Raw genomic sequence first — 144,179 nt, 5'->3', positions numbered from 1 at the left:
ATTGATTCTGTGCATTTTTTTTGCCGATACGCAGCAGCACCCCTGTGAATGGCATGAAATATGCAAATAAAGATCGGGACTTGATAACAGCAAATCTTCATTCATGCGATTATACAGTGCATACTGGTGAACGTATAAATGCATACGGTCGTGTGAAGGCTTAAAAAGGAAGATCCAAGCTCGGCCATGTTTTGCCAAAACGTTCATCATGTCTTGCAGATGTCCGTGGAGAACGGGACCTGACTGAGGAGGCTGAGTGGAAACTTGTTAGCCAGAATTCCAGAATGGATGTTTGGTGTAAAGCCAACACTGCCATCACCAGAAGACCACCAGACCCCAGTGGAGATTGTGGGTGGCAGCATTATATGGGGGGCTGTTCTGCTGTTGGAACTGAGTCTTTAGTCAAGGTGGAGGGAATTATGAACAGTCCCAAATATCAGTCCACGTTGACCCAAAACCTTCAGGCCCCGGATAAAGTGAGGAAGAGGAATTTTACCTTTCAGCACGACAATGACCCAAAGCAGACCGTCAAATCACAAAAAGAACACCAGAGGAAGATTACAGTTTTGGAATGACCCAGCCAGAGCCAGACCATTGAATACCTGTGGGTGACCTGAAGAAGGCACTACACATGCGATACACTTGCAATCTGACAGATTTGGGGCAGTTTTGCACAGACATTTTAATAGGAGTAATTTCATAATCTGGAGCAAATTCATGTTTTTTTGTGAAATGTACGAAACACTGGAAAATCCTGTGTAACGGGGGACTCTCTAGTGGTTCTGCTTTAAAAAAAAGAAGTTAATTTTTCCACATACTCTGGTACAGAAGGCTTGATGGTTGTACCACTCAAGTGAGGAACAAAATGACTACAGTTGGGACACGCTGGTACTGTTTCTCAGAGTATGTTTACACGTTACTGTTTTTGTCACAGATTTTTGTACAGATCTGTAGCAGTTGTTTACTCTTTCAATTTAAATTCAGTTGTTACAAAATCTGCAATATATCAGCAATGTGTAAACATACCCTTAAAGTCCCAGAACACAAACTGTGTTAGGGCAAAAACACACGGGCACATGCATTACTAAGCTTGCCTCTATGAAGCATATTAGCGCATGAACTGGGGTTTTAGGGTTTCTTTTTTGAGAATATTCAAACTCCAGGCTAATGCATGCGAGTTTGAATAAAAAGACGGGAAGATAGGTCCCGCCCTTTCTCGCACGTAGTATTAATCCAGATAGTGAGAACAAAACCATTGAAATAAATAGTTTTGTTTCGTCCTGTTATGCTGGCCGCATAACCGGACTAAACCACGGCCATCTGTTTAAGCCCTTAATGCAAGCATAGTGAAGTGTGAGGCCTCACAGGGTTTATAGTTATGTTGTAGTGTAATGTATCCATGCTGTACAGCATGATGTATATTATTTTGTGTGGCGCCCAGAGGTTGCTGAGGGGGTTCGGGTGATAACAATGGCAGCGGTGGTGGCTTGCTGCTCCCCGTGTTCCCAAACCGTGCCAGCAGGGAAAACGCACAGTGTGAATGGTGTTCTGTTTGGCCTTGGATGCTACTTGTGAAGTCGGGCAGGAAAATATGGTGGTTTGTCAAGTTCGTGAAGCCAGTCTGTATGTAGACCAAAACCTACTCTGGACAAAATAAAGGGTAACAATAAGAAAAGGGAAACACAAAATAAAAGGGAAATTTTCCTTTTCCCCCTTTAAGTGTAGTGCGGTACCTCAGTGCAGATGTTCAGTGGTAGGTAGGGACTCCAGTAGGCATGATTAATGGGGAAAACAATTGGACGTTTTATTGGCAGCAAGAGAAATCTTCACTGAGGGAGATTTACACAGCTTGTATACTTTTGCCTGAAATAGGTGATTACAATTTGAATAGATGAATTACTTTCCTTCCCATTTTCGAGTTATGGCTTGGACTACACTTTCATCCCTTCTGCTTTGCACTCCAGCTTTACTTCCTAGTGTCAGCTAGTAAGATTGCCTTTCCTCTTTCACTCTCTTCCTTTTACTGTCTTCCTGCCTGTGATTACTTCCTTCTAATTTCTGTCTTGCCCAAACTCTCCCTTTTGCTGACTTCCTGTCCATACACAAAGTGGATTGGGTACTCACACTTTCCCACTTCCCACTGCGCTGGCTTCTCCCTGATGTTATTTCTTTGCTTGTTACTTCTAGCTCTTAGACTCTTCTGGCCTGAACTCTCCTAGACTTCCCTAAGCTCCACTCACTCTCACCTTTTATCTCCATCCTCTCATCCACTCCGTGCGGAGGACTCATCTTCCTGTCACAGGCCCTCTTTCTTCCTGCTCCCTAACTAACCACTCCCCAAGGCTGTTGCTAGGTGACCTTAGACCCAATGGGGAAGGGGGAAACCTGTTAGTGAACAAGACGCAGTGGTGGATGAAAAAGCATGTTAAAAGCATATAACAACTTTTGACACACACAATAATAAATACATCTTAACCATGAAATAACCCCCACAGAAGTGCTGTAAGTGACCCAATCCATGACACTACATTTTGTAATGGTGCAGCAGGGCATCGAATGGGTAGCGCAGCACTGTACATTTAAGGTGGAATGTGATGCAGTAATTTGGCCTCTATTTCACGGGGATAGACCTCAGAAGAAGAAATGGCGTCTACAATATCATTTGTCCTGTGTGCTATGGATACAGCTCCTATGGAGTGTGAGAGGTTGGGATTGTGGATGAGGACGCCCCAATGTAATGATAGTGTCACATGCTTCATGAGAGACTCTTATGCTGGTGACGTTTATGGCATCTGGCGTTCTGTGAGGAAAGATCGCTTCTCCAAAGTGGAAGGGGTCAGTCTAAAAATGGCGTAACATTGTTGGGCATGATTGGTGAAGGCCACTGTGACAAGTATCCTGCCGCTGCCAAAGAGACGTGCAGGAGATGGTTATGTGCTGATGTGAGACTCCAGGTGATGTGTCAAGTGTGGTAATGTGACTTGGTGGTGATTGTTTAAGAAAAATATTCCACAGGGATGACAAGAGTATGGCAAGAGATTGACTGCAATGTTTACGGCATGTGGAAGATGTATGTCACTACATTACATAGTGGCATACAAAATAAGGCACTTTGTGATGGTGCAGCCATGACCCAAGTAAAAACGTTAGCTAGACGGGAGTATACATAAAAAGATAATTGTTGCAAATTGTTGCAAATATATTATCCTTATCTGTGAGGTTTGTGCTGTGCGATTTCAGCGAGAAGTAGTTGGCAGGGGTAGCTTGAGTAGGTGCGCCAACTCTAACCTGGTCACGGTGGTGGATACTCTGGCTAAAATGGTAGCTCGTGCATTGGTGGGTAGCAGGTGGATTGCAAAGTGATTCTTGGCAAAAGCAATTAGTTAGTAGTGTAAATTTTTCATGGCGTCAGTGCCTTAGAAAATATGCATTTTTGTGGTGAAATGAAGAGACATGTCCATAAATGTAACAGTAAAAATGAAGGCACACAGTTTACTTAGACTTGAGAACTGAGTACAATGTTTACACTTTGCTTATTGCAAACAGTAAAATCTCCAGCAATTTCTTGAACACATAAAATGACATACATTAGTTCCTTGGTTATGCGGGATTTCCTATTAAGAGGAACAGAAGCCGCTGTCTGCAGACCTGACAACTCACAAGAGGTGTGCTGTCTTCCAGGTGCACAAATCACACCACCCATTCCTACTAACACATGCAGGGACAAATGACACTGCAAAAAAGGACCTTGAAACTATTTGCAGAGACCTTGAAGACCTTTCAAAGAAGGTGAAGGAACTAGGAGCACAGGTGGTCTTCTCATCCATCCTCCCAGTAGATGGCCAGGGAATAAGAATATGGAACAGGATGCTACAGGTTAACAACTGGTTACGTTGATGGTGCCATCAGCAAGGATTTTGATTTCTAGACCATGGAGTGAATTACCTATATGATGGACTGCTTGCTAGAGACAGGTTGCACCTTACAAAACCAGGTAAGCATATATTTGGTGGGCGCCTTGCTTCACTCATTAGGAGAGCTTTAAACTAGAACCATATGGGAAGGGAAGTGAAAGGCAAGGTAAAAATATACAGCTAATTAATAAATTTGAGAACCTTGCTATTAGAAGTGGAAAGAAAGAACAGAGACAACAAATTCTGAAGGAAAGTAGAGGAGCAAGAGACACCAATCACAAACTAAAACATTTTTACACAAATGCAGAGAGCTTTGGAAACAAACAAGCAAAAAAGAGAAATACGATGTCATAGGCTTAATGCAAACTTGGTGAAATGATACACGATTGGAATACAAGGCTTGAAGGATACAACTTATTTATGAGAAACAGACTTTATGAAAACATTATTCTCCACAGACATTTAAGCTTCAGAGCACGGTAGATCTGTAGAAACAGTTTGGATAAGAATACAAGGAGAGAGCAACAGAAAGGAAACTATTGTAGGCATTTACTATAGGCCACCTGGACAAGCAGAAGATATTGATAAATTCTTTCTACATCAGATTATGGGAGATTTTTAACTATCCAGACATTTGTTGGGAATCTCTCAGGTAAAAGTAATGGATCCAACAAATTCTTATCTGCTCTTGCTGACAACTTTATCTTCCAAAAGGTAGAAGATAAAACAAGGGAATCTGCTATATTGGATCTAATTCTTACCAACAGGGAGGAAATAGTTGAGGAAGTAAGGGTGTCTGGGACCTTAGGAGGCAGTGATCATGCTATCCTTGAATTTTGGATAAAAAGGGGAGGAAGACCTTAGTAAACTCAGACCCCAAGGTTGGATTTTAGAAAGGCAGATTTTAATGAACTCAGAAAGAGGGTAGGAAGAATCCAATGGCTCAATGTTCTTAAGGACAGAAATGTCCATGAAGGTTGGGAAATATTGCAAAATAAGATTCTCAAAGCACAATCGTTAAGATTCCCTAAAAGAAGGATGAATGGGAAGCATTTAAATAGACCAGGATGGATGAACACAGAACTTGCACTCATGTTAAAAACTAAGAAAAATATGTTTATCAAATGGAAAGAGGGGGGGATATCTAAAGAAGAATATAATGGGGTCTACAGAAAATGTAGGGCAAGTGTCAAAAAAGCTAAAACTAATAATGAATTGATACTTGCAAAAGAGGCCAAAAGCAATAAAAAAGGATTTTGGGGTATGTCAAAAGCAAAAGAAAATTCAAAGATGCTATGGGATGCTTACAAGATAAAAATGGTGAATTGGCTAATAATGATGTTGAGAAGGCTGAACTTTTAAGTTCCTATTTTGTAACTTCTTTCTCTTAGAAAGTAGATGTAACATCAACTGATCTTCCCTGTGCTATTCGGGGAATAAAAGAATGCAAACTATCTATAAGCAGAGAGATGGTGAGAGAACACATAGGTAACTTAAATGAATTCAAGTTTCAAGGTCCAGATGAATCACATTCTAGGATACTAAAAGAAGCAGCGGAGGTAATTGCTGAACCACTCACCATAATCTTTGAAAATTCCTGGAGAACAGGAAAAATCCCAGAAGATTGGAAAAGGACAAATGCATTAGGTGCTCTCCCTAAGGAAAAAAGATAGCTTCCACCCCACCCCACCCCCATGTTACAGGCCTCTCACTAGCAAAGCCAGAATCCTGCTGCACATTGATTTAGGGCAAAAACCCTGAAACAGCTGTCTGTGTATAGAGTCTTTGCTTTCAATTCCAGGTCATTGTTACAAATCTAACTTTGACTTGAAGAAATGCTGCCTTCCAATAGATGACACTTATTTATTTTGAAGTATATTTATCAACATTGGTACAAAAAGGCAGTTTAAACCTGTAACTATCATTTTGCTATTTTAGAATATCTGAGCTCCATAATATAGTGACCCGGAGGGTCCGATAGGGAAGGCATAGGGTTAATAGGTCCTAGAGACCTCACTATGAGCCCCTAGGGGGACATAAGAGGCACCCTTCATGAGAAAAACACAGTTTTTTCCTGCATAATTGGTTAAAAGTAATTTACCTAGCAACAGTGCCCCTTGTGATTGGCTGCCTGCAGCTAATTTTCTGGTTGGTCTGCATCCAATCCAGGGAGAATGTATGTTACTGGAGGAAAACTGGCCATTTGACCCAGAAGAGGGAGAGTTTCTTTGATTGGGAGGAGTCAAGTGGAGCCAGGGAAAGTGAGCTTGCGGGGGAAGGGGAATGAGTCTGCAGAAAGAGAGATGGAAGAAGACAGAGAGGAGCAGAGATGTTAGGAAAGCAGCATGCCAGTGCTGGAGGAGTGCAGGAGTCAGGAGACTTGATCAGCCAGAGCCTGGAGTGGAAGAAAAGTCTTCTTCAACAATGCCATGAGGCACATGTGCCAAGGCAGATTCTCGTGTAAGCTGTAAGGAGACCAGACATTGACAATTGTGAGTTTAACTTGTCCCTGCACAGTCAGGAGTCACGGTGCCTGCCAGAGAGACTGCACTGTTCCCCTCATTCCTCCACAAATAACGTCATGGTGCAACAACCCCTTTACTCATTCAGGCAGCCTTAAGCCATTCTTCAGGAGAGGGTCAAGAATCATAGAATCGTAGAGTTGGAAGGGACCTCCAGGGTTATCGTGTCCAATCCACTGCTCAGTGCAGGATTCACTAAATCATCCTAGACAGATATTTCTCCAGCATTTGTTTGAACACTTCCATTGAAGGGGAACTCATCACCTCCCATCGTAACCTGTTCTACTTATTGATCACCCTCACCGACAGAAAGTTTTTTCTAATATCTAATCTGTGTCTCCTCCCTTTCAGTTTCATCCCATTGCTTCTAGTCTTTCCTTCTGCAAATGAGAATAGGGCTGATCCCTCTGCACTGTGACAGCCCTTTAAATATTTAAAGAAAGCTATTAAAGGGGTTGTCCCGCGCCGAAACGTTTTTGTTTTTTTTTTACCCCCCCCCCCCCCCCGTTTGGCGCGAGACAACCCCGATGCAGGGGTTAAAAAAACAAACAGCACAGCGCTTACCTGAATCCCGGCGGTCCGGCGTCTTCATACTCACCTGCTGAAGATGGCCGCCGGGGGTCTGCTCCCTCCGTGGACCGCAGCTCTTCTGTGCGGTCCATTGCCGATTCCAGCCTCCTGATTGGCTGGAATCGGCACGTGACAGGGCGGAGCTACACGGAGCCGGCATCCTGCACGAGCGATCCCATTCATAAAGAAGAAGACCCGGACTGCGCAAGCGCGGCTAATTTGGCCATCGGAGGCCGAAAATTAGTCGGCACCATGGAGACGAGGACGCCAGCAATGGAGCAGGTAAGTATAAAACTTTTGATAACTTCTGTATGGCTCATAATTAATGCACAATGTACATTACAAAGTGCATTAATATGGCCATAAAGAAGTGTATAGACCCACTTGCTGCCGCGGGACAACCCCTTTAAGTCTCCTCTCAGCCTTCTTTTTTGCAAGCTAAACATTCCCAGATTCTTTAACCGTTCTTCATAGGACATGATTTGCAGACCGCTCACGATCTTGGTAACTCTTCTCTGAACTTTTTCCAGTTTGTCTTTGTCTTTTTTAAAGTGGGGTGCCCAGAACTGGACAAAGTATTTCAGATGAGGTCTGACTAAGCAAGAGTAGAGGGGAATAATTACCTCATGTGACCTAGACTCTATGCGTCTCTTAATACATCCCAGAATTGTGTTTTTATTTTTGGCTGCTGCATCACATTGTTGACTCATGTTCAGTCTATGATCTATTAGTATACCCAAATCTTTTTCACATGTGCTGCTTAGCCCAATTCCTGCCATCCTGTATGTGCTTTTTTTCATTTTTCTTGCCCAGATGTAAGACTTTACCTTTCTCCTTGTTTAATACCATTCTGTTAGTCGCCACCCACTGTTCAAGCTTTTCTAGATCTTTTTGAATACTCTCCTTCTCACCCTATTGTTAGCTATCCCTCCTAGCTTAGTGTCGTCGGCAAATTTGATTAGTTTCCCATCAATTCTCTCCTCCAGATCATTTATAAAAATGTTGAACAACACGGGGCTTAGGACAGAGCCTAGTGGTACCCCACTTGATACATTCTTCCACTTGGATATGCAGCCATTTACTCTTTGAGTACGATCACAATGCCAGTTTTGAATCCACCTAACAGTTGCCTAGTCAATCCCATATTTGGTCATTTTTTTCAATAAGTATAGTATGAGATACTTTGTCAAATGCCTTACTAAAGTCACCTTTGAAAAGAGATTAAAAATATGACTCCTAAGAATCAAAGAGGAACTTTGAATATGTCTCATAGAGAAATGATTGCCCTCACAAGATTGGAGTGTGATGATAATATAGTGGTAAAACCCTCCGATAAAGGGGTAATGTGGTAATCATTAACCATGATCACTACATCAAGGTCTGCATGACACTTTTGAGAGATAGAGACACATATATACCAAATTAACATCGGATCCAACACTGGTCTTTATGAAAGAAATATCCGTGACTGTCAATAAGGCCTTTGCATTAAAACTGATTGGACCTGCTGAATTGGAATTCTTGGTCCCCAAACATCCAAAGATTGCAACTTTTTATACACTTCCAAAAATCCACAAAGGCCTGAATCCGATACGTGGGTGCCAATCGTATCTGGAATTGAAAACCTCAGCCAGAACGCTAGTATCTATATAGACCAGGTCCTGAGACCTTTTGTCTCAGCCCTCCCATCTCATGTTGTAGACACCTTAGACATGTTGCAACAGATTGAGAGTATTCATGTAGATTCTGACATATTATTGGTCACTATGGATGTCTAAACATTGTACAACTCTATACCCCATGATCGAGGATTGGAGGCTGTAGATCACTCCCTCAGACAAAGAGGGTCCCATTTTAATGATCATAATGACTTTGTTAAGGAATTGTTAATGTTTGTGCTGACCCACAACCTATTTTATGTATCATGGCCAGTACATCTACCAGCTCAGGGGCACGGTGATGGGGACTCCATGTGTCCTATTGTATGCTAATTTGTTTCTGGACTGGTGGGAGGAACGCCATGTGATTACAGAAGAAAACTTGACTTGCACAAAAAATATTCTTCTTTGGGCTTGTTTCATTGATGAACTTTTTATTTTATGGCCAGGGAACCAGGAATCATTCAGTTTTTTTGTGAATAGACTTAAAGGGGTTGTCTCACGAAAGCAAGTGGGGTTAAGCACTTCTGTATGGCCATATTAATGCACTTTGTAATATACATCGTGCATTAAATATGAGCCATACAGAAGTTATTCACTTACCTTCCCTGCGCTGGCGTCCCCGTCTCCATGGCTCCGTCTAACTTCAGTGTCTAATCGCCCGATTAGACGCGCTTGCGCAGAAGGGTCTTCTGCCTTCGGCTCGGCAGCAGCGGCGTTCTGGCTCCGCCCCCTTCTACGCGTCATCACATAGCTCCGCCCCATGACGTGTGCCGATTCCAGCCTCCTGATTGTGTGCCGTGTGCCTCTTCTCTCCTAAGCTGAGTAGTTTCAGCACAGCCTGTTGTCGCTTGCCCATCGCTGTGCTGCCGCGCCACTACACCGACTGCTGGCGACGTGCTGCTGCTGACACGTCTTGATTGCGAGGTAGAGGTTGCGCTGGAGGAGGAGGAAGGTTTAGTGGAGGTGGCATAAACCCCCTCTGCAGATACCAGCACCGAGCTGGGGCCCGCAATTCTGGGGGTGGGTAGGACATGAGCGGTCCCAGGCTCTGACTCGGTCCCAGCCTCCACTAAATTCACCCAATGTGCCATCAGGGAGATATAGTAGCCCTGCCCGCCTGTGCTTGTCCACGTGTCCGTTGTTAAGTGGACCTTGCCAGTAACCGAGATGGTGAGGGCGCGTACAATGTTGCGTGAGACGTGGTCGTGCAGTGCTGAGACGGCACACCGTGAAATATAGTGGCGAGTGGGACAGAGTAGCGCAGGGCTGCCGCAGCCATCATGTTTTTGAAAGCCTCAGTTTCCACAAGCCTATACGGCAGCATCTCCAGGCTGATCAATTTGGCTATGTGGACATTTAAAGCTTGAGCATGCGGGTGCGTGGCGGCGTATTTGCGCTTTCGCTCCAACGATTCTCTTAGTGACAGCTGGACGCTGCGCTGAGAGACTTTGCTGGATGGGGCTGAGGACAGCGGAGGTGAGGGTGTGAGTCTAGGCCAGGAGACGCTCGTACCTGTGTCGTGAGAGGGGGGTTGGATCTCAGTGGCAGCTTGGGGCCCAGGGGGAGAGGCAGTGGTGCAAGCCGGAGGCAGTGAACGGCCTTCGTCCCACCTTGTGGGGTGCTTGGCAATCATATGCCTGCGCATGCTGGTGGTGGTGAGGCTGGTGGTGATGGCTCCCCGGCTGATCTTGGTGCGACAAAAGTTGCACACCACAGTTCGCCAGTTGTCCACGGTCTCAGTGAAAAACTGCCACACCATAGAGCACCTTGGCCTTGGCTTTGGGAAACAGCTGGTGGATTATTTGCTCTGGCCCTGCCTCTACCCCTGGCCACCCCACTGCCTCTTCCAACCTGTCCTTCGGCTGCAATTGCCTCCCCCCCTGAAGACCTGTCCTCAGTTGGCTTATCACACCAGGTGGGGTCAGTCACCTCATCGTCCAGCGGCTCTTCCTGCGAATCCTCTGTGCGCTCCTCCCTCGGACTTACTGCCCTTACTACTACCTCACTGATAGACAACTGTGTCTCATCGTCATCGTCCTCCTCACCCACTGAAAGCTCCTGAGACAGTTGCCGGAAGTCCCCAGCCTCATCCCCCGGACCCCGGGAACTTTCCAAAGTTTGGGAATCGGTCACGACCAACTCCTCCGGTGGGAGAGGAACCATTGTTGCCCAATCTGGGCAGGGGCCCGAGAACAGTTCCTGGGAGTCTGCCTGCTCCTCAGAATGTGTCATTTTCATGGAGTGAGGAGCCTGGGAGGAAGGAGGAGCAGCAGCCAGAAGATTCAGAGTTGCAGCAGTGAACGGCGTAGAAGACTGGGTGGTCGATAGATTGCTGGATGCACTTTCTGCCATCCATGACAGGACCTGCTCACACTGCTCGTTTTTTAATAAAGGTCTACCGCGTGGACCCAAAAATTGTGATATGAAGCTGGGGACCCCAGAAACTGTCCTCTCTCCTACTCCCGCAGCAGCCGGCTGTGATTCGCCTGGACCAAGAACTCGGCCTATACCCACACCCTCACTTAGAACTCCGCGTCCTCGCCCGCGTCCACGTCCTCTACCCCTACCCCTACCCTTCAGCATGGTGGATTAAGAATCGAGCAGACACTGAGCGGTGTATAATGTTTTTGAATTATTGCTGCGCAGTTGGTGCCTGCCAACGGTTATACAACGCAAAAAGAAGTCTGAGCTAAATTATAAGGAAGGATACAAGCAGGACTAGCTGTGCACTATGCAGTTGAGATTCACCTCAAGTCCCACATGCCACGCAGTAATGTGCACTGGGTTACAAGCAGACGTAAAAAAGGAGTCCTTTTTTAAAATTAGTTTTTTTCCAATGCAATGCAGGCAATGGAGCGTGTATTGGACTCTCCCTCTATGGCTGTCTGGCACCGTACACTATGCCGGCAGCTGTGTAGTAACACAGAGCGGAGAAAAATATAAGTGCTTTTTAAACTTGCGCTTGGAGGCAGAGAGCGCTTACGTTACACTAACTGCCCCCAGCAAAAAATGACACTGAAGCCTGAACAGAGGCCTTGCAGTGCAATGCTGAGGTACTACAACTCCCAGCAACCACGGAGTTAAATGCACAGGTAGACAGGATTCCACACTACCACTGTCCCTGCCTCACCAATGCTTCCCCTAAACTACTTAGTACAGACTGCAGCCTGAGAACGCTATAGCTGTAATGGGGCTGCACGCCCGGTATACCAAAAAAAAAAAGGCAAACTGCTCCCAGCACCCACAACAGTAGTGCACTAGGTGAGCTGTGGCCCTAAGAAGGACTGTTGGGGTTCTTGTAGACGCTAACACTCTCCCTAAACCAGCAACAGCAGCACTCTCCCTAATCTCTGCCAGCGTCTGTCTGAGGCGAGCCGCGGGCGCGACTGATTTAAATACTCGGGGGTCACTTGATCTCGCCAGCCACTCACTGCAGGGGGGTGGGATAGGGCTGGAACGTCACAGGAGGAAGTTGTAATGCCTTCCCTGCGTTTCTATTGGCCAGAAAATGGCGCAAATTTTTCAGGGAAGGAAATGGAATTGACTCGAACACCTCGTGGTGCTCGTCTCGAGTAACGAGCATCTCGAACACCCTAATACTCGAACGAGCATCAAGCTCGGACGAGTATGCTCGCTCATCTCTAATTCTAAGGGCTCATGTCCACGGGGAAAATAGGATTTAGGATCCGCAGCGGATTTCCTGCATGCGGATCCGCACCCCATAGGGATGCATTGACCACCCGCGGGTACATAAATACCCGCGGATCGTCAATAAAAGTGATTTTTAAAAAAATGGAGCATGAAAAAATCTGGACCATGCTCCATTTTCATGCGGGGCTCCCGCGGGGACGGCTCCCGCGGGCTTCTATTGAAGCCTATGGAAGCCGTCCGGATCCGCGGGAGACCTAAAATAGGAATTTAAAGCATTTACTCACCCGCAGCGGACCGCAAAGCTCTTCTCTTCCTCACGGCCACATCTCCCTTGCTTCGGCTCGGCGGATGTGCCCGGCGCATGCGCGCGGCACGTCGACGACGTGCCGGCGACGTGCCGCCGGCGTCAGGAATTCATCCGCCGGCCGAAAATGAAGATCCGGCCGTGAGGAAGAGCAGAGCTTCGTCGCCCGCGCCGGATAGGTAAATTCTTTTAAATTGCTATTTTCGGCGCTCATGTCCGCGGGGCAGGAGGGACCCGCTGCAGATTCTCCATGGAGAATCTGCAGCGGATCTGATTTTCCCCGTGGACATGAGGCCTAACAGTTTCTACAGAACTACCATTCTCTGAATCTTGATTCTCTGTGGCGATCAATGCTGTCCTAACATACAATGAAATACATCCTTCCCTTTTTTTAGGTCTGGTTCTTTAAGCTTGTGATTGGTTCAGCAGTCATACACTCAATGAGTGACCACTCACGAGCTTCTTCAGGGTCACAGTGAAGGGCACTAGGATCTATCGCTGGACGGGGAGCCACTGGTGCAGGTGAGTATACATTTTTTATATACTTTATACATTTCTGAGCTACAGAAATGTTTTATTGTCCTGGAAAGCTCTTTTAATTTATGTGCTGTAGGAGAGAACACAAACTTCACCCTCCTTACACCTATGTCAGTAAATATATAAATACAAACTGAATAGTATGCTGCCTTGTCATGATCGTATATACTTACTTTCAACTAAGCGTGGCAAATAAAACTTTTTTATATGCAATGTCCACATCTTATCCATTAAGTTTAACCATTATCCAGTGATTGGCTGTAGCATGCTAATGAAATCAGTTTGCATTCTAAGTTGCTTTGGCAATATATTTTATAAATGACTTTCCAACATCTCAGTGGCATGGATCATTAATAAGATATGTTTACTTTCTAATAATTTATAATCTAATGCACATCAAATGTGGAATCTGACAATTAGGTAATTTGTTTAACAACATTAAAAACTAGAGATGAGCGAGAGTACTCGTCCGAGCTTGATACTCGTTCGAGTATTAGGGAACCATGCGATGTTCGAGTCACTTTCATTTTCTTCCCTGAGAAATGTGCGCGCTTTTCTGGCCAATAGAAAGACAGGGAAGGCATTAAAACTTCCTCTTGTGACGTTCCAGCCCTATACCACCCCCCTGCAGTGAGTGGCTGGGGAGATCAGATGACACCCGAGTATTAAAATTTGCCCCGCCCGTGGCTCGCCACAGATGCATGCTGACAGAGATCAGGGAAAGTGCTGTCTTGCTGTAGCTGCTATAGGGAGAGTGTTAGGCTGTTATATTCGTCTTCAAGAACCCCAACGGTCCTTCTTAGGGCCACATCTGACCGTGTGCACTACTGTTGAGGCTGCTTTTAGCAGTGTTGCACAACTTTTATTTTTTTTGTATATCGGGCATGCAGACCATAGCGTCCTCAGTCTGCAGTCATTGTACAGAGTATAGGGGCAGTACTGGTGAGGCAGGGACAGTGGTATACTGGCTATATAGGCAGTGGGCTTTTTCAAAAAAATTGGGGAAAAATACTATATTTGGGCTGCCTGTGACCGTCTTCAGTTTCCTGCGTGTCTGCTAGGGGTAGTAGTCGCTAATTAATACCCAGCTAAGCGTTACAGCAGGCTTGCGCATGATTGTTTCCTGGCTCTGCTGTGTCCATTACATGATCGCCGTCATCCCGTCCAGAGGGAAACAGTATACATATATACGCTGCATACGGTGTCTGTCTGCTTTTTCACCTCACCATTTTAAAAAATTGAAGCAAAATACTTAAGGCCTACCACTGGCCTTTGGCCACTTGAGTGGTTCTGCGCTGTTAATTCCAGTAGCTCAGTCATACGCACCTACGTCTCACGACAGGCTTGCGCATAATTGTTTCCTGGCTCTGCTGTGTCCGTTACATGATCGCCGTCATCCCGCCACAGGAAAACAGTATACATATATATGCTGCCTACGGTGTCTGTCTGCTTTTTCACCTCACCATTTTAAAAAATTGAAGCAAAATACTTAAGGCCTACCACTGCCCTTTGGCCACTTGACTGGTTCTGCGCTGTTAATTCCAGTAGCTCAGTCATACGCACCTAGGTCTCACGACAGGCTTGCGCATAATTGTTTCCTGGCTCTGCTGTGCGCTCCGTAAGCGAAGTCAGCCTCCAACCACAGGCCAATAAGCGGCACATTTAATTACAGCGTTCTGTTTCTGCATTACTGGTAATACAGCATGCTGAGGGGTAGGGGTAGGCCTAGAGAACGTTGACGCGGGCGAGGACGCGGAGGCCCAAGTTAGGATGTGGGCACAGGCCGAGCTCCTGATCCAGGTGTATCGCAGCCGACTGCTGCGGGATTAGGAGAGAGGCACATTTCTGGCATCCCCACATTCATCTGACAATTAATGGGTCCACGCGGTAGACCTTTATTAGAAAATGAGCAGTGTGAGCAGGTCCTGTCGTGGATGGCAGAAAATGCATCCAGCAATCTATCGTCCACCCAGAGTTCTGCGCCGTCCACTGCTGCAACTCTGAATCCTCTGGCTGCTGCTCCTCCTTCCTCCCAGCCTCCTCACTCCATTACAATGACACATTTTGAGGAGCGGGCAGACTCCCAGGAACTGTTCTCGGGCCCCTGCTCAGATTGGGCAGCAATGGTTCCTCTCCCACCAGAGGAGTTTATCATGACTGATGTCCAACCTTTGGAAAGTTCCCGGGGTCCGGGGGATGAGGCTGGGGACTTCCGGCAACTGTCTCAAGACCTTTCAGTGGGTGAGGAGGACGATGACGATGAGACACAGTTGTCTATCAGTGAGGTAGTAGTAAGGGCAGTAAGTCCGAAGGAGGAGCGCACAGAGGATTCGGAGGAAGAGCAGCAGGACGATGAGGTGACTGACCCCACCTGGTTTGCTACGCCTACTGAGGACAGGTCTTCAGAGGGGGAGGCAAGGGCAGCAGCAGGGCAGGTTGCAAGAGGCAGTGCAGTGTCCCGGGGTAGAGGCAGGGCCAGACCGAATAATCCACCAACTGCTTCCCAAAGCGCCCCCTCGCGCCATGCCACCGTGCAGAGGCCGAGGTGCTCAAAGGTCTGGCAGTTTTTCACTGAGAGTGCAGACGACCGACGAACAGTGGTGTGCAAACTTTGTCGCGCCAAGATCAGCCGGGGAGCCACCACCACCAGCCTCACCACCACCAGCATGCGCAGACATATGATGGCCAAGCACTCCACAAGGTGGGACGAAGGCCGTTCACCGCCTCCGGTTTGCACCGCTGCCTCTCCTCTTGTGCCCCAACCTGCCACTGAGATCCAACCCCCCTCTCAGCACACAGGCACTACCGTCTCCTTGCCTGCACCCACACCCTCACCTCCGCTGTCCTCGGCCACATCCACCAATGTCTGTCAGCGCACCGTCCGGCCTTCGCTAGCGCAAGTGTTGGAGCGGAAGCGCAAGTACGCCGCCACGCACCCGCACGCTCAAGCGTTAAACGTGCACATAGCCAAATTTATCAGCCTGGAGATGCTGCCGTATAGGGTTGTGGAAACGGAGTCTTTCAAAAGTATGATGGCGGCGGCGGCCCCGCGCTGCTCAGTTCCCAGTCGCCACTACTTTTCCCGATGTGCTGTCCCAGCCTTGCACGACCACGTCTCCCGCAACATTGTACGCGCCCTCACCAACGCGGTTGCTGCCAAGGTCCACTTAACAACGGACACGTGGACAAGCACAGGCGGGCAGGGCCACTATATCTCCCTGACGGCACATTGGGTGAATTTAGTGGAGGCTGGGACAGAGTCAGAGCCTGGGACCGCTCTAGTCCTACCCACCCCCAGAATTGCGGGCCCCAGCTCGGTGGTGGTATCTGCGGCGGTGTATGCTTCCTCCACTAAACCACCCTCCTCCTCCTACGCAATCTCTGTCTCGCAATCAAGATGTGTCAGCAGCAGCAGCACGTCGCCAGCAGTCGGTGTCGCGCGGCATGGCAGCACAGCGGTGGGCAAGCGTCAGCAGGCCGTGCTGAAATCACTCAGCTTAAGAGATAAGAGGCACATGGCCCACAAACTGCTGCAGGGTGTGACAGAGCAGACCGACCGCTGGCTTGCGCCGCTGAGCCTCCAACCGGGCATGGTTGTGTGTGACAACGGCCGTAACCTGGTGGCGGCTCTGCAGCTCGGCAGCCTCACGCACGTGCCATGCCTGGCCCACGACTTTAATTTGGTGGTTCAGCGCTTTCTGAAAAGCTACCCACGCTTGTCAGACCTGCTCGGAAAGGTGCGCCGGCTCTGCGCACATTTCCGCAAGTCCCACACGGACGCTGCCACCCTGCGCACCCTGCAACATCGGTTTAATCTGCCAGTGCACCGACTGCTGTGCGACATGCGCACACGGTGGAACTCTACGCTCCACATGTTGGCCAGGCTCTATGAACAGCGTAGAGCTATAGTGGAATACCAACTCCAACATGGGCGGCGCAGTGGGAGTCAGCCTCCTCAATTCTTTACAGAAGAGTGGGCCTGGTTGTCAGACATCTGCCAGGTCCTTGGAAACTTTGAGGAGTCTACCCACATGGTGAGCGGCGATGCTGCAATCAATTCCTCTGCTATGCCTCTTGAGAAGTTCCCTGCAAAGCATAAAGGCAGACGCTTTGCGCTCGGAAACAGAGCCGGGGGAAGACAGTATGTCGCTGGATAGTCAGAGCACCCTCCTGTCTATATCTCAGCGCATTGAGTAGGAGGAGCATAAGAAGGATGAGGGAGAGGGGGAAGAGACAGCTTGGCCCACTGCTGAGGGTACACATGCTGCTTGCCTGTCATCCTTTCAGCGTGTATGGCCAAAGGAGGAGGAGGATCCTGAAAGTGATCTTCCTAGTGAGGACAGCCATGTGTTGCATACAGGTACCCTGGCACACATGGCTGACTTCATGTTAGGATGCCTTTCTCGTGACCCTCGCGTTACACGCATTCTGGCCACTACGGATTACTGGGTGTACACACTGCTCGACCCACGGTATAAGGAGAACCTTTCCACTCTCATACCCGAAGAGGAAAGGGGTTCGAGAGTGATGCTATACCACAGGACCCTGGCGGACAAACTGATGGTAAAATTCCCATCCGACAGCGCTAGTGGCCGAAGGCGCAGTTCCGAGGGCCAGGTAGCAGGGAAGGCGCAGAGATCAGGCAGCATGTACAGCACAGGCAGGGGAACACTCTCTAAGGCCCTTGACAGCTTTATGGCTCCCCAGACTGTGACTGTGTCACCGCTCCCCAGTCAAGGCTGAGTCGGCGGGAGCACTGTAAAAGGATGGTGAGGGAGTACGTAGCCGATTGCACAACCGTCCTCCGTGACGCCTCTGCCCTCTACAACTACTGGGTGTCGAAGCTGGACACGTGGCTTGAACTCACGCTGTATGCCCTGGAGGTGCTTGCTTGTCCTGCGGCTAGCGTCTTGTCAGAGAGGGTGTTTAGTGCGGCTGGGGGAATCATCACAGATAAGCGTACCCGCCTGTCAACCGACAGTGCCGACAGGCTTACACTCATCAAGATGAACAAAGCCTGGATTTCCCCAGACTTCTCTTCTCCACCAGTGGACAGCAGCGATACCTAAACAATACGTACGCTGCACCCGCGGATGGAAGCATTGTTCTCTATCACCATCAAAAACGTGGACCTTTTAGCTTCATCAATCTGTGTATAATATTTATCCTCCTCCTCCTGTTCCTCCTCCTGAAACCTCACGTAATCACGCCGAACGGGCAATTTTTCTTAGGCCCACAAGGCTCAGTCATATAATTTTTGTAAACAATTTTTATATGTTTCAATGCTCATTAAAGCGTTGAAACTTTCACCTCAACAAATTTTTATTTTAACTGGGCCGCCTCCAGGCCTAGTTACCAATTAAGCCACATTAACCAAAGCGATTAATGGATTTCACCTGCCCTCTTGGTTGGGCATGGGCAATTTTTCTCAGGTACTTTAGTACTGTTGGTACACCAATTTTTGGGGGCCCTCGCCTACAGTGTAATCAAATTAATTTTTTGCCCACCTGCATTACAGCTGACGTTACATCAGCTGTGTTGGGCACTGCAATGGGATATATTTATGTACCGCCGGTGGGTTCCAGGGAGCCACCCATGCTGTGGGTGCACACGGAATTCCCATTGCGGAGTTGTACCTGCCTGTGACTATTTATAAAAAACCGCGGTCTGACTGGGGCATGCAAACACCTTGAGAGAATGAATAGTGTGTGGCACATAGGTTCCCCATTGCTATGCCCACGTGTGCAGCTCCAGATGGAGGTGGCACAGGATTGGATTTCTCATTGCTTCTGTACAACATTGTGGACTATCGCCCCGCCCCTTTTAAAGAGGGTCGCTGCCTAGCCGTGCCAACCCTCTGCAGTGTGTGCCTGCGGTTCCTCTGGCAGACGCACTTATAAATAGACATGAGGGTGGCGTGGCATGAGGGCAGCTGAAGGCTGGGCAGGGACAGTTTGGTGTGCGCTGTGGACACTGGGTCGTGCGGGGGGGTTGGGCAGCATGTAACCCAGGAGAAGGGGCAGCGGAGTGTCATGCAGGCAGTGATTGTGCTTTGTTGGAGGTAGTGTGGTGCTTAGCTAAGGTATGCATTGCTAATGAGGGCTTTTCAGAAGTAAAAATTGTTGGGAGGGGGGGCCCACTCTTGCCGCTATTGTGGCTTAATAGTGGGACCTGGGAACTTGAGATGCAGCCCAACATGTAGCCCCTCGCCTGCCCTATCCGTTGCTGTGTCGTTCCCATCACTTTCTTGAATTGCCCCGATTTTCACAAATGAAAACCTTAGCGAGCATTGGCGATATACAAAAATGTTCGGGTCGCCCATTGACTTCAATGGGGTTCATTACTCGAAACGAACCCTCGAGCATCGCGATAATTTCGTCCCGAGTAACGAGCACCCGAGCATTTTGGTGCTCGCTCATCTCTATTAGTAACATTGCATTTTTTATTATATGTTTTTTTTTTTTTTTTAAATCAGAGTTTTATTAGAGTTTTTTATACATTACCATACATATAACATGTAGCTTCAATCTCAATGGATGTAGACCCGGATAAGGCTAAAGTTGTCGAAACATCCTTAATGATAGCTTTACATATAACAAACTACTTTATACTATGAACTCTGCACACAGGATAGTAGTCGCATTCTCATGTATCCTAGAGCAATTCAGTTTAGGTGCAGAAACTAATAAAAACTTATAAAACATTTTGGGGAAGCGGGGAAGAAGTGGAAGGTGGGGGGGTGGACAGAAGGGGGGAAGGAAAGGAAGGTTGTGGTGGGGTGGGGAGGGACATAGTGGATTGAGAGCGGTATGTTCTCCTTTAATAACCACACTGCGTTTCTTATCCCTTTCTCTGATTCACTGCCCGGGGTCTCACCACAATGATACTTGCACGATGATACACTGGTACTGACTCCCTTCCTCCTCAAGTGACTCAAGCCAAGGCTTTTCAGGGAGTCCACATTTCCACAAATCCATCATGTCTGTTACTGGCCCAGCTCGCCAGTTCCTCCAGATTGCAAATTAGGTCTACTTTTTCTTTCCACTGATTTAATGTGGGGGGAATTTTCTGGAGCCAGAGAAGGGGGATCAACACTTTTGCTGCGTCTATCAAAAGTGCTGTTCATTTATTTTTTAATGGGTGGAAATTAGCTGATGGTCTCCAAAGAAAGATGATGTCAGCTGTTAGTACTAGGTTAGGGGAGATACTTTGTAGGGCTCTCTCTACTTCTTTCCAGAAGGGGGTGATGACTGGGCATTCCCACCAAATGTGTAAATAGGAACCTATATCAGCGTCGCATCTCCAGCATTTATTGTGGGATGCCAATTTATATGCATGCAACCATTGTGGGGTTCTGTACCATCTTACTAACAGCTTATAATGGCTTTCCTGAATTAACACACAGGGGGAGAGGCCGAAGGCCGTTTTCATAATAACCCTTGTTTCTTCTGAAGTGAGAAAAATATTCAGTTCCCTTTCCCATGATAGGAGGAAGGCTGTTTTTGTGGGAGTGACGGGGGCAATGAAAGGTTTCTTTACCCTAGCTAGTTTCCTCTGGCCCAGTGTTTTCTCCTCTAAGACCCCTTCAAAAGTTGTCCTGGGTCTAGTTGATTTGAATGTTGTCTGGAACTTCTCTATAGTTTTCGTAACATGAGCTTTTTGCAGAATAGAGAGGGAATGCTGGGGGAGGAGAATCTTCAGTATCTCAGTAGATTTTTTATGAGCCTGGGCTTGCAGATCTCCCACTGAGATCCCCTTAAATTTTTTCCATATATTGGTTGTCATCGGATCTGAGGGAATATCTATTGACTTACATAGTGCGCATTAGGGCATTACTGGAGATGGATTTGGCACCAGAGAGTTCCTAAGTCCCTCCCAGGTATCATAGGGCCCCCGAATAAGAAGCTCACGGCTACGCCCCCTGGACTTAGGCCTGGGGGGGGGGGGGGACCAGAGATCCTCCACCAAAGAGTCCCCGTACACTCCCTCCGCTAGTAAAGATAAGATCGGGTCCCTTATAGGTTGGCTGAGTTCCATCCAGTAGCTTATTTGTGCTTTGTAGAAATCTTCCACACAAGGTAGGTCCATTCCGCCTTCGTAACACCTTTTTATCATAAAGCTATGCGCTAGCCGTGGCCTCCTATGTCTCCAGACATAGTCTGAGAAGGCTTTCTTAATGGCTTTAAAGAAGGATTTTAGAAGGAAAATTGGGAGCATACGTATTTTGTAAAGGATTGCTGGAAGAACATAGGATTTGAGGATGTTCTTTCTGCCAAACCAAGAGATGAAGGGCAAATCATATGAGTGGAGCATGTCGCTAATTTTAGATATTAGGGGATAGAAGTTGTGCGTGTATAGATCTTCAGCCTTCTTAGTAAACTTAATGCCCAGATAGTCAATGTAGGAATTAGACCATTTGAAGGGTGAGCTGGACTGTAAAGTGCCGCATTGGGATTCTGGGATAGAGATGTTCAGGATTGTGGATTTAGAATAATTCACTTATAAATTTGATAGGGCACCAAATTCCTCCAAGAGTGAGACTAGTCCGGGGATCCCCTTTTCTGGTTCCGTGACGATGAACATAATGTCGTCAGCGAACGCTGCAGTGGATATAGAGTGGGGGCCTATTTCGAGGCCTCTAATGTCCGGATCCTGTCTCACTCTCTGAAGCAGAGGCTCCAATGCGAGGATAAAAAGGGATGGGGAAAGTGGACAACCCTGGCGGGTTCCGTTGCGTATATCAAATGGGGAAGACAAAGTTTCGTTAATTTTCAGTCTTGCGTACGGTTTGGAATACAATGAGAAGATTGAGGCGATGAAGGGGGTGGGTAGATTAAATTGTCTGAGGGCTACTTCCAGATACGTCCAGCTCAACCTATCAAACGCCTTTTTGGCGAAAGGGATGTTTCGGGATTAGGTGTATCTAGCTGTGTGTAGCAATCGGAGGCAGTTGTCCCTTCCCTCTCTTCCCTTAACAAATCCTGCTTGTTCCCTATCAACTAGTGTGGGGATAAGGTCTTCTAGTCGTTTGGCCAGCAACTTAGCCCAGATCTTCACATCTACATTTATGAGCGATAATGGTCTGTAGCTGCCGCATAATTCAGGGTTTTTTCCTTCCTTATGCAGCAGAGTAACGTGTGCTTCTAGAGATTGTTTGGGTAAAGATTTTCCTTGTAGTAGTTCATTACAGAGATCCCTAAGTCGGGGGACTAACATCTCTTTGAAAGATTTATAATAGTCTATGGATAGGCCATCAGGGCCGGGGCTTTTCCCCGCTGGAGAGGATTCAAGAACACACTATTTCAGCACTGGTGACCAGGGTCATTAAGCTGTTAGCTTCTGTATCATCTAGCTTGGGTAAATTAAGAGTGTTTAAGTAGTTATCTATCTCGACTTTTGTTTTTTGCAGAGTAGGGTTTTCCCCTCGACCACATAGATCATACAGTTCAGAATAATATTTCTGAAATTTGTTAGCTATTTCCGAGGCAGAGGAGGCCACCCCACCCGTTTGTGTCCTTATAGCTGAAATATGGTTTCTCGTTCCTGCTTTTTTGATTAGGGCTGTCGTAAACCTGCTGCCTTTGTTGCCGTGAGCATATACTGTGTGTTTAAAGTATAAGCGTCTTTTATTGAATCTAGATTCTAAGCAACTTTTTAATTCCCGTCCCAGTGAAGTTAATTCCTCTAAAATGTTTTTAGATTGGGAAACTTTTGCTTTTTGTTCCAATTTCACAATTATGTTAAGCTTGTTGTCAATTTCCTTTTGCTGTTGTTTTTCACTTTCGTCCCTAATGCTATTAGGAGACCTCTTATGAAGACCTTATGGGTTTCCCAAATAATTGGCATTTCTATGTCATCTTTGGAATTTAATTGAAAAAATTCTTCTATCAGTTCAGACAGTCGAGTCTTTTCTTCAACTGCATCTAAGAGTGACTCATTGAGTCGCCACCTCCATTCTCTTGGTTCTATCCTACAAGGGTTGATGTCGATGTGAAGAGGCGCGTGATCTGAGATGGTCAGAGCATCTATATGTGCTTTTCCCACCCACTGAAGGAGAGTATCTGAAAAGAGGAATGGACAGAGGAGAAGTACGTGAAGTCCTTAGTGGATGGATGTAGGCATCTCCATGCGTCCGCGACCTTCAGACTCTGGAGGGATCAGAGCAAGGCTCTGAGTTTCCTCTGCGAGACCTGGGAGCGACCCGTCGACGTGTCTAACAGTGGATTCAAGGCTAAATTCCAATCTCCGCTCACAAAAATCTGTCCCACCGTGAATTGTTTTAGGAGGTCTAATTGTTTCACTAGCCACGAGACCTGGTTGGAATTAGGGGCATATAAGTTTGCAAAGGTTAGTTTCATGTTATTAATCGTGCCTTTTACGAAGAGGAGCCTCCCCTCTCCGTCAGCATATTGGGCTTTGCATTTAAAAAGGATGGATCCGTGGAAAAGGATGGAGACCCCCTTCGAGGCTGATGTAGGGTGTGCACTGTGAAACTCCTGTGAGAAAAACCTCCTAGGGAGTGTCATATGTTTGTTTCCCTTAAAGTGAGTCTCCTGGAGGAAAAAGGATTTTAGTACCATACCTTTTTAGTAGATGCGATAGGTTGTGCCTCTTGAGAGGTGAGTTCAGACCCCGGGCGTTGAACGTGGTGATGCGGGTGGCTTCCATTTCAATTCCTGTGGATCTAATGTAGAGAGGGTCTCAGACCCTTGCCTGGGACGTTGAAAGCAGAGGTTAGAATAAGATTTTGTTATATTCAGGATACACACTCAGTATTCCTAGTGAGTTCTTTCTGAGGTGGTGGATAGGGAGCAGAGGGGGGACGGGTTAGGGAAACACAAATAGGAAAATAAACTAGAGGTGAAGATAGGAAGGGGGGGGGGGTAACCGTTAAATAAACAGTACAATATAAGACAGTGCTCTCCCCTAGTCTCCTTTATGGAGGAGGAGTGTGGAGCCGTTTTCTCTCGACTCCTTTAGAGGCCCGAAGGAGCATGTATATGTACGGGAATGGGGGGGGGGGGGGAGTGAGAGAGACACAGTACTATGAACTGTGTATATACTCTTACAAGAACTTTATCCTGATCGGTACAGGCACTGTAGGGGCCCAGTTTAACTAATCTTACTCAGAAAGAGTAGGTCAACTATGATCAAGTAGATGATAAACATGGTAAATGTGTGGTCATACCATGCTTTCAACATGGGAAACGAAATACTTAGTATGACCATCTGACATCTGTCTTAAGCAACTAGTTACTACCTCAGTATGCAACTGGGTAAGGTATTTAGTTGGTCAAGTTTGGTTAAGAAGGGAAATCAGCATCCAGAGTTTCAGGTGTCACTCATCATGGCCTCCTCTCTGCTCTTTTTCTTTTTGTTTTTCAGAGATTTCTGATTTCTGACCAGCTGCCATGACTCCGACATGGGGAGTTGTGTGAAGTTTGGTAAATCCGGCAGAGGCAGCCAGCATGGTAAGTCTATTGGTTCGATTCCCAGATGTTGCCAGCAGTTCGGCAAGTCTTCTGACGAGCGGATATTGAAACGTCTGCCTTTATAGCTGAAGCCTAGGCCACAGGGAAATAACCACGCATATTTTATATTTTTCAGCTTTAGCGCATCTAGCAAGGGGCGTAGTGCCCTTCTTTTCATCAGTGTAGATGGAGCCAGGTCTTGGTATATTTGAATGGGGACTTGTCCGTATTGTATGTCTTGGTTGCTTCTCACAGCTTTAAAGGGGTTGTCCCGCGCCGAAACGGTTTTTTTTTTTTCAACCCCCCCCCCCCCCGTTCGTCGCGAGACAACCCCGATGCAGGGGTTAAAAAAGAACACCGCACAGCGCTTACCTGAATCCCCGCGCTCCGGTGACTTCTTACTTACCGGTTGAAGATGGCCGCCGGGATCTTCTACCTCCGTGGACCGCAGCTCTTCTGTGCGGTCCATTGCCGATTCCAGCCTCCTGATTGGCTGGAATCGGCACGTGACGGGGCGGAGCTACACGGAGCTACACGGAGCCCCATTGAGAAGAGAAGAAGACCCGGACTGCGCAGGCGCGTCTAATTTGGCCATTAGACGGCGAAAATTAGACGGCAACCATGGAGACGAGGACGCCAGCAACGGAACAGGTAAGTGAATAACTTTTGATAACTTCTGTATGGCTCATAATTAATGCACAATGTACATTACAAAGTGCATTAATATGGCCATACAGAAGTGTATAGACCCACTTGCTTTCGCGGGACAACCCCTTTAAGGACTGCCAGCGTGTCTGGAAAGGACAATATTTTACAAATTACGTATCTGGGAGGTTCTGTATTAGTAGGGGTCGGTCTTAATGCTCTGTGGATACGTTCAATTATAATAGAGGATGCTCTGTCCGGACCGAGGAGTAAAGCAAAGATTTCTGATGCGATTTTGTCCAGAGCTTCTGTGGACCATGATTCGGGAGTCCTTTTATGCGCATATGTTGCGTCTATTACGATTCTCTAAGTCCTCTTGTAAAATAAGGATTTTATTCAGATGATTGTGTTGTTCTTTTAATGCTTGAGACAGTTCAAGTGAATGAGTTGTAATAGAGGATGTGGAAGTTTCCAGATCATCTAACCTCCTCCCCATACTCTTGACTTCCTCTTTTATTTCGTTAAGATCTGCCATTACGGGGCGAAGGGCTGATGACAATAACTCTTTCATAAAGCCCCTTGAGAGTCTCTCACCATCCTGTCCAAATTGTTTAGATTCAGAACTTAATCGGCAAGTTCCATAAAAATTAATGCAGTGCTTTTACATACGCCTTTAAGTAGATTGAAAGTTTGTGCTGTGTAAACTTGGAAGTTAATAAACTCCTCTTAGGTGCTTTCTTCTCTATCAGCTCTCTGAGTGGACAAAATGGTGGTAGAGCCCCGGCTGGGGAAACAGCCATTGAGAAAAAAAAAATTGTTAAGCAATAGAACTGAGTGTATCAGTTCAGGAAAAATTAGAGCTATGCTCTTTCAAAGCTTCCAGCCTTTTAGCGGTTCTGGCCAAATAAGATATTCTTGTATGCAGGCCCCTTTATATTGACCCCTCTTCCTCCGTTCACATACAGTTGAAGAGCCAGCAGGAGGTGGGGGGGAAAGATGGCGGTGAGCCTGGGCGGGAAAAGAGAAGGCCCAGAGGGAGAGCAGCACCAGCGAGGGTGGCGGAGGCTGTCATGGAGGCCTCAGAGACCCTGCTTGGTCTTTTATGTGGCAGGGCTCTGTGTGGTCTCCGGTACTCACTGACTGACGGCGTTCCAGCTTTACTTCTCCTCTGTGCTGAGTGCTGCTGCTCGTGCTCGCGGCTCCATCCAGGTCTGGTCATAGCTCCGCTGCCGGCTGTCCACAGGACCTTCGCCCACCGATCTCTGCTACTGCCGCTGGTCAGGTGTGCTCTGGGGGTAGGTCCGCTGTCTTTCTTGTTGTTAATGGCACGTTTGGTGTTCCTCCGAGCGCCGCTTCGCAGTCCCGCCCGAAAATTTAGGCCGCGGCTTTGGGCAAGCAGCTAGGCCCCAAACCTCGACCTTAGCTGATTTTGCAGAGGAGCCCCTCAAAATGTTCGTCACACCTCGGGGATGCTGTTGGCGATGGTATGGTAGATGTCAGTTGGCTTAAAGATGTGGCAAATCCTCTAATGCTCAGGAGCTCAGGAGCAGTGCGTCCTCACCCTCTGCAAGCTTGGCCACACCCCCTTTTATTACATGTTTTATAACATTTAGTTCTTGATACTCAATTTGCATTGATCAAGGGCACTCTATAATTACTCATTGTAATCAAGTAATCAATGCAACAATCTATACATAGCTGTGCATTCAGCCTGTTAGCGGTATCCTCTGTAAAGAACTACCTTGTGGTTGATAGTATAATGTTTTACAATACTTGGCAGTAAGACAGTCAACTCAATTGCACATAAGCATTTAAACAAATAAGAAAAGATATGTAGTGACAATAATAGCACTTAAAGGGGTTGTCCGAGCTAAGGGATGATATCAAATAACAAATCAGCAGTTACCTTTACTTGCTCCCCATTTGTCTTCTGTTGCTGGCTCTGTTCTCCCTTGGACGTCACATTTCATGCTTAGCCCATCTACAAACAAGCTACAGCAGTTAATGACAGCACTCAGCAATAATGGCTGAGCCCTGTCATTGGCTTCTACAGCAGGTTTACAGGACATCACAACTGCCTGTAAAAAGACAGTGGAGACCAGAGACGGTGGCAGAGGATAAATTGGTGAGCGGGGAGAAGTGAGTGTCTGCTGATTTGTTATTGTATACCATAGAGCAGTGTTCCCCAACTCCAGTCCTCAGGGACCGCCAACAGATCATGTTTTCAGGATTTCCTGTGTTGCACAGGTGATGTAATTATTGTCAGTGCCTCAGACATTGCCACAGGTGTTCTTACCATAGGATATCCTGAAAACATGACCTGTTGGTGGTCCCTGAGGACTGAAGTTGGGGACCCCTGCCTTATAGGACCTGGTGACAGGGGGTTCCCTTAACTCAGCAACCTCTTTAAACATAAATTTTCTAAAAGTACTATTGTATAAAAGTCATATCCTATTCCAGAATATTTAATCATTTGTATATATTACAATATATGTAAGCAACGTATATGCTGAAGAAAACAATCTATTTGAAATGATCTGACAATAATCAATGTATTTGTAGGGGTTTCAAATTATAAACTGAGTTACTAAAAAGCTGCCTGGATAACCAGGAGCTGAGCTGGATGCACCAATGTACAAAAAAAGAAAAATCGTACCCGTGCTCTATGTCATGGCGTAGGAAAAAGACTTAGTGATCTGGTGGAGACCTTAAGTCCAAGTAAAAAAATTTTATTAGCTACGCGTTTCGGCAAAATAATATGCCTTTCACAAGCTTGAGAAAGGCATATTATTTTGCCGAAACGCATAGCTAATAAAGAGTTTTTACTTGGAGTTGAGGTCTCCACCAGATCACTAAGTCTTTTTCCTGCACTATGACAGAGCGTGGGCACGATTTTTCTTTTTTTGTACATTGGTGCATTTCTTTTCAACAATGGTATTCCAGGAACAGCATAACATGTTAAATCTAATGTACTTCATCACAATAAGTCATTTTATAAGACCTCCACTGTACCCGGTCCAGCTACTTTCTTAATTTTCAATCTGTCACGTCACCCTCAGCCTACAAAATATCTCGGCTTCCTTTGACATCTTGTCGCATGTGTTACTTCCTCCCCTGTCCATAGTCTCCAACATGCTGTGAGCAATACATGATGGGCGGAAGCACTGTGCTGTATGGCTCATGTGCAGTTCACAGTGCGGGAAGGTCCGATCTTCCTATTCATCAGACTTTCTCTGGCACTCTAAGTGAGAGGGAGGTTGGTGCAAGTAGGTTGCGGGACTTGTGAGCTGTGGGCGGACCTACAAGCCTGCCATTAAACAAGATCTATGCATGCTGGAAGATGTAGGGAACAGTCTGTCATTGTGCTTACTGCAGAAGCGATGCATGTAAAAACAGCAGTATAAAAAGGTGGCTGCATAGGACAAATATGAGGGTCCATGTCTGACAGTGACTCTTAAATGCTCCGAATGATTGTTCCGGGGTTCCTGTATGGCCCCCCACGATGAGATTGCATGTTGCCATGCAGGAGTCATGGCAACCAGGGGCCTTCTGAAAGGCTCTAGGGCTGTTATGGCAGAATGCCTATCAAGCCGTACCTATGGCATGGCTTGATAGAATGTCTGTCAAATCGTGCTATAATGTAATGCTATGACTAGAGATGAGCGAACGTACTCGTCCGAGCTTGATACTCGTTCGAGTATTAGCGTGTTCGAGATGCTCGTTACTAGAGGCGAGCACCACGTGATGTTCGAGTTACTTTCACTTTCATCTCTGAGACGTTAGCGCGCTTTTCTGGCCAATAGAAAGACAGGGAAGGCATTACAACTTCCCCCTGCGACGTTCAAGCCCTATACCACCCCCCTGCAGTGAGTGGCTGGCGAGATCAGGTGTCACCCGAGTATATAAATCGGGCCCCTCCCGCGGCTCGCCACAGATGCATTCTGACAGAGATCAGGGAAAGTGCTGCTGATGCCGGAGCTGCTATAGGGAGAGCGTTAGGAGTGATTTTAGGCTTCAAGAACCCCAACGGTCCTTCTTAGGGCCACATCTGACCGTGTGCAGTACTGTTGAGGCTGCTTTTTGCAGTGTTGCACCTTTTTTTTTTTTTTGTATATCTGCCGTGCAGAGCATTGCGTCCACAGTCTACAGTCATTGTACAGAGTATAGGGCCAGTACTGGTGAGGCAGAGAAAGAGATATTCAGGCTATATAGGCATTGGGTTTTTTCCCAAAAATTGGGGAAAAATACTATATTTGGGCTGCCTGTGACCGTCTTCAGTTTACTGCGTGTCTGCTGGGGGTAGTAGTCCTAATTAATACGCAGCTAAGCATTACAGCAGGCTTGCGCAAAATTGTTTCCTGGGTCTGCGGTCTCTGTTACATCACCGCCGTCATCCCGCCAGAGGGAAACAGTATACATAATATTATACGCTGCCTACAGTATCTATCTGCTGGGGGTAGTAGTCCTAATTAATACGCAGCTAAGCGTTACAGCAGGCTGGTGCAAAATTGTTTCCTGGATCTGCTGTCTCTGTTACATCAGCGCCGTCATCCCGCCAGAGGGAAACAGTATACATAATATTATATGCTGCCTACAGTATATATCTGCTGGGGGTAGTTGTCCTAATTAATACGCAGCTAAGCGTTACAGAAGGCTTGCGCAAAATTGTTTCCTGGATCTGCTGTGCGTTCCGTAAGGGAAGTCAGCTTCCAACCACAGGCCAATAAGCGGCACATTTAATTACAGCGTTCTGTTTCTGCACTACTGGTAATACAGCATGCTGAGGGGGTAGAGGTAGGCCTAGAGGACGTGGACGCGGGCGAGGACGCGGAGGCCCAAGTCAGGGTGTGGGCACAGGCCGAGCTCCTGATCCAGGTGTATCGCAGCCGACTGCTGCGGGATTAGGAGAGAGGCACGTTTCTGGCGTCCCCACATTTATCTCACAATTAATGGGTCCACGCGGTAGACCTTTATTAGAAAATGAGCAGTGTGAGCAGGTCCTGTCGTGGATGGCAGAAAGTGCATCCAGCAATCTATCGACCACCCAGAATTCTGCGCCGTCCACTGCTGCAACTCTGAATCCTCTGGCTGCTGCTCCTCCTTCCTCCCAGCCTCCTCACTCCATTACAATGACACATTCTGAGGAGCAGGCAGACTCCCAGGAACTGTTCTCGGGCCCCTGCCCAGAATGGGCAGCAATGGTTCCGAATCCTCTCCCACTGGAGGAGTTTGTCGTGACCGATGCCCAACCTTTGGAAAGTTCCCGGGGTCCGGGGGATGAGGCTGGGGACTTCCGGTAACTGTCTCAAGAGCTTTCAGTGGGTGAGGAGGACGATGACAATGAGACACAGTTGTCTATCACTCAGGTAGTAGTAATTGGAGTAAGTCCGAGGGAGGAGCGCACAGAGGATTCGGAAGAAGAGCAGCAGGACGATGAGGTGACTGACCCCACCTGGTTTGCTACGCCTACTGAGGACAGGTCTTCAGAGGGGGAGGCAAGTGCAGCAGCAGGGCAGGTTGGAAGAGGCAGTGCGGTGGCCAGGGGTAGAGGCAGGGCCAGACCGAATAATCCACCAACTGTTTCCCAAAGCGCCCCCTCGCGCCATGCCACCCTGCAGAGGCCGAGGTGCTCAAAGGTCTGGCAGTTTTTCACTGAGAGTGCAGACGACCGACGAACAGTGGTGTGCAACCTTTGTCGCGCCAAGATCAGCCGGGGAGCCACCACCACCAGCCTCAGCCCAACATCGGTTTCATCTGCCAGTGCACCGACTGCTGTGCGATGTGCCCACACGGTGGAACTCTATGCTCCACATGTTGGCCAGGCTCTATGAGCAGCGTAGAGCTATAGTGGAATACCAACTCCAACATGGGCGGCGCAGTGGGAGTCAGCCTCCTCAATTCTTTACAGAAGAGTGGGCCTGGTTGGCAGACATCTGCCAGGTCCTTGGAAACTTTGAGGAGTCTACCCAGATGGTGAGCGACGATGCTGCAATCATTAGCATCACCATTCCTCTGCTATGCCTCTTGAGAAGTTCCCTGCAAAGCATAAAGGCAAACGCTTTGCGCTCGGAAACAGAGGCGGGGGAAGACAGTATGTCACTGGATTGTCAGAGCACCCTCCTGTCTATATCTCAGCGCATTGAGGAAGCGGAGGAGGAGCATGAGGAGGATGAGGAGGAGGGGGAAGAGACAGCTTGGCCCACTGCTGAGGGTACCCATGCTGCTTGCCTGTCATCCTTTCAGCGTGTATGGCCTGAGGAGGAGGAGGCGGATCCTGAAAGTGATCTTCCTAGTGAGGACAGCCATGTGTTGCGTACAGGTACCCTGGCACACATGGCTGACTTCATGTTAGGATGCCTTTCTTGTGACCCTCGCGTTACACGCATTCTGGCCACTACGGATTACTGGGTGTACACACTGCTCGACCCACGGTATAAGGAGAACCTTTCCACTCTCATACCCGAAGAGGAAAGGGGTTCGAGAGTGTTGCTATACCACAGGACCCTGGCGGACAAACTGATGGTAAAATTCCCATACGACAGCGCTAGTGGCCGAAGGCGCAGTTCCGAGGGCCAGGTAGCAGGGGAGGCGCAGAGATCAGGCAGCATGTACAGCACAGGCAGGGGAACGCTCTCTAAGGCCTTTGACAGCTTTCTGGCTCCCCAGCAAGACTGTGTCACCGCTCCCCAGTCAAGGCTGAGTCGGCGGGAGCACTGTAAAAGGATGGTGAGGGAGTACGTAGCCGATCGCACGACCGTCCTCCGTGACGCCTCTGCCCCCTACAACTACTGGGTGTCGAAGCTGGACACGTGGCCTGAACTCGCGCTGTATGCCCTGGAGGTGCTTGCTTGTCCTGCGGCTAGAGAGGGTGTTTAGTGCGGCTGAGGGAATCATCACAGATAAGCGTACCCGCCTGTCAACCGACAGTGCCGACAGGCTTACACTCATGAAGATGAACAAAGCCTGGATTTCCCCAGACTTGTCTTCTCGGCCAGCGGACAGCAGCGATACCTAAACAATACGTAGGCTGCACCCGCGGATGGAAGCATTGTTCTCTATCACCATCAAAAACGTGGACCTTTTAGCTTCATCAATCTGTGTATAATATTCATCCTCCTGCTCCTCCTCCTGAAACCTGACGTAATCACGCCGAACGGGCAATTTTTCTTAGGCCCACAAGGCTCAGTCATATAATTTTTGTAAACAATTTTTATACGTTTCAATGCTCATTAAAGGGTTGAAACTTGCACCTAAACCAATTTTTATTTTAACTGGGCTGCCTCCAGGCCTAGTTACAAATTAAGCCACATTAACTAAAGCGATTAATGGGTTTCACCTGCCCTCTTGGTTGGGCATGGGCAATTTTTCTGACGTACATTAGTACTGTTGGTACACCAATTTTTTGGGGCCCTCGCCTACAGTGTAATCCAATAAATTTTTTGCCCACCTGCATTAAAGCTGACGTTACAGCAGCTGTGATGCGCACTGCAATGGGATACATTTATGTACAGCCGGTGGGTTCCAGGGAGCCACCCATGCCGTGGGTCCACACGGAGTTGTAACTGCATGTGTCCACTTCTAAAGAACCCCAGTCTGACTGGGGCATGCAGTGTGGGCCGAAGCCCACCTGCATTAAACATGGTATTACCTCAGCTGTGATGGGCAATGCAATGGGATATATTTATGTACCGCCGGTGGCTTCCTGGCACCCACCCATGCTGTCGGTCCACACGGAGTTGTAACTGCATGTGTCCACTTCTAAAGAACCCCAGTCTGACTGGGGCATGCTGTGTGGGCCGAAGCCCACCTGCATTTAATCGGACGTTACCTCAGCTGTGATGGGCACTGCAATGGGATACATTTATGTAAAGCTGGTGGGTTCCAGGGAGCCACCCATGCTGTGGGTGCACACGGAATTCCCATTGCGGAGTTGTACCTGCCTGTGACTATTTATAAAAAACCGCGGTCTGACTGGGGCATGCAGACACCTTGACAGAATGAATAGTGTGTGGCACATAGATTCCCCATTGCTATGCCCACGTGTGCAGCTCCTGATGGCGGTGGCACAGGATTATATTTCTCATTGCTTCTGTACAGCATTGTGGGCTATCGCCCCGCCCCTTTTAAAGAGGGTCGCTGCCTAGCCGTGCCAACCCTCTGCAGTGTGTGCCTGCGGTTCCTCCTCATGGCAGATGCACTTATAAATAGACATGAGGGTGGTGTGGCTATGAGGCCAGCGTGTGGCATGAGTGCAGCTGAAGGCTGCGTAGGGACACTTTGGTGTGCGCTGTGGACACTGGGTCGTGCGGGGGGGGGGGGGGGGGAGGGGTTGGGCAGCATGTAACCCAGGAGAAGTGGCAGTGATTGTGCTTTGTTGGAGGTAGTGTGGTGCTTAGCTAAGGTATGCATTGCTAATGAGGGCTTTTCAGAAGTAAAAGTTGTTGGGAGGGGGCCCACTCTTGCCGCTATTGTGGCTTAACAGTGGGCCTGGGAACTTGAGATGCAGCCCAACATGTAGCCCCTTGCCTGCCCTATCCGTTGCTGTGTCGTTCCCATCACTTGCTTGAATTACCCAGATTTTCACAAATGGAAACCTTAGCGAGCATTGGTGATATACAAAAATGCTCGGGTCGCCCATTGACTTCAATGGGGTTCGTAAGTCGAAACGAACCCTCGAGCATCGCGAAAATTTCGTCCCGAGTAACGAGCACCCGAGCATTTTGGTGCTCGCTCATCTCTAGCTATGACATTAAATCATACTGCAGGAGCAATCAAAGCATTGCATGTTCTTGTCTTCTCTAGGGACGAAAATAAAAAGTAAACATAAGTTTTAAAAAGTTTTACTAATTGTTAAAAAAATTCAAAAGTATTAAAAGTAAAATAAAAACTTTTGCCATAATTATTTATAATAAAATAATCTAAATAATAAAACAAAAATACATATTTGGTATCACTCTGTGTGTAAAAGTCTGATCTATCAAAGGAATGCATTATTTACCCCGCACGATGAACGTAATCAGAAAAAAAAAAAAAGAAGCATGCCACAATTGTGCTTTTTCGGTCACCCCGTTTAAAAAAAAAACAAAAAAAAAAACTGTAATAAAAAGTGATCAAAAAGTCATAACGGAAACTGCAGGACGTCCCACATAAAATGAGCCCTTGCAGTCAGAAAAATTAAAAAAGACAAAAAATAATTTATACTGACCAGTAGAATAAAGCTATTGGGTCATTTTTATTGCAGTGTGTATGCAATAAAACTATGACGCATTCAAGAATGGCGGAATTTCATTTTTTTTTTTTGCATTTCTCTCCACTTAGAAATTTTTTAAAGTTTTGCAGTACATTATATGGCACAATAAATATTACCATTAAAAAATACAACTTGTCCCACAAAAAAAAAGCTCTCAGACAGTGACAGCGATGGATAAATAAAAGAGTTATGATTATTTAAAAGGGGGGTCTAAAAAACGAAAATGGAAAAAAAAGGGACCGTGTCCTTAAGGGGTTAAAGTTGTGGTCTGATTAGGTGTACCCCCATCCTTATGTCCTATTAGCGTATATCAACAACATAGGGCAGTTCCATGTTTAACCCCATAATGCCACAGGACATAGGTTTATGTTCTGAAGGGTGGTAGTTAATGCAATAGGACGTAAACTTACATCCTGTGGATGGCATGGACTCGGAAGTCAGCATGCACCATCCTGCAGCAGAAGTTGGGTGATACTGTCAGCTAGCCTCCAACTGCAGCAGCAGTGATTGATGAGAACAGCAAGTCCTTACATGTTGCGATCAATGTAGATTTCAGCATGTAAAGGGTTTTGTCTTCATCGTCCCTCTGCTATGTAATCATACTAAGAAAAACTACAGTTTGCCAAACAAAAAACAAGCCCTCATATGGCCATGTTGAAATATGGAAAAATAAAATAGTTATGGCTTTTGAAAATCCCACAAAAATCATTGCCAAAATCAGCTAAGTTACTAAGGGGTTAAAGAAGTAATCTAACACTTATTGACAGTGATGTCGCTCTTTCGGTTATAGATTGCATAAATAAGTTTATTTCTTTCAGCATTTTACATGGTTCTCTTCTGGGCGGGAAAGCTGATTTTCTAGATTTGATGTTGTTGGTAATTTCTGCTGTGAGAGAATGATACAGAGGGAGTAAAGATGAGCTGAGCGCACCTTGAGATATCTCCATGGAAACAGTATGATCCAGAGGGAGGGAAGATGTGCTGAATGCGTCTTGAGGTGTTTAAAAAGTAGCATCAGTAATGAAGGAGGGGATACAGAGGAGCGATGCAGGAACACTGTGAATAGAGGTTTGCTCTGTGACACGAGACCATGAGGTCCCTGAAATAACAGAACCCGACTTCACTATTCCCAAGGTGAATGCTTCCTGCCTACCGGAGGAAGAGCCAAGATAGTGGTATGATCTGTCTGTGAAGATGTTTGTGGATGAATGAAGCTGTGAGTCCTTCAGGACACTGTCCGTTGCCATACTTCAGTCTGAGCTCCAACTGGTTTGCTCAGGTTGTGGTCAAAAGAATCATCTGATATAAGTACTGTCCAATGTCTTCACACATCTCTTATCCTTCTTCCCTGTGGTCCTGTTTATTTCAGGTAATATTCAGTGCGTCTTCACTTAATTTAACTGGACGGTGGTATTGGAGCTCCGGGGTCTCACCTCCTTATGCCCCTACAATATGTATCTTTTCCCAAGGCTATAATCTCCCATAGAAACTCATGAGAGGTAAGTGTACACAGCCATCTGAATTCAATGAATGGCTGAGCACTGTGACCAATCAGAGGCAGTACTCAGCTGTCATTCAATAAATGGCTGAGCGCTGCCTCTGATTGGTCACAGTGCTCAGCCAATGAGAGGCAGCGCTTCCAGGAGGTGGGGATTTTTAAATCCCTGGTAGAGATGAGCGAACGTACTTGTCCGAGCTTGATACTCGTTCGAGTATTAGCGTGTTCGAGATGCTCGTTATTCGAGACGAGTACCACGCGATGTTCGAGTTACTTTCACTTTCATCTCTGAGACGTTAGCGTGCTTTTCTGGCCAATAGAAAGACAGGGAAGGCATTACAACTTACCCCTGCGACATTCAAGCCCTATACCACCCCCCTGCAGTGAGTGGCTGGCGAGATCAGGTGTCACCCGAGTATATAAATCGGCCCCTCCAGCGGCTCGCCACAGATGCATTCTGACAGAGATCAGGGAAAGTGCTGCTGGTGCCGGAGCTGCTATAGGGAGAGCGTTAGGAGTTATTTTAGGCTTCAAGAACCCCAACGGTCCTTCTTAGGGCCACATCTAACCGTGTGCAGTAGTGTGGAGGCTGCTTTTTGCAGTGTTGCACTTTTTTTTTTTTTTGTATATCGGCCGTGCAGAGCATTGCGTCCTGCAGTAATTTTACATTGTCCAGGGCCAGTAGTGCTGAGGCAGGGACAGAAGACATATTTAGTGTATATGGGCAGTGGGCCTTTCCAAAAACATTTGGAAAAAAAATCTATTTGGGCTGCCTGTGATCGTCCTCAGTGTACTGGGTCTCTGCTGGGGGTAGTTGTTCTAATTCATACGCAGCCAGCTAAGTGTTACAGCAGGCTTGCGCAAAATTCTTTCCTGCCTCTGTGTTGCCTCTTACATCACCGCTGTATTCCTGTCCACAAGTGTACTGGGTTTCTGCTGGGGGTAGTTGTCCTAATTCATACGCAGCCAGCTAAGTGTTACAGCAGGCTTGCGCAAAATTCTTTCCTGCCTCTGTGTTGCCTCTTACATCACCGCTGTATTCCTGTCCACAAGTGTACTGGGTCTCTGCTGGGGGTAGTTGTCCTAATTCATACGCAGCCAGCTAAGTGCTACAGCAGGCTTGCGCAAAATTCTTTCCTGCATCTGTGTTGCCTCTTACATCACCGCTGTATTCCTGTCCACAAGTGTACTGGGTCTCTGCTGGGGGTAGTTGTCCTAATTCATACGCAGCCAGCTAAGTGTTACAGCAGGCTTGCGCATAAATTCTTTCCTGCCTCTGCTGTGCGTTCCGTAAGCGAAGTCAGCCTCCAACCACAGGCCAATAAGCGGCACATTTAATTACAGCGTTCTGTTTCTGCACTACTGGTAATACACCATGCTGAGGGGTAGGGGTAGGCCTAGAGGACGTGGACGCGGCCGAGGACGCGGAGGCCCAAGTCAGGGTGTGGGCACAGGCCGAACTCCTGATCCAGGTGTATCGCAGCCGACTGCTGCGGGATTAGGAGAGAGGCACGTTTCTGGCGTCCCCACATTCATCTCACAATTAATGGGTCCACGCGGTAGACCTTTGTTAGAAAATGAGCAGTGTGAGCAGGTCCTGTCGTGGATGGCAGAAAGTGCATCCAGCAATCTATCGACCACCCAGAGTTCTGCGCCGTCCACTGCTGCAACTCTGAATCCTCTGGTTGCTGCTTCTCCTTCCTCCCAGCCTCCTCACTCCATTACAATGACACATTCTGAGGAGCAGGCAGACTCCCAGGAACTGTTCCCTGGCCCCTGCCCAGAATGGCCAGCAATGGTTCCTCTCCCACCGGAGGAGTTTGTCGTGACCGATGCCCAACCTTTGGAAAGCTCCCGGGGTCCGGGGGATGAGGCTGGGGACTTCCGGCAACTGTCTCAAGAGCTTTCAGTGGGTGAGGAGGACGATGACGATGAGACACAGTTGTCTATCACTCAGGTAGTAGTAATTGGAGTAAGTCCGAGGGAGGAGCGCACAGAGGATTCGGAGGAAGAGCAGCAGGACGATGAGGTGACTGACCCCACCTGGTTTGCTACGCCTACTGAGGACAAGTCTTTAGAGGGGGAGGCAAAGTCAGCAGTAGGGCAGGTTGGAAGAGGCAGTGCGGTGGCCAGGGGTAGAGGCAGGGCCAGACCGAATAATCCACCAACTGTTTCCCAAAGCACCCCCTCGCGCCATGCCACCCTGCAGAGGCCGAGGTGCTCAAAGGTCTGGCAGTTTTTCACTGAGAGTGCAGACGACCGACGAACAGTGGTGTGCAACCTGTGTCGCGCCAAGATCAGCCGGGGAGCCACCACGACCAGCCTCACCACCACCAGCATGCGCAGACATATGATGGCCAAGCACCCCACAAGGTGGGACGAAGGCCGTTTGCACCGCTGCCTCTCCCCCTGTGCCCCAACCTGCCACTGAGATCCAACCCCCCTCTCAGGACACAGGCACTACCGTCTCCTGGCCTGCACCCACACCCTCACCTCCGCTGTCCTCGGCCCCATCCACCAATGTCTGTCAGCACACCGTCCAGCCGTCGCTAGCGCAAGTGTTGGAGCGCAAGCGCAAGTACGCCGCCACGCACCCGCACGCTCAGGCGTTAAACGTTCACATAGCCAAATTGATCAGCCTGGAGATGCTGCCGTATAGGGTTGTGGAAACGGAGGCTTTTAAAGGTATGATGGCGGCGGCGGCCCCGCGCTGCCCAGTTCCCAGTCGCCACTACTTTTCCCGATGTGCCGTCCCAGCCCTGCACGACCATGTCTCCCGCAACATTGTACGCGCCCTCACCAACGCGGTTACTGCCAAGGTCCACTTAACAACGGACACGTGGACAAGCACAGGCGGGCAGGGCCACTATATCTCCCTGACGGCACATTGGGTGAATTTATTGGAGGCTGGGACAGAGTCAGAGCCTGGGACCGCTCACGTCCTACCCACCCCCAGAATTGCGGGCCCCAGCTCGGTGGTGGTATCTGCGGCGGTGTATGCTTCCTCCACTCAACCACCCTCCTCCTCCTACGCAACCTCTGTCTTGCAATCAAGATGTGTCAGCAGCAGCATGTCACCAGCAGTCGGTGTCGCGCGGGGTGGCAGCACAGCGGTGGGCAAGCGCCAGCAGGCCGTGCTGAAACTACTCAGCTTAGGAGAGAAGAGGCACACGGCCCACGAACTGCTGCAGGGTGTGACAGAGCAGACCAACCGCTAGCTTGCGCCGCTGATCCTCCAACCGGGCATGGTCGTGTGTGACAACGGCCATAACCTGGTGGCGGCTCTGCAGCTCGGCAGCCTCACGCACGTGCCATGCCTGGCCCACGTCTTTAATTTGGTGGTTCAGCGCTTTCTGAAAAGCTACCCACGCTTGTCAGAGCTGCTCGGAAAGGTGCGCCGCCTCTGCGCACATTTCCGCAAGACCCACACGGACGCTGCCACCCTGCACACCCTGCAACATTGGTTTTATCTGCCAGTGCAACGACTGCTGTGCGACGTGCCCACACGGTGGAACTCTACACTCCACATGTTGGCCAGGCTCTATGAGCAGCGTAGAGCTATAGTGGAATACCAACTCCAACATGGGCGGCGCAGTGGGAGTCAGCCTCCTCAATTCTTTACAGAAGAGTGGGCCTGGTTGGCAGACATCTGCCAGGTCCTTGGAAACTTTGAGGAGTCTACCCAGATGGTGAGCGGGGATGCTGCAATCATTAGCATCACCATTCCTCTGCTATGCCTCTTGAGAAGTTCCCTGCAAAGCATAAAGGCAGACACTTTGCGCTCGGAAACAGAGGCGGGGGAAGACAGTATGTCGCTGGATAGTCAGAGCACCCTCCTGTCTATATCTCAGCGCGTTGAGGAGGAGGAGCATAAGGAGGATAAGGAGGAGGGGGGACAGACAGCTTGGCCCACTGCTGAGGGTACCCATGCTGCTTGTCTGTCATCCTTTCAGCGTGTATGGCCTGAGGAGGAGGAGGAGGATCCTGAAAGTGATCTTCCTAGTGAGGACAGCCATGTGTTGCGTACAGGTACCCTGGCACACATGGCTGACTTCATGTTAGAAGGCCTTTCTCGTGATCCTCGCGTTAAACGCATTCTGGCCACTACGGATTACTGGGTGTACACACTGCTCGACCCACGGTATAAGGAGAACCTTTCCACTCTCATACCCGAAGAGGAAAGGGGTTCGAGAGTGATGCTATACCACAGGACCCTGGCAGACAAACTGATGGTAAAATTCCCATCCGACAGCGCTAGTGGCCGAAGGCGAAGTTCCGAGGGCCAGGTAGCAGGGGAGGCGCAGAGATCAGGCAGCATGTACAGCACAGGCAGGGGAACACTCTCTAAGGCCTTTGACAGCTTTCTGGCTCCCCAGCAAGACTGTGTTACCGCTCCCCAGTCAAGGCTGAGTCGGCGGGAGCACTGTAAAAGGATGGTGAGGGAGTACGTAGCCGATCGCACGACTGTCCTCCGTGACGCCTCTGCCACCTACAACTACTGGGTGTCGAAGCTGGACACGTGGCCTGAACTCGCGCTGTATGCCCTGGAGGTGCTTGCTTGTCCAGCAGCTAGCCTCTTGTCAGAGAGGGTGTTTAGTGCGGCTGGGTGAATCATCACAGATAAGCGTACCCGCCTGTCAACTGACAGTGCCGACAGGCTTACACTCATGAAGATGAACAAAGCCTGGATTTCCCCAGACTTCTCTTCTCCACCAGCGGACAGCAGCAATACCTAAACAATACGTAGGCTGCACCCGCGGATGGAAGCATTGTTCTCTATCACCATCAAAAACATGGACCTTTTAGCTTCATCAATCTGTGTATAATATTCATCCTCCTCCTCCTGAAACCTGACGTAATCACACCGAACGGGCAATTTTTCTTAGGCCCACAAGGCTCAGTCATATAATTTTTGTAAACAATATTTATACGTTTCAATGCTCATTAAAGCGTTGAAACTTGCACCTGAACCAATTTTTATTTTAACTGGGCTGCCTCCAGGCCTAGTTACAAATTAAGCCACATTAACCAAATCGATTAATGGGTTTCACCTGCCCTCTTGGTTGGGCATGGGCAATTTTCTTGACGTACATTAGTACTGTTGGTACACCAATTTTTTGGGGCCTTCGTCTACAGTGTAATCCAATTAATTTTTTGCCCACCTGCATTAAAGCTGACGTTACATCAGCTGTGTTGGGTACTGCAATGGGATATATTTATGTACCGCCGGTGGGTTCCAGGGAGCCACCCATGCTGTGGGTCCACAGAGAGTTGTAACTGCATGTGTCCACTTCTAAAGAACCCCAGTCAGACTGGGGCATGCAGTGTGGGCCGAAGCCCACCTGCATTAAACATGACATTACCTCAGCTGTGATGGGCAATGCAATGGGATATATTTATGTACCGCCGGTGGCTTCCTGGCACCCACCCATGCTGTCGGTCCACACGGAGTTGTAACTGCATGTGTCTACTTATAAAGAACCCCAGTCTGACTGGGGCATGCAGTGTGGGCCGAAGCCCACCTGCATTTAATCGGACATTACCTCAGCTGTGATGGGCACTGCAATGGGATACATTTATGTACAGCCGGTGGGTTCCAGGGAGCCACCCATGCTGTGGGTGCACACGGAATTCCCATTGCGGAGTTGTACCTGCCTGTGACTATTTATAAAAAACCGCGGTCTGACTGGGGCATGCAGACACCTTGACAGAATGAATAGTGTGTGGCACATAGGTTCCACATTGCTATGCCCACGTGTGCAGCTCCTGATGGCGGTGGCACAGGATTATATTTCTCATTGCTTCTGTACAGCATTGTGGGCTATCGCCCCGCCCCTTTTAAAGAGGGTCGCTGCCTAGCCGTGCCAACGCTCTGCAGTGTGTGCCTGCGGTTCCTCCTCATGGCAGACGCACTTATAAATAGACATGAGGGTGGTGTGGCATAAGTGCAGCTAAAGGCTGCGCAGGGACACTTTGGTGTGCGCTGTGGACACTGCGTCGTGCGGGGGGGGGGGGGGGGTTGGGCAGCATGTAACCCAGGAGAAGTGGTAGCGGAGTGTCATGCAGGCAGTGATTGTGCTTTGTTGGAGGTAGTGTGGTGCTTAGCTAAGGTATGCATTGCTAATGAGGGCTTTTCAGAAGTAAAAGTTGTTGGGGGTGGGGCCACTCTTGCCGCTATTGTGACTTAATAGTGGGACCTGGGAACTTGAGATGCAGCCCAACATGTAGCCCCTCGACTGCCCTATCCGTTGCTTTGTCGTTCCCATCACTTTCTTGAATTGCCCAGATTTTCACAAATGAAAACCTTAGCGAGCATCGGCGATATACAAAAATGTTCGGGTCGCCCATTGACTTCAATGGGGTTCGTTACTCCAAACGAACCCTCGAGCACCGCGATAATTTCGTCCCGAGTAACGAGCACCCGAGCATTTTGGTGCTCGCTCATCTCTAATCCCTGGCCAAAAGAAATTGCTTCAGAACAGTGCAAAGGAATCGGGAAGAAGAAGCGCTGGAGGTGGACTGTGCTGGAGAGGTGGTCATAGAATCATAGAATGGTAGAGTTGGAAGTAACTTCAGGATCATCTGGTCCAACCCCCTCCTCAGTGCAGGATTCACTAAATTATCCCAGACAGATATTTGTCCAGTGTTTGTTTGATCACTTCCATTGAAGGAGAACTCACCACCTCCCATGGTAACCTGTTCCACTCATTGATCACCCTCATTCTCAGAAAGTTTTTTCTAATATCTAATTTGTATCTCCTCCCTTTCAGTTTCATCCCATTGCTTCTAGTATTTCCTTGCACAGTTAAGATTAGGGCTGGTCACTTGGATGTACAGCCATTTATGACCATTCTTTGAGTACGATCACTCCGCTAGTTTTGAATCCACCTAACAGTTGCCTTGCCAATCCCATATTTCATCATTTTTTCAATAAGTATAGTATGAGATACTTTGTCAAATGAATATCCTCACTAAAGGCAAGATATACTTTATCCACCACATTTCTCTGATCATCACAGTCAGTGATTCTGTTATAGAAGGAAATTAGATTCATCTAGCATTGCTTGCTCTGGTTAATTACAAAGGCATGCTGGCTCTATTTTTATCCAAGTACTTGCATACATGCTGTTTAATAATTTGTTTAAAGATCTTTCCCGGTATAGAAGACAGGCTCACAGGCCTGTAGTTTCCTGGATCCACCTTCTTCCCTTTTTTGAAGATAGGGACTTCTCTTGTTCTCCAGGAATTTTTGAAGATTATTGTGAGTGGTTCAGCAATTACCTCTGCTGCTGCCTTTGGTGTCCTAGGATGTAATTCATATGGACCTTGAGACTTGAATTCATTTAACCCTTTCCAATCCACTGTCTGACGTCTAAAGACATTCTGATTGATGACTGTACAGCTCCGATGTCGGAAGACGTCCGGCAGGGTTTTCTTAATGTATATTACTGGCCGCTCTGTTGTCGGGGGCCTCTCCAGCATGTCACTTACTGCATTACTGGCTCTAGCCAGCAGATGGCGCCATTGTATAATGGCAGAAAAAGAAAGCCCCCTAAGAAACCCAGGATTACAAAATTGGATTGCAAAAGGTTAAGTTAGCTAAGTGTCCCCTCGCCATCTCTCTGCTTATAGATAGTCTGCATTCCTTTATTTACCAAATAGCCCAGGGAAGATCTGTTGATGTTACCTCTACTTTCTGAGAGAAAACAGATGCAAAACAGAGTGGGAGCTCTAACAGCATTTAAACTTGTCTCTGTGTGCTGTTCCTTGCCAGTGTTAGTTTAGACTTCCAGCTGCACCCACATTTTCTTGCTTGACTCCTGTTTGACTCTTGATTTTGACTCTCTGCTTTCTTGACCCGACTATGCCTACAGCCTGTCCCTTTTATACCGCGTACCCTCCTGTTGCTGACCCGGACCGTCTGACTTGCCTTAGTGTTGGTTTGTCCCTGTGTTTGTTGTTGTCTGTCCCTGTGTCCCACTTCCCTAGCTAGTGCAGGGACCGTCGCCCAGTTGTTGCCCTGGTAGTTAGCTCAGGGGGACAAGTAGGTAGGGACAGGGGTTGGGGGCAGTTTTAGGAACTTCCATTATCCTGGACCCCAGTATTGACACTGCCTTTCTGAAATCTTGAGGGCTGAGTTTTCTCAGGTCTTCCTCCTCTTTTTATCCAAAATTCAAGGATAGCATGATCACTGCCTCCTAAGGTCTCAGCCACTCTTACTTCCTCGACCTTTTCCTCCTTGTTAGTAAGCTTTAGGTCCAAGATAGCGTATCCACTTGTTTTCTCTTCGACTTTCTGGAAGATAAAGTTATAAGGAAGTGCCGATAAAAATGTGTTGGATCCATTACTTTCACCTGAGAGAGATTCCCAACAAATGTCCGGATAGTTAAAATCTCCCATGATCACTATGCTTTTTTTAGAGCTTGGCCATCTGATGTAGAAAGAATTCATCAATATCTACTGCTTGTCCAGGCAGCCTATAGTAAATGCCTATAATGATGTCCTTTCTTTTGTTCTCTCCTTGTATTCTTAGTAGAGATGAGCGAGCGTACTTGCTAAGGCAAACTACTCGAGCGAGTAGTGCCTTATGTGAGTACCTGCCCGCTCGTCTCTAAAGATTCGGGTGCTGGCGGGGGGCGGGGAGGAATGGGGGGGGGGGAGGGGGAGATCTCTCTCTCACTCTCTCCCCCCTGCTCACTCCCGCAACTCACCGCTCTCCCCCACCGGCACCCGAATCTTTAGAGACGAGCGGACAGGCACTCGCATAAGGCACTAATCGCTCAAGTAGTTTGCCTTAGCGAGTACGCTCGCTCATCTCTAATTCTTACCCAAACAGTTTCTGCAGAATTACCATGCTCTGAAGCTGGAGTCCCTGTGGAGATGAATGTTTTCCTAACATACAGCGCAATACCTCCTCTGCTTTTTTTAGGTCTATTTCTTATAAATAAGTTGTATCCTTCAAGCCTTGTATTCCAATCATACATACATGGTAACATAGTAACATAGTATGTAAGGCTGAATGAAGACAATGTCCATCTAGTCCAGCCTGTCTATCCTCCTGTGTTGATCCAGAGGAAAGCAAAAAACCCCAAGGCCAGAAGCCAATTAGCCCTTTTGGGGAAAAAATTCCTTCCCGACTCCCTAATGGCGATCAGACTGTTCCCTGGATCAACCCCTAATAGTTCCTACCTTCCTATATACCCGGATTGACAATTAACCTAAGATTTATATCCTGTAATGTCCTTCTTCTCCAGAAAGACATCAAGTCCCCTTTTAAACTCCTCTATGGATTTTGCCATCACCACTTCCTCAGGCAGAGAGTTCCACAGTCTAACTGCTCTTACAGTAAAGAATCCCCTTCTATGTTGGTGATGAAACTTACTTTCCTCTAATCATAGCGGATGTCCTCTTGTTACCGTCGTGGTCCTGGGTGTAAACAGATCACGGGAGAGATCCTTGTATTGTTCCCTCATATACTTATACATGGTTATTTGATCGCCTCTTAACCTTCTTTTTTCTAGAGTAAATAGTCCCAATTTGGATAGCCTCTCTGGGTATTCCAATCCCGTCATTCCATGTATTAGTTTAGTTGCCCTTCTTTGAATCCCCTCAAGCACTGTGACATCTTTCCTGAGCACTGGTGACCAGAATTGTACGCAGTATTCCATGTGAGGCCTGACAAGTGCCTTATATAATGGAAGGATAATGTTCTCGTCCTTCGCCCCTATACCTCTTTTAATGCACCCCAAGACTTTATTTGCCTTTGCAGCAGCTGACTGGCATTGGTTACTCCAGTTTAGTCTATTATCCACTAATACCCCCAGATCCTTTTCCATATCACTTTTCCCTAGTGGTACCCCATTAAGTGAATATTGGTGACATCCGTTTCTCCTGCCCATGTGCATAGTCTTACATTTTTCAACATTGAACTTCATTTGCTATTTTCCTGCCCAAGCCCCCAGCTTATCCAGGTCCATTTGTAGCCGCACATTGTCCTCCGTTGCATTAATTATATTGCATAATTTTGTGTCATCTGCAAATATTGATATTTTGCTGTGCAGCCCCTCTATCAGGTCATTGATAAATATGTTGAACAGAGTGGGGCCTAATACTGAACTCTGTGGCACCCCGCTAGCGACTGTGGTCCAATCAGAGTACGGACCATTTATTACCACCCTCTGCTTTCTATCATTGAGCCAATTTTTTACCCACTTACACACGTTTTCGCCCAGTCCGAGCTGCCTCATTTTGTATATTAGCCTATTATGTGGCACGGTGTCAAAGGCTTTAGAGAAGTCCAGATATACGAGATCAATAGATTCTCCCTGGTCCAGCTTAGAGCTTACTTCATCGTAGAAACTGATGAGATTTGTCTGACATGAGCGACCCTTCATGAATCCATGCTGGTGAGGAGTTATTCCCTTATTCTCCTTGAGGTACTCATCGATGGTGTCTCTCAGAATCCCCTAGAAAATTTTTCCCGTTACTGAAGTGAGACTTACTGGCCTGTAGTTACCAGGCTCACTTTTGCTCCCTTTTTTGTAAATTGGAACCACGTTGGCAAAGCGCCAATCCAATGGTACTACACCGGTCTTGATAGTGTCTAGAAATATTAGGTATAGCGGCCTAGCTATCTCGTCACTTAGTTCCCTTAGTATCCTTGGGTGTAATCCATCTGGGCCCGGCGATTTATCAATTTTAGTCTTCTTTAGTCGCTTCCGCACCTCCTCCTGCGTTATGTATGAGATATTTTGTGAGGGGTTCATTTTATTCCCCTGCATCTCGTATGGCATTTCCTTCGTCATCATCAATGATTTCTCCTGCATTGTTTTTTAAAGGGCCAGCGCTCTCCCTGCAAATCCTTTTGCTGTTAATATAGTTGAAAAATAGCTTCGGGTTGTTTTTGCTCTCTTTGGCGATCCGTCTTTCTGCTTCCTCCCTGCCATTTTTGATCTTATCTTTGCATATTTTGTTTTTTTTCCTGTATGATTTTAGCGCTTCTTCGCTGCCTTCTTGCTTTAGTAGTTTGAACGCTTTCTTTTTTTCGTTTATTGCCCCTCTTACCGTCTTGTCGAGCCACATTGGTTTCCTTTTAGTTGAGTTTCTTTTATTTTTAAAGGGAATGAACTGCTCACATGAGGTGATTAGGATCCTTTTGAACATTTCCCATTTGTCCTCTGTACCGTTATTTTTGAGGATGTTGTCCCAATTAATGTTACCGATAGTAGTTCTAAGCTCATCAAATTTTGCTTTACTAAAGCTTAGTTTCTTTGTCGCTCCTTGATAAGGCTTCCTATTGATTGACAGCTGGAAGTTGATTATATTGTGGTCACTGTTCCCCAAGTGCCCCTCAACCTGCACCCCCTTTATACGTTCTGGTTTGTTGGTTAGTACTAGGTCCAGAGTGGCCCTCCCTCTTGTTGGTTCCTGCACAAGTTGGTTCAGGTAATTGTCTTTAATTACTCTCAAGAACTTATCACCCCTGTGAGATTTGCAGGTTTCCTTCTCCCATGTTATATCTGGATAATTAAAGTCCCCCAAGATAATTACTTCGTTGCGCTTTGACACCTCTTCTATCTGCCTTAGGGCGCCCACCCACTGGCGTTTGCGATTTTCGTGCGTAAAAAACGCGGCGTTTTCGCGGCTTTTCCATTAATTTCCATTGACTTTCATGGGTGCATTAGGAGAAAAATAAGGACACATATGCAACTGACAGTTCCTATGTTAAAAAACGCAACGCAACGCAAAACGCCAGTGGACAGGAGTACATTCAATTCTAATTGCTCTGCAGAAAAAACGCAAAACGCAAAGAAAAAAAAATCGCCAGTGGGTGGGCGCCCTTAGTAGTAAGGTTTCAGTTTCTTCTGTTGCTTTTGGTGGTCTATAGAAGACCCCTATCAGGATTTTGTTATTTTTTCCTTCCTGTATTTCTACCCACAGAGATTCCACCTGTTCGTCTCCTACCCCTCTATCCTCCCGTAGCCTCAGCTTCAAGTTCGATTTGACGTACAGACATACCCCTCCCCCTTTCTGGTTCCTTCGGTCCCTTCTGAAGAGATTGTACCCCTGCAAATTCACCGCCCAATCGCACTTATCATCAAGACATGTTTCCGTAATTCCGACTATATCATAATTTTCATCAGTCATTCTCGCTTCAAGCTCACCCTCTTTGCCAATCAGACTTCTTGCATTCGTGGTCATACAATTTATATCATTTTTTTTTGTTTTTTAAATTTGTTTTGTTGCTATTCATACTTATGGCTGATCTATCAGTTCTAACTGTACTAACCCCACCCCATGCTCGACCCCCATTCCCTTTGCTTGGACCCGGATCGCTAGTTACACTGGCTACCCCACTATTTCTCATTTTACCCTCCCCCCAGTCCCTAGTTTAAACACTCCTCCAGCCTTCTAGCCATCTTAGCCCCCAGCACAGCTGCACCCTCCCCATTAAGATGCAGCCCGTCCCTACGGTAGAGCCTGTAGCCGACAGCAAAGTCAGCCCAGTTCTCCAGGAACCCAAATCCCTCCTTCTTACACCAACTCCGGAGCCACTTGTTTACCTCCCTAAGATCCTGCTGCCTTTCTAGTGTGGCCTTAGGTGCAGGTAGTATTTCCGAGAAAACTACCCTGGAGGTCCTCGCCCCGAGCTTGGACCCTAAGTCCCTGAAATCATTTTTGAAGGCCCTCCAATGACCTCTAACTCATTCATTGGTGCCAACGTGCACCATGACCGCTGGATCCTCACCAGCCCCTCCCAGTAATCTGTCAATCCGATCCGCGATGTGTCGAACTCGAGCGCCAGGAAGACAACACACCGTTCGACGATCCTGGTCTTTATGGCAGATTGCCCTCTCTGTCCCCCTAATAATTGAGTCCCCCACCACTAGAACCTGTCTAGCCTGCCCTGCACTCCCCGTCCCCGTCTCACCGATGCAGTCATCCCCCTGGCGCTCAGAGGCCATGTCGTGCTGCAGCGGTGCTGGCTCTGTAATGGCATCGCCCTCATCTGCCAACGTTGCAGACATGTTGGGTTGTGCCAGTTCAGGACCAGCCTCCCTGGATCTATTCCCTCTACGCCTCCTTCTATCTGACACCCAGCTAACTGCCTGCTCCCCCTGCACTTCTCTACTACCATCCGCCCCTGCCTCTACCCCAGCGAATGCCTGCTCAGTGAGCAAACTCCTTTCCATGTTGTCAATGGCTCTCAGTGTTGCCAGTTGCTCATTTAGATCCAGAGTTTGGGCTTTTAAATGTGCGACGTGCTTGCATCTTGCGCAACAGTATGCACCCTCGATCGGCTGATCAAGGACCGCATAGATTGTACACTGGATGACATTACCAGGCATGGAGCTCATCCTAATGGGGATATACAATTTACTTGTGGAAGTAGTGAAGATAGACTTGTTCACACTCCGCTCATATGCTGCTGCAACCGCTCACACACTGCTGCAACCGCTCAACCGCTGACCCGCTGCTGCAACCGCTGACCCGCTGCTGCAACCGCTGACCCACTGCTGCAACCGCTCACCCGCTGCTGCCACCGCTCACCCGCTGCTGCAACCACTTACCCGCTGCTGCAACCACTCACCCGCTGCTGCAACCGCTCAACCGCTGACCCGCTGCTGCAACCGCTGACCCGCTGCTTCAACCGCTCACCCGCTGCTGCAACCGCTCAACCGCTCACCCGCTGCTGTAACCGCTCAACCGCTCACCCGCTGCTGCAACCGCTCACCCGCTGCTGCAACCGCTCACACGCTGCTGCAACTGCTGAACCGCTCACACGCTGCTGCCTCCGCTCACACGCTGCTGCAACCACTTACACGCTGCTGCAACCGCTCAACTGCTCACACGATGCTGCAACCGCTCACACGCTGCTGCCTCTGTGCAACCACTCACACGCTGCCTCTCTCGCGCAACCGCTTACCCGCTGACACTTATGCGCAACCGGTCACAAAATTTTATTTTATTTTTTTCCCCCTCACAAACACTTAGAAGACACACATACAAAAGAAACACTTACAAGACACAAATACACAGAAGACACACTTAGCTCACAAACACACACAGAAGATACTTATCAGCTCCTCCACTCCTCCTGGTGACGTCTCCCGCTGTCCCGGTGGCCGCTCACTCTGCCCTCCTGTCTCAGCTGCTCTGCTGCTCCGTTCTGGTCCCCTCTGCTGCTGCTGGCGCTGGACTCCTGGTGGCCTCTTGGCGCCGGCTACTGCGCTCCGGTCTCTCCTTACTGCCCCCGCACCTGCTTTGGCGCCAGTATCGGCTGCTGAGCTGCTCCGCTGTCCCCTTCAGCCCCCCGCTCGTGCCTCTGTCTCGGCGCGCTCCATCATGTTTCCGTGATGCCTATGAAATCTTCTGTCTCTTCCTGTGTTGGCAGCTCCCTTTCTCCTTGTTTGTTTCCCATGCTCTGTGAATTTGTATCGAAACATTTTAGTTTGTGATCGTGTCTCTTGCTCCTCTACTTTCCTTCTGAATTTGTTGTCTTTGTTCTTTCTTTCCACTTCTAACAGCAAGTTCTCAAATTTATTGATTAGCTGTATATTTTTACTTGGCCTTTCACTTCCCTTCCCATATTGTTCTAGTTTAAAGCTCTCCTAATGAGTGAAGCAAGGCGCCCACCAAATATATGCTTACCTGTTTTTGTAAAGTGCAACCAATCTCTAGCAAGCAGTCCATCGTATAGGTAATTCACACCATGATCTAGAAATCCAAATCTTTGCTGGCAGCACCATTGACATAGCCAGTTGTTCACCTCTAGAATCCTGTTCCATCTTCTTATTCCATGGCCACCCACTATTCCATGGCCATCCACTGGGAGGATGGATGAAAAGATCACCTGTGCTCCTAGTTCCTTCACCTCCTTTGCAAGGTCTTCAAAGTTTCTGCAGATAGTTGCAAGGTCCTTTTTTGCAGTTTCATTTGTCCCTACATGTGTTACTAGGAATGGGTGGTGTTCTGTAGGACTAAAGAGTTTTGACAGCCTATCAGGCACATCTTTGATTTGTGCACCTGGAAGACAGCACACCTCTCATGTGGTGTCAGGTCTGCAGACAGCAGCCTGTGTTCCTCTCAATAGAGAATCCCCCACAACCACCAATCTTCTTTTCTTCCCAACACTTCTTTTTCTCCATTCAAGAGGACTCTGTGTGCTTGCTACATAGTTTTTTTGTGAGTAGAATCATTTCTTGCTGTACCTCTTTCTTCCCTGCTCTGTTCTTTCTGGGTAGAGTCATTTCTTGCTGTACCTCTTTATCCTCTGCTCTGTTCTTTGTAGGTAGAGACATTTCTTGCTGTACCTCTTTATCCTCTGCTCTGCTCTTTGTAGGTAGAGACATTTCTTGCTGTACCTCTTTTTCCTTCTACTCAGGAACCAGTACCAGCACCCCCTGGTTCCCAAGCAGTATGGGTGCTGGCTGACTCCTGATCCTCCTGCTTCTTTGGGTCACATGCTTCCATTCATCTGCTTCTGCAGGTACACTGGACATTTTTTCCTTCAACATTTTGAAGACTTTCTTCTACTCGGTCAAGGAAATCTTTAATTTCCTTAATGAGCTTCAATATAGCTATTCTCTCCTGAAGACTTTGCACCTTTTCCTCCAGTAGAGACTGTATAATGTTTAAATGTTTTTTTTTCAGCAGCTAGGGCTTATTTTCATGGAAGAGTTTATATTTCAAGCCCTTCCCCGAAAATCAGTGTGTGGGTTGCCTTCATCCTTTTGCTTTTAATGGGGTGACAGCAGCTTCAGCCTCATTGAAAGCAATGGGATAGCATCGTGGTCCTCTACCACAGCTGTGACAGGGGATTCTTTCGTCCCCGCAGGGAGTCCCATCATCACTGAACACTGTGACAGTGCTGTCACAGTGTTCAGTGATGGGGGGACCTTTGTGGAGCAGCTGCTCCAGTAAACAAGCAAAGTTTTTTTTTTTTAAACTCGTTTTATTGAACAGTATGCTTTACATACAATAAATGTTAAAATAACTTTGCATACATCAGGTAGCTCTTTAGTACAGATATATTCGGTACACAAATACGTTAAATTTTCCTCTGTGTTTACCAAGCATATGTTAATACGTGCATTCATGGTATTGATGACATTGTTACTTATTTTACATGCCAGGCCTGGGTGTGGTTCTTCTTAATAAATTTTGAAACATTTCTTGTGTGAGGTTTGTATTTGTTGACCCGCACCAAATCCCCCAAACCTTATCAAATTTTTGGGGTGTTTTCTATTTTTATAGACTATTTTTTCGTATGGTAAGAGAGAATTAATGATATTCGGCCATTTTGTGATTGTCGGGGGGTGCCTATCCATCCATCGTAGAGCTATAACTTTACGGGCATAGAATAATACTTTGGTAAGAAATATTTTATCATGGTATTGCCATTGTTCTTCATCTATGATACCTAGCAGACACATCGCTGGGTCTGGTGGTATTGGTATTCCCATTAGTTGGGTTAGAAACTCTGTGACCTCTTCCCAGTACGTGTATACCATCAGGCAACCCCAAATCAGATGATTAAAATTTGCATTAGGTGCACGGCAGCGCTGACATTGACTAGTAGTTGATCTATTCATTTTATGGAGTCTAGTCGGTGACAAATAGCACTGGTGCAGAATATATAATTGGGTAAGTTCTAGGTACCTGATATAAATGTTGTGGTTGCTCAAAGGAGGCTAGTATTCCATCAATATATAGATGTCCTAGCGTGGTGATTCCCAAGTTTGACCAAAACTGTCTGTCTAGGAGGTTCAATAGGTGTGGCAATGCTCTGTTATCCCATAAGGGGCTTTCCAAGGGGGTATCTTCCTGTTTACATGCCATCCAAACATTTGTTGCAAGTCTATGAATGGGCAGCATTTGTCCGGTCAGTAGTCCTGGTTTTTCCAGGAGGATCCAGAGCGATGTCTCCGACAGGAAGAACATCAGGTGGTGCTCGGAGTTCGGGAGAGGAGAGCCCGACAGCCAGTGGTGTATATATCTGACTTGCCCCGCTAGATAATATATTTTAAAGTCTGGTAATGCCATGCCTGCTAGTTCTTTGGGTCTTTGTAGGGTCTCCATGCGGAGTTTGGCTCTGGATTTCCCCCCAAATAAATGATATTATTAATGAATTAGTTTTTTTGAAGCATTTCTGTGGTACTGTTGTTTCTGCGTGTTCTAAACGGTATAAATATTTGGGGAGTATTATCATTTTAATAAGGTTTACTCTGCCCGCTTCAGACAATGATAGGGGGCTCCAGGCTTTTAGTTTTGATTGTAGGGTCCTCATTAGGGGCGTAATGTGTAAATCAAAACTTTGGGCGTGGTCTCTTGTGATATAGACCCCTAAGTATTTGAATTGGGGGACAATGTGTAGCTTGTGGAACACCTCTCCCGTCCGCCACTCCTCTGCTCTTAGCGGCATAAGGGTAGACTTCTGCCAATTTATACGTAGGCCTGAGAAATTTCCGAATTCATCTATTTGAGAGATGGCTAACGGTAGAGTGCTTTTGGGTTCTGACATGTAGAGTATTATGTCATCTGCATATAGCCCTATCCTGTCCTCCCTGGGTCCTATCTGGATTCCCTTATATAGTGTGTGTTGCCGGATCTTTAAAGCCAGGGGTTCTACGGCAATTGCGAATAGGAAGGTGGAGAGCGGGCATCCCTGACGGGTTCCCCTGTAGAGTGGGAAGGAGGTGGAGGTCAGGCCATTCACCACTATTCTGGCTGTCGGGGCACTATATAGGATAGAAACCCATTTAATGAACGATTCTCCAAATCCGAATTTTCGAAGAACTTCTATCAGATATGGCCATTCTACTGAGTCGAATGCCTTAGCTGCGTCCAGCGAAGCCAAGGCCCAATTCGATCTCCACCTCCCCCCCACCTGTGTGATCACCTGTGTCCTTCTGATGTTGTCTGACATAGACATTCCCGGGATGAAGCCGGATCGGTCAGGGTGTATGATGTCTTTAGTTACTTGATTCAGCCTGGAAGCTAGCACTTTGGTAAGGATTTTTTAATCTGTGTATAAGAGGGAGATGGGTCTATATGACCCACATTCCTCTGGGTTTTTATCGGGTTTCAAGATAAGGACTATGTTGGCCTCTAGCATCGACTCTGGAAGGTGTTTTTTTCAAATATATATTTATATAACGAGAGTAAGTGTGGTGTGATTTCTTCCTTATAGTGTAGCTAGACCTCTACTGGTAGGCCATCTGTACCTGGGGTCTTATTTTTTGCCATATCCTTCATTGCCTCCTCAATCTCCTCTGTTGTAATGGGGCAGTCTAGTAGGGACCTGTGTGTTTCTTGCAGTACTGGGAATGTTATATTGGTTAGATAAGTCTCTAGTTCTGCAGGGAAATAGTTAGTTTGGGAATAGTATAGGTCATGGTAAAATTGTTGGAATCTACCTAGTATGTCTTTGGGGTCTGTAATTATTGTGCCCTCAGTTGATTTGATCCTAAGTATAGACGGAGGGGCAGTCACTTGTTGGGCCATAAAAGCTAGTAGTTTACAGGACTGGTTGCCTAGTTCGAAGAAGGACTGACGGGTAAAGAACAGTTTTCTCTGGGCCTTCTCTTTTAGGTATAATAGATATTCTCTACCTGCTTGCAACCATTTGTCTCTTTTAGTGTCTGAGGGGTCAGAAATAAATTCTTTTTCTAGTAGTTGGAATTGTTCTGCTAGTTGTTCTTTTTCTGTGGCTTTTTTAATAAAGGAGATTGAGGATTTAAAGCAGCCTCTAAGGTATGGTTTAAAGGCCTCCCATACCAACATCATGTCAGGGTTTGCTTCGTGTGCTTCATAATATATTTGGATTTGGTCTGCTATACGATCATTTGGCCCGAGAAGTGAGAGTCAGAACGGGTGTATTTGCTGCCTCTTAATAACCAGGGGGCCTGGACTTTTGAGGGTCATGCGGATTGGTGAGTGGTCTGAGAACCCTCTTGGGAGGAATTCTATGGATTCAACTCTTGGGAATAGTGAGGGGGATCCGAATATATAATCTATCCGACTCAGCGCATGGTTGTGGGCTGCATGGCAGGAAAACTGCCGATGAGGGTAAAATACTTGCCATAAATCTAGCCACCCCATTACCGAGATCATAGAAGCTAGGCGGGTCAGGCTCGTGTCTCCTGCCCTCTGAGCACCACCCCCAAATCTATCCAGGAGCAGATCCATGACCATATTCATGTCTCCCATGCAAATAATCGTTGCATCTGGCGAGAATGAAGCAAATTGTATACCTTCTGCCAGAAGGGCTGTTGATGTTGATGGTGGGTTGTAGTAGCATAAAAGGACGTATGGGTCGTTATTTATTTTGGATCTTACGAAAATAAATCTGCCTTCTGAGTCTCTTTTCAATTGTTCCACTTCCCATCTAATTGATCTTTCTATCAATAAGGATACCCCTCTAGAATATGATGTGTGATATGAGTGTGCTGACCACTGGATCCATGGCTTTGACAAGATTTTAGAAGTTTCCGGCGTGAGGTGGGTCTCCTGTAGGCATAATACTTGTGGTCGCCAGGAGCGTATTAAAGAATTTATTGTAGTTCGTTTTCTGGGGGATCCCATGCCTCTGACGTTCCAGGACACAAAGGTTATCTCAGCCATTGACAGAGGTGGTTTAATTGAGTCCGGATAGAATTTTCTATAATATTCTGGGCACTGGGAAACCCTCCATCATGCCTGGCTACATTTTTATTACATAATATGTAACCGTATTCCAGTACATTTGCAGGAGAAACATTTAGCATCTGATGCATACAGTTTAGAAATATTGCGGTAGTGTACTACCAACTTATAACGTTTACAACTTATATTCAAGCAGGCTTAGAATACTTTCTTGCTGCATTAGCGGCGAATTCTTACTCGGGGAAACCTACATAGCATAGCTTCAACTTTCGCTATACTTGAGGTTTTGTTGGGTTGTTGGAACAATAATGTGAACCGACCATGTCCTGTTGTGTGTTGGTTAGGTGGACTCCCTTTTTGGAAGAGAGGAGGAGAAAAGGAGGGGGTGGGTGGTGGGGAGAAAAAGGGGGGGGGGGAGTTGTGCCGAGGATAGCAAGGGAGGGCGATTCGTCTTTGGTACAAGAGTTTGCAATAGGATTAAATAGTTTTAGTAGCACGTTCGTGCATGATATGGAAGTCCCAACATCTAAAGGGAGAAAAGGAATGGTTAGGTTGTGTATACGTTACAGTCTTTCTGGTCGTCGTCTGGTGGTTAACCATTCTTCTGCTTCGGATGGTGAAGTGAAGAAACGGGTGTGGTCTCCGTCGATCACTTGCAAGTCATGCTGGGTACACCATGGAGTACGGGAGCTGTAGATCTTGAAGTTGCCTTTTAACACCAAAGAATTATGCTCTTTGTTTTTGGAGATCCGCTGAAAAATCTGGGAAGATAGATACTGTGGCGTTGTTATGGCGTAGGGGTCCTCCTTTTCTGGCAGCTTGCAGAATGATGTCTCTGTCACGAGAGTTGAGTAATTTTGCTAGTAGGGGTCTAGGTGGGGCCCCGGGTATGGGCGGCTTAATTGGTACACGGTGGGCCCGTTCAATGACAAAAACCTGTGACAGACCAGCATTGGGGAGAAGTTCGCGGAGCCACTTCTCCAAGAATTCTTCGGGTCTTTGTCCCTCGGTTCGTTCTGGCAGGCCCACTATGCGCAGATTATTTCATTGTGAACGATTTTCAGGGTCGTCGGCTTTTTGTCTCCAATATTCAGCTTTCTGTGTGAGGTCTCGTATTGCGGCCAACATTGGAGAGACGGTTTCATCTAGTGTGGATATTCTGTCTTCCGTATTTGTAACTCTCTCTCTCAGGCTTTGGAGGTCTTGTCTGAGGAGGCTCACAACCATTTTAACTTCGTCAATTTTGCTGGTGAGGGTGGTCGTGAATGTCTGGATTGCAGTTAATAACTGCTCGGATAATTGTTGCAGGGTTTGGACTGTACCCTCCGGTGGGTTTGAATTGATGTCCTTTTTCGTGGGGGATGAACCCGCCGGGGCAGGTAGAGTGGGTTCAGAGCTTAGGTCTTTGCGGGTTTCGCTTCTGCCGAACGATTTTAATTTATCGACTGATGCATTTTGTCTGGTAGGTCCCATGATAGGTTGCTTTGTGTTTCCCTCTTTGGAGAGGTTTTATAGTGTTTCTGTCCTTTTTATGGTCAGACTATCAGATGCATGCAGTACAGGGTTTGAATATGTGGCAGTCACGCTAGCAGATAAAGTGCTTCGCCCTGTCCCATCTGGCTACTGCGTTTTGTGGTTTCTTTGCCACGGGTAAGCGTTATGTTAGTAGTGGTCGCTTACTGACGTTTATGGGGGGCTTTCTTCAGGGTTCGTGTCACCCTTTCTCTCTACTGGGGGTATTCTATGGCTGCCTCGGTGACCCCTTCACTAGGTATGGCGGGAAAAAGGGGCTCCGCTCTCAGTCTCTGGGTTATGCAGAATTTAATGGCTACCGCCCTTCCCCCCCGCACACTTAGCTGTCCGTTGCCGTTCCCGATGCTGTCTCTCTCATTCAGGAGGGGGTCTCTCCGTGTGCTGTCTGCTTGCCCTCTCTCCACACGGCCCATCAGCACTGTCCGCAAAATGGCGGCGATATCGACCGCTGCGCCGCGGGTTCACCGCTGGCGCCGTTATTACTGCAGGCGCTGTGGGGGTACCGCTGGGTGTCCGGACTTTTCTCTCCCTGTGTCAGCGGAGGTATGCTGGGTCTGGGTGGCCGTCTGCTGGCTGGCGTTCTTGCTTGCAAGATGACGGCGGCGGTCGCGCATCTACGTGTCTGCCATCAAGGCGTTTTCACCGCGGGTGCTGCGTGGGTGCCACTGGTGTTCTGAGGCGCCGCTGGTGGTCTGGTTCTCTCTCTCCTTCCTCTCTGCTATGTGCGGTGCCGGGTCTGGAATCTTACTGGCTGGCTAGTGCCCTGTGCTGTATGGTGGTAGCAGACGCGGCTTCTCGGGTCCCCTGCTGGTGTTGCTTCTGCCGTGGGTATTCTAGAAGCGGCTTTGGTGGTCTAGCCTCTTCTACTCCCCCTCCAGTGGTGTTGTATCAGGGTTGGGAGTCCTCAGGATGGGTGCAGGATTGCTGGCTGGTCGGTTAGAGCAGGAGCTCTTCTTACAAGCGACCGGTCAGCTCGGCTGCTTGGCCACACTCCCGAATGCGGAAAGTTTCACGCACAAACTTTTCCTGTTCATGCGTTTTCTGCTCACGCGAGCATAGTCTTTTTTTTGTGCACATAGGTGTGTGAATGAGGCATAACAGAGGGAGTTTTAAGCAGGTAGGCATCTCTTTATGTCATAGAACATGTGTGGAGACTTCAGTTTGGTGGAATTTCTTTGATTTTTTTTTCACATGAGAATGTTAATAATTGCTTTGTACATAGATTGCAAACAATGATTGCTAATTTGATTACTGTTGTAAAAAATTAAGTTACAGTATGTTCATTTCACTTTTTGCTCTTTTTTTCATATATTTGGTGTTGTGTAGAGATGAGCGAGCACCAAAATGCTCGGGTGCTCGTTGCTCGAGTCGAACTTTCCGTGATACTCGAGAGTTTGTTTCGAGTAGCAAACCCCATTGAAGTTAATGGGCGACTCGAGCATTTTTGTATATGACCCATGCTCCACTAAGGTTTTCATTTGTGCAAATCTTCAAAACCAACAAAAGTGATGGAAATGACACAGATACGGATAGGGCAGGCGAGGGGCAACATGCTGGGCTGCATCTCAGGTTCCCAGGTCCCACTATTAAGCTACAATAGAGGCAAGAGTGAGTCCCCCCTAACAATTTTTACTTCGGACAAACCCTCATTAGCAAGGCATACCTTCAGCTGCCTTCATGCCACACGCTGGCCGCATAGCCACACCACCCTCATGTCTATTTATAAGTGCGTCTGCCATGAGGAGGAACCAGAGGCACACACTGCAGAGGGTTGGCAGGGCCAGGTAGCGACCCTCTTTAAAAGCCCACAATGCTGTAGAGAATCGATGAGAAATTGACGTTCGATCTTCATTCCAATCCTGTGCCACCTCCGTCAGGAGCTGCAAACGTGGGCATGAGTTACATAGCTACAGGGAATTCATGTGCCGACACAGTATTAATTCTGTCTAGGTGTTGCATAGCTCAATAAACACTGCAAGGGGAAAGCCATCTGCACTCTGCCCCCTACCCAAGTCAGTCAGTGTCTTTGTGCCAGACAGGTCAAACACCGCGATGGGAACTAAGTGTGCACCAACAGCATAGATGGGTCCTAGGCAACCCAAGATATGAACAATAAATAAATCAGAGCGGCCAAACATGGTAGACTTGCACCGCGCCAATGACATAGGCCTCGGGCCACAGCTTCAGCAATCGTAGGCATGAAGCGGACTTCGATGCTAGTTCATCTGCGACGGGCTCATTAAATCAGTTAACTTTCTTTTCAACGCTCCAATGACTGGATTAGCAGGAAAAAGCTCTACAACCCCAACCTGGCGTACTTGCACTTCCCCCGGGACATAGGCCTCAGCCCACACCCTCAGCAAACGCGGGCATGAAGCGGACTTCGATGCCAGTTCATCTGTGACGGGCTCAGTAAATCAGTTACCTTTCCTTTCTCCGCTCCAATGACTGGATTAGCCAGGAAAAAGCTCCACAGCCCCAATCTGGCGCAGTTGCAGTTCCCCCGGGACATAGGCCTTGGCCAACAGCTTCAGCAATCATAGGCAGGAAGCGGACTTTCACTGCACCCAGAACATAGGCCTCTGCACAAACCCTCGGCAATCACGGGCCTACAGCGGACTCCAATGCTAGCGTAGCTGTGAACGTCTCATTAGCGTTGTATCGCTCCTCTTGTTTGTCCCAATGCAGTGCCCCGGATAGCTGGGGTAATGTCAGATAAAATGCAGGTTGGCTTCGGCCCACACTGATTGCCCGAGTCAGACTGTTTTTTTTTAATTGAAAGTCACAGGTAGGTACAACTCCGCTCTGGGAAGTCTGTGTGGACCCACAGCATGGGTGGGTCCCAGGAAGCCACCAACGGTACATAAATAAATCCCATTGCAGTGCTCCGGACAGCTGAGCTAACGGCAGATAAAATACAGGTGGGCTTCGGCCAACACTGCATGCTCTAGTCAGACTGTTTTTTTTTTTATTAATAGTCACAGGCAGGTACAACTCCGCTATGGGAAGTCTGTGTGGACCCACAGCATGGGTGGGTCCCAGGAAGCCAACGGCGGTACATAAATAAATTCCATTGCAGTGCCCCTGACAGCTGAGCTAACGTCATATAAAATACAGATTGGCTGCGGCCCACACTGCATGCCTGAGTCAGTCTGGCCTTTTTTCATAGTCACAGGCAGGTACAACTCCGCTATGGGAAGTCTGTGTGGACCCGCAGCATGGGTGGCTACCTGGAACCCACCGATGGTACATTAATAAATCCCATTGCAGTGCCCCCGATAGCTGAGCTAACGTGAGATAAAGTACAGGTTGGCTTCGGCCCACACTGCATGCCCGAGTCAGACTGGGTTTTTTTCATTAATAGTTACAGGCAGGTACAACTCCGCTCTGGGAAGTCTGTGTGGACCCATTGCATGGGTGGGTCCCAGGAAGCCACCGACGGTACATTAATAAATCCCATTGCAGTGCCCCCGATAGCTGAGCTAACGTGAGATCAAATACAGGTTGGCTTCGGCCCACAATCCATGCCCTAGTCAGTCTGGGTTTTTTTAAGGGCCAGATACGTAGAACACCGCGATGGGAAAACTTAGTGCACCCATACTATGCACAGACCCCTGTAATATTCCTGTAGCAGCAGTATAAGCTGACCCCACCAACAGTTATGTTGCAGAAGTCTAGGCAGACACCAGTACCATTTCTGTAGTGGAAGTATAGGCAGACCCCAGGAACATTTCTCCAGCAGCAGTATACGCAGACCACTGTAACATTTCTGTAGCAGCAGTATCAGCAGACCCCTGTAACATTTGTGTAGCAGAAGCATATGCAGACCCCAGTACCATTTTTGTAGCAGCAGTATAGGCTGTGAGGAAGGAAGAGCAGCAGCCAGAGGATTCAGAGTTTCAGCAGTGGACTGCGTAGAAGACAGGGTACCCGATACATTGCTGGATGCATTTTCTGCCATCCACGACAGGACCTACTCACACTGCTCCTTTTGCAATAAAGGTCTACCACGTGGACCCATAAATTGTGATATGAAGCTGGGGACCCCAGAAACTTGCATCTCTTCTAATCCCGCAGCAGTCGGCTGTGATACACCTGGATCAGGAACTCGGCCTGTGCCCACACCCTCACTTGGAACTCCACATCCTCGCCCGCGTCCACATCCTTGACCCCTACGCCTCAGCATGTTGGATTACGAATAGAGCAGACACAAACCGCTGTAAATAATTATGCAATTATATGCGTACACTTTCAAGCAGAGAGCGGAATCGTAACGCTAACTCCAGGCAGAAAAAAAATGGAAGAAAGGCCGCAAACAAGCCTAGCAATGCAATAGTGATGCTCCAAAACTCCCACCAGGCACCCAGCAAAATGCAGACGGTCACAGGTAGCCCAACAAAGGAGCTTTTTTTTGGGGGGGGAGGGGGTTGAAAAAGAAGACAGGCTATATACTGTGTATATCACTTTCCCTCTATAAGTACCTGTGTTGGTCGTATGCTGAGCGTCAAATTCCCTGCAGACACAGGCCAGTGTAAATAATCTTGGAATTATGTGCGTAGACTTTGTCACTGAGAGCAGTCTAGTGAGGCAAACTGCAGCTAGAAAAAAATAGTCAGGAAGGCCGCAAACAGACCTAAGTGCAATAGTGATGGACTACAACTCCCATCAGACAACCTGTAAAATGCACATGGTCATAGGTAACCCTAAGAAGGACCGTTGGGGTTCTTGTACACAGGATCCTACACTACCAACTTCCCTATCTCAGCAACGCTGTCCCTAAACTATGTAGTACAGACTGCATCCTGAGAACGCTATAGCTGTAATGGGGCTGCACGCCCGATATACAAAAAAAAATGGAAAACTGCTACAAGCAGCCATAACAGTAATGCACATGGTCAGATGTGGCCCTAAGAAGGATCATTGGGGTTCTTGTACACAGGATCCTACACTAACACTTTCCTATAGCAGCACCAGCACTGTCCCTGATCTCTACCAGTGTGTGACTGTGGTGAGCCGTGGGCGGCCCCACTTTAAATACTTGGGGGTCACTTGCTCACGCCAGCCACTCACTGCAGGGGGGTGGGATAGGGCTGGAACGTCACAGGAGGAAGTTGTAATGCCTTCCCTGCGTTTCTATTGGCCAGAAAATGGTGCAAAACTTTCAGGGAAGGAAATGGAATTGACTCAAACATCGCGTGGTGCTCACCTCGAGTAACGAGCATCTCGAGTACCCTAATACTCGAACGAGCATCAAGCTAGGACGAGTACGCTCGCTCATCTCTAATGGTAAACCATCAGCACCTTGAGCCAATCCTGAGTCCTTATGATTACACGTATGTCTGATGATACATAATCTGTGGTATATTTGTACCATAAAAATGTTAATAAAGACAGAAGAGCATCATTGTTGGATGATACTGGCTGTGTCATGTGTCAGTGATTTGTGTACACTTCTCATATAATTTGGACCAGACAATGAAACACGATAAGAAATCTCTAATGATTTCCCTAACAACATCAATAGGAACTTTGCCTTTAATGCCAAACTTGGCCACTGTAGGAAGAATGCAGTTATCTGCTTCTTGCAGAAATCATACAATCATTGTATCAATAAAGAGGATGGTTCTGGAGTCTTTGTCAAGCCATGAACCAGGAGTCAAAACATTGCTGATGCCATTTGTCTGTAGAAGAATAAAATATTTTCCAGGAGGGATAATTTGCACCTCAAATGCTGTCAGACATTCTCTTTATTGATTGTCTGTTTTCAAAGATCAGGATCAGATCCTTGTCTGGTGTGTGCATTAACCGTTCTTCCATCTTGTGGACTTTCGGTGAGTGCTACTGACCATTAATTTTTGTGACTTTATATAAAATCATAAAATGGCAGAGTTTGAAGAGTCCACCAGGTTCATTGGTTCCAACCCCCTGCTCAATGAAGGATTCACTAAATCATACCAGACAGATGTCTGTCTAGCCTCTGAAGACTTCCATTGAAAGAGAACTCACCACCTCCCATGGCAACCTGTTCCACTCATTGATCTCCATCACTGTCTTATATCAAATCTGTGTCTCCTCCCTTCAGTTTCATCCCATTGCTTCTAGTCTTTCCTTTGCAGATGAAAATAGGGCTGATCCCTCTGCACTGTGACAGCCCTTTAGATATTTATGTGTAAATTCTGTGTTCATCCATCCTGGTCTCTTTAAATGCTTCCTATTCTTCCTTCTTTCAGGCATTGTTAACTATTGTGCTTTGAGAATCTCATTTTGCAATATTTCTCAACCTTCTTGGACATTTCTGTCTTTAAGAACATCCAGCCATTGGATCCTTCCTACCATCTTTCTGAGTCCATTAAAATCTGACTTTCTAAAATCCAACCTTGAGTTTTGAGTCTTCTCAGGTCTTCCTCCCCTTTTAATCCAAAATTCAAGGATAGCATGATCGCTGCCTCATAAGGTCCCAGCCACCCGTACTTCATCCAAATTTCCTACCTGGTGGTAAGAATTAGGTCCAAGATAGCAGATCCCCTCGTTTTATCTACTACCTTTTGGAAGATAAAGTTGTCAGCAAGAGCGGATAAGAATTTATTGGATCCATTACTTTTGCCTGAAATTCCAAACACATGTCTGATAGGTAAAATCTCCCATGATCACTATGTTGTGCTTTTTTGAAAACTTGGCCATCTGATGCTTGTCCAGGAGGCCTATCGTAAATGCCTACAATGGTGTCTTTTCTGTTGTTCTATCCTTGTATTCTTACACAAACAGTTTCTACAGAGGTACAATTCTCTGAATCCTGAATCTCTGTGAAGATAATGCTTTCTTAACATACACTACAACTCCTTCCCCTTTTATTTGATCTGTTTCTTATTTTAAAAAAAAGGTTGTATCTTTCAAGCCTTGTATTCCAATCATGTGTATCAGCCCACCAAGTTTCTGTGATGCATATGACATCATATTTCTTTTCCTAATTAGGAGCTCCAATTCCCCTTGTTTGTTTCTGATGTTTTGTGCATTTTTGTAGAAATCCTGTCTCTGGCTCTTCTACTTTACTTCTAAGTTTTCTTTTGTTTTTGTTCTTTCTTTCCACTTCTAATAGCAAGGTTCTTAAATGTGATCATTAACTGCATATTTTTACCTGGCCTTCCAATTCCCTTCCCATATTGTTCTAGTTTAAAGCTCTCCTGAAAAGTGTAGCAAGGCACCTGCCAAATATATGCTTACCTGTATTTGTAAGGTGCAACCAACCTCTAGTAAGCAGTCCATTATATAAGCCATTCACTACATGGTTTAGAAATCCATCAACGTAGCCAGTTGTTCACTTCTAGAATCCTGTTCCATCTTTTTAATCCAAGGCCATCTACTGGTAGGATGGATGAGAAGACTATCTGAGCTCCCAGTTCCTTCATTCTCCTGCCGAAGTCTTCAAAGTCTCTGCAGATAGTTGCAAGGTCCTTTTTTGCAGTTTCATTTGTCCCTACATGTATTAGTAGGAATGGGTAGTTGTCTGTAGAACTAAAGAGTCTTCATAGCCTATCAGACACATCTTTGATTTGTGCACCTGGAAGACAGAACACTTTTCATGAGGTTATGTCATTTCTGCAAAAAGCGGCCTCTGTTCCTTCTCAGTAGGTGTCGTGGAACCCTCCTTTGCGGAACCACGGCTTACTCAATTTGGAATGTTTACACCCTTCCATATTAATTCTGAATTGATAATGCGCATAAGAAGTTTTCACACTGACACGAGGTTCAGCATGCATAGCTTCCTCAATTCTAACTTTAATGATCGGCGTGTAGCCTATTTTAAGAGTTTAACATATCCGCCCATCTGGGCAGGTCAAAGATTACATAGATACAATGTATTGTTTAATTATTGGATAAGCATCTTGCAATTCTTCCATCCTCCATGAGTGGGTTGTCTTGGCCCCACGTGTGGTTCCTTCGATATGATTGGATGTTACATCATGAGTTAATAATAGCATAGACCTCCCATGTTATTCGCGTCTGTTTCCAGTAAAGTCGCTGGGGAAATTTTCGCGGTAACTTGAAAGCGGAAGCTTGTCTCAGATTCGGTTCATTGTCTACTTCCTAGTTCCTTTAATCACCCATGCAACCGGACAAACAGATATATTTATATCTTGGTTGCGTGCTAAATTCCATCCAGCAGAGTTTATAAAACTGATATTTCATATAAGCGGAAGTACCTATTGCATAACTGTAAGAACATTATATTTGTAGCAAGACAGAAAGCAAATATGTATACAGAATGTTAAATTGACAACTGTCTACTGCCAAGGCCCACCGATCCATATATATATATATACTGGGCTTCCACCACATAGGGAGTCCCCAACAACCAGCACTCTCCTCTTGTTTTTCTTCATCCAAGCAGATTCCGAGTGCTTCTTTGTGGACAAAGTTGATTCTTGATGTACTTAAACATGTTACTGGTTGCTGAGCAGTATGGGTGCTGACTGACTCCACATCCTCCTGCTTCTTTGGGTCACATGCTTCCATTCCTTGGCTTCTGCAGGTACACTAAAATTTTCTTTTCCTTCAAGCTTTTGAAGACTTTCTTCTGCTCTGGCAAGTAAATCCTCACCTTCCTAATGAGTTTAAATGTAGCTATTCTCTCTGGAAAAAAATGCATGTTTTCTTCAAATAGAGACACAAGCTTGCTTTTCTGGCTGGGGAAGTTTTGGCTTTTCTTCTGGTATGTCTGTAAACTTATAGCACCATATGGCTACACACTCCTTCCATGTTGTCAGTTGATGTCCCCTTCCAAACTTCTAAAAGTCAAGAATTCTAGTGATGATATGTAACCTATTATATGCTACTCTGGGCAGCTAGACCCGGCTAAACCTAGCAATCTTCCCAGTCACAGTTCTCTTCATTCTTCCCAGTATGCATTAGGAATCTGCTAATTATTCTGGTTAAAAGCTGATCTGTGAGGGCCAGGGCAGCAGACCCCCACTGATCTAGTATTGATAGTGTATCCTAAGGACAGGCCATTAATAACTTACAACTGGACAAACCCTGTATCAAGTTGAAAAGCAACACTATAAAGTCCATTTCAATAGTATTTTCCACTGTATTGGGCTTAAGGATACTGTGCTCTCCCAGTTTTTCTTGTACCTGATCCTTCTGACCACTCATTAAGTATATCATCTGCTAGCTCTACTTCCTCTCCTCTTGCCATTGGAGTCTTCCATCCTATCTTCTTTTTCATCTACACAGCCCTTATCAAACAACCAGTAGATTTGGCTTTCAGTACCATCTTTAAGCTGACAACACCCAGTTAAACACTTTTTGCCATGACATAACACTCTCACTACTACAAAACGTCAGGGATGATCTAGCCACAGTTTCCATGTTGTCTCTGTATCTAAAACTGAATCTTTCAAAAAACTGAACGTTTTAGGTTTCCGATATCTACTAACTGACCAAAACGGGATAGTTCCATTTCTGTGTATGGAACCCCTATATCGTCATGGTAGCACGCCACCCATCTTGGGGTCATATTTGACTCCGATTTTTTCTTAGCTCCCTATATTCAATCACTTGCCCACTCATGACACCTGCATCTTAAAAACATCTCCTGAATGCACCCTTTCCTGTCTGTGGAGACATAAAAAAAATCTTATTTTTGCCCTGATCTTCATTTATCTCTCCCTTCTCCAAGCTATCCTTAATGCATCAGACAGGCTTATCTTTTTTTTTTTCTTCCACTACAGCAATGTCTCCAAACTATGCTCGCCACTGCACTGATACATCCACTCTATGCTAGTCATTGCACCGAAACCTTCACTGTACTGGTTGCCTATTCAATCTATGTATTCTGTATAAAAGTGAAAATCTTTTTTTTTCTTCTCTATAGACTCCTACCTGCCTTGGTTGAGCTCAACCAAACTTGGTATACATACTCTTGATGATCCAATATAATACATTCTCCACAGCAACCAAGCACAGCACAGCTTTCATTTTAGTAAAGCAGCCTAAAGAATGATGATTGGTTGCCACGCACAACAAACAGGTTTTTTTTTACATTGTTTCAATAGTTTCCATTAATGAGGTCTATTGCATAATCCATGGTAAATCCATAATCCATGGCTTTGTGATACAGCATGGTGAATAACTTATACATTATTCCTATGTAAGAAATAGCTTTAGAAACTATTTATATAGATAAAAATATACCAGAGCATTGTCGGGTATATAAGCTAGTGTAGAATGCTAGAAAATGTATACTCATCTACTCCAGTAGCTCCCTGTCTCGTTATCATGGAACCCAGAAAAAAAAACATACATTGTGAACATGATCAGTCGGCCAATCACAGGGTTCAATAGCCATGAAAGAATCACCATTGAAGCCTGTGATTGGCTGACTGGTATTGTGGATAATGCACAGCATACAACTACAGGCTGCTTCTAACAGTGGTGGGGACCAGCGCTTCAATGTGGACAAGGGGCCGCTGGAGCAGATGAATGTCCATTTTTTTCTTTTTTTATACTATTTTAAGCTTCAAATTTTTTTTATGTTCCAGAAAACCCCTTTAACTGCATAAATAATGAAAAAAAATATTAGATATGGGATTTTTAACAAACCAAGAGACAGGACCAGCATTCGATGAATGGATAAGTATAGAGCTACATGTATATTGAATAATATTATTGAATTATCCTACAAAAGTAAAAAGATATTTGCATCAAAGAATACTCTAATCATAAAATTTTGGATAGATGTAAGATTTATAAAAGTTGCATATTATTTCAATATAATAATAATTTTCTGTCTATCTACAGTATACTTATACACATTCTTGTTTACCTCTCTGGACAGAGAGCACATTTTAAAGGTATGGTTTATGGGGGGTTTTTTTCACAACATGATTCTCTGGTTTAGTGGTGCAGAAAACTAGATAAAAGTGAAATTTCAGGTGACTGTACAAGAAATGATTTGGCTGCTCCCAACACCATTCAGCTGTGAGCTCTCATTCTCTGAAGATGATTGAAACACTTCTACCTGACTTACTGCCTCAAGTGAAAAAGCAACTGAGGATAACTACAAACAAATGTAAGAGCTCCATTATGGATTTTCTTGGTGAGAACAGATCTCCTTTTGCAGTACTAGTACATTTATGTAGCCTTTGGGATTAAGTTCTGCAATGGAAAAAAATAAATAAAAAAAGTCCCAGCTGTTAGAGAAGAAAGGGTGAGATATAGGCTGATACTAATGTTCCTTGGAAGTCCTTGTATATGAAGTGCAACTTCAAAGAAAAAACAGACAGTTTGATGGATGATCTGACTTTGTTTCTATATTTGGCAGTTTGTCTTGGTCAAATACTTGTTTTTAATGCACAGTGCATTTCTCTGTCCAATATCTTGACTTTAGCTCTCTTGATTCTCCCCCTGAATTTGCTTTTGTAATTTGTTTTTTTTCCCTTTTGCCTTGTGAACAGATCCATTGACAAAGTCTGTGCTATTTCATGCCTATGAGATAGATGATTGGAAGATATCTGACACATGCTCTTTAAAAATAAACAAAGGAGGCAATAAAAATCCTACCTCCTGCGCTATCCAGTACACAGTTGCATTTCTTTTCACTCCTACTGCTGCATGTCTTTATGACAAAAACATTCTCCAAGCATATGGTGTTGGTGACTGCAAGGGGTTAGGTTATCTCGCTCAATCTTGTGCTCACAATCCACTTAGGTTGCAAACTGAACATAAATCATACCCCACCCTGACACAATCCATAGACTCCTAAGTTCTTGCTCTTACCACTCCTGGAATGGGAGGCTAGGACAAAGAATTAAAACCACTGAAATCCTAAAGGTTCAGAGCATTAGGGACCAAGCTTATTGAAGTTTAAACTTTAATACAAAAATGCAGTGCTTACAAAGATAGAAGGCAAAATAAAAAGTAACATGCAAAAAAATGAAAAACAGCTCTGAAAATAAAATTGATAAAAATAGAGACCTAGGGGCATGGCCTAAGCACTGTAGTGAAAGGTCGAACAGCAGGAGAGCTCCGCTGGAAACTAAACAAATATGTGTTTTAAATACAGTCTTCCAGGGACCCAGAGCCCTCTGGACCCTTGTAACAGGAGCAAGAAAAATCACTGCAGTGGAGATAGGATCCCAGATAATGGACAGTGCACGTGAGGCCCTTTGAACTGGGGATTAAATTTTTGGTCACCAGCAGTCGTGGCGGACCACAACACTCCAGAAAACGATTGGAACATAGCGCTACACAGAGGACCCTCTCAGCAGACTCACCACCCACCATAGGATAGCAGGAGCAGGGATTTCCTGCTGAAGTAGGTGAGTGAAGAGCGGAGACCTCCCATGATACAGCGCAGCCGCGGGGACCGAAGAGTAACACACAAGTAAGCTGGGGATTCCCCTGTACTCAGTCTTGTGCAGACAGCAGCATTAAGGCGCTGAGAAGAGCTCTAGCTTCTTTAAAGAGCCCCTGGTACACATACCTCCTTACATTGGAGGCTAGTGATCTTTACTAGGGAGGATTGAGCTCTGCCACAGTGAGTACGACCTCAAGCAGACATCCCTAGTGACACTCCATATATGCACCCTGCAAACAACTGCTTGTCGTCAACTGGAGGGGAACTCTCTCCCTGAGACCAAGAATCTCTCCCTGGAGGGTGGTGTACCGCAAACCCACATACCATGTTCATATGTGCTCCTACGTATCCTCGCAAACCTACCCTTTTGTTGCAACACAAGTCATTTCAAAACCTATTTTATCCTATATTAGCAATTTAGGTTGCGTAACAATAATGTTTTGATTCTTGCCTTATAACTATGCGATTACAAGTGCCAAGTAACGCAATGGTCAAAATGGGAAAGGAAAAAAGCTGGCCATGTGGCCGGGGAGCAGGCAGCATCTAAGAGCTAAGTGGACCTACAACGCTACTTGAAAAAGAGTAGCGCTCACTCTCCAGCAAGTGTGCCAAAAAGACCCTCTTGTTTACAACAGAAAATGAGAACCCTTCTCCCTCTGATATGGATAGTGATAATAAAACCGAATTAAGTAGCATGCAAAATTCAAGAATATCAAAGGACTTTCTTAAAAAGGCTCTAGCATAAACTATACAACGGTTTTTTTTTTAGAATTAACCAATATAAAAACAGAAATCCAACATTTTGGTAATAGAGTGGAAAATTTGGAGAGCACTTGTACAAACCTTACCATGCAAACAAACGAGCTATCTGATCATGTAATGAAGCAAAGGGACCTGATTAACAGAGCACTAACCTTGATAGAAGACCAGGAGAATAGGAGCCATAGACAAAACATTAAGATTAAGGGACTACCTGAATCCGTTACATAAAATGCCCTTAGAAACATGGCTTTAACCCTGTTCACAGACCTCCTGTGCAAAGAAAGAGCTCGCTCTGTCACAATCAAAAGAATTCACAGAGCCCTTCGGCCTAAACTAAGAACAGGGGACCCGCCACTGGACACAATCTGTGGCCTATTCTTGTTCAATGATATGCAAGCGATACTAGTGGCCTCCAGGGACAGAGACCAGATAAAATATCAGGGAACAAATATCCAGCACTGTCAGGACTTATCGTTTCCCCTGAAAATATGACTCAGTCTTATATTAATTTTTGCCCCAAAAGAGGCACTAGGTCTTATTTTTGGGGGATGTCTTATTATACTTACCTAGCAGGCTCTGTCCTGGTCCCTTCTGCTGCTTTCCGGAGGTCCAACACGCTTCTTGCAGTCCTCGGCGACCCACTGAAGATCACTTCCTGGTTACAGGGTTCATAAATCCCGCCTGCAGGAAGCGATGACTCTGATTAGTTTTCGAGCCATAGCTTCCTGGGAGTGGGATTTATGAATCCCGTAACCAGGACTGCAAGAAGCACATCAGTGCACCAAGCCTGCCAGGTAAGTATTCTTTTTTTTTTTTTTTTAAAGTAATGTAGCTAGGTCTTATTTTCAGGGTAGGGCTTAGATTTCAAGCCTCCCCGAAAAAACCTGAAAAATCAGAGCAGAGCTTCTTTTCAGGGTAGGTCTTATTTTCAGAGAAACAGTATAGCTCCTTCTACCCTTGCTAAGAGGAGGCAGATGAAACCTCTCCTTGAGGCCCTCAGAGCCAAAAACCTGCTGTGTGCATGGCTGTTCCAGTTTGGACTTGCAATACTTAAAGACGGCAAACGCATTACCATACACTGTCATAATTGGAAAAGGCGTGGAGCATATTGGGTATAACACCAGATACTATCATGGATGCCTCCCAAATAGGGAAATAGACACCATGGAATGTGGTACCACATTTCAAGTCTCCCATAGGTAGAAGATCCAGAGCTAGGCTTGACTTCCCGGGATGAGAGTCTACTGTGACCCCTCCTCTACATGACATTTAGAAGAGCTTCCAGTTTGGCAATTCTACAGAAGATGTGTTGGCCTCACTAGAAAAGTTACTTCATGGACGACCTTACTGGTCTGGCAATACTGAGACCGGTGTGAGACTCACGCTGGTTTCTCTCTTGTCTTTTTTATCACCCTTTTTTTCCCCTCGTTTTTCCTTCTTTTTCTTTCCCCCCTCTCTTTGACACTCCTTTGCTTACTTCAACAGCTAAGAGGACTATGAACACACCTGATCCAGAGGTTGTTTTCGTCTGCAGGAGAGGGAATGCAGCTGTATATACATGCTCAACTAGACATTTGATAAGTATCAGGCTGGATTCTCATCTCTATATGTGACATGTACCCACTGTCCCCTTTTGTGTACCCTCAATGTGAGGCAATCATAATGTGCTTTTGTAATCGACCTGACTGCGTTCATTGACTTACCTCCCTCCCCGCTCCCGTCCTGGGTGGCTTGGACATGCCTACAGGTGCTTTTTGGCTTCCTCTGGTTGGCCTGACCCCCTTGCCAGTGCAGTGGTGGGGTGGGCGGGGGTGGGAGGGATGTTTGTCTGTGACGACCCAGCTGGTTCCCTGCCCCCCATCCCACCTTGAAGGGGGGGGGGGGTGCAGGCTACTGCTGTGGAGGATGAATTGTTTTGCTGTCTATGTTGGTGGACCATGAGTGCCCCTCTGCTGGGCTAGCTTCTCTAGCCTGACGTCGTTACTATCTGTAATTGTTATTTTTATTGGCTGTTTACTCTTATGTTTCCTGCTCAATATGTTAAAAGAAGGGAAAGAACACAATTTTATTAACCAGATAAAATAAATAGTTGAATGGAATTCAATGTTGAATGCAATCGCTCACTGCATTAAGTAGGGGACGCTTTGATTGAAACAAAACACCATAAAACTCTGACAGGCCCACTGTCAGTTTGTGTTGCGGTCACACCAAACTTTCCTAGTTTGCGTGTGTGTTTATTCCAAGTTTACCCTTACTCTACCAACCTGACTCCCAAACCATCTCTCAAACTTAGCCCCACAGAAGGCTATCCCCACGTGAATACACTATAGAGATGCCTGCACCTTTTTCCCACCACTCAACTTTATAATATAGACTGGCAATGGCAGTTGACGTAACTGTTACTATTCTAAATACCAATGGCCTTAATTCCTCCCAATAGAGAAGCAGAGTACTGTGGCTCCTGAGGAAATTAAACACATCATTCGCATTTCTCCAGGAGACCCACCGAAAAGGAAAAGCATCGCCAAAGTTCCCGAGAAAGCCATTTGATAAATGGTACTTCAACAATCACCCCACTAGCGTGTCTAAAGGAGTTGCCATAGTGCTCCACTCCTCAGTCCCATTCGTTCTAGACATTAAACTCCCAGACTCAGAAGGAAGAATGCTCTTCCAAAAAGGCAAAATTTACTTTGAGATGCTATGAATAAAAAACAGACTCCCTGGCTCCGACTGAAGAAGGTAAAATGATCATGGGGTCTGATCTCAACCTTACCCTAAACCCTGTCCTGCACTCCTTCTCGGAAAGATTCCAGATATTCCAGCAGGCAAGGAAGAAATTACAAAGCACATTCCAGGTCTTACATGTCATGGATGCTTGGAGAATTATTAACCCATCAACTAGGAACTACTCCTTTTACTCCTCAGTTCATCTTTTCATCTCCACCTCTTTGATCCACCAATTAAGGAACTTGAGCATAGGGAATAAAACAGTATCAGACCACGCCCCAGCCACTGTCTCTCTAGCTTTGGGAGCCCCAACACCCAGAAGTTGGAGCTGGAGATTGAACGAGTCGCTGCTAGATAACCAAGAAATAAATAAAATAATATCTTCTAAACCAAAAAATCTATATAATGCTCTTTTTAAGCACCCTTTAGTGTAGGAAACCCACAAGGCATACATTGGAGGATTATTTATAGCTCTTGGTTTGGCACAAAAGAGAATAGGCAGAAAGAGTTGGAGGAAATTCTAACACAAATATTTAGTGAAAACAAAATAAAGTGTGGGAAGCTCAAGCAAAGCTAACTGAACTGAGAGAGAAACTCAAGAACATTCTCAACCGTAGATTTGTGAAAATCCCTATTGTATTACAAACAGCAGCTATATTCACATGGTAACAAAGGTGGCCATCTTATGTCTTTATTGATAAAGAAGGCTAAAGGAAAAACACATCACAGGTATTAGTGACAGGTCCGGAAAGACATATTGGGAATCTACAAGAATACAGCAAATCTTGGGCAAAATCATTTGAATGATGCCAAAAATTAAAAAAAATCAAACATTTGCTGTCTACGCTCGCTCTCCCCTCTCTGAGCCAGGGTGAGAGGGAAAAGATAACTCAGCTCAACTGCTACATGCAATAAGATACGCCCAAAGTAAAATGATAACATTAATTTAGTTAGGAATCAATGCCGAAAAGGCGTTCAAAAGAGTAGATTGGGCCTTCATACGAGCTATTAAACTAATTTAATTTTCCGTCAGCTCTAGTCCAAGCAATCTTTTCTTTATACTCCAACCCACATGCTAAAATTAAAGTAAATTATATTTTCTCCCTTCGCAATTGCCAGCGTCAGCCATCTCCGGTAGTACCTCTGAACCTTGGGCCAGATTACCTGGAAGCACAACTAGACATCCACACAAAACAGATCTGGTCTTTCCTCAGTAATCTTACAATAGCTGATCTTTGGTCCCAAGGAGCTCTCAGGAGCCCACAACTCACAGCCCCCCCCCCCCCCCCATCAACCAATTGCAAATTATTCGCTTAGCTAAAACCCTAGATAAATTTAACAAAACCTTCCCATTCTCGTGTCCATTAACTGAACTGGAGCGAATTATCTCAACGCAATGCAGTCACAGCAGGAAAATCTCACTCCTAAAAAGGAGATTCATTGCCCCACAGGACACCTCTAGGCCAACATCCATTCTTTACTGGGAAAAGGAGTTAAATATGAGACTAACAGATAGAGAGCTGCAGTCAGGGCTGGGTAGCTCACATGGCCATTCTAGATGTATCAGACTACAAGAAAATCATAATAAACTGCTGACATGTTGGAATAGGCCAAATTCAAACTTGTGCTGGTGTTGCAGTAGCCATGTGGACTCCCTAATTCATGTATAGTGGTCTTGCCCATTGCTGTGGCCTTATTGGGCCCAGGCTGAGGGTACAATATGGGATGTAATAGACAGCACATTTAGTCTTCTCCCAGAGCATGTGATATTGTCCAGACCTTCAGCTGACTATAAGCCTTCTAAAAACAACCTAGTCATGCACCTTATCTCGGCAGCTAAAACTCTAATCCCACTCCTGTGGCTCCAACCGATAGCACCCACAGCTACTCAATGGGTGGCCAAGATGAACAAAATACGTAGATTTGAGGAGTTAATGAGCTGGTCAAATAGATTACATGAGAAATTTTGAAGTATCTGGGGGCCTTGGTTGAGTTGTTCAAATATTTCTTTCATTCATGTACAGGACGATCAAGGATCATAGGCTCTTTTGGTTTTAAATACAGTCATTCTTTGCCACTTCCTCAATATTGCGGATACTGTCTCTTAAGGTCCATTTAGATGGGAGGAATGTAGGACAAACGATGCCCAACACTCGTCCCCCCACATACTCGCTCTCGTGCTGCTGCACGGAAGTTAGTATTGCTGTCTCACAGTAGGGCGACTGGAGGAGATTTCACTCCTCACGCTCCTGCGCCCCTCTCCATTGACTTAACATAGCGGGCGTTCAGTACTGAACGGCTGCTATTTATACTGAAAGATCATCGTTTAGCTCATTGTCCATCGCTTATGCTGCATAAATGATGGACGATGAGCTGATCGTTCAGTGTAAATTCAGTATTAAACGGCTGCTATGATAGGTCAATGGAGAGGGGTGGGGGAGTGTGTGGAGTGAAATCTCCTCCCGGTGCCCCGCTGTGAGCCAGCGATACTAGCTCCCGTGCAACAGCATGACAGCGAGCATATGCAGGGAGGAGTATGCCCGACATTCGTTCCATCTAAATGGGTCTTTGCAGAGACACAATTTAAGTCACATGACCTCTTGTGCTTCACGTGCTTCCCCCACTCCCCATTCTTACCCTCCTTCCTCCCTTCCACACCTCGTTTTCCTATGCTCCTGTATAAGTTAAAAATAACTTTTGTAATCTATATTCAAAATGTCTGTACCAGTTTATATTTCCAATGTAAGAAATGCTAGAATAAGCATGTAAACTTGTCATCTTAATAAAAAAAAGAATAAAAAAAAAATGAGACCTACAACTTACAGAGCAGTTAAGAGTTCTTGTTTCCTCAGGCTGGATGGAAAAATTGGCACATTCCAGCTGAAGTGCTGCCTTCTTGAAATGTGACAATGTCCCATGGTGCTGTATAGCTTTTTATACTTCCCACACTGAACTCCCGATGCATACCTAGGAATGAGAACATTGGTAACAAGGGACAAACACTATGAAGTACATCTCATAACCCCACCACCACCATCACCTTCCTTCCTCAGCTGGTGGTGACAGCTGCTTGGGTTTAGTTTTAATTTTTAATAGTACCATCTGAAGATTCATATGACTTTTTGACCACTTTCTATTCAGATCTTTTGTGAGGCAAACTACATAAAACTAACTAATTTCATTAATTTTTATTTCATGGTGTTCACCATACAAGTTAAGTATGTACTATACTTTTTATGTAAGCCATTAAGAATGTGGAAATGCCAAATTTTGGCTGAGTGATGTGTATGGTCACATGTCTCTCCATAAGCAATCATGCTATATTCAGGATAGGATGAGGAGGTGTGGCTTCAGTAATTTATCAGAATGGACTACTGTAACAATAAACAGAACATTAGTAAATTAATAATAATTAGAGATGAGCGAGCGTACTCGTCCGAGCTTGATGCTCGTTCGAGTATTAGGGTAATCGAGATGCTCATTACTCGAGGCGAGCACCACGCAATGCTCGAGTCAATTCCATTTCCTTCCCTGAAAGTTTTGCTCCATTTTCTGGCCAACAGAAACGCAGGGAAGGCATTACAACTTCCTCCTGTGACGTTCCAGCCCTATCCCACCCCCCTGCAGTGAGTGGCTGGTGGGATCAAGTGACCCCCGAGTATTTAAAGTGGGGCCGCCCGCGGTTCACCACAGTCACACACTGGGAGAGGTCAGGGACAGTGCTGGTGCTGCTATAGGGAAAGTGTTAGTGTAGGATCCTGTGTACAAGAACCCCAATGGTCCTTCTTAGGGCCACATCTGACCATGTGCATTACTGTTGTGGCTGCTGGTAGCAGTTTTGCATATTTTTTTTTTTGTATATCGGGCGTGCAGCCCCATTACAGCTATAGCGTTCTCAGGCTGCATTCTCTACTACATAGTATAGGGACAGCGTTGCTGAGATAGGGAAGTTGGTAGTGTAGGATCCTGTGTACAAGAACCCCAACGGTCCTTCTTAGGGCTACCTGTGACCGTGTGCATTTTACAGGTTGTCTGATGGGAGTTGTAGTCCATCACTATTGCACAGCGAGGCCTGTTTGCGACCTTCCGTATAATTTTTTTCTGGCTGCAGTTAGCGTTACATAACCGCTGTCAGCCTCCAACTCTACGACGATAATTCCTAAATTTTTTACACCGCTCTGTGTCTCCCGTCAACTTCACTCACAGTGTACGGCGACAGTCCCTGATAGAGGGAAAGTGATATACACGCTATATAGCCGGTATTCTTTTTCAAAAAATTTTTTAAATACAAGCTCCTTCTTACGGCTACCTGTGACCTTGTGCATTTTACAGGTTGTCTGATGGGAGTTGTAGTCCATCACTATTGCACTTAGACATGTTTGCGGCCTTCCTGACTATTTCTTTTTGCCTGGAGTTTGCCTTACTAGACTGCTCTAAGCGACAAAGTCTACGCACATAATTCCAAGATTATTTACACCGGCCTGTGTCAGCAGTGAATTAGAGACGCACAACGTACGGCCACAGCGACTGATAGAAGGGAAGTAATATACACACTATATAGCATGTATTCTTTAACCAAAAAAATAAATAAAAGCTCCTTCTTATGGCTACCGCTGACCATTTAAATTCTACTGGGTGTCTGGTGGGAGTTTTAGCCCATCACTATTGCACTTAGGCCTGTTTGCGGCCTTCCTGACAATTTTTTTCTGCCTGGAGTTTGCCTTACTATACCGCTCTCAGCGACAAAGTCTACGCACATAATTCCCAGATTATTTACACCGGCCTGTGTCTGCAGTGAATTAGAGACGCACAGCATACGGCCACAGCGACTGATAGAGGGAAAGTGATATACACAGTATATAGCCTGTATTCTTTTACCAAAAAAAACAAAAAGCTCCTCAGTTGGGCTACTCTTGACTGTTTAAATTTCACTGGTTGTCTGGTGGGAGTTTTTGTCCATCACTATTGCACTTAGGCCTGTTTGCGGCCTTCCTGACTATTTTTTTCTGCCTGCAGTTAGCGTTACGATTCCGCTCTCTGCGTGAAAGTGTACGCATATAATTCCAGAATTATTATCAGCTGTCTGTGTCTGCTCTATTCGTAATCCACCATGCTGAGGGGTAAGGGTCGAGAATGTGGACGCGGGCGAGGATGCAGAGTTCCAAGTGAGGGTGTGGGCGCAGGCCGAGTTCCTGGTCCAGGTGTATCACAGCCGGCTGCTGCGAGATTAGGAGAGAGGCAAGTTTCTGGGGTCCCCAGATTCATCTCACAATTAATGGTACCACGCGGTAGACCTTTATTAGAAACTGAGCAGTGTGAGCAGGTCCTGTCGTGGATGGCAGAAAGTGCATCCAGCAAACTATCCACCGTCACCACCCAGTCTTCTACGCCGTCCACTGCTGCATCCCTGAATCCTCTCGCTGCTGCTCCTTCCTTCTCCCAGCCTCCTCCCTCCCAGCAAGTGACACATTCAGAAGAGCAGGCGTACTCCCAGGAACTGTTCTCGGGTCCCGGCCTTGAGTGCGAAAAAATGGATCCTCTATCACCTGAGGAGTTTCTCATGACCAATACCCAACCGTTGGAAAGTTCCCGGGATCCGGGTGAGGAGACTGGGGACTTCCAGCAACTGTCTCAAGAGCTTTCAGTGGGTGAGGAGGACGATGACGATGAGACACAGTTGTCTATCAGTGAGGTAGTAGTAAGGGCAGTAAAGTCCGAGGGAGGAGCGCACAGAGGAATCGGAGGAAGAGCAGCTGGACGATGAGGTGACTGACCCCACCTGGTTTGCTAAGCCTACTGAGGACAGGTCTTCAGAGGGGGAGGCAAGTGCAGCAGCACGGCAGGTTGGAAGAGGCAGTGCGGTGGCCAGGGGTAGAGGCAGGGCCAGATCGAATAATCCACCAACTGTTTCCCAAAGCGCCCCCTCGCGCCATGCCACCCTGCAGAGGCCGAGGTGCTCAAAGGTGTGGCAGTTTTTCACTGAGAGTGCAGACGACCGACGAACTATGGTGTGCAAGGTTTGTCGCGCGAAGATCAGCCGGGGAGCCACCAGCCTCACCACCACCAGCATGCGCAGGCATATGATGGCCAAGCACCCCACAAGGTGGGACGAAGGCCATTCACCGCCTCCAGTTTGCACCACTGCCTCTCCCCCTGTGCCCCAACCTGCCACTGAGATCCAACCCCCCTCTCAGGACACAGGCACTACCGTCTCCCGGCCTGCACCCACACCCTCACCTCCGCTGTCCTCGGCCCCATCCAGCAATGTCTCTCAGCGCAGCGTCCAGACGTCGCTAGCGCAACTGTTTGAGCGCAAGTACGCCACCACGCACCTGCACGCTCAAGCGTTAAACGTGCACATAGCCAAATTGATCAGCCTGGAAATGCTGCCGTATAGGCTTGTGGAAACGCAGGCTTTCAAAAACATGATGGCGGCGGTGGCGGCCCCGCGCTTCTCGGTTCCCAGTCGCCACTACTTTTCCCGATGTGCCGTCCCAGCCCTGCACGACCACATCTCCCGCAACATTGTACGCGCCCTCACCAACGCGGTTACTGGCAAGGTCCACTTAACAACGGACACATGGACAAGCACAGGCGGGCAGGGCCACTATATCTCCCTTACGGCACATTGGGTGAATTTAGTGCAGGCTGGGACCGAGTCAGAGCCTGGGACTGCTCACGTCCTACCCACCCCCAGAATTGCGGGCCCCAGCTTGGTGCTGGTATCTGCGGCGGTGTAGGCTTCCTCCACTAAACCACCCTCCTCCTCCTACGCAACCTCTGTCTCGCAATCAAGATGTGTCAGCAGCAGCACGTCGCCAGCAGTCGGTGTCGCGCGGTGTGGCAGCACAGCGGTGGGCAAGCATCAGCAGGCCGTGCTGAAACTACTCAGCTTAGGAGAGAAGAGGCACATGGCCCACAAACTGCTGCAGGGTCTGACAGAGCAGACCGACCGCTGGCTTTCGCCGCTGAGCCTCCAACCGGGCATGGTCGTGTGTGACAACGGCCGTAACCCGGTGGTGGCTCTGCAGCTCGGCAGCCTCACGCACGTGCCATGCCTGGCCCACGTCTTTAATTTGGTGGTTCAGCGGTTTCTGAAAAGCTACCCACACTTGTCAGACCTGCTCGGAAAGGTGCGCCGGGTCTGCGCACATTTCCGCAAGTCCAACACAGACGCTGCCACCCTGCGCACCCTGCAACATCGGTTTCATCTGCCAGTGCACCGACTGCTGTGCGACGTTCCCACATGGTGGAACTCTACGCTCCACATGTTGGCCAGGCTCTATGAGCAGCGTAGAGCTATAGTGGAATACCAACTCCAACATGGGCGGCGTAGTGGGAGTCAGCCTCCTCAATTCCTTATAGAAGAGTGGGCCTGGTTGGCAGATATTTGCCAGGTCCTTGGAAACTTTGAGGAGTCTACCCAGATGGTGAGCGGCGATGCTGCAATCATTAGCGTCACCATTCCTCTGCTATGCCTCTTGAGAAGTTCCCTGCAAAGCATAAAGGCAGACGCTTTGTGCTCGGAAACGGAGGCGGGGGAAGACAGTATGTCGCTGGATAGACAGAGCACCGTCATGTCTATATCTCAGGGCGTTGAGGAGGAGGAAGAGGAGGTGGAGGGGGGGGCCTGAGGAGGAGCAGGGGGAAGAGAAAGCCGGGCCCACTGCTGAGGGTACCCATGCTGCTTGCCTGTCATCCTTTCAGTGTGTATGGCCTGAGGAGGAGGATGAGGAGGAGGATCCTGAAAGTGATCTTCCTAGTGAGGACAGCCATGTGTTGCGTACAGGTACCCTGGCACACATGGCTGACTTTATGTTAGGATGCCTTTCTCGTGACCCTCGAGTTAGACGCATTCTGGCCACTACGGATTACTGGGTGTACATACTGCTCGACACACGGTATAAGGAGAACCTTTCCACTCTCATACCCGAAGAGGAAAGGGGTTCGAAAGTGATGCTATACCACAGGACCCTGGTGGACAAACTGATAGTAAAATTCGCATCCGACAGCACTAGTGGCAGAAGGCGCAGTTCCAAGGGCCAGGTAGCAGGGGAGGCGCAGAGATCAGGCAGCATGTACAGTGCAGGCAGGGGAACACTCTCCAAGGCCTTTGCCAGCTTTCTGGCTCCCCAGCAAGACTGTGTCACCGCTCCCCAGTCAAGGCTGAGTCGGCGGGAGCACTGTAAAAGGATGGTGAGGGAGTAGGTAGCCGATCGCACAACCGTCCTCGGTGACGCCTCTGCTCCGTACAACTACTCGGTGTCGAAGCTGGACACGTGGCCTGAACTCGCGCTGTATGCCCTGGAGGTGCTGGCTTGCCCTGCGGCTAGCGTCTTCTCAGAGAGGGTGTTTAGTGTGGCTGGGGGAATCATCACGGATAAGCGTACCTACCTGTCAACTGACAGTGCCGACAGGCTTACACTCATAAAGATGAACAAAGCCTGGATTTCCCCAGACTTCTCTTCTCCACCAGCGGACAGCAGCGGTACCTAAACAATACGTAGGCTGCACCCGCGGATGGAAGCATCGTTCTCTATCACCATAAAAAACGGGGACCTTTTAGCTTCATCAATCTGTGTATTGTATTTATCCTCCTCCTCCTGCTCCTCCTCCTGAAACCTCACGTAATCACGCTGAACGGGCAATTTTTCTTAGGCCCACAAGGCTCAGTCATATTACTTTTGTAAACAATGTTTATACGTTTCAATTCTCATTAAAGCGTTGAAACTTGCACCTGAACCAATTTTTTGTTAAACTGGGCTGCCTCCAGGCCTAGTTACAAATTAAGCCACAGTAACCAAAGCGATTAATGGGTTTTACCTGCCCTCTTGGTTGGGCATGGGCAATTTTTCTGAGGTACATTAGTACTGTTGGTACACCAATTTTTTGGGGCCCTCTCCTACAGTGTAATCCTAGTCATTTTTATGGGCTTCGCCTGCACTCATGGTACAGCAAGGTGTGTGGGGTTGGCCTACACTTTTGCTACAGAAATGTAACTGGGGCCTTGTCTATACTGCAACTACTGAAATGTGAAAGAGACTGTTATCTCCCTAAACTGCTGCAACGGGAATGTTACTGTGTCCTGTCTTGACTGCTACTATTACTGAAATGGAACTAAGACTGTGCTCCCCCTATACTGCTGCTAGTGATATGTTACTGGGCCTGTCTAGACTGCTACTACTACTAAAATGGAACTAATACTGTGCTCCCCCTATACTGCTGCTAGTGATATGTTACTGGGGCCTGTCTAGACTGCTACTATTACTGAAATGGAACTAATACTGTGCTCCCCCTATACTGTGGCTTTGGCATTGTTACCGGGGCCTGTCTTGACTGCTACTATTACTGAAATGGGCGGTTGGGCAGCATGTTACCCAGGAGAAGTGGCAGCGGAGTGTCATGCAGGCAGTGATTGTGCTTTGTTGGAGGTAGTGTGGTGCTTAGCTAAGGTATGCCTTGCTAATGAGGGTTTTTCAGAAGTAAAAATTGTTGGGGGGGGGGGGGAGGTGCACTCTTGCCGCTATTGTGGCTTAATAGTGGGACCTGGGAACTTGAGATGCAGCCCAACATGTAGCCCCTCGCCTGCCCTATCCGTTTCTGTGTCATTCCCATCACTTTCTTGAATTTCACAGATTTTCACAAATGAAAACCTTAGCAGAGCATAGGTCCCATACAAAAATGCTCGGGTCGCCCATTGACTTCAATGGGGTTTGTTACTCGAAACGAACCCTCGAGCATCGCGGGAAGTTCGACTCGAGTAACGAGCACCCGAGCATTTTGGTGCTCGCTCATCTCTATTAGTAATTCATCCTGCGAGAGTACTCTTGCCTGTTCCATTTTTTCAGTCACTAGATTTGTGGGATAGCCCCGATCAAGGAATTTTTTACACATCTCTATTAGGCGTGTCTCCACTTGTGCATCATTGGTGACTCGCCTCACCCTTAAAAATTGACTCCATGGAAGTGAGTCAATTGTGGTTTTAGGGTGAAAACTTCTATACTCAAGAAGATTGTTTCGATCAGTTGGTTTGATATAGAGGTCAGTAGAAAAACCAATACTGGTTTTAGTGACTGCTACATCCAGGAATTCTATGCTGCTGTTAGAGTATTTCAAAGTAAATTGCAGCTCTGGCCTGATGCTGTTGAGTTCTTGATGAAACAACAATAATTCCTCAACAGAACCAGACCAGACCATGCATATGTCATTGATGTATCGCAGCCAGGAGACCGCAAAGGGCCAATATGCCTATGTATAAACAAACAGATCTTCAAAGATGCCCATATAAATATTTGCATAACTTGGGGCCATATTGGCCCCCATGGCGGTCCCCTGGCGCTGTCGATAGAACCTCCCACAAAAAGAAAAATAACTCTTGGTGAGAACAAATTCTAAGAGAGTCAAAATTACATGTTCACATTCAATAGACACTAGTGCTGATGACATTTTTTGTCTAACTGCCTCTAAACCAAGTTCATGAGAAATTGATGTATAGAGGGCAGTGACATCGAGTGTTACCAATATTATGTTTTCATGGTAAGGAATGGACTTCAATTTAATTAAGAAGTCACTGGTATCCTTAAAGGGGTGGTCTCGCGAAACCAAGTGGGGTTATACACTTCCGTATGGCCATATTAATGCACTTTGTAATATACATTGTGCATTAAATATGAGCCATACAGAAGTTATTCTACTTACCTGCTCCGTTGCTAGCGTCCTCGTCTCCATGGTTCCGTCTAAATTCGCTGGCAGCTTGCTTTTTTAGACGCGCTTGCGCAGTCCGGTCTTCTCCATTCAGCACGAGCCGCTTCAGTGTGCTCCCCGCTACAGCTCTTCTGCGCATGCGCAGACGAGCTGTCACTGCTCGGGAGCGCGCTACAGCGGCCATTCTGTACCTTCCTCTGTGAGAGGAAGGTGCAGAAACTGGAGCTGCCCAGCGGAGAAGCCCAGCCCAGCCGCCCCGAGAAGCCTCCCAGGTAAGTGATTTGTCGGGGGGGGGGGGCTGCCGCTGCGCCGGGCTGCGCCGGGGGAGGCTGTCACTGCGCCGGGGGGGGGGGGGGCTGCCGCTGCGCCGGGCTGCCGCTGCGCCGGGGGGGCTGTCGCGGCGCCGGGGGGGGGCTGCCGCTGTGATGGGGGAACTAGCGCTAGGCCGGGGGGGCTGTCGCTGCGATGGGGGGGCTGCCGCTAGGCCGGGGGGGGCTGCCGCTAGGCCGGGGGAACTAGCGCTAGGCTCCGGGGCCTTCACCTGGGCTGAGGGTCTAGCGCTGGGGAGCCGGGGGCTAGCGCCGGTTACCTGCTGCCTGGCGGTGGGCGTCTGGTCGGCGGCTGCGGGGCGTCTGGTCGGCGGCTGCGATGTGTCCGGTTGCCATGGAGACACAGCTGGCGGCGTCTCGGGAGCGCGCACGTCGGGCTGCAGCGAGCGACGGGGAAAGAGCCGGCGGCCATCTTGAGGAAACTTTTATAAGTTGCTGAAACGCTGGAACGGTAAGTACGAACCAGCTAGAAATGTCATTTACAGGGGGGCTTAGTAATGTGTACTTAATGGGGGGGACTGGGCAAAAAAAAAATTTAACTGCTTCCTCGAGACATCTCCTTTAACATAAGAGCAATTCCGTGTGGAGTACTCCCGCAAGATATGATCAAGAAAAATAGAGATGTAGTTAAACATAGATTTTCGTCCCGACACAATTGGACGTCCCGGGGGCTCAGTGAGATGTTTATGTATTTTAGGCAATACGTATATAGTAGGTATATTTGGATGTTGTATATACAGATACTTAGATAAAGCTAGATCGATATTGCCCTCACAGAGAGCCTCATTCAAGATACTTCTCAATTCCGTCTGATAGTTATCCGTGGGATTACATGTCAATGGTTCGTATACAGTTGTGTCATTTAGCTGTCTACATATCTTCTGTTCATACTTGACAGAATCCATCACTACCACCGCGCCGCCCGATGACGAGGCACGTTCTAGACACGTGATCACGTTTCACTGACGTGACGTAATTGCGTCAGATTGATTATGAGAAGATACTGGTATTTCCTGCTTATCAGTGGTTCTATATAGTAGGTTTTCAATACAACATGCGCCCGATGACGTGGTGCGCTTTAGACACGTGACCACGGTATATAGACGTAACGTAATGACGTCACAGTTAACGCGGGTAGATTCATATAGTCTTTGCCAATGTGAGCTTTGTATATTGGATCTCCATGACAACATAGTCACATGAGGAAGCAGGAAGTTTTTAACACAATGCTCCACCACAGCTACAGCCCCGCAACATGTGCGTGCCATGATGACATCAATGAATGCAGGTGAATTTTATTATGTGATCTACCGTGATTGGTTTAATGTGATACTAGACACGCTATATATCTGTATGTTGTTCACTTGTTGTCCATACTTGACAAAGACTCTTACAGTCGAAACATCGTATTTGTCGGTCTGGGGAGGAAATAAAGAAACGTCATTGCTTTGCACCTTGATCTGCTGCCTTGACTACTTCATCAACATTTATACTAAGGAATGGCTTGGCTTGGATCTCAAACCTAGTGGGCGTGCAGGATACCTGTTCAACCTTATGGTATTTATTTTGTGCTGCTGTCAACTTTTTACTTGTGAATACTTCTACTACAGAAATGGTACTGGGGTCTGCCTATACCTCAGCTACAAAAATGTTACAGGGGTCTGCCTATACTGCTGCTACAGAAATGTTCCTAGCGTCTGTTTATACCTTTGCTACAGGAATGTTACAGCGGTCTGTCTATACTATGGGTGCACTAAGTCTTCCCATCGCGGTGTTTTACCTATGTGGCACAAATAATACAGTGACTGACTAGGACAGAATTGCTGGCCGAGGCCAAGTTGCTTGGCGGGGCGAAACTCTCCCATGGTTGGGCACTCCAATTTCTTCCCGTGTATTACCATCTTTGTGCACTTACAGCATAGGCTAGGCCAAGGAACTCAAAGACTGCCCCTTCCAGTGTTGAGCTATCTATGTTACGACACACGGATTTCCGTTGCTATGTAACTCAAGGCACCGTGGGTCACAAAGGTGAAGGCTTGGAACCGAGCCTGACCCTGGGCCTGCTGACGTGCTTCCCACACCGACTATTGCGGGTCCTGGTCATGGTGTCTTGGGCTTGTGTCATGCCACCTCCTCCTCCTGCTTGGGGTCAGGGGATCAGCACTGGGCATCATGTATTTTCTCCCATGTTACCACAGTTATCTGAGACACTGGTTTGGGCCAAAGAAGAGGAGCGTTACTGCATTGATGAGGGTGTGTGCAGAGGCCTATGTACTCGGCCCAGTGAAAGTCTGGCATGTTTGGGCACTATCATTTCTTCATGCTTATTACTGTCTTTGGGTTCCTTCGGCTCGCCTATGCTGTGCGTGCACACAGACTTTCCATAGCGGTGATTTCTGGGCAATTCAAGAAAGTGATGGGAACGACACAGCAACGGATAGGGGAGGCAAGGGGCTACATGTTGGGCTGCATCTCAAGTTCCCAGGTCCCACTATTAAGCCACAATAGTGGCAAGAGTGCCCCCCCCATCCCAACAATTTTTACTTCTGAAAAGCCCTCATTAGCAATGCATACCTTAGCTAAGCACCACACCTCCAACAAAGCACAATCACTGCCTGCATGACACTCCGCTGCCACTTCTCCTGGGTTACATGCTGCCCAACCCCCCCCCCCCCCCCCCCCGCACAACCCAGTGTCCACAGCACACACCAAAGTGTCCCTGTGCAGCCTTCAGCTGCCCTCATGCCACACCACCCTCATGCCTATTTATAAGTGCGTCTGCCATGAGGAGGAACCGCAGGCACACACTGCAGAGGGTTGGCACGGCTAGGCAGCGACCCTCTTTAAAAGGGGCGGGGCGATAGCCCACAATGCTGTACAGAAGCAATGAGAAATCTAATCCTGTGCCACCTCCATCAGGAGCTGCACACGTGGGCATAGCAATGGGGAACCTATGTGCCACACACTATTCATTCTGTCAAGGTGTCTGCATGCCCCAGTCAGACCACAGTTTTTTAAAAATAGTCACAGGCAGGTACAACTCCGCAATGGGAATTCCGTGTGCACCCACAGCATGGGTGGCTCCCTGGAACCCACCGGCGGTACATAAATATATCCCATTGCAGTGCCCAGCACAGCTGATGTAATGTCATGTTAAATGCAGGTGGGCTTCGGCCCACACTGCATGCCCCAGTCAGACTGGGGTTCTTCAGAAGTAGACACATGCAGTTACAACTCCCTGTGGACCCACAGCATGGGTGGCTCCCTGGAACCCACCAGCGGTACATAAATATATCCCATTGCATTGCCCTGCACAGCTGAGGTAATGTCATGTTAAATGCAGGTGGGCTTCGGCCCACACTGCATGCCCCAGTCAGACTGGGGTTCTTTAGAAGTGGACACATGCAGTTACAACTTCGTGTGCACCCACAGCATGGGTGGGTCCCAGGAAGCCACCGGCGGTACATAAATATATCCCATTGCATTGCCTTGCACAGCTGAGGTAACGTCCGATTAAATGCAGGGTGCTCTTCGGCCCACACTGCATGCCCCAGTCTGACCGGGGATTTTAATACATAGACACTGGCAGGTACAAATCCCTAATGTGAAGTCCCTGTGGACACACAGCATGGGTGGCACCCTGGAACCCACTGGCGGTACATAAATATATCCCATTGCAGTACCCATCACAGCTGAGGTAATGTCATGTTTAATGCAGGTGGGCTTCGGCCCACACTGCATGCCCCAGTCAGACTGGGGTTCTTTAGAAGTGGACACATGCAGTCACAACTCCGTGTGGACCGACAGCATGGGTGGGTGCCAGGAAGCCACCGGCGGTACATAAATATATCCCATTGCATTGCCCTGCACAGCTGAGGTAACGTCAGATAAAATACAGGTAGGCTTCAGCCCACACTGCATGCCCCAGTCAGACTGGGGTTCATTAGAAGTGGACACATGCAGTTACAACTCCGTGTGGACTGACAGCATGGGTGGGTGCCAGGAAGCCACCGGCGGTACATAAATATATCACATTGCATTGCCCTGCACAGCTGAGGTAACGTCAGATAAAATACAGGTGGGCTTCGGCCCACACTGCATGCCCCAGTCAGACCGGGGTTTTTAATACATAGACACAGGCAGGTACAACTCCCTAATGTGAGGTCCATGTGGACGGACAGCATGGGTGGCTCCCTGGAACCCACTGGCGATACAAAAATATATCCCATTGCAGTGCCCTGGACAGCAGAGCTAACGTCTGATTAAATACAGGTGGGCTTCGGCCCAAACTGCATGCCCCAGTCAGGCTCGAGTTTTTTATAAGTATACACAGGCACGTACATCTCCCTAATGGGAAGTTTATGTGGACCGACAGCATGGGTGGGTCCCAGGAAGCCACCGGCGGTACATAAATATATCCCATTGCAGTGCCCAGCACAGCTGATGTAACGTCAGCTTTAATGCGGGTGGGCAAAAAATTAATTGGATTACACTGTAGGCGAGGGCCCCAAAAAATTGGTGTACCAACAGTACTAATGTACCTCAGAAAAATTGCCCATGCCCAACCAAGAGGGCAGGTGAAACCCATTAATTGCTTTGGTTAATGTGGCTTAATTTGTAACTAGGCCTGGAGGCAGCCCAGTTAAAATAAAAATTGGTTCAGGTGCAAGTTTCAATGCTTTAATGAGCATTGAAACGTATAAAAATTGTGTAGAAAAATTATATGACTGAGCCTTGTGGGCCTAAGAAAAATTGCCCGTTCGGCGTGATTACGTGAGGTTTCAGAAGGAGGAGCAGGAGGAGGAGGATGAATAGAATACACAGATTGATGAAGCTAAAAGGTCCACGTTTTTGATGGCGATGGAGAACGATGCTTCCATCCGCGGGTGCAGCCTACGCATTGTTTAGGTATCGCTGCTGTCCGCTGGTGGAGAAGAGAAGTCTGGGGAAATCCAGGCTTTGTTCATCTTGATGAGTGTAAGCCTGTCGGCACTGTCGGTTGACAGGCGGGTACGCTTATCCGTGATGATTCCCCCAGCCGCACTAAACACCCTCTCTGACAAGACGCTAGCCGCAGGACAAGCAAGCACCTCCAGGGCATACAGCGCAAGTTCAGGCCACGTGTCCAGCTTCGACACCCAGTAGTTGTAGGGGGCAGAGGCATCACGGAGGACGGTCGTGCGATCGGCTACGTACTCCCTCACCATCCTTTTACAGTGCTCCCGCCGACTCAGCCTTGACTGGGGAGCGGTGACACAGTCTTGCTGGGGAGCCAGAAAGCTGTCAAAGGCCTTAGAGAGTGTTCCCATGCCTGTGCTGTACATGCTACCTGATCTCCGCGCCTCCCCTGCTACCTGGCCCTCGGAACTGCGCCTTCGGCCACTAGCGCTGTCGGATGGGAATTTTACCATCAGTTTGTCCGCCAGGGTCCTGTGGTATAGCATCCCTCTCGAACCCCTTTCCTCTTCGGGTATGAGAGTGGAAAGGTTCTCCTTATACCGTGGGTCGAGCAGTGTGTACACCCAGTAATCCGTAGTGGCCAGAATGCGTGTAACGCGAGGGTCACGAGAAAGGCATCCTAACATGAAGTCAGCCATGTGTGCCAGGGTACCTGTACGCAACACATGGCTGTCCTCACTAGGAAGATCACTTTCAGGATCCTCCTCCTCCTCCTCCTCAGGGCATACACGCTGAAAGGATGACAGGCAAGCAGCATGGGTACCCTCAGCAGTGGGCCAAGCTGTCTCTTCCCCCTCCTCCTCATCCTCCTCATGCTCCTCCTCCTCCTCCTCAACGCGCTGAGATATAGACAGGAGGGTGCTCTGACTATCCAGTGACATACTGTCTTCCCCCGCCTCCGTTTCCGAGCGCAAAGTGTCTGCCTTTACGCTTTGCAGGGAACTTCTCAAGAGGCATAGCAGAGGAATGGTGACGCTAATGATTGCAGCATCGCCGCTCACCATCTGGGTAGACTCCTCAAAGTTTCCAAGGACCTGGCAGATGTCTGCCAACCAGGCCCACTCTTCTGTAAAGAATTAAGGAGGCTGACTCCCACTGCGCCGCCCATGTTGGAGTTGGTATTCCACTATAGCTCTACGCTGCTCATAGAGCCTGGCCAACATGTGGAGCGTAGAGTTCCACCGTGTGGGCACGTCGCACAGCAGTCGGTGCACTGGCAGATGAAACCGATGTTGCAGGGTGCGCAGGGTGGCAGCGTCCGTGTGGGACTTGCGGAAATGTGCGCAGAGCCGGCGCACCTTTCCGAGCAGGTCTGACAAGTGTGGGTAGCTTTTCAGAAAGCGCTGAACCACAAAATTAAAGACGTGGGCCGGGCATGGCACGTGCGTGAGGCTGCCGAGCTGCAGAGCCGCCACCAGGTTACGGCCGTTGTCACACACGACCATGCCCGGTTGGAGGCTCAGCGGCGCAAGCCAACGGTCGGTCTGCTCTGTCAGACCCTGCAGCAGTTCGTGGGCCGTGTGCCTCTTCTCTCCTAAGCTGAGTAGTTTCAGCACGGCCTGCTGACGCTTGCCCACCGCTGTGCTGCCGTTCCGCGCGACACCGACTGCTGGCGACGTGCTGCTGCTGACACATCTTGATTGCGAGACAGAGTTTGCATAGGAGGAGGAGGAGGAGGAGGAGGAGGGTGGTTTAGTGGAGGAAGCATACACCACCGCAGATACCACCACCGAGCTGGGGCCCGCAATTCTGGGAGTGGGTAGGACGTGAGTGGTCCCAGGCTCTGACTCTGTCCCAGCCTCCACTAAATTCACCCAATGTGCCGTCAGGGAGATATAGTGGCCCTGCCCGCCTGTGCTTGTCCACGTGTCCGTTGTTAAGTGGACCTTGGCAGTAACCGCGTTGGTGAGGGCGCGTACAATGTTGCGGGAGACGTGGTCGTGCAGGGCTGGGATGGCACATCGGGAAAAGTAGTGGCGACTGGGAACTGAGTAGTGCGGGGCCGCCGCCGCCATCATACCTTTGAAAGCCTCAGTTTCCACAACCCTATACGGCAGCATCTCCAGGCTGATAAATTTGGCTATGTGCACATTTAACGCTTGAACGTGCGGGTGCGTGGCGGCGTACTTGCGCTTGCGCTCCAACACTTGCGCTAGCAACGGCTGGATGGTGCGCTGAGAGACATTGGTGGATGGGGCCGAGGACAGCGGAGGTGAGGGTTTGGGTGCAGGCCAGGAGACGGTAGTGCCTGTGTCGTGAGAGGGGGGTTCGATCTCAGTGGCAGGTTGGGGCACAGGGGGAGAGGTAGCGCTGCAAACCGGAGGTGGTGAATGGCCTTCGTCCCACCTTGTGGGGTGCTTGGCCATCATATGTCTGCACATGCTGGTGGTGGTGAGGCTGGTGGTGGTGGCTCTCCGGCTGATCTTGGCACGACAAAGGTTGCACACCACTGTTCGTCGGTCGTCTGCACTCTCAGTGAAAAACTGCCAGACCTTTGAGCACCTCGGCCTCTGCAGGGTGGCATGGCACGAGGGGGCGCTTTGGGGAACAGTTGGTGGATTATTCAGTCTGGCCCTGCCTCTACCCCTGGCCACCGCACTGCCTCTTCCAATCTGCCCTGCTGCGGCACTTGCCTCCCCCTCTGAAGACCTGTCCTCAGTAGGCGTAGCAAACCAGGTGGGGTCAGTCACCTGATCGTCCTGCTGCTCTTCCTCCGAATCCTCTGTGCGCTCCTCCCTCGGACATACTCCAATTACTACTACCTGAGTGATAGACAACTGTGTCTCATCGTCATCGTCCTCCTCACCCACTGAAAGCTCTTGAGACAGTTGCTGGAAGTCCCCAGCCTCATCCCCCGGACCCTGGGAACTTTCCAAAGGTTGGGCATCGGTCACGACAAACTCCTCCAGTGGGAGAGGATTCGGAAGCAGTGCTGCCCATTCTGGGCAGGGGCCCGAGAACGGTTCCTGGGAGTCTGCCTCCTCCTCAGAATGTGTCATTGTAATGGAGTGAGGAGGCTGAGAGGAAGGAGGAGCAGCAGCCAGAGGATTCAGAGTTGCAGCAGTGGACAGCGCAGAACTCTGGGTAGTCGATAGATTGCTGGATGCACTTTCTGCCATCCACGACAGGACCTGCTCACACTGCTCATTTTCTAATAAAGGTCTACCGCGTGGACCCATTAATTGTAAGATGAATGTGGGGACGCCAGAAACGTGCCTCTCTGCTAATCCCGCAGCAGTCGGCTGCGATACACCTGGATCAGGAGCTCGGCCTGTGCCCACACCCTGACTTGGGCCTCCGCGTCCTTGCCCGCGTCCACGTCCTCTAGGCCTACCCCTACCCCTCAGCATGGTGTATTACCAGTAGTGCAGAAACAGAACGCTGTAATTAAATGTGCCGCTTATTGGCCTGTGGTTAGAGGCTGACTTCGCTTACGGAACGCACAGCAGAGCCAGGAAAGAATTTTGTACAAGCCTGCTGTAACACTTAGCTGGCTGCGTATTAATTAGGACTACTACCCCCAGCAGAGACGCAGTACACTCAGGACGGTCACAGGCAGCCCAAATAGAATGTTTTTTCCCAAATTTTTGGGGAAAAGCCCACTGCCTATATAGACAGTATATGTCTTTCACCTTTTTCACTGTCCCTGCCTCAGCACTACTGGCCCTATACTATGTAAAATTACTGCAGACTGATGATGCAATGCTCTGCACGGCCGATATACAAAAAAAAAAAAAAAAAGTGCAACACTGCTAAAAGCAGCCTCAATAGTACTGCACACGGTGAGATGTGGCCCTAAGAAGGACCGTTGGGGTTCTTGAAGCCTAAAATAACTCCTAAAACTCTCCCTATAGCAACTCCAGCAAGACAGCACTTTCCCTGATCTCTGTCAGAATGCATCTGTGGCGAGCCGCGGGAGAGGCCGATTTATATACTCGGGTGACACCTGATCTCGCCAGCCACTCACTGCAGGGGGGTGGTATAGGGCTTGAACGTCGCAGGGGGAAGTTGTAATGCCTTCCCTGTCTTTCTATTGGCCAGAAAAGCGCGCTAACGTCTCAGAGATGAAAGTGAAAGTAACTCGAACATCGCGTGGTGCTTGCCTCTAGTAAAGAGCATCTCGAACACGCTAATACTCGAACGAGTATCAAGCTCGGACGAGTACGTTCGCTCATCTCTACTAGTAAACTCTTTTCCCTACATAGCAAATGCTTTACTTTTACCCAAAATGTTAATAAAAGAACCTCAAATAAACATGTCTGTCAAGAAAGATTTAAACCATTCTTAGATTTGTTTTGCATTGAACAAAATTAGTTTCCATTGTGCAGTTTCATATCACACAATGTCACTTTGCATGGTAAATGTAGTGAAAACTGAAGCCTCCTGATATTGAAGCAGACAGTGTAGTCACCAGGCATCTGAATTAGAAGGGTTTACATTTTCTTTAAATACACTACATTTAAGAAAAATATGCTTTTTCTAGAAAGTAAAAATGGTTTCTGCTATTATTTTGCCAACAAAGAAGCCTTTTCTAGCTGATGGTAGATGTACAGAAACAGCATCATACAAATGAAATGCTGAAATTACTGCTAATGAGGCTGTGATGGACTAACAAAGAAAGATGGGAGGGGGCGTGGCCTGCGACCAAGATGGACGGTCGCACCTAAGTGAAGCTCCCCAGGGGATCCTCTAAAATCCTGCCAAAATCCTGGCCTAATTCGCTCCACTCACCTCCCTGAGGCACCGACGGGACCCACACACCCTGCTGCAGCTGCGGAACGAGGGACAGCGGTGCCTCCGAGACCCCACCGGATGGCGGGAACCTCGGGACGGAGCACGGGGGGTGACCGCTCGCCAACGCCCTGCCAGCACTCTCAGCCGCGACCCGGCTACGCTGCGCGCCAGAGCCTCCAGACCCGCATACCCCCGCTAGACCATCGGGACCGGTCCCCGGCACCTGAAGCCGGCATTGTGACCGCGGCTCGCTACTATCGGCGGCGCGAACGGCCGCACCGGACCACACCACCCAGCCCCCCTGCGATCAGCGAGGACACACACAGCCCTAGACAAGGGCCATCCCCCGGACCCCGACGAGACATCTCAGCAGACGCGCTGGGGAATTGTTGTCCTGCTGCTGGATTCCTCCTGTCGCATCCCGCTGGCGGAGCCCCGGGCGAACCCTCTCCCTGCGAGCCCCGATCATACTGCGTGCTGGCCTTCATCCCCTGCCGGACAGGACTCGTCAGACCAGCGGCACGCCGACCGGAGCTGCCACGTTGCTGCACTGTGCCAGCCTGCTCGCCGGCACACAAGATCCGTGACAAATTTCACCCACCGTTGAACCCCTGCTCCGGGAGACCACGAAATGTGAGTAAACCCTTGTGGGTCACTACCCGGGAGGTCGACATCCCTTAGGCTAGATTGGAGAAGGGGGTCTCCCAGCGCACTGGGAGCGTCCTCCAGACAAAGCCCCCGGCAGGACACCCCCTAGGATAGCAGAAGCCATATCGCAGCCCCCCACAAACCCGGGCACCAGAGACAACCTCTGATAAACGGCGCAAAAGAGGGCAGCGGAAATAACTGGCCTGTTAAGGCATCTACCTGCCTGGGGCCCGAGGACTACCCCCCTGGAGTCACCACAGGACCCCCACCAAACCGCAGGGGCCTAGACTTCGCGCCTCCTTCAAACACCACCTCCTGCCAGACTGACTGGACTGTAATCCAGGCCCCTATACAGCGTTCTAGGGCCCACATCCCACACCCCCAACGACTGACAGCAACCAGCTAACACCGCTAGGTGTCTCAAGTCACTCAGCTCTCCAAAACATCACGAGCAGAGCTCCTCTTCAGCCCCATACATTCTCTCTCAATATCATCGCGGAGCCACACTCCTACAGCCTCAATTATCTTCCCCGCTTTATATCTGTTCTACATGAGTACCCGAGCCAAGGGCAGCACTGCAGCCGAAAAACTTAAAGAATTCTCCTGGACAGAGACATCTGAACATACACCACGTCCATCGCGAACCACCCAGGCGAGGGAGAGCGAAACAGACCCGGGGCAGTCCCCAGAACCCACTATGCGACAGCTTCTTGAAGAAATCAATATCTGCAAATCCTCCCTCACGGGCAAAATAGACGAAATCAAAGCGGATGTTTCCCTGCTGAGGCAGGACTTACAAAATATGCGAGGCAGAATGAGCGAGATGGAAGACCGCGTTTCTAATATTGAAGACTCCCTGAGGCCACTCCCGGCAGCAATACACATAGCTACTAAACAGTCAGAATTCTGCCAGTCCAAGATGGACGACCTAGAAAATCGCCTCCGCCGTAACAACCTACGGATAATCGGCTTGCCAGAACGAGCAGAGGGTTCCCAACCGGAGACATTCACTGAGAACTGGCTAAAATCTATACTGGGGAACGACATTTTCTCAGCCTCCTTCACCGTGGAGAGAGCCCATCGTGTCCCAGCCAAACCCCCGCCCCCAGGGGCCCCCCCGCGCCCCTTCCTGGCAAGGACTCTAAATTGCAGAGACCGTGATGTTGCACTGCGTCAAGCCAGACTTAAAGGCCCACTCAAGTACAACAATTCGGTGATCTCCATTTTTCCTGATTTTTCCGCGGATTTACAGAAGCAAAGAGCCACCTTTATAGAGGTCAAGAAAAAATTCAAGGACAGAAACATCCCTTACTCCATGGCCTACCCTGCCCGCCTGCGCATCGTAGCGGACGGAAAAGTCCTCTTCATGCAGTCACCAGCCGAAGCCATGGAGTGGCTCCATATGCATCCCATACCATCCGCGGACGCTGGATCCTAGATATGTTGTAGCTATATTCTAAATCTTATTTACAATGTTATTTTTTATAATTCCCCTGGCCTACTGGGAACACGTGCAATTAATATTTAATAACTCCCATATCGGGACCTTAACACATAATAAATAAGACGCAAAAATCATTAGACTCAGTCGGTGCCACTATTTCCCTTAAGGCCATAGGAATTTCCCCTACTGGTAACAACCGTTACTCTCTCTTTAGAGCATAACGTAAAGGTTTTTTTTTCCCTTGACATTCCCGTCATAACAGTTAAACGGAATGTCACATGTTAAATGTTTGTGTGATTATAGTTCAGTTTTTGTTAAATTCCCGGAGAGTCCGCGCTGGTGCCATTATTTTACTATTATACGCAAAATGTCGTCGCTCTTAAATGCCCTATTGGTGAATTACCGTTCTATACCACTTAAATGACGTTAACATGTCTCAGTTGGAATGTGAGAGGCCTGGGCACCACCGCCAAGCGCAAAGCTGTGTTCTCATACATCAAACAATTTAACCCTCACATTGTATGTTTGCAGGAAACTCATCTCACTACAGAAAGAGCCGAATTCCTCAAAAAACCTTGGGTCCAATGGGTAAGCCATTCCTTTCACACCTCCTCCTCCAGGGGGGTATCACTCCTTACCCACAAAGCAGTAAGATGGAACCTAATTAGCACCTGTAGAGACCCTGAAGGGAGATTCATTTTCGTATCTGCGGAAATAGATTCTAAGCCCTATACCATCTTATGTATATATAACCCGCCCCATAACAATCTATATCCCCTACAAGCGGCCATAGCATTCGCCCACCAATACCCCCTGGCAAATGTCATCTGCATGGGGGACTTTAACCAAGTAATGGACTCAAATATAGACAGGTTCCATACATCTTCCACAGCCCCTACCACAGCTAAATCCCCCCTGCAACAGCTAACTGATAGTGTGGGATGGGTAGACTTCTGGCGCATCAATCACCCCACTACCCATGAATACACCTGCCACTCCCTGGGACATAACACCCTGTCCAGAATTGATTATATATTGGGCTCCCCATCTCTAGCAATTCACCTCTCCAACATAACACACTGCCCGCGAGGCATCTCGGATCACTGCCTGATACTATTATCCTTAAAATTCCCCCAATGTAAGATCATCCCCACCTAGAAAATACATCCATTCTGGCTTAAACTTATCGATACCGACGACCAAACACCCGACCACATATCAACCTTTCTAGACGTCCACAACAACAACACCCACTATGCCCTGAAATGGGATACCCTCAAAGCTTACCTCAGGGGCTGTCTTAAATCTGCCATCACCCACATTAAAAAAATCCACATCCCAGTCCGACCGCAATATTGAGGCCCGGGCTGTGGAGGCGGAAAAACTATACATTTCTGACCCTACAGACTCCAACAAAGTAGCATGGCTTGGCATGTCCCGCCTGCATAAAATTCAAATCCACGAAAAAACCAAACGCAAAATATTCTTCACCAAACAATATTACTTCGAACTGGGGAATCAATCTAGCCACCTTCTGGCTAATCTCATCAGACAGGAGGGCCAGTCCAACACTATCCTTAAAATCCAAAATCTACAAGGCGAGACGCTCACCGACGCCCAGTCCATCACAGAACGATTTAGAGAATTCTATGCCAATCTCTACAGCTCCTCTACTAACAAATCCATTACAGACACCCTCAGCTACCTCCAAGATCTGGTATTCCCAACACTCAATGCTGACCAAATAGCGCTTCTAGAGGCCCCAATTTCCCTAGAAGAAATTCAACAAACCATCCAAGATATGGCAATGAACAAATCCCCGGGCCTGGATGGCCTTCCCATTGAAGTATACCAAAAATATAGCGAACATCTTACCCCACTACTGCACGAAACATTACTCCAGGCCCTTCATTTTATAAAGCCACTATAATCGTCCTACTAAAGCCTAACAAAAACCCGCTAGACTGTAGCTCCTATCGACCCATTTCGCTAGTCAACGCAGACTATAAAATTCTAACCAAAGTCCTAGCAACTAGACTAAACCAAGTCATTCTCTCCATTATACATCCAGACCAAACTGGCTTCATGCCAGGGAAGTCTACAACGATCAACATACGCAAAGTCCAGACCGTCTTTCAGATTGGTACCAAATTTAACATGCCCTGGGCCCTCGCATCACTGGACATGATGAAAGCCTTTGACTCCCTGGAGTGGAGCTTTCTAGAGGCCTGCCTTCACCGCTTCGGTTTCGGTCCCCAGTTCATACAATGGATCAAGATTATATATAAATCCCCAAGCGCCAACGTGGCGGTGAACGGTATCCCATCGGCCGACTTCCCACTGACTAGGGGCACCTGTCAGGGCTGCCCACTATCCCCGGCTTTATTCGCCATAGCCATAGAGGCTCTGGCGATTCGCTTGAGATCCACTCCCGCCGTAACCGGAATCAGGTGGGGGGGCCTGGAGAGTAAGGTGGGCCTTTATGCGGATGACACAATCCTTTTCTTATCAAATCCTGAAACCTCCTTCCCCCAGGCCTTATACCACATTGACAGATTCACCCAATTTTCAGGCCTACAAGTTAACTAGTCCAAATCCACCATCCTATACGTGGACCATAACCCTGTGATAGATCCCTCAGTAGCTAGATACGGCCTGGCAGTGGTGTCCACATTCAAATATCTTGGGATAAACATAACCCGAAACCACAACAAGGCCCTGGAAGAAAACAATAACACTCTATTTGAAATCATAAGACACAAACTTAAACAATGGTCCAGGTTGCCCCTATCAGTTGCAGGACGCATAAACCTAGTCAAAATGGCAATACAACCGAAATGCCTATATATTTTACAGCATATGCCTGTGATCGTCTCCAAATGGTACTTCCAATCCCTAAACTCCCACATCTCCTCATTCATATGGGGCTCATCGAGGCCCAAACTAAGTTTAATGTCACTACAAAGACCCAAGAACCAGGCTGGAATGTCCCTCCCAGACCTAAGACTATATTACCTAGCTGGCCAGCTTCGCAATATCCGTCCGTGGTTCCAAAATACAGAAAAACCCACCATAGACCAATACCTTGAACATCAAGTGAAAGGCAACAATCTGTTAGTGTATTTGGAATTCCCCGATTGCTCAAACCCCTCCGATTTATTACCACTCCACAGACTGGCATTTCAATAGTAGCAGTATAGTCAGACCCCAGTAACATTTACGTAGAAGCAGTATGGACAAAGCAGCAGATTTACATTTTCCTTGCAGCAGTGTAGGGAGAGCACAGCATTTGTAACATTTCAGTAGTAGCAGTATAGACAGGCCCCAGTAACATTTACGTAGAACAAGTATGGGCAGAGCCCACTATTAGTTACATTTCTGTTACAGCAGTATAGACATGCCCCAGTAACATTTCCGTTGAAGCAGTATGGGCAGAGCCCAGTATTAGTAAAATTACAGTAGTAACAGTATACACCAACCAAGGTAACATTTCAGGAGCAGAAGTATCGGAAGACCGAAGTTATATTTCTGTTGCAGAAGTATAGTCAGACCCCTCTAGCATTACTGTGGCAGAAATATAGGTAGGCAGAACAGAGTTACATTTCTGTAGCTAAAGTGTAGGCCAACCCCAGACACAGTGGTGTACCATGAGTGCAGGCGAAGCCCATAAAAATTACTTGGATTACATTGTAGGCGAGGGCCCAAAAAATTGGTGTACCGACAGTACAAATATACCCCAGAAAAATTGCCTATGCCCAACCAAGAGGGCAGGTGAAACCCATTAATCGCTTAGCGTACTGTGGCTTAATTTTTACCTAGGCCTGGAGGCAGCCCAGTCATAATAAAAATTGGTTCAGGTGGAAATTTCAATGCTTTAATGAGAATTGAAACAGATTAATATTATTTAGAAAAGTTATATGAGCCTTTTGGCCCACAGAAAAATTGCCTGTTCGGGGTGATTACCTGAGGTTTCAGGAGGAGGAGCCGGAGGAGGAGGACAAATATCATACACAGATTGACAAAGGTCTTTAGGTACCGCTGCTGTCCGCTGGTGGAGAAGAGAAGTCTGGGGAAATCCAGGCTTTGTTCATCTTTATGAGTGTAAGCCTGTCGGCACTGTCGGTTGACAGGCGGATACGCTTATCCGTGATGATTCCCCCAGCTGCACTAAACACCCTCTCTGACAAGACGTTTGCCGCAGGGCAAGCCAGCACCTCCAGGGCATACAGCGCGAGTTCGGGCCACGTGTCCAGCTTTGACACCCAGTAGTTGTACGGAGCAGAGGCGTCACGGAGGACGGTGGTACGATCAGCTACATACTCCCTCACCATCTTCTTACAGTGCTCCCTCCGACTCAGCCTGGACTGATGAGCTGTGACACAGTCTTGATGGGGAGCCATAAAGCTGGCAAAGGCCTTGGAGAGTGTTCCCCTCCCTGCACTGAACATGCTGCCTGATCTTTGCGCCTCCCCTTCTACTTGGCCCTCGGAACTGCGCCTTCTTCCACTAGCGCTGTCAGATGGGAAGTTTACCATCAGTTTGTCCACCAGGGCCCTGTGGTATTGCATCACTCTCAAACCCCTTTCCTCTTCGGGAATGAGAGTGGAAAGGTTCTCCTTATACCGTGGGTCAAGAGGTGTGTAAATCCAGTAATCCGTAGTGGCCAGAATGCGTCTAACGCGAGGGTCTCGAGAAAGGCATGCTAACATAAAGTCAGCCATGGCTGTCCTCACTAAGATCACTTTGAGGATCCTCCTCCTCAGGCCATACACGCTTAATGGATTAGAGGCAAGCAGCATGGGTACCCTCAGCAGTGGGCCCAGCTGTCTCTTCCTCCTCAGGCTCCTCCTCCTCCTCCTCTACGCGCTGAGATATAGACATAAGGGCGCTCTGACTATTCAGCGACATACTGTCTTCCCCTGCCTCCATTTCCGAACGCAAAGTATCAGCCTTTATGCTTTGCAGGGAACTTCTCAAGAGGCATAGCAGAGGAATGGTGACACTAATGATTGCAGCATCGCCGATCACCATCAGGGTAGACTCCTCAAAGTTTCCAAGGACCTGGCAGATAGCTGCCATCCAGGCCCCCTCCTCTGTAAAGAATTGAGGAGGCTGACTCCCACTACGCCACCCATGTTGGAGTTGGTATTCCACTATAGCTCTACGCTGCTCATACAGCCCGGACAACATGTGGAGCATAGAGTTCCAGCATGTGGGCACGTCGCACAGCAGTCGGTGCACTGGCAGATTAAACCGATGTTGCAGGGTCCGCAGGGTGGCAGCGTCCGTGTTGGACTTGCGGAAATGTGCGCAGACCCAGCGCACCTTGCCGAGGATGTCTGACAAGTGTGGGTAGCCTTTCAGAAACCTCTGAACCACCAAATTAAAGACGTGGGCCAGGCATGGCACGTGCGTGAGGCTGCCGAGCTGCAGAGCCGCCACCAGGTTACGGCTGTTGTCACACATGACCAGGCCCGATTTGAGGCTCAGTGGCGAAAGCCAGCGGTCGGTCTGCTCTGTCAGACCGTGCAACAGTTCGTGGGCCGTGTGCCTCTTCTCTCCTAAGCTGAGTAGTTTCAGCACGGCCTGCTGACGCTTTGCCACCGCTGTGTTGCTGCTGACACTTCTTGATTGCGAGGTATAGGTTGCGCTGGAGGAGGAGGAGAAAGGTTTAGTGGAGGTGGCATACACCGCCGCAGATAGCAGCACCGATCTGGGGCCCGCAATTCTGGGGGTGGGTAGGACATGAGCGGTCCCAGGCTCTGACTCGGTCCCAGCCTCCACTAAATTCACCCAATGTGCCGTCAGGGAGACATAGTGGCCCTGCCCGCCTGTGCTTGTCCACGTGTCCATTGTTAAGTGGACCTTGCCAGTAATAGAGTTGGTGAGGGCGCGTACAATGTTGCGTGAGACGTGGTCGTGCAGGGCTGGGACGGCACACCGTGAAAAATAGTGGCGACTGGGGACAGAGTAGCGTGGGGCTGCCGCCGCCATCATGTTTTTGAAAGCCTCAGTTTCCACAAGCCTGTAGGCGAGCATCTCCAGGCTGATCAATTTGGCTATGTGGACATTTAAAGCTTGAGCGTGCGGGTGCATGGCGGCATATTTGCGCTTTCACTCCAACGATTCTCTTAGCGACAGCTAAGATTAATGGATAGGGCCCAAGAGATCGGAGGTGAGGGTGTCGGTCCAGGCCAGGAGATGCTCGTGCCTGTGTCGTGAGAGGTGGGTTGGATCGCAGTGGCATCTTGGGGCCCGGGGGTAGAGGCAGTGGCGCAAGCCGGAGGCGGTGAACGGCCTTCGTCCCACCTTGTGGGGTGCTTGGCCATCATATGCCTGCGCATGCTGGTGGTGGTGAGGCTGGTGGTGGTAGCTCCCCGCCTGATCTTGGCGCGACAAAGGTTGCACACCACAGTACGCCGGTCGTCCGCGGTCTCAGTGAAAAACTGCCACACCTTAGAGCACCTTGGCCTCTGCACGGTGGCTTAGCACGAGGGGGTGCTTTGGGAAACAGCTGGTGGATTATTTGCTCTGGCCCTGCCTCTACCCCTGGCCACCCCACTGCCTCTTCCCACCTGTCCTGTGGCTGCAATTGCCTCCCCCTCTGAAGATCTGTCCTCAGTTGGTTTATCACACCAGGTGGGGTCAGTCACCTCATCGTCCAGCGGCTCTTCCTGCGATTCCTCTGTGCGCTCCTCCCTCGGACTTACTGCCCTCACTGCTACCTCACTGATAGACAACTGTGTCTCATCTTCATCGTCCTCCTCACCCACTGAAAGCTCCTGAAACAGTTGCCGGAAGTCCCCAGCCTCATCATCCGGATCCCGGGAACTTTCCAAAGGTTGGGCATCAGTCACGACCAACTCCTCTGGTGGGAGAGGAACCATTGTTGCCCAATCTGGGCAGGGGCCCGAGAACAATCCCTTGGAGTCTGCCTGCTTCTCAGAATGTGTCATTTTCATGGAATGAGTAGGCTGGGAGGAAGGAGGAGCAGCAGCCAGAGGATTCAGAGTTGCAGCAGTGGACGGCGTAGAAGACTGGGTGGTTGATAGATTGCTGGATGCACTTTCTGCCATCCACGACAGGACCTGCTCACACTGCTCGGTTTTTAATAAAGGTCTACGACGTGGACCCAAAAATTGTGATATGAAGCTAGGGACCCCAGAAACTGTCCTCTTCCCAACTCCCGCAGCAGCCGGCTGTGATTCGCCTGGACCAGGAACTCGGCCTATACCCACACCCTCACTTGGAACTCCGCGTCCTCACCCGCGTCCACGTCCTCTACCCCTACCCCTACCCTTCAGCATGGTGGATTAAGAATCAAGCAGACACTGAGCGGTGTAAAATTATTTTTGAATTATTGCCGCGCAGTTGGTGCCTGCCAACGGTTATACAACGCAAAAAGAAGCCTGAGCTAAATTATAAGGAAGGATGCAAGCAGGACTAGCTGTGCACTATGCAGTTGAGATTCACCTCAAGTCCCACAGGCCACGCAGTAATGTGCACTGGGTTACAAGCAGACGTAAAAAAGGATTCCTTTTTTAAAATTAGTTATTCTCCAATGCAATGCAGGCAATGGAGCGTGTATTGGACTCTCCCTCTATGGCTGTCTGGCACCGTACACTGTGCCGGCAGCTGTGTGGTAACACAGAGCGGAGAAAAATATTAGTGCTTTTTAAACGTGCGCTTGGAGGCAGAGAGCGCTTACGTTACACTAACTGCCCCCAGCAAAAAATGACACTGAAGGCTGAACTGAGGCCTTGTAGTGCAATGCTGAGGTACTACAACTACCAGCAACCACGGAGTTAAATGCACAGGTAGACAGGATTCCACACTACCACTGTCCGTGCCTCACCAATACTTCCCCTATACTACTTAGTACAGACTGCAGCCTGAGAACGCTATAGCTGTAATGGGGCTGCACGACCAATATAGCAAAAAAAAAAAGGCTAAACTGCTCCCAGCACCCACAACAGTAGTGCACTAGGTGAGCTGTGGCCCTAAGGCTGGGTTCACACAGGGCGGATTAGCCAGCCATGTGGACGAGATTTCTCAGATACCTCGTCCACACGGGACGGCCAATCTGCTGCGGTAAGTCCGGCTGAAACCGCGGCTGCGGCCGCTGCAGCCGCGGTTTCAGAAGATGCAGCATGTCTATTTACTTTTTTTTTTTGTTCATTTTCATCGCGGCCGCTCTCTCCTCTATGGAGCGCCAGCCGCAACGGAAAAGCGAGCGGCCGGGCCGCTTCAAAGCCGCCACAGCTTAAACCGCGGCGGTTCTCCCGGCGGAAATCTCACATTTTTTGCTGCAGCCAAACCGTGAGATTTCTGACGGGAATCCGCCCTGTGTGAACCCAGCCTAAGAAGGACCGTTGGGGTTCTTGTAGATGCTAACACTCTCCCTAAACCAGCAACAGCAGCAGCAGCACTCTCCCTAATCTCTGCCAGCGTGTGTCTGAGGCGAGCCGCAGGCGGGACTGATTTAAATACTCGGGGGTCACTTGATCTCACCAGCCACTCACTGCAGGGGGGTGGGATAGGGCTGGAACGTCACAGGAGGAAGTTGTAATGCCTTCCCTGCGTTTCTATTGGCCAGAAAATGGCGCAAATCTTTCAGGGAAGGAAATGGAATTGACTCGTGGTGCTCATCTCGAGTAACGAGCATCTCGAACACACTAATACTCGAACGAGCATCAGGCTCTGACAAGTATGCTCGCTCATCTCTACTAACAGCCCTTACTGTATACCACCAATGTTATAGCTAGGTGGTGTGTAAGTCAAGCTTGGGTTGCACACTATTATGCACTAGATGGATCATACAGGCATACTAGTTCCAAGAACAGCCAGAGATGTGAAGTGGCTGCAAAGGTGAAGGTACTAGATGTCAAAGTGTATGAACTGTTTTGGATTGGGAGCTTATGAGATGTCCCCAATTCTGGACTTATCAACGGTATCCAGAATTGATACAGGGCTCTCCCTCCATGCATAAATACCAGATGGTTAACTAGCTACCATGAACAAATAGGGTGCTTTAGATATTTTGGTTGTCAGAATTAAATGTTCATTTTTAAGGAAAATATCCTTGTCTATATGCAAGTTAGGTTCTTTGATTTGTGTTTGGTAATATAGCAAACAAATATGTTTATAGGTTCAATGCGTTTCATTGCTGGTGCAACTCATCAGGAACCCTATATCTACAGCAACAACTCAGCCAAAAGATGGTAGCTGGTGACTATATTTTGCCATAGATAGTTTTGAACATTCTAAACCACAAAATGGCTAATGGCTATATTCTGCCAATGGTAATTACGGACATGAAAAAAGGATGCCCAAGGATTTTTGCATAGATTGCCCTCCCTAGGTCTGGGTAAAGATGAAGGACCGCTAGCAGATGAGATAAAATCCAATCTTTATTCCTCCATACACTTATCAGAGAGAAGGTAATGTTTCAGCTCCTATACAGTAGCCCTTGTCAAGCCACTCTGACACACAGGTAACATTAACGCCTTATACAATACATTTACATACATTAATTAAAAGGTTGGCCAATTAAAGCTCACATGCCATTAAGTAAAAAAATGTTAATTATCTGTGTCTCCTAAGTCTGTCTGGTTCGTCCACACTCTCACTAGTCACCTCAGTCTCACAAACGTCCATCACGGCGTCTCGTTCTACTTACTGTACATGCGCATAACAGCCGCTGTCCCTTCACCTCAGAGACTGCACAAGAAACATAGCGCATGCGCGGGAGGACAAGACAATGCGGGACCTGGACCCTGGAACGTCATTTGGTCTCTGGGTATCACGTGACACGCTGTCACTGCCTGGTTTGTGGCCGCAAAGTACGTGCCAGCTATAGTAAGAAGTATTCATCGGGTCCAGAAGCCTCCTCAGAGAGAAGTTTCCCTAGGGAAGATACAGTGGAGTGTAATGAGCCCCAGAACTCCTATATCATCAAGCAGGTATTCATAGGTATCATACTCACACAGTAACCAATAAAGGCTAATAAGCCATACCATTGTGCATCCACTTGACTATATATGTATATACAAATCTCTAAGTGTTTGTGTGTCTTTGTTCCCATTTTGATTTTTGTTAATTGTTTCGTATATTCCATAGGTGGAAAATACCACATCATTGCACCACATATCTCGCCATAATATAGTAAAAATGCACCAAGTATGAATGATACCAAAAACAATAGGCTTTATTAAGATTTTAATGTTAATCATATCAATAATTGGACATATCTAAGTCCCAACCAACAAAAAAAAGAGCGGGGCACAAAATCTAGCAGCATGCCTTTCACATGCAGCCCAGACCAGAAAAGATGAACTAGTCTTCAAGATCCAGACTAGATATACGATCAATTACTATCGGGTCCTTGATTCGAAACATGGAGAGGCGTGGTGGTTGGGGGGGGGGGGGGGGCGCACAGGAGACATGCGACGTCCAAGCAAAAGTAACTTGTGAAGATCTAGAGGGCAAAACATAGCAAATGGATGTATTAGTATCACCATCATTAGCAACCATAGGTCAACACCGCAAAAATATAATATCCAGGTTGAAAGTTACAAAATTAGAAACATAGATGCAAAATGTTAGGCAAGTATACAAATTTAGATGAAAGATGCTGTGTTAAAATCTAAACTGAGGCCATTTGGTGCCAAAGTATCCAAGTTGAAAATCCATTGCAACTCCTTCTGCATTAAAATGGCCTCCCTATCACCCCCTCTTATTGATTTGGATATGTGATCTATAACACAAAATTTCAACTGGCTAATCACGTTGCCAAACTCAGGACAATGCCGCGGAATGGGAAGTTCAGTCTTCCCAGTCCATATCCTGCTTTTATGGACGATAATGTGAGCTTTATTCTCATTTGTAGTTTTTGCCAACGAGCATGGACATGTGATACTATGAAGGAGGAGCGACATGTATGTCTAAAGTGGATCCTGAGAGACCGTTCCATACGGGGGTGATTGAAACCATCACCCCAAATCATATTGCTGCAGCAGAAACAGTTATTGCATGAAAAATTGCCATCTGTCAATGGTTTAAATAATCTCTGCTGAGAAATGCTGGGTGCACCAGTATATTCATGGATCACCCAGTCCCTGATATTTGGAGGGCGTCTATATGCCATAAGTGGAAAACTAGTGAACTCGGCACTCATGGAGCAATTCTTTAGCAGAATGTGCCAATATTTACTCACAATGTTGGCCTCCTAACCTCTCTTGGGGGCCAAATACATAGTAACATAGTTCGTAAGGCCAAATGAAGATAATTCTATCCTCCTGTGTTGTTGATCCAGAGGAAGGCAAAAAACCCCAAGAGCAGAAGCCAATTAGCCCTTTTGGGGAAAAAATTCCTTCCCAACTCGCTAATGGCAATCAGACTGTTCCCTGGATCAATCCCTAATAGTTCCTACCTGCCAGTATACCCGGATTAACAATTAACCTAAGATTTATAACCTATAATATCCGTCCTCTACAAAAAGACATCAAGTCCCCTTTTAAACTCCTCTATGGATTTTGCCATCACCACTTCCTCAGGCAGAGAGTTCCACAGTCTAACTGCTCTTACAGTAAAGAACCCCCTGGGTATTCCAGTCCTGTCATTCAATGTATTAGTTTAGTTGCTCTTCTTTGAACCCCCTCTAGTACTATAACATCTTTCCTGAGCACTGGTGACCAGAACTGTGTGCAGTATTCCACGTGAGGCCTGACTAGTGCCTTATATAATAGAAAGGATAATGTTCTCGTCCTTCACCCCTATACCTCTTTTAATGCACCCCAAGACTTTATTTGCCTTTGCAGCAGCTGACTGGCATTGGTTACTCCAGTTTAGTCTACAATCCACTAGTACCCCGAGGTCTTTTTCCATATCACTTTCTCCTGCCCATGTGTATAACTTTACATTATTCAGCATTGAACTTCATTTGCCATTTTTCTGCCCAAGCCCCCAGCTTATCTAGGTCCGTTTGTAGCCGTACATTGTCCTCCGTTGCATTAATTATATTTAGAGATGAGCGAGCACCAAAATGCTCGGGTGCTCGTTGCTCGAGTCGAACGTTCCGCGATGCTCGAGGGTTCGTTTCGAGTAATGAACCCCATTGAAGTCAATGGGCGACTCGAGCATTTTTGTATATCGCCGATGCTCGCTAAGACTTTCATTTGTGCAAATCTTCAAAACCTACGAAAGTGATGGAAACGACACAGATACGGATAGGGCAGGCAAGGGGCAACATGCTGGGCTGCATCTCAGGTTCCCAGGTCCCACTATTAAGCCACAATAGTGGCAAGAGTGAGCGCCCCCCCTAACAATTTTTACTTTGGACAAACCCTCATTAGCAAGGCACACCTTAGCTAAGCACCACACTACCTCCTTGCCTGTGGGACACACCGCTGCCTCCTCTCCTGAGTTACATGCTGCCCCCCCCCCCCCCGCGCGCGTGCGCACGACCCTGCGTCCGCAGCGCACACAAAAGTGTCCCTGCGCAGCCTTCAGCTGCCCTCATGCCACACGCTGGCTGCATAGCCACACCACCCTCATGTCTATTTATAAGTGCATCTGCAATGAGGAGGAACCGGAGGCACACACTGCAGAGGGTTGGCAGGGCCAGGTAGCGACCCTCTTTGAAAGGGGGGGGGGGGGCGATAGCCCACAATGCTGTAGAGAATAAATGAGAAATTGACGTTCGATCTTCATTCCAATCCCGTGCCACCTCCGTCAGGAGCTGCAAACATGGGCATGAGTTACATAGCTATGGGGAATCCATGTGCCCACGCAGTATTCAATCTGTCTAGGTGTCGCATAGCTCAAATCGACACTGCAAGGGGAAAGCCATCTGCACTCTGCCCCCTACCCAAGTCAGTGAGTGTCTTTGTGCCAGAAAGGTCAAACACTGCGATGGGAACTAAGTGTGCACCAACAGCATAGGTGGGTCCTAGGCAACCCAAGACATGAACAATAAATAAATCAGAGCGGCCAAACATGGCAGACTTGCACCACGCCACTGACATAGGCCTTGGCCCACAGCTTCAGCATTTGTAGGCAGGAAGCGGACTTTCACTGCACCCAGGCATAGGCCTTTGCACAAACCCTCAGCAATCGCGGGCCTACAGCGGACTCCAATGCTAGCGTAGCTGTGAATGTCTCATTAGCGCTGTACTGCTCCTCTAGTTTGTCCCATGCAGTGCCCCGGATAGCTGAGCTAACGTGAGAAAGTACAGGTTGGCTTCGGCCCACACTCCATGCCCTAGTCCGTCTTGCCTTTTTTCATAGTCACAGGCAGGTACAACTCCGCTCTGGGAAGTCTGTGTGGACCCACAGCATTGGTGGGTCCGAGAAAGCCACCGACGGTACATAAGAAAATCCCATTGCAGTCCCCCGGATAGCTGAGGTAACGTCAGATAAAGTACAGGTGGGCTTCGGCCAAGACTGCATGCCCTAGTCAGACTGGGTTTTTTTAAAATTAATAGTCACAGGCAGGTACAACTATGCAATGGGAATTCTATGTGCACCCACAGCATGGGTGGCTCCCTGGGACCCACCGACGGTACATTAATACATCCCATTGCAGTGCCCTGGACAGCAGAGCTAACGTCAGATTAAATGCAGGTGGGCTTCGGCCCACACTGCATGCCCGAGTCAGACTGTTTTTTTTTTAATTAATAGTCACAGGCAGGTACAACTCCCCTATGGGAAGTCTGTGTGGAGTGGACCCACAGCTTGGGTGGCTCCCTGGAACCCACCGACGATACATAAATAAATCCCATTGCAGTGCCCCGGATAGCAGAGCTAACGTCAGATAAAATACAGGTGGGCTTCGGTCAACACTGCATGCCCCAGTCAGACTAGGTTTTTTGGGGGGGGCCAGATACGTAGAACACCGCAATGTGGACATTTAGTGCAGTCATACTATGCACAGACCCCTGTAGTATTCCTGGAGCAAATGTATAAGCTGACCAAACTAACAGTTATGTTGCAGAAGTCTAGGTAGACACCAGTAACATTTCTGTAATTACAGTATACACAGACTCCAGTAACATTTCATTTACAGCAGTATACACAGACCCCAGTTACATTTCAGTAGTAGCAGTATAGACAGACCCCAGCAACATTTCAGTTGCAGCAGTATAGGCAGAGCCCAGTATTAGTAACATTTCAGTAGTAACAGTATAGACAGACCCCAGTAACATTTTATTTGCAGCATTATAGACAACCCCAGTAACATTTCAGTAGCAGCAGTGTAGGCAGAGCACAGTAAAATTTCAGTAGTAGCAGTATAGACAGACCCCAAAAACATTTCAGTTGCAGCAGTATAGACAGACCCCAGTAGCATTTTAGTAGCAGCAGTGAAGGCAGAACCTAGTAACATTTCAGTAGTAACAGTATAGACAGACCCCAGTAACATTTCATTTGCAGTATTATAGACAGACCCCAGTAACATTTCAGTAGCAGCAGTGTAGGCAGAGCCCAGTAAGATTTCAGTAGTAACAGTATAGACAGACCCCAGAAAATTTCAGTTGCAGCAGTATAGACAGACCCCAGTAACAATTAAGCAGCAGCAGTGTAGACAGAATCCAGTAACATTTCAGTAGTAACAATATAGACAGACCCCAGTAACATTTCAGTAGCAGCAGTGTAGACAGACCCCAGTGACATTTCAGTAGCAGCAGTGTAGGCAGAACCCAGTAACATTTCATTAGTAACAGTATAGACAGACCCCAAAAACATTTCAGTTGCAGCAGTATAGACAGACCCCAGTAACGTTTCAGTAGTAACAGTATAGACAGACCCCAAAAACATTTCAGTTGCAGCAGTATACACAGACCCCAGTAACATTTCAGTAGCAGCAGTGTAGGCAGAACCCAGTATCATTTCAGTAGTAACAGTATAGACATATCCCAGTAACATTTCATTTGCAGCAGTGTAGGATGAGCCCAGTAACATTTTTTTAGAGGCAGAAGAATAGGCAGACCGAAGTAACATTTCTGTCGCAGAAGTATAGGCAAACCCCTGTAGCATGACTGTGGCAGAAATATAGGCAGGCAGACCCAGGTGACATTTCTGTAGCAAAAGTGTAGGCCAACCCCTGAAACATTGTGTACCATGAGTGTAGGCGTAGGCCAGAAAAATTACTTGGATTACAGTGTAGGCGAGGGCCCAAAAACTTGCTGTACCAACAGTACAAATGTACCCCAGAAAAATTGCTCAACCCAAAGGGCAGGTGAAACCCATTAATATTTTAGCTTACTGTGGCTTAATTTGTAACAGAGCCTGGAGCCAGCCCTGTTAAAAAAATTGGTTCATGTTGAAGTTTTAATGTTTTAGTTATAAACGTAGAAATATTGTTTGACAAAAGTTATATGAGCCTTTTGGGCCGCAGAAAAATTGGCACTTCAGCGTGATGACAGGATGTTTCACGAGGAGGAGGACTAATATCAGACAGATTGACAAAGGCAAATGTCGCTTTTTTTCCGGTGATAGAAAACAATGCTTGCATCCGCGGTTGCAGCAAAAATAATCTTTAGGTACCGCTGCTCTCCGCTGGTGGAGAAGAGAAGTCTGGGGAAATCCAGGCTTTGTTCATCTTTATGAGTGTAAGCATGGCCAACATGTGCAGCGTAGATTTCCACCGTGTGGGCACGTCGCACAGCAGTCGGTGCACTGGCAGATTAAACCGATGTTGCAGGGTACACAGGTTGGCAGCGTCCGTGTTGGACTTGCGGAAATGTGCGCTGACCCGGCGCACCTTGCCGAGGAGGTCTGACAAGTGTGAATAGCCTTTCAGAAACCGCTGAACCACCAAATTAAAGACGTGGGCCAGGCATGGCACGGCACGTGCGTAAGGCTGCCGAGCCTCCACCAGGTTACGGCCGTTGTCACACACGACCATGCCCGGTTGGAGGCTCAGCGGCGAAGGCCAGTGGTCGGTCTGCTCTGTCAGACCATGTAACAGTTCGTGGGCTGTGTGCCTCTTCTCTCCTAAGCTGAGTAGTTTCAGCATGGCCTGCTGACGCTTGCCCACCGCTGTGCTGCCGCGCGACAGCGACTGCTGGCGACTGCTGGCGACGTGCTGCTGACACATCTTAATTGCGAGGTAGAGGTTGCGTAGGAGGAGGAGGAGAAGGAGGGGAAAGGTTTAGTGGAGGTGGCATACACCGCCGCAGATACCTGCACCGAGCTGGGGCCCGCTATTCTGGGGGTGAGTAGGACATGAGCGGTCCCAGGCTCTGACTCGGTCCCAGCCTCCACTAAATTCACCCAATGTGCCGTCAGGGAGATATAGTGGCCCTGCCCGCCTGTGCTTGTCCACGTTGTTAAGTGGACCTTCCCAGTAACCGAGTTGGTGAGGGCGCATACAATGTTGCGGGAGATGTGGTCGTGCAGGGCTGAGACTGCGCACCATGAAAAATAGTTGCGACTGGGAACCGAGTAGCGTGGGGCCGCCGCCGCCATCATGTTTTTGAAAGCCTCCGTTTTCACAAGCCTGTACGGCAGCATCTCCAGGCTGATCAATTTGCCTATGTGCACGTTTAAAGCTTGAGCGTGAGGGTGCATGGCGGCGCTAGCGACAGCTGGACGCTGCGCTGAGAGACATTGCTGGATGGGGCCGAGGACAGCGGAGGTGAGAGAATGGGTGCAGGCCGGGAGATGCTCATGCCTGTGTCCTGAGAGGGGGGTTGGATCTCAATGGCAGGTTGGGGCACAGGGGGAGAGGCAGTGGTGCAACCCGGAGGCAGTGAACGGCCTTCATCCCACCTTGTGGGGTGCTTGGCCATCATATGCCTGCGCATGCTGGTGGTGGTGAGGCTGGTAGTGGTGGCTCCCCGGCTGATCTTGGCACGACAAAGGTTGCAGACCACTGTTTGTTGGTCGTCCGCGTTCTCAGAGAAAAACTGCCACACCTTTGAGCACCTTGGCCCCTGCACGGTGGCTTGGCGCGATGGGGTGCTTTGGGAAACCATTGGGGGATTATTTGCTCTGGCCCTGCCTCTACTCCTGGCCACCCCACTGCCTCTTCCAACCTGTCCTGGTGCTGCTGTTGCCTCCCCCTCTGAAGACCTGTCCTCAGTTGGCTTATCAAACCAGATGGGGTCAGTCACCTCCTCGTCCAGCGGCTCTTCCTGCGAATCCTCTGTGCGCTCTTCCCTCGGACTTACTGCCCTTACTACTACCTCACTGATAGACAACTGTGTATCATCTTCATCGTCCTCCTTACCCACTGAAAGCTCCTAAGACAGTTGCCAGAAGTCCCTAGCCTCATCACCCGGACCTTGGGAACTTTCCAAAGGTTGGATATCGGTCACGACAAACTCCTCAGGTGGGAGAGGAACCATTTTTTCCCAATCACGGCAGGGGCCCAAGAACAGTTCCTAGGAGTCTGCCTGATCATCAGAATGTGTCATTTTCATGGAGTAAGGAAGCTGGGAGGAAGGAGGAGCAGCAGCGAAAGGATTCAGAGTTGCAGCAGTAGACAGCATAGAAGACTGGGTGGTCGATACTTTGCTGGATGCACTTTCTGCCATCCACGACAGAACCTGCTCACACTACTCATTTTGTAATAAAGGTCTACGACGTGGAACCAAAAATTGGGATATGAAGCTGGGGACCGCAGAAACTTTCCTCTCTCCTAATCCTACAGCAGCCGGCTGCGATTCACCTGGACCAGGAACTCGGTCTATGCCCTCACTTGGAAATCCGCGTCCTCGCCCGCGTCCACATCCTCTAGCCCTACTGCTCAGCATGGTGGATTACGAATAGAGCAGACACAGAGCGGTGTAAAAATTTTTTGAATTATTGGCGTGCAGTTGGAGGGAAACAGCGCTTATGTTACGCAAACTGCAGCCAGGAAAAAAATTATACAGAAGCCTGCAATCAGGCCTTGCTGTGCAATATGCAATACTGATACACCTGAACCGACAGTAGCCATGCTGTGAAATGCAGGGAGTCACGGCTACCCGTAAGAAGTTTTTTATTTTTATTTTTGGGAAATGCAATGCAGGATATATAGTGTCTATCTGAGTTTCCCTCTATCGGGGGCTGTCGCCGTCCGCAGTGCGTGCAGTTGACGGCAGACACACAGTGACGTAAAAACTTTTTGAATTATTGGCATGCAGTTGGAGGGAAACAACGCTTATGTTATGCAAACTGCACCCAGAAAAAAAATAATACAGAAGCCTGCAAGCAGGCTTAGCTGTGCAATAGTGAGGTACTACAACTGCCAGCAGCCATGGAGTTAAATGCACACGGTCACAGATAGCCCTAAACAGGAGCTTTTTGGGGGTACTTGTTGACAGGGTTCTACAGTAGCACTTTCTCTGCCTCACCAATACTTCCCCTATACTGTATAATTGGCTGCAGACTGAGAACGCAATAGTCTGCAGAGCCCAAGATGAAAAAAAAAAAAAAATTGGTGCAAAACTGCTCCTAGCAGCCACAACAGTAATGCACACGGTAAGATGTGGCCCTAAGAAGGACCGTTGGGGTTCTTCTAGACAGGATTCCACACTACCACTGTCCCTGCCTCACCAATACTTCACCTATACTCTGTATAATTTTCTGCAGACTGAGAACGCAATAGTCTGCAGAGCCCAAGATGAAAAAAAAAATGGTGCAAAACTGCTCCTAGCAGCCACTACAGTAATGCACACGGTAAGATGTGGCCCTAAGAAGGACTGTTGGAGTTCTTCTAGACAGGATTCCACACTACCACTGTCCCTGCCTCACCAATACTGCCCCTATACTACCTCTTTTGTTAGTGAACTCCTCTCTGCTCACTCAAGGGCATATTTTTCGCCTAGCTCCTGATGAACTATCGGTCATTCCGATACAGAAACGCGTCGAGCAAAAGCAGAAGTTCTCCATACGAGCAAAAACAAAAATTTTTTTTTTAAAAAAGCTCTTATTGTTGAGCAAAAGCAGAAGTTCTATATATGAGCAATAAAATAAAAGCTCTCATCCTTCGAGCAACAACTATATTTATGTAATAACAGAAATTTCTTGTACACGAGCTATACCAATAAAACTCTCATTTTATTGTTTTGGAGAGTTTTCATGAGAGAAATGGTGAAAAAAAGTACAAGTAACGCACCATTCAATAAAGTGTAATACATCATAAGATATTGATCTAAACTTCTTACACATAATAGTCTTTTAAATAAAGACTCTTGGTGCTTCTCTGGGAAATAATATACGGGAGTTGTTGATATCCTCTCTCCTTCCCCTATATTTCCCGGGACCCCACTGGCGTGGATCTGTCTGTCCTGTGTTATATGTTTTTTGTTTCGTTTTGTTAGTAGGCCCTGACCCTTTTTATATATTAATTCCAAATAAAAGTGAAATTTTAAATTCTATATCTGTGATGGCCTTTGCTTTGGACTAATATAGATATTACATACCACTGTGACTTCGTAATTATTTTTGATTGGTATGGCAGGTTTTCTGTCTAGAGACCTCAATGCCACACAATGGCTCAATGACGCAGGCGTAGTGTTCTCCGAGGGGGAATACAACCGATCTAATCCAGATTTTTCTATCAATACATGTTTCAAAGCACTTACAAATCAATACCGTGAATATATTAGGAATCTATGGGAGGTGCAGGGGTTACAAAAATATGAGGAGTCAAAGATAGTTCCTAGAGGCCTTAGAAATCCAATTGTACCCCCTAAACGACTACAGAATACGGAATTTCTTGCCAAGTGGGAAAACGAATGCACGACATCCTCCCTACGTCTCATTAATTTACTACTAGAGGAGGAAAAAGCAACTCTAGGTAATAACCAAAAAAAACTGGAAGAGTTAATTGCAAAAACAAAAACTTTCTCCAGTGACCCCGACTTCCACACTAAAGAGAGAACTCTACAAGCGAATATAGAAAAATTTACGGCAGAAATAAAGGAACGCAAACACCTCCAATTTAATAGAGATTTGAGGGACTTTAAAGAAAATCGCGTATATACAACAAACAAAACAATATCAGAAACAGATATTAGTTCCTCTGACGTATCAGATAACGAGAGGGCGACGAACGCGAGGAGACCATATAGAGCTCCAAGACGAAACCGCCACCCACAAACGCAAAAGGGACGAGGAAGGTCAGGACAAAAAGGGAATTTTTTAGATCAGCCAATTTCGCATTATTTCCTACGGGGGAGACGAGACCAACAGGGGCAGCTATGAATTATAATACTAGAATGACACCGTCCTATGAGTCACCACCTCTCAGACCCATTACAGATAGTGATATGAGTGATAAACTTCAAGTGGTGAACCTGTCAAATCACAAGCTGACAGATCTGGAGTGTCGCGTGTTGGAGAGGGGGCTGTCCTTCGTCCCCACGACCCGCTTTGATCCGTTCGTGTGGGCGAAGGACATCTCCCTCTTCACGCGCAAACTGCGGTGGCATAAATATTTTGCAACCAAAAACCGTGAAAGAGCTAAAGAGTTCGGTTTAGAAGTCTCTGACCTAACCGGACTGGACATGTTACAAGCCCTTGAAGACGAGAACGTAAACCCAATTGGTCATGGTCCACACACAGATCTAAAACCCATAAATACAGCAAATCCACCTACCTGTCCATGCCCTGAACTCGATATTTTCGAGGATCTAGTGATCAATGATCTGAAATCGATTAAACCAATCAAAAAATGCTCTAATTTGACACGTCAAGAGAGCAAAGCCCTAGAACAACTGAAAACGAATGACCAGTTGGTGATTAAACCGGCTGATAAAGGCAGTAACGTTGTAATTATGACAAGAGAGCAATACAAAGATATGTGTGAGCAGTTATTAAGTGACACAGCAACGTATAGAACGCTTACATCAGACCCAACTATTTAGTTTCAGCGGGAATTGAGAGAACTCCTCGTTAAAGCACTAGAAGGAGACCTTATTTCTGAGAAAGAATTTGACTTCATATTCCCTTTCCATCCTACAACCGCAACCTTTTACGCACTACCCAAAGTGCATAAAGGTGTTATCCCACTCCGTGGGAGACCCATTGTTTCCGGAGTAAACAATTTGACCCAAAACTTGAGCGTATATGTTGATCAAATTCTAAGACCATTCGTTGTGTCCCTGAGGTCATATGTACGTGACACCATGGATGTCTTGCGACTTTTGGATGGCACCTCAGTGAGCCCGGATACATTATTGGGGACGTTAGATATCGAATCTCTATATAGTTCGATTCCACACGACGGTGGAATTAAAGCCACAGAATTCTTCCTATGTCAACGGGGCTCTCACTTCAATTCCCACAACAAGTTTACCCTGGATGCGTTACAATTCATTCTGTCCCATAACTTTTTTCTATTCAACACAAAGTACTTCCACCAGCTCAGGGGCACCGCGATGGGGACATCTTGTGCCCCATCGTATGCCAACCTGTACCTGGGCTGGTGGGAGGAAAAACACATCTACAGCAATGATCAATGGTCTGACAACATCGTCTTATGGTTAAGATACATTGACGATATCCTAATCTTGTGGAAAGGAACGAAAGAAGCGTTCCAAGAATTCGTCAACACCCTCAACATCAATAATCTGAATCTGAGAATTACCTCAGAGATCAATGAAAAGACGGTGGCTTTTCTAGATCTTCTTATCCACAAAAAAGACGATGGATCAATCGTATCAACGCTATACCGAAAAACTACAGCGACAAATAGTCTGCTTAAATGGGACAGTTTTCACCCCCTAGCCCTGAAACAAGGTATCCCGAAAGGGCAATTCTTTAGACTGAAGAGGAATTGCTCTGACACACAGGATTTCCAACTCGAGAGCCGCAAACTTAAACAGCGATTCTTGAGTCGTGACTATCCTGCAGAGGTGATTGATAGAGCATATTTTCATGCAGAGGAACAACCAAGGAATACTCTTCTGGTTCCACGCCAATGAGAGGTATCTAACATTGCTCGAATCATCGGGACCTATGATACGGGGAGTAAAGACGTAAAAAGCATCCTGGAGCATTATTGGAGTATCTTGACTAACGACCCTGATCTTACGGATGTGATCCCACCAAGACCGGCAATCACTTTTAGACGGGGTCACAACTTACGAGACCACTTGGTGAAAAGCCATTTGGCCCCTGCACCAACGCAACCCAATTGGCTGAATAGTAATAAACCTATGGGAACTTTCAAATGCCATAACTGCGTGGCTTGCCCATTTATTCTAAAGAGTCACACATTTGTCAGCGCCAGTACTAAAAAATCCTATGTCAACAGATGCTTCATCAACTGCAGATCAAAAAACATTATCTATATGGCTTCGTGTACTTGTCCGAAGAACTATATCTGCAAGACACTACAACAATTTCGCAGACGTATATTAGGTCATGTAGGGAACATCCGTCGAGGGGAATCGACGCCACTAGCAGACCACATTAAGACCGTCCATGGAGGAGATGAATATGCCGTTAAATTCCAAGGGATCGAAATGATCCGCACTGACATAAGAAGAGGCCACATCGACAAAAGACTCCTTCAAAAGGAGGCATCATGGATTTTTCGCCTGGACACTTTGGCTCCTAAAGGGCTTAATGCCACCCTAAACTTTAATTGCTTTCTTTAAACAGCTATCTAAGGCGTTCAATCTCTCCTATCATTTCTGACGACGGTACTTTACTGTACTTCATCTCTCTGCCAAATAACCAACTTACTGTTGAGCGCTTGAACATGTATTGATGCTAAATCATATTATCACTTTATCCTCAGTATTTAGCCTGCATCATTTTTGCATCTTTATATTTAATGCATTGGCAACAAATACTAATGAAACTTCCTTCCTCTAATGATTAAGAAGAGGATTTTATTATCTATATCATTATAGAAATGAACATATTCCTCCAGTAGTTTCTGTCTCTCCATAAACACACACGTTGAATTAGGGATGCATAAGTCTCCCACAGTAGCAAGTATCATCTATTAGGATACTTATTAAACTATCTCCACTGTGGTAACATTAACGGTTTGCACATGTTGAATATACACTCAGATAACACCCGGGTGATGCCAAAATTTAGTGTAGAGCTATTTAATTTATGCCAATATGGCAACAACGTGGCCACAACGACCAATCTATTGTATCACTTGATACATCCCGAAGGCATGCCCCTTCATCACAATGCCCCCATAAAATTGTGCAAACGTAGTAGACTTGTAGCTCCGAAGCATTCTACAACAGTGGGCGGGATTTGATAATGTCATCCTCAAGACCGCCCCCTAACCATAGTTGATGTGGTAACCGGGGTTGGAACACGCCCCCAAGTCGCGCCGTCAATATGCCCCTCTGTATTATATGAATATCCCATTATCTTATGCTCATCATGCAGTAGAAGTGGGCGGTACGTAATGGCGCTACTTACAATTATCATGTAGTAACTCCCAGGCCACGTTGCTCTTCTGTTACTGGCAATCGGGAGATAGCTCGATGACGTTGTACGCTTGCGTTCCACGCTGGAACGCGGAAGCGTCATGGTAGGGGACGCATGGGACGCCACGTGATGACGCTACAGGCGTGTGTTCCACCGGGGAACGCGGAAGTCCCAATCTCGAGACACATAGATCGGGTTTAACTAGGAATCGCTATGACCGGCGATTCACTATATTACCCGATCTATGCAAGTATAGCTCAGGCTCTTTAAGGGGATTTGTTGGCTAGCAATGCTCTGCAGCCCAGCATCATGTTACCAAACCTAATGTTAAACATGGGAATTGGTTACAACCCCTGTTCCCCGTGATTGGCTACCCAATCAAAACCACACCTAGATGGGAGGAGCTAGCGGGACATTTAAACCTGAGCAATACAGAGAGACCTCAGATACCTAAAGCTCACCATCAGAGCCACAGGCGCTGCTGGAGATTACTCCCAACATCTCTCTTTGCCTTACTCTACTTTATCTCTCTCGCTCTGCTGACTGGTATAGCTAGCCTAAAATTGCTTTGTACCATTGTGGCAGTTACTATTAGTAGTTAGGCTATTCTTGGGCATTATCCCAGACTGAATTGACGAATTTACAATCTGGCAGCTGATTCATGTGAAGCTACTAGTCCTGGCAGACGACTCACTGGTCTAGATTGACCTCTCAGAGACCTTGGGGGGCTATCTAAGATAGATTCTACTCTGATAGTACCTGCATAGGTTGTGCGCACATCCCTCCAACCGGCTGGGCTAATAGATATTTAACCTGGTGACTGTTCATTTAGTAGCCACCAGCCCTAGCGTACGGTTCATGGTTTTATGCCAAATACCAAAGTAAAACCTGGTTATTCCGTACAGATGCAGGTAGCACTTATACGGATCGTGTGCATTATCCTCACACGATGCACATAGTGCACATTTAAGATACTTCACTCCAGAGTGACACCCCCCCCCCCCCCCCCCCATGTCTACCTTCAGCTTCTAATTGTGAGCTAACTTAGATCCAGGTGTTTTGATCTATAGATGGGTAGAGTACGCTGGTGAACCCGAATATTGTTAGGGTCAAGCAACATATTATAATAAGGCAACTGGGAGTATCTTCTTTGATGAAACATTGACAGACACATCTAAGTTACTCTTCTGTTATACCTCTTTTGTTAGTGAACTCCTCTCTGCTCACTCAAGGGCATATTTTTCGCCCAGCTCCTGATGAACTATCGGTCATTCCGATACAGAAACGCGTCGAGCAAAAGCAGAAGTTCTCCATACGAGCAAAAACAAAAAAATGTTTTAAAAAAAAGCTCTTATTGTTGAGCAAAAGCAGAAGTTCTATATATGAGCAATAAAATAAAAGCTCTCATCCTTCGAGCAACAACTATATTTATGTAATAACAGAAATTTCTTGTACACGAGCTATACCAATAAAACTCTCATTTTATTGTTTTGGAGAGTTTTCATGAGAGAAATGGTGAAAAAAAGTACAAGAAACGCACCATTCAATAAAGTGTAATACATCATAAGACATTGATCTAAACTTCTTACACATAATAGTCTTTTAAATAAAGACTCTTGGTGCTTCTCTGGGAAATAATATACGGGAGTTGTTGGTATCCTCTCTCCTTCCCCTATATTTCCCGGGACCCCACGGGCGTGGATCTGTCTGTCTTGTGTTATATGTTTTTTGTTTCGTTTTGTTAGTAGGCCCTGACCCTTTTTATATATTAATTCCAAATAAAAGTGAAATTTTAAATTCTATATCTGTGATGGCCTTAGCTTTGGACTAATATAGATATTGCATACCACTGTGACTTTATACTACGTAGTACAGACTGCAGCCTGAGAACGCTATAGCCTGCTTGCCCGATATAAAAAAAAAAAAATAGCAAAACTGCTCCCAGCAGCCACAACAGTAATGCACACGGTCAGATGTGGCCCTAAGAAGGACCGTTGGGGTTCTTGTAGACGCTAAAACTCTAACTATAGCAGCAGCACCCTCCCTAATCTCTGCCAGCGTGTGTCTGAGGCGAGCAGCGGCCGGGAAAACTTTAAACGCATGGCGGTCACTTGATCTCGCCAGCCACTTACTGCAGGGGGGTGGTATAGGGCTGGAACGTCACAGGAGGAAGTTGTAATGCCTTCCCTGCATGTCTATTGGCCAGAAAATGGTGCGAAACCTTGAGGGAAGGAAATGTAATTCACTCGAGTAACGTGTGGTGCTCGTCTCGAGTAACGAGTATCTCGAACACCCTAATACTCGAACGAGCATCAAGCTTGAACGAGTATGCTCACTCATCTCTAATTATATTGTATAATTTTTATCCTACAAGTTAGCTACCAATTCTTAGTTCAATCTAAATCTACTGGATCTACTAGAACCTAATGGAAATAAATAATACTTGTGCTGGATAAAAATCTGTAGCTAGACCCTATCGTGATCCCAGTTAAATAACCTAGACTTGTTGAAAGCCCCAGATCACAGATCACAAATCAAATAAAAGGAAAAGAAAATCATAGCGGAGCTTAGCAGAGTCTCCAGCCTTGATGGTAGGCTAGAGACCATTAACCAGTCACACAAACAGTGTGCTCTTATATAGCCCAGTATGATCCAGCCTACTAAGGGGGCTTGCCCCAAGGTGCCTATCAGTGTTTTGCACGTCATTTGCCCTACCTACAACAGTCCGGTCGGGCAAGGCCAATTAGAGATCCATGCATATACACAAGGAAGATATATAGAAAAACTCCTGTTGTATTCATCCTCTAATATTACATTCATAAGTGAGTACTCCGCTAATGGTAGCATATCCACTACCTGCTCACGATCCACACTCAGTGGCGGGAGATGAGCGTGGGCATGACAGCTGTCACGTGATCCCGCTTACGTCCTGTGTCATGCCTTGGGAGGCGTGTCGGCTGACGTCAGACGCATCATGCTGCTGAAGATACATACAATCGAGCTGTAACGGACATCTCCACTTTCCCCAGCTAGTAAACATAATCAACGTGGACACCTGGTCATATGATAAGAGCATCACATGATTGGAAGACAGCAGGAACTGCAACATAACCGTAGATAGAAAATAAGACAGTTGGATGTAAATCCCATAATCTACTAAATAACAGAATAGGTTTATTTCGATCCGATACAGGCAAAACATCCTGAGAATACCAGTAAATCACATATTGGAGGAGAGTTTTTGAAAAAGTGGGTAATGTTATTTTGCATACTAAGGACAATATCTAGGTTGAGAATATATACCCAACGGCTCCTATTTATTGTCAGTTGGAGAACACACAACCAAAATATTGAAAAGGTGTTGTTAACAAGGGAGTCAAATTGAACTGCCAGAAATAGACAAAAGTCATAAATATAGTGAAGACCCTTAACTGTCAGACCTACATGAGCACCATCCAAATTCTTCACTATTGCAAGGGAAGGAAGATGAAAAGAGGGTTAAAACAAGAAGGGACATATTCGATTTCCCAGTACTATACTGTATTTGAGCTTTTTTTTATTACACTTAGCCTTATAGGAAGCAAGTGAACAATAAATGTTTGTTTAGACCTCTTGGAGATGCGATGTCAATTTTGAATATCCATTCACATTACTTCTGCAGTAGTCTTTTATCATTGTTACTTTGTCGACCAACTGCTCTTATTGACTCTATGCCTTGGAAGTGAATTTGGTTCAGATCACCAATGTGATACTGACATATGTGTTAGCAAGAGCAGTATGATCACCCCTCCTAATATTACAGTATGCATCTCCTAAGGTGTTGTGTGGCTTTACCCACATAATTTTTTTGGGCAAGGGCATGTGGCCATATACACCAAATTAGAGGACCGGCAATTAAGAAACTCCCTAATTTTCTATCATTGTTTTGTATGGGTACTCATGATTTCCCCTTTTTTAATATATTTGCAAGCTAAACAATCGGCACATGGTAAAGTTCCCTCTGTGGAACCCCAGTATCATATGTGCTGATAATCCTCAATTTCTGGTACAGATTGTTTTTGCGTGTAATGAACAGATCAGTTCGCTTTGATTCCTCAGCATGCTCAAAATCGTCAATGTACCTGAGCCATATAAGGATTTTGTCAGTCCAGACAGAGTTATTCTCTGCAAATACCAGTTTTTCTTCCCACCAGTCCAGGCACCGATTGGCGTACAATGGGGCGTACGTGATCCCCTTCGCCGTACCCATGAACAGCTGCAGTACTGGCGGTCAAAGAGAAAGTAATTACGCGTAAGTATGAAAGATAGTAAATCCAAGACAATTTGATTATGTCTATCAAACAAGTGACCCTTCTGTTTTAAAAAATGACTAATCGCATTCAGACATCTTTCATGTGGTATGGAGCTATAGAGCGCCTCAATATCGAGGCTAGCTAGAAACACTACATGTTCCACATGCATCCTGTCAATACTACATAGCACGTCAGTTGTATCCTGAATGTAGGATGGGAGGGATGTGACGAAAGGGTATAGAATTTTGTTAATATAGATACCAGCATTCTTGATCATGCTGTCTACCCCTTAAAACGATAGGCCTCCCCTTGAATTGGTTCAGACAGAAACCCCACTCAGGACTCTCATGCATACAGATATTAAACAATAGCTAGTGCAAGTGTCCTCAAACCAAGGGTTAAGAGAGTCAGACACCAAACTGAAGTAAAGGAAACTGTTTCAGGCATCACCCACATGAACACACACATGACATTAGATGTCTGGAGGCTGCACCTGTCAAAGGGGAAGGGCTCCAAATAAGATGCAGATGGGGAATACTGGTGTCTAGACTGTCTTCAGGGAAGGTGTGAGAAACACTTCAGACTAAACATGCATAGTATAAAAAGAAAAGAAATGGTCAGCTCACCTCCTCTATAATGGTAAACTCCAGGGCCATACGTGTATATATGTATGGCACATTAGACACAGCTGTAAGTCCTGAACAACAATTGTAGACATAAAGACACGACAAACTGTCAGCTCTACGTACAAAATATTCTTTATTTCCTTTATTTTGTATGTAGAGCTGATACTTTGTCGTGTTTGATGTAAACATGCATAGCACCAAGCTCTGAGTGGGATTGATAAAGGATGAATAAATGACAGTCATGCTCCAGTATGAGCGGACAGTATTTATGTGCAGTAGACTGGTGGTAATTGGCTGGCTGGAGAACTCTACATCATCAGCCATCCAAATCAACCACATCTGCATCAGTGTGTCCGGGAAACCGAACAGAACCACAGGTCCCAAGAGCACAAACGTGATAAGTAGGTCTTGCCAGTTTGAGCTGCCAGCAATCACATCATGGGGGAATAAAACAACTTGTGATTGGAGGGTAGATTTAAAGAGGGCTGACTATTAAGATTGAGTGTGACATATGGCTAAGCTTGTCTGCAATTTTATAGGCTGATTGGAAGGATTAATTGTGCCACAGAATCTCAGGTGGTACAATTGGCTGCCCTGCTGTCCTATTTGTTTCAGCCATATCTCCCACCCTTACTCACAAAAACTAGTAGCCTCATTAAATCCCTCCTGCAACCCGCTACTTGGCACCTTGCAATTTTTTTATTTCCTTCTTTCTGATGCCATGCTAGTTTGGCATTCCTTCGGTCTCCCTGACAACATCTCTGCCCCTGATGTAGTCCACCCATTTTATTTATTCCTCCTCATCCACCAAACACATTATCACCACTGGCTATATAGAAGAAAAAGGTCTCCGCGCTCATGTAGATCAGACCGGCAGAACTTAATCTTCAAGATATCCACGAACATAAAACTTTTTATTTGAAACATTGAGCAACGCGTTTCGGCTGGTATGCGTTTCTCAAGCTCATAATTACAATACACAAAACCACACAGGTATATATACACTTACATACTCCATGATCTTGCTATCCGAGGATGCCGTGTGGTCCTCTGACGTCACTCCGGGAGGGGAATCCCACTGTGGGAAATGTCACGTGGTCTTTCGTAACATGGAGCGCATGTAGCGTTCCATATTCACATCAAATTGCACTCAGTCAACGAGACAAAGTGTCCGTAGAATTTCATGACTGGGGAACTATGATCTATAACCCTGATATATATTGAATTTGAATTAAAACATCTATAATCGTCAAGCATTAATAAACACAATGGCTATACATGAATAATTAAAATGATATTGATACATGTTAAATACTAAAAAAAGGAGCATGGTGTAATATCTGTAATACCATTATAAATAACCCTTCCCTGAAAAGCCATTAACAGCTGCCGGGGCTCAGCGGCGACTTCTGCCGCTGTCCCCGGCTCTGTAGCGCTGCTGAGCTTCAACCAATCACAATCAGAGCTACCAGCAGGCGTGGATTTTAAATCCCTGGCTGCTGATAGCTCAGCAGCGCTATAGAGCCGGGGACAGCGGCAGAAGTCGCTGCTGAGCCCCGGCAGCAGTCAATGGCTTTTCAGGGAAGGGCTTCATAAGCCCTTCCCTGAAAAGCCCTTTAAAATAGTGTACAAAAAAAAAAAATTATAGTCACCTGCCGGGGCTCAGCCGTGACTTCTGCCACTGTCCCCGGCTTTGTAGCTCTCAGCTATCAGCAGCTGGGGATTGAAAATCCCCGCCTGCTGGTAGCTCTAATTGTGATTGGCTGAGCACTTCAGCCAATCACAATCAGAGCTACCAGCAGGCGAGGATTTTAAATCCCAGGCTGCTGATAGCTGAGAGCTACAAAGCCGGGGACAGCGGCAGAAGTCGCTCCTGAGCCCTGGCAGCTGTCAATGGCTTTTCAGGGAAGGGCTTCATAAGCCCTTCCCTGAAAAGCCCTTTAAAATAGTGTACAAAAAAAAAAAAATTATAGTCACCTGCCGGGGCTCAGCCGTGACTTCTGCCACTGTCCCCGGCTTTGTAGCTCTCAGCTATCAGCAGCTGGGGATTGAAAATCCCCGCCTGCTGGTAGCTCTAATTGTGATTGGCTGAGCACTTCAGCCAATCACAATCAGAGCTACCAGCAGGCGAGGATTTTAAATCCCAGGCTGCTGATAGCTGAGAGCTACAAAGCCGGGGACAGCGGCAGAAGTCGCTCCTGAGCCCTGGCAGCTGTCAATGGCTTTTCAGGGAAGGGCTTCATAAGCCCTTCCCTGAAAATCCCTTTAAAATAGTGTACAAAAAAAAAATTTATACTCACCTGCCGGGGCTCAGCCGCGGCTTCTGCCACTGTCCCCGGCTTTGTAGCTCTCAGCTATCAGCAGCTGGGGATTTAAAATTCCTGCCTGCTGGTAGCTCTAATTGTGATTGGCTGAGCACTTCAGCCAATCACAATCAGAGCTACCAGCAGGCGGGGATTTTAAATCCCCGGCTGCTGATAGTTCAGAACTACAGAGCCGGGTACAGTGGCAGAAGTCGCGGCTGAGGCCCGGCAGGTGAGTATTTATTATTTTTTTGTTCACTATTTTAAAAGGCTTTTCAGTGAAGGGCTTATGAAGCCCTTCCCTGAAAAGCCATTGACGGGCGTCGGGGCCCAGCGGCGACTTCTGTCCCCGGCTCTATAGCGCTGCTGAGCTATCAGCAGCCGGGGATTTAAAATCCCTGCCTGCTAGTAGCTCTGATTGTGATTGGCTGAAGTGCTGCAGCGAGGTAAGGTTTTTTTTTTTTTTTTTTTTTTTTGCACTAAAATGTTTCTTTTTCAGGGAAGGGCTTATATGTAAAGCCATTCCCTGAAAAAGAATGCTGAGGGCCGGCAGAGCATTGTTTTCAATGGAGCCGCTGGCAGCAGCCGCGGCTCCATTGACAACAAGCACGCGGCTGTGTTCACACGAGCGTGTTTTTGCTCGTACCTAGGTGCGGACGTATGCACGCACCTAAGTATGCACAAAAACACGCTCGTGTGAACACACCCTCATTCTGCACTACACTATCCTAATATTTTCTCTATCAATGTCCAATTCTTCTCCAGTTCAAACTCCTCTGAGTCCTTCTTATAAAGAGTATGTAGATGTAGAATCTTCTGTTTTCCACTATTTAGCAAAGTCTAATAGTTTATTCTCTCTACTTGCACTGTGTATCTCTCCTTTCCTCCGCGGCTGTAAAATGCCTGCCAGCCTGTCTCCTCTTTTTTTTATACAATGCTTCTCCAACTCAGATGCTAATTTAATTCTCTTGTTAGCACTGCAGATTGTGTGTGAAATTTAGAGGCTCACTTGACGTTGATGGAGAAAATCCATGGCCCATCCATGTGACTTTCCTGCACAGAATGAGCATATTGTTTTTCTGTGAAGTGTCAACAAAAATTCACACGATTACATCCAAATGGGCTTGCAAAAATCATATTTCATTACAGTGGAGTCGGATTTTGAGCGAATTTGATGTGAATTCAGGTGAAAGATTTGCGCTTAAATCCTCATTAAATCCACGTCTGAATGTACTGTCAAGGCTCGATAGACAACAAAGTACAGCATATTCAAAGAAATGAATGCAATCCAAGGATACCCAAGGTCTACTGTATAGAAACTATCCAAGGCTGATCATGAAAATTCACAAAAGGAAGAAGCAAAAACTACAGATAAACGAGGTCATGATAAAACTTGTTATATATTGTACAATGGTGCTTAAAAGTTTGTGAACCCTTTAGCATGTTCCATATTTCTGCTTATACAGTATTTGACCTAAAACTACAAAAAATGTTCACATACGTTCTTGGAGTACTGTAGATAAAGAGAACTAAATCCTATGAATGAGTAAAAAAATATTAGATCTGGTCCAGAGGCATAGCTTGAAGCTTCTGGGCCCCAGTGCAAAACCTGTAACAGGGCCCCCAAATATAATGCTGTACTCATAGTACTGCGCTCTCTATATGGAGAAGAGAAGCCTTATGTTAAGATCATTGGTCCCCCAACATACTAGGTGGAAGCAATTGCTATAACTCAGATCCACACTTTTTGTCTGTTCACTTCTACTCTATTCTAATACACAAGCACTAGCTCATACTGGCCTCCTGTATGGGGCGCTCTGCCTCCTTTTTCTCAGCTTTTATGATGGTACAAGAAACCAAATCTGCTAATAATTTTTTTCAATAGGGGCTATGTAGATGGAAAAGAGATGAGCAAGGACCAAACTCAACTGGAAGGGGAAGAGGTGAAATTAGCAATTGACAAACTGCAAATGACACACTGAATAAATGTTCAGAGAGGTAAGCAGAAAACAAAGAGAGAATTGTGTCCCATGCTATAATGAGTCAATGCATTTCTAGATCAGAGGAAGAAGGGTTAGGGCCAAGGGACAGGGCTATAGATGATGGTCAGATTTTAATACCGTACCATTTATTCTTGTTAGTTTGAATGGTAAGCATGACAGAAATGAACAGTGTGGCATTAGGTTCTGCCCTGCATCCACACCCCTAGCCTCTCTCTTACCCTCTCTCGTATTCTTCTATCTTAAAATGGGTTTTGTGCACAAACTGAATGGACAGTAACATTTAGGGAATAGTGATATGGAAAAAGACCTGGGGGTACTAGTTGACTGTAGACTTAACTGGAGCAATCAATGCCAGTCAGCTGCTACAAAAGCACATAAAATCTTGGGGTGCATTAATAGAGGTATAGGGGCGAGGGACGAGAACATTATTCTTCCACTATATAAAGCACTAGTCAGGCCCCACATGGAATACTGCGTGTAGTTCTGGACACCTGTGCTCACGAAAGATGTTGCAGTGCTTGAGGGGGTTCAAAGAAGGGCAACTAAATTAATAAATGGAATGAGAGGACTGGAATACCCAGAGAGGCTAACAAAATTGGGATTATTCATCTTAGAAAAAAGATGATTAACGGGCGATCAAATAACTATGTATAAATACATTAGGGCAGGGGTCCCCAACCACCGGGCCGCAGACCGGGGCCGGGCCGTTGGGTGGTTAGCGCCGGGCCGCGGCACCGCCGGGAACTTTTGCTCTAAACACAAGGTCCGCGGCCTGAATCCGGCCCGCTGCCTTGTGCTATGTGGCCCGCGGCGTGCCGCTGACCACTGAAGCGATTACCAGCGGGGGCGCCACAGCTCCCCGCTGGTAATCGCGCTGATCCCGGCGCACACACTGACGTCTGTGCAGCCAGATTCCCCTCCCCGAGTCCCCTGCTCATTAGTTCCGCAGGAGAGGACTCGGGGAGAAAGCGTTCCGGGCTGCACACTGACGTCCGGGCAAGCAGAGAGAGAGCGACAGCAGGGAGGAGGTAAGTATATGGGTTGGGGGGGCTGACTATTACTGGGGGGGCTGCATATTATGGGGGGGGGGCTGCCTATTACTGGGGGAGGGGTGGAGGCTACTTATTACAGGGGAAGGGGCTGCCTATTACTGGGGGGGGGGCTGGTTATTACTGGGGGGTGGGGGCTAGTTATTACAGGGGAAGGGGCTGCCTATTACTGGGGAGGCTGGTTATTACTGGGGGGGTGGGGGCTACTTGGCTACTTATTACAGGGGAAGGGGCTGCCTATTACTGGGGAGGGCTGGTTATTATGGGGGGGGGGGGGCTGCCTATTACGGGGGGGCTGCCTATTACTGGGGGGGCTGGTTACTACGGGGGGGCTGCTTATTACTGGGGGGGGGGACCTGCTTATTACTAGGGGGGCTGCTTATTACTGGGGGGGGGACCTGCTTATTACTAGGGGGGCGGCTTATTACTGGGGGGGCTACTTATTACATGGGAAGGGGCTGCTTATTACTGGGGGGGCTGGTTATCACTGGGGGGGGGCTACTTATTACAGGGGAAGGGGCTGCCTATTACTGGGGGGGGTCTGCTTATTACGGGGGAGGGGGGCTGGTTATTACTGGGGGGGTGGGGGCTACTTACTACTGGGGGGGCTGCTTATTACTGGGGGGGGACCTGCTTATCACTAGGGGGACTGCTTATTACTGGGGGGGCTACTTATTACAGGGGAAGGGGCTGCCTATTACAGGGGGGGGGCTGCCTATTACTTGGGGGGGGCACTGCCTATTACTGGGGGTGGGGCGCTGCCTATTACTGAGGGGGGGCTGCTTATTACTGGGGGGAGGGACCTGATTATTACTGGGGTGGGGGCTACTTATTACAGGGGGAGAGGCTGCTAATTACTGAGGGATGGGGGCTGTCTATTACTGGGGGGGAGATAAATTATATGCTGCCCTATGTGTGTGCTGGGGGGGGTAGATTATATACTGCCCTATGTGTGTACTGCCAGGACATTCTAAATGTCATAATTAAATAAGAATGCACTAAACTCCAACCCCCTTCGTAACCCCGCCCCTATAACCAAAGCCCCGCCCATGTCCCGCCCAACCCTGCCGGGCCTTGTAAAAATGGTCTTGCTTGAAGCCGGTCCCTGGTGCCAAAAAGGTTGGGGACCACTGCATTAGGGGACAAAAGAAGGATCTCTCCCATGATCTGTTTATACCCAGGACTGCAACTGTAACAAGAGGGCATCCTCTATGTCTAGAGGAAAGAAGGTTTCATTATCAACATAGAAGAGCGTTCTTTACTGTAAGAGCAGCGAGACTGTGAAACTCACTGCCTGAGGACGTGGTGAAGACAAAATCCATAGAGGAGTTTAAGAGGGGACTAGATGCGTTTTTAGAGTGCTATGACATTACAGGACATAGTGTGATTGTTCTTAGTAAGAGAAAGCAAGTAATCTTGAAGATATGATAACTTTTAATGACTAACAAAAATGCATGATAATATAGTGAGCTTTTGGACCTACTCAGGGTCCTTCCTCTAGCATTATGAAGATAAGCAGACGATTAGTATGAGATTTAGATTGAAGTTGGGATTTAGTTAGCAGATTTCGTAGATTGCAGAGTGCAGAAAAAAGATTGCCAGGGGGAAGAGTGTTATCAGGATTATAGCGATGAACAAGAGACCTGGACCACATACAAGTTTTTTAGCTGTCTCCTTGAAGCAATATGATAGAGGTGATCCCATAGCATAACTTACATACTGTACCAATATATGTTCATAATCATTGCCAACAACAAAGCATATGTACCTTTAGTGCCACGTAGAATTATTTTCATGTTTTGTTGTATTCTCTTTCGAGTAGGAAATGTTCTTAGGCTCAGCAAGCAACCAATTAGTATTATTGTTGTTGTCAGTCTCTGGTATGCTACTTCTCCCTCATCTGTTATGTATAATAATTAGAGATAAGCGAGCGTACTCGTCCGAGCTTGATGCTCGTTCGAGTATTAGGGTACTCGAGATGCTCGTTACTCGAGGCGAGCACCACACGATGTTCGAGTCAATTCCATTTCCTTCCCTGAAAGTTTTGTGCCATTTTCTGGCCAATAGAAACGCAGGGAAGGCATTACAACTTCCTCCTGTGACGTTCCAGCCCTATCCCACCCTCCTGCAGTGAGTGGCTGGTGAGATCAAGTGACCCCCGAGTATTGTGGGGCCGCCCGCGGCTCGCCACAGTCACACACTGGGAGAGATCAGGGACAGTGCTGGTGCTGCTATAGGGAAAGTGTTAGTGTAGGATCCTGTGTACAAGAACCCCAACGGTCCTTCTTAAGGCCACATCTGACCGTGTGCATTACTGCTGTGGCTGCTGGTAGCAGTTTTGCAAATTTTTTTTTTTGTATATCGGGCGTGCAGCCCCATTACAGCTATAGCGGTCTCAGGCTGCATTCTCTACTACATAGTATAGGGACAGCGTTGCTGAGATAGGGAAGTTGGTAGTGTAGGATCCTGTGTACAAGAACCCCAACGGTCCTTCTTAGGGCTACCTGTGACCGTGTGCATTTTACAGGTTGTCTGATGGGAGTTGTAGTCCATCACTATTGCACTTAGGCCTGTTTGCGGCCATCCTGACTATTTTTTTCTGCCTGGAGTTTGCCTTACTATACTGCTCTCAGCGACAAAGTCTACGGACATAATGCCAAGATTATTTACACCGACCTGTGTCTGCAGTGAATTAGAGACACACAGCATACGGCCACAGCGACTGATAGAGGGAAAGTGATATACACAGTATATAGCCTGTATTCTTTGACCAAAAAAAAACAAAAAGCTCCTCAGTTGGGCTACCTTTGACTGTTTAAATTTCACTGGGTGTCATATGGGAGTTGTAGTCCATCACTATTGCACTTAGGCCTGTTTGCGGCCTTCCTGACTATTTTTTTCTGCCTTGCGTTTGCCTTACTATAACGCTCTCAGCGACAAAGTCTACGCACATAATTCCAAGATTATTTACACCAGCCTGGGCAGTGAATTTGACGCTCAGCATACGGCCAACACAGGTACTTATAGAGGGAAAGTGATATACACAGTATATAGCCTGTCTTCTTTTAAAACAAAAAATAAACAAAACGCTCCTTCGTTGGGCTACCTCTGACCGTCTGCATTTTACTGGGTGCCTGGTGGGAGTTTTGGTGCATCACTATTGCATTGCTAGGCCTGTTTGCGGCCTTCCTTCCATTTTTTTCTGCCTGGAGTTAGCGTTACGATTCCGCTCTCTGCGTGAAAGTGTACGCATACAATTCCATAATTATTTACAGCGGTCTGTGTCTGCTATATTCATAGTCCACCATGCTGAGGGGTAGGGGTCGAGGATGTGGAGTTCCAAGTGAGGGTGTGGGCACAGGCCGAGTTCCTGGTCCAGGTGTATCCTAGCCGGCTGCTGTGGGATTAGGAGACAGGCAAGTTTCTGGAGTCCCCAGCTTCATATCACAATTTATGGGTCAACGTGGTAGACCTTTATTGCAAACAGAGCAGTGTGAGCAAGTCCTGTCGTGGATGGCAGAAAATGCATCCAGCAATGTATCGGGCACCCAGTCTTCTACGCAGTCTACTGCTGAAACTCTGAATCCTCTGGCTGCTGCTCCTCCTTCCTCACAGCCTATACTGCTGCTACAAAATGGTACTGGGGTCTGCATATGCTTCTGCTACATAAATGTTAGAGGGGTCTGTGTATACTGCTGCTAGAGAAATGTTACTGGGGTCTGCCTATACTGCAGCTACAAAAATGTTACAGGGGTCTGCCTATACTGCAGCTACAAAAATGTTACAGGGGTCTGCCTACACTGCTGCTACAAAAATGTTCCTGGGGTCTGTTTATACCTTTGCTACAGGAATGTTACAGCGGTCTGTCTACACTATGGGTGCACTAAGTCTTCCCATCGCGGTGTTTTACCTATGTGGCACAAATAATACAGTAACTGACTAGGCCAGAATTGCTGGCCGAGGCCAAGTTGCTTGGCGGGGCGAAACTCCGAGCCTGACCCTGGGCCCGCTAACGTGCTTCCCACACAGACTATTGCGCATCCTGGTCATGATGTCTTGGGCTTGTAATGCCACCTCCTCCTCCTGCTTGGGGTCAGGGGATCAGCACTGGGCATCATGTATTTTCTTCTGTGTTACCACAGTTATCTGAGACACTGGTTTGGGCCAAAGAAGAGGAGCGTTAATGCATTGATGAGACCTTCACAGTTGTACTAGCATCGGAGTCTGCTCTATGCCCACGATTGCTGAGGGTGTGTGCAGAGGCCTATGTACTTGGCACAGTGAAAGTCTGCAATGTTTGGGCACTATCATTTCTTCATGTTTATTACTGTCTTTGGGTTCCTTCGGCTCACCTACGCTGAGGGTGCACAAAGACTTCCCATAGCGGTGATTTACCTGTCCAGCACAAAGTCACTGACTGACTTGGGTAGGGTGCATAGTGCAGATGGCTTTCCCCTTGCGGTGTGGATAGAGATATCCGACACCTAGACAGAATGAATACTGTGTGGGCACATGGACTTCCCATTGCTATGTCAGTCGCGGCACTTTGGGTCTCACAAGGTGTTTGCTGGGACCGAGCCTGGCCAAGGGCCCGCTCACATCCTTCCCACCCAGGCTACAGCGGGTCCTGGTCATGGTTTCTTGGCCTTGTAAGGCCACCCCCTCCTCCTGCTTGGGGTCAGGGGATCAGCAATGCGCATCATGAATTTTCTCTCGTGTTACCACAGTTATCTGAGAAACTCGTTTGGGCCAAAGGAGAGGAGCGTAACTGCATTAATGTTACAGGGGTCTGCCTATACTGCTGCTACACAAATGTTACTGGGGTCTGCATATACCGTTACTACAGAAATGTTACTGGGGTCTGTCTATACTGTTACTACTGAAATGTTACTGGGGTCTCCCTAGACTTCTGCAACATAACTGTTACTGGGGTCAGCTTATACCTTTGCTACAGCAATATTACAGGGGTCTGTGCATACTATGGGTGCACTAAGTTTTCCCATCGCGGTGTTCTACCTTTCTGGCCCCCCAAAAAACACTGACTGACTAGGGCATGGAGTGTGGGCTGAAGCCAACATGCATTTTCTCTCACGTTACCACAGCTATCCGGGGCACTGCATTGGGACAAACAAGAGGAGCGATACAGTGCTAATGAGACATTCACAGCTACGCTAGCATTGGAGTCCGCTCTATGCCGGCGATTGCTGAGGGTTTGTGCAGAGGCCTATGTCCTGGGCGCAGTGAAAGTCTGCCATGTTTGGGCACTCTGATTTCTTTATGTGTACTGTCTTTAAGTTCCTTGGGCCCACCCATGCTGTGAGTGCACACAGACTTCCCATAGAGGTGTTTTACCTGTCTGTCCTCAAAAGACTGACAGACTCGGGTAGGGTGCAGATTGCAGATGGTTTACTCTTTGCGTTGTCGATGAGGTATCCGACACCAAAACATAATAAGTAGTGTGTGGACACATAGATTCCCCATTGCTATGTCACTCGCAGCACCTTGGGCCACACAAGGTGTTTGCTGGGATCGAGCCTGGCCAAGGGCCCGCTTACATCTTTTCAGCACAGGCTACAGCTGGTCCTGGTCATGGTTTCTTGGCCTTGCGAGGCCACCTCCTCCTGCTTGGGGTCAGGGGGTCAGCATTGCGCATCATGTATTTTCTCTCGTGTTACCACAGTTATCTGAGAAACGCGATTGAGCCACAGGAGAGGAGCGTAACTGCATTAATGAGACCTTCACAGGTGTACTAGCATCGAAGTCCGCATCCTGCCTACGATTGCTGAAGCTGTTGGCCGAGGTCTATGTCCCGGGGGAACTACAACGGCGCCAGGTTGGGCCTGTGGAACTTTTTCCTGGCTAATACAGTCTTTGGAGCGGTGAAAGAAAACGTAACGGATTTACTAAGACCTTCACAGGTGTACTAGCATCGAAGTCCGCTTCCTGCCTACGATTGCTGAAGCTGTTGGCCGAGGCCTATGTCCCGGGGGAAATGCAACAGCACCAGGTTGGGCCTGTGGAACTTTTTCCTGGCTAATCCAGTCTTTGGAGCGGTGAAAGAAAACATAAGTGATTTAATGAGACCTTCACAGGTGTACTAGCATTGAAGTAAGCTTCCTGCCTACGATTGCTGAAGCTGTGGCCCGAGGCCTATGTCGTCAGCGCAGTGCAAGTCTGCCATGTTTGGCCACTCTGATTTCTTTATTGTTCATGTCTTCAGTTGCGTTGGACCCACCTATACTGTTGGTGCACACAGACTTTCCATCGCAGTGTTTGACCTGTCTGGCACAAAGACACTGACTGACTTGGGTAGGGGGCAGAGTGCAGATGGCTTTCCCCTTGCGGTGTCGATTGAGCTATCTGACACCTAGACAGAATGAATACTGTGTGGGTTTATGGATTCCCCATAGCTATGTAACTCATGGGGGGCAGCATGTAACCCAGGAGAAGAGGCAGCGGTGTGTCCCGCAGGCAATGCTTGTGCTTGGTTGGAGGTAGTGTAGTGCTTAGCTAAGGTGTGCCTTGCTAATGAGGGTTTGTCCAAAGTAAAAATTGTTAGGGGGGGGGGGGCTCACTCTTGCCACTATTGTGGCTTAATAGTGGGACCTGGGAACCTGAGATGCAGCCCAGCATGTTGCCCCTCGCCTGCCCTATCCGTTTCTGTGTCGTTTCCATCACTTTCTTGGGTTTTTGCAGATTTTCACAAATGAAAACCTTAGCGGAGCATTGGTGATATACAAAAATGCTTGGGTCGCCCATTGACTTCAATGGGGTTCGTTACTCGAAACGAACACTCGAGCATCGCGAAAAGTTCGACTCGAGCAACGAGCACCCGAGCATTTTGGTGCTCGCTCATCTCTAATAATAGTATAAAATGTATGTAGAAGTACTTTTCAGGTCATAATTTCCTTAGGATATTAAAGCTTCCAAATGAACAGATAGGAAACTAACGCCACATCAAATCCATAATTTCCCTATTACTGTGAGCTTTTTCTGATCCCTTAACAGTGTTGCCATTATACATTGTGGTCAGCAGTTTGTACGATCCACCATATTCACAAAACTATGAGGGGTCTTTCTGTATATTTACATAGTGATAGGTTTTGCTTATATAATAGGCATTGCCATTTCAGCAAATTTTCTATAAATCAATAGTACAAGCTAAGGGACTTTGTGATATATCTTATTATAGAAAAATGCCTTTCTGCACTTATCAGCCACTTCTCACCCTCCTCACTGCCTTCTGTACTCATTATTTGCTCTCAATTAACTATCTAAAATCCGTCTTTACAGAATTTTGGCCAAAATTTTACCAAATACTTCACATTTATAATTTTGCTTGAAGCAGTCTGGCCTGCAAATGTAGGGGGAGCCTGGGGAGTAAGTCATTTGTGTTCACTATAAAGGGTCCATGAGACCAAATAGCCATAAGTTACTCATAAGTAACTTTTTTACATATATTAAAAGAGCTTGAGATAAACCGAATCATTACAAACACAACCGCTGTGCGTACTGTCTTGCTTATTAGTGTGGACTAACTCTCTAACTATTTAAACTAGCCAGTAAACAGTGATACTCTTCAATTCCCCAATACCCTATAACCACATTGGATACTGTACTTATAAATCAGTATCTCACTGACTGCTGCCGTGTTCCACGTTTCATCACATTGTCAGCTTCATAGCTGGTCATAGTGATATTATTCCTCGCACTGTATTGCAGCGATTGCTGTTTAAAAATTATACATCAAGCTCCCCTGTACAACTTCATCCGAGGGTTGGGTGTTAGGGCAATTAAACTTTAACCCCTTAACGACCGCCCATATGTCTGATGGCTGCCCTTTTAATCTGCAGCGCCGTCAAAAAATGCTGCTGCATTAGAAGTCCGATGCAGGTCTCCTGTCCGGTGTGGAGGGAGTACTCAGCTGTCGGATGAAGAGACCTTAGATTCCCACTACTGAACCCCTTACACATCAATGTTATGGGGGCATGTAAAAGGGGGCTCCCTTTGTCACCTATTGGACCCTGGGTTCCCGATGGGTTGCTATGGTCTCAAACTGTAGCCTTAGGGTCAGCTACTGCAGCCTATGACGCTCAGCCTTGCTGTCAAGGAAGATGGCCGTACAGATGGCGAAACTAGTCAGGAAAGCTTGATGGAGAATTTTTAAACAGCAATCGCTGCAATATAGTGCTGGGAATAATATCACTACGACCAGCTATGAAGCTGACAAATCTAGAGAACTAGTAGGAAACCGGTCCCAGGACAGCGACTGCAATCTTCTGTATGTATAGAAATCCCCGGGCTCAGCAGAATAATAATAACAGTTATAATATAAAGGTGGCGACTATTCAAATACACAAAATACCGATCGCAAACCAACCAAATTCTGTAGACACTGACAGCATTATGCCACTCATTGCTCATTGGTTTTATTTTTAATACGCAAGCATTTTGCCTCGGCCACTTCCTGCAGCCCGGCAGCTCGTTGTACTTCCCTTTTTTGGCTCTTTGTTGGCTCATTCTCTCTGCTTGTGCTCCTCTTCACTATAATGCAGTATATATTTGAGGACATACCATCATTTCCCAGGACTTAATAAAGGGTGAGCTCTATTTTTCTATTGCGCACCACACTGTTATGAATGCTATCTAACGGAAAATCTCTGTTGCCCCCATCAACCAATCACAACGCAGCCATATAAGAAATGAAAGCTGCACTGTAATTAGTTGCTATGGTGCCCGGCTACTTTTCTGCGGCCCACCCTGTAGATGCTATGGTGATGATGAGCAAGTGTAAGATGAGGCATAGCGTGTAGTTACATAATGCAGACAGATGAGGGTAGAGTTGTTTTGATGGCAAACTGCACCACATCAGGCTAAAATTTATGTACCGTATATTAAAATTCAATTTTCAAGCAGAGAAATGATTTGGTTTGCCATGGATGACTATATCTATATATATTAAAACATTCATGTAAATAACATGCTCACGTTGCCACTACATATGGGTCATTTTTGGTATGTTTGCTTTTGATACATAAGCTCATAACAGAAATCCATTATAATGTGCATTTATTTGTAGAGATACATTTACTGGAGATAAATCGAGTCTGCTCTGTGTTTGCACAACTGGCATCTTTTATCTGTGCATGCTGAATGTATAATTGTTTGATTCATCGACTTATTGGACTGTGTGAACATCAGAAGCCCTACTGTATAAAAGAGGAGAATCTCTGCAAGGGTATTCATCTGACAAGTTAACAGCAGTTAACGCCAGATTGAGCTCCCTAAATGGAGTATGGTGAATCGGTATATTGGATATTCTCCTGCTAGGTGTAGACATGCAAATAAATATGTTTACTAACCCTTGAAATTGGTAGTCAACAGTAAATAACAAACCTCATTAAGGTCTCTTGGCAGGGCAATTTGTAATGGCTTGCCTGTAAATGGTATAGAGTATTCTGAAACAATGCACAAGAAAGCATTAGAAAATAGAATTCACTCTGGGTTTAGATATTTGGATAACGCATAATATGCTGCTTTTATAGTCAAAATGAAAAAATGCTGCCTGCCTCAGATATATAAAGTGCTGCTAGAATTACGGATTTCATTAAAGAATCATCACAATGATAAATGAATAGTGAACAATTATACGTATCTCTTTCTAACAATACTTTAAAGGGAATGTGTATTTTTTACTATTTAAAAGCAGAAGGTTAAACATTTTCCATGCATCTAACCTCGTTTGCACATTTTTAAATTCCATTGTCTGTACATGACAGACAGTCATTACAGGAAAAATCACACAAGGGGTGACCCATCAGGTCATAAGGTCAAGAACTACAGGAAAGGGGGCCAATTTTCTGAAGAACCATAATTTTTGATGAGTCATATCTCAGACACTAATGGATGTAGAAATATGTACAAGGTGTCATACATTGTTTCCCTAAAAATAAGCAATACTTTGATTTTTTGAGATTTTTGGGAAGGCTTCATATAAGCCCTACCCTGAAAATAAGTCCTAGCTGCATTACATTAAAAAAAGGAATTCATTACCTAGAAGAATCGGTCCAGGTCCCTCTCGCTGCTCTCCAGAGCTCCGACGCACTTCTTGCAGTCCTCGGCCTCCCACAGATGATCACTTCCTGGTTAAGGGATTCATAAATCCCACTTACAGAAAGCAAAGGCTCTGATTGGTTCTTAAGCACTGCTCAGCCAATCAATGCAACACTTGAAGAACCAATGTGATAGCGTGATTATTTTATTGAGTGCTGCATTGATTGGCTGAGCAGAAGTCGAAGAACCAATCATAGCCATCATGTTGCGGAGGCAGGATTTATGAATTGGCCAATCAATGCAGAGCAGCGAGAAGCCTGCTAGGTAAGTAATAAGACATCCCCCGAAAAATAAGACCTAGTGCCTCTTTAGGACAAAGATTAATATAAGACAGGGTTTTATTTCCAGGGAAACAGTATTATTTGTATAGATTTATATGTAGATTTAAAGTTAAAGCAAAGTTGGAACAAAAATTTTAATTTTTTTGTGGTACTGAGCCACTCCAGAGAGAAAGCTGAAAAAAAATTCTATATAAGCCCCATACATTGACGTCTTTTACCACAAGATTTCAGGAATGCATTTTTCAAAAATAAATTCTTGGTAGTGACCTACTCTATACCATTATAGTGGTATCAAATATGACCCCATATACCTGAATATGCTTCATATCATGAATTGCAAGAGTAATCATTCGTTAAGCTTGCTGCTTGACCAATGAGCTAACAGGGTTGTTGGGAATGTTCATGTAAAATTCAGATGATCAGTGCCTGCACAGAGTTAGATTGCTAAATATATATATATAGAGAGATATTACACAAATTTCAAACATTTCCTGAAACGCCATATTTAGGATTTGAAGAGAGTACAACAAAATCGAAGGCTTACATCACATCACAAAGTATAAAGATAGCAAGGGTACTGGTATATCTTGACGCCACTGGAAGTGGTGGGTGTACACCACTGTAAGGCTGCTTGACAGCCAGGTGACATCCCCACTTCCTGATTGGCGATGTGCAGCGGCGCCGAGCTGATTGACAGCGGGGGACATGATGGAGAGCAATAGGGGAGAAGGCACAGCAGCGGTGCCGTGCTGATTGACAGCGAGGGGACGGGACGCAGAGCGGCTGAGCAGCAGGGAAGAAGGCACAGCAGCGGCAGCGCCGCTGAACTTGTCAGCTGCCCATGGACAGCGGTGGAGCAGCAGGGAAGATGGCAGAGCTGTGGCCACAGTTAAACGTGCGGGACTGTAACACCACCAGGGTCGGCATTGGGAGCGGGAGCTGCAGGGGTGGGGGGGGGGGAAGGGCCTAAGTTCCAACCACCGTGGCCTAGGAGTATGGAAGCAGTTTGCTAATGGATGGAGGGTTATGGTTGGGTAATGTATGCCTCACTGTGAAACAACCCCTAACCCTCCATCCATTACAAAACTCCTTCCACACTCCTAGGACCTTGCAAAGCAGGAGGTTTTCAGCCAATGAGAAAGTGGGGGCATCACTGGGCTGCCACTTCTGGTGGCGTCAAGGTACACCAGTACCGATAGCAAGTTACATCACATAATCTAATAGCCGCATATCCTTTTATGAGTCCTAACTGTTAACTCCTCTTTGTCTGTATGCAAACTTAAAAATACATCCTCCCAGAAATAAACATTACTTTCTACCCAAGATAAGATATATCTTAAAAGTCCATCATATTGACTTCTCCTCTTTTGATATGCAGTGTCGATTTACTTGTATACAAATGCGACTTCTCTTTTGATATGCAGATTCGATTGCAGATTCAACACAAACCTATTTACTTGGTTCTCTGTCCAGAACAATGATGGTTTAGTATATTCAAGTCAAAGATTCATAATTGTACTTTAGATGGCTGAATAAAATCTAAATAATCATACATTCAGTATTTTCCTGACAGAAGCCCTAACCCAGTGTTTCCCAACTCCGGTCCTCAAGGCACCCCAACAGGTCATGTTTTTAGGATTTCCTCAGTATTGCACAGGTGATGTAATTCTTGTGAATGCCTCAGACATTGCCACAGGTATTCTTACTATAGGATATCCTGAAAACATGACCTGTTGGGGTGCCTTGAGGACCGGAGTTGGGAAACACTGCCCTACCCATTTGAGGATGGGATCCCAAAAGTAATGAATCCAGAACATTTATGAGACGCTTGCATAGTCTCAAATAATCTATACCAGCAACAAATCTACAGCAAAGACGAAAACAAACTGGTATTTTTTGTGTATTACGGCTCTTTTCCACGAGCGTATATCAGCCTGTCATTTTCACGGTCAGCCGATATACACTGTGATCTGATTCATTGGATCCCAGTGCATCAGATTACATGGCTGTATTCCTGTGACGTAAAAACACCCGGCTGGCCAATCAAGCACCGGGCGCTTTCACATCAGGCCAGGCCAAAAAGATAGTCAGAAATACGTCGGCCGCTGCATGGGCTCCTATGGCAGCCAATACCAGCAGCCGGAGAAGAGAGGTGGGAGGGAGTTTAGCAGCATGACTGCTAAACTCCCTCCCTCTTCTCTCCTCCCCTCTGGCTGATTCCAATGGGAGGGGGTGGGAGCGGAGCGGAGCTAAGCTTCCACCCGCTCCCTGCCCCTAGTCTGCAGCCGGCTTAGCGCCGCCCCCGCCCCACCCCCTCCCATTGGAATCAGCCAGATGGAGGGACAGATGAGGTGAACGGCATGGCAGCATATGTGCAAAAACGTTAGATTTCTGCGTCCGGTCACCTGCTTTTATGCCCCAGATGGTAGCGTATATTGTCCGGAAGTGAAAGCGGCGGCCCGTATACTCTCGTCGGAATGAAGCCTTACTCTCGAATTATAGAAATACTTTTAAATTTTGTATGAAAAATATTTCTTGGTAGCTTAAACTACAGCTGGAGATATTTTTGTAGATACGCTTTTGAAATAAAAATTTTGTAGATACGCTTAAAAATTCTCACGTAAAGTCTATGCTGAGGTGAATAATATAGGGCCATATCAGATGCTTCTGAAATCTGTTCTGCTGTACTTCACATGTAGATGTCTTGATGGTCTAATTTTTTCGATATACAGTATTGCTAATTATAAAGTGTCAGAAGTAAAATTATGCCACTTTTTGGTAATGTTCTAAAAATGATCAGGTGAAAAAAATAAAGGGTCAAAAAATGTGAATTTACACAGTATATACCGTTCTCCTGGGGATAAACACAAGTCCTATCTATCATCTGCAATGATTGACAACTTAAAGCCCAATGGTGGACACCTGTCTATCTAGCTGCAGGTTCTGAGACAGTGCAGGTAATTACTGGTGTATGCTTTTAAATTAGAAAAGGTGACTCTAGTGGAAAAGAACGGATTCTTTGAATAGTAAAATGTCAAGAAGCTTTTTAAGAGCATTTGATAAGATATTATGGTTTTATTAAAATAGTTAAATTTTGAGTAATTAATAAGTAAAATAACATATAATAGGTGTCCTTTACCATTTTAGGGCTATAAAGAATGTTAAACTGTCAAATATTCTCTGGGAATATTAAATTATTATTTTCTTTTTTTAATATCCTTTTCTGATCTGTTTTTTAAATAATGTTAATTTCTTGTAAAATGGTGTAATGGGTTTTGTTATCTCTGACTCAGGGCTCCTGCATATTGACGATCGCCATTTTGCATCTTATTTCCCACAATTTTTGAGCACCAGCAATGCTTTTTCTCACTAAAACATTGTTGCCATTCGCCAATTTCTCACGTGTTTTTATCACGCGATTTGCAGTTTTTAGCGCAAAAGTCAATAGGACTTTCTAATGTTAAAAATGCATCACATCGCGTGAGAATTGCATGTTTATGCTTTGCGATGCAATGAAAATGAGGCTCCATAAGGAAATAGGGGAGATAAAAAAAAAAAAAAAAAAACGCAGAAAGATAGGACATGCTGTGATTTTTTTTCATGGTACATCGCATGAGTGAAAACATCTCAAATGTGAAGGAAACCATTGTATGTCATTGGTTTCATAATTCTGCGTTTTCACTCACTCTCGCATTGAGCGAAAATTGTTTAATTGTATCACCCACGTGAAGGCACCCTGAGTCATAGACTAGAGCTTTCAGTCTTGTTCATTAAGGGTTTTGATCAATCACATTCACTGTTGCTCAACAGTGTATAGTGGATGACATGACAAGCGTGCTATCTGTCAGCATAAGGGCTTATTTACACGAGCGTATATCACCCAGCATTTTCACGGCCAGCCGATTTACACTTCCATCTGAGCAGTCCCCCCCTTCCCTCCCCCTCACTCTCTGCTTCTCTCCTTTGCAATGGAAGAGGGCAGGACATGGTGGAACTAGGCTCCCACCCCATGTCTATAGCCAGCAATGGGAGTGGTCAGGACAGAGTGGAGCTTAACTCCGCCCCCATCCTGCCCCCTCTTATTGCAAACGCCGGAGTGGAGGAGAGAGGCAGAAAGTCGGTGAGGGGGAGGAAAGGGAGGGACTGCTCAGATGGAAGTGTATATCGGCCGGCCGTGAAAATCTGACCGATATATGTTTGTGTAAATAAGCCCTTAGGTGGGACTAGGTATATTCTGTAATGTTCCTGAT

The sequence above is a fragment of the Eleutherodactylus coqui genome, chromosome 8 (assembly GCF_035609145.1).
Source record: "Eleutherodactylus coqui strain aEleCoq1 chromosome 8, aEleCoq1.hap1, whole genome shotgun sequence".
Taxonomy (NCBI): Eukaryota; Metazoa; Chordata; class Amphibia; order Anura; family Eleutherodactylidae; genus Eleutherodactylus; species Eleutherodactylus coqui.
Note: the sequence above shows the minus strand (reverse complement) of the source record.